Source organism: Palaemon carinicauda, chromosome 5 (assembly GCF_036898095.1).
Source record: "Palaemon carinicauda isolate YSFRI2023 chromosome 5, ASM3689809v2, whole genome shotgun sequence".
In the NCBI taxonomy this organism is placed as follows: domain Eukaryota; kingdom Metazoa; phylum Arthropoda; class Malacostraca; order Decapoda; family Palaemonidae; genus Palaemon; species Palaemon carinicauda.
The window spans coordinates 3,629,908-3,774,086 of NC_090729.1; the positions used below are offsets into that span (position 1 = coordinate 3,629,908).

Here is a 144,179-nt window from a genome sequence, read left to right on the forward strand (position 1 = left end):
AACATATTATTTATATGTTCACTCATTGTCAGTCTATCATCCATGTTTAATTTTGAATGGTATCTTGACATTAATTTTAGTCTTCATGTATATTTCTAGTTAGTATTCTTTGTTTAAATGGTCTACCAATTTTCCGTTTCAGAAGGGAGTGAAAAAATAGGTTGATATTGGAGTTAAGTATTTGAGCCATATATGGGCGGGTGGTGGGAATCCATTCAGTAGGCCCAATGATTAGGGGGGGGGGGTGTTGAAGACTACCGTAGTTGCATTGAGAGCCAAAAGTTAAAAGATCAGAGAGCAAGATGAAAGACAGTAAGGGAGTGGGGATAGAACCAACGTAGATGCGAAAAAAAAAAAAAAAATTGGGGATGTGGCAAAAATCCTGAAGTAATTCCTGCATGTGCACAAAGTGAGATGCACTGTCTTAATTAGTAAATTAATATTAAAACTGACCCATTTTGATTAATTGTGACTCTAATTCAATATGATTTTCAAAATAATTCTATGAAAATTCTATTTTCAAACACAAACCTACTGTTGGTGGAAATATGGGGCAATCTTTCATGGGGCTCGAAGCTTCAGAGTTGATTACTGTTTTAGTACTATACATTTATTAAATATGAAAAGAACTTTCTATAATTATTAGCAATCAATGTAGTATAACTATATCATGGGGTTAATTAGAGCTTGAAATAATTGTTTCACTTCGTCAACCATATGTCACCTTGGTTCCTGGTTCCTCGTTCCTTATTGCTCACTCCGCAAAATAAGTTTGCGGGCACTCTATCTCTTTATAGATAGGTGCAAAGCTTCTAAGCTTATTCTTATCATTGTTATTAATTTTATATGACCTGTGCCTTAAATAAATTAATATCATAATGAGATTCTTAATCTTTACTTTTATTCCCTTCTACCTTGAAATGAGTTGAATAAAACCCTGCTATCATCAGTTTTGGCAATCTATTGTGGTCAGTTTGGACTTTTTAAATTCTTCTTTTATATGCATTGCCCTACCTATAAATGCAGCCAGATCCTTGCTAGGATTTTTTCAGCGTACTTAAACTTATTTCTACATTCTTTAGCTGTCCTAATTTTGGGCATAAAAATAAATGTTCAGTAGTATCTTCTTCATCTTTGGACAAGTCACACAAATTATCTTCATATTTGTGGGTCGCCATTCCTCTCCTAGCCTTCTTCGATGTTGAGAACAATCACAACTCTATTCAAATTCATGCAGAACTCATTAAATGTATGCTCTCAACGCATCTGAGATGTCAAAAGTTTTGGTCTCTGGCCTGATATTGCTAACTGAAAATGAAGTTCTGAAATGTCACTGCTTTATATTACCTCAAACCTAAATCACCATTTTGAGTTAAACATCATCTCCTCCTACGCCTATTGATGCAAAGGGCCTCAAATACATTAAACTCAAAACATGTTAGTTTATAAAAAAAGAAATATCATTACAAAATTTATCTAAAAGAAATAACGTATCTGAAAGTAATGGAATGTATGGATGAGGTCCAGTAGCCTAATGGCCGTCTCCTTCACTAAAAGCAGAAACTAAACATCAACTTCCTTATATAGATTTTTACATGTAACAATAACCCAGAATATTAATAAAACACACTATTTGTATGAAAATATATCTCCATATTCATAGTAACCTACATTTTATATATAAAAACCCATTACACATATTTGTGTATATAACATTTGCTTATCATAGTACAGAAAAGTCCGATTTGGTTTAAACTTATTACATCCTTTTGAGTTTAATTTTCTAAACTTGAAACACTATAAAAACTATTTTTTTTCAACTTCGAAGTAAAATAAAAGCAATCCTTTTACATCAAGTCATTTCCCATAATAAGCCATGGATGCAGAATTCACCAATCACTGCAACATTCATCCTTTAACTCATTAGTTCCTTTTGTCGCTGCAACCTCACCATCCTTGTCAGCTAAGGATGGGGCATTTGAGGGAGCCTATAGGTGTACCTGCTGAGTGATCAGCAGCCATTGCCTGGCTCTTCCTGGTCCTAGCTCGGGTGGAGAGGGGGCTTGGGTGCTGATCATATGTATATATGGTCAGTCTCTAAGGTATTTTCCTGATTGCTAGGCCAATGTCACTGCCCTCTGCCTTTGCCATTCATGAGCAGCCTTTAAAACCTTTAAACATTTAAAGAGTTCATAATTTGAGTGTAAATCAAATTGTGCTTCTGCACATCAGCTACAGCTTCAATAAAGGAAGAAGTTAAAAGCTCCATCCCTCAATAAAAGAATAAAAAAATTAAAACACCCCTTACAGCTTCTGTAGTGATTAAAAAACTTTGGTCCTAGAAAGAGAGAAAATTGAAAACCATGTTAAGTTCAGGATAATTAGCTATGGATATCTTTGATTCAGAAATAGCTCCCCAAAAAGATTAGGCTAAGAAAGCATCTCCAAGATCCTACCCGAGGCATTTCCCATTGCCAACACCTCCTGCACAGGTATATCAAGAATCAACGAATCGTTTCTTACTCCAATCCATTAACGATTCCAACAGTAGTTGTTGAGAATAGCCCAATTGAATACTCATAGGCAGTAACTTAGAATTCAATAATATATGACTGTGAACTGGCTTGCCTAACTTTTTCCTTTATCAAATTCTCTACCTTCTGGACCAAACCATAAAAAATCCTTGGTTTCCATTCAGTAGAAACATTCTAGCAAATGCTGAAACAGCAGAATAATCTAAATGGCAGAACACTTGAATAACTTTTTGTGGGTACTGTATAGCCTATAAATTTCTTAAAGTAATAACACAGAAGTGGTACCTGACTCCCAATTGTATCATTTTCTGGTTCATGTTTCACTTGTGGAAGCACACTGTTCTCAAGAGCAAGTTTCTAGTCCAAGACTAACATAGTTTTTCTGAGACAGTTTGTACATTAATTCCTTTATAATTTCCAATAACTGTAAGTTATATATAACTTGCATCTGGTCAATATTCGGAGCCTACACCTACTGCATGCATTAGTGGAATCAAGTTATAATCTATCAATTAGGTCACCCAGTGGGCCATGAAGTTGAATAAAACTCAGTGCTATGAAAAACAGTGTTCTCACCTGGTAAACCCTGAAATGCAGTTAGCACTTAGGTTCAGAGTCCTTTTAAAGCCTCTGATGGCATGATTGATAGCAACCTTGCCTTTAAGGTTCAATCCCACTATAGGGTAGAAATTTATTTAATCTTAATACAGTATGATATTGTGTAGATATTCATCTATATATTGACTCATTGGGGTAATTAAAATTAAAAGCTATCAATTAGGTCACCTGGTGGGTTGGAAAGTGGAGCAAATGTCTCGGCTATGTATAATCATAAAAAGGAAACCTATGTGTTTGGGAAATGGTCCCCTAGTTTGCAATATTGTCATTAAAAGGATATTATACACCTCAATGACTCCCCAGCCCCCTTCCATTTTCAGCATTTCACATAAATGTGTTGGAATGATGGCAGTATTCCTGAAACTAAAGTAGTTTAGTCTAAGAAGAAAGTCGCACATCAAGAAATTTTTGATAACCAGGCAGCAGTCTGCTGTTTCTGTAGAGGGGGATCTTGTTCAAGAAAAACAATTATATTCCCTTGGTAGAGGAATTTGTTCCTGACACTAGTTCACCTGTCAGGCTCTTTCAATGTGATTGTGAATACTTTGCCCTGCCAGATAGCCCTTGATACAAAGCGGATTTTAGATCAGAGCTCTTTCAATGAGATCCTTAGAATTACACTGAATCTACAGGTGGAGCAGCTTACAATGAAAGGAAATCACAAACTTCAACTGTGTTGCTCCAAATGTGGATTCTGAAGCAGTTGCTAGACATACCTTGAACCTAGACTGGAACAGAGTGTCTTTGACCTATACGTTCCCTCCAAGTTTAATTTTGAAGGTTTTACAGATTCTATCACACTTCACAGGGAGAGCTGTGCTTGTGGTTCCGCTGTGGCTAAAGAATCCATTGTTTCCGCTATTTCAGAGTCTGAAATTGAAGTCATACCCTCATCAGTGAGCACAGATTTATCAGAGTAAGGAGTCAGAATATCTTTGATAAATCCTTTCTCACCCTGAATCTTCCTGCCCCTATTTTCTTTCCACCAGACAATACTTGTCGCTGTGGAAAACATAGATGGCCTTCTTTTGGGATAAGAGTGCAAGATAACACCAAACTACTTGGCTTCCTTTCTGGTCCATCTCTCTAAAGATTAGAAGCTTTAGCCATCAATAATTTTGCCATACAAATCAGCCTTGACAGAACCTATCAAGCAGGCTTTTATCATGGATCTAGATTCTAACATGTTCTACAAAATTACTGTCCTTTGCTTTGCAATAACAATTGTTGCTAACTAATTGTGTTCTGGTGTACTTTACTTTTTACTAAATCAGGTAATTCAATTATTATTTTGAATGAGCTACTCCAGAAGACTGAATTCTTAATAAACTTAGCCTAGGGAGCACGAGTCGGTAAACTTGCTGCATTCTGCAGAGAACCGGTTCCTCCTCATAATTTTTTTGTGGCCAAAAGAGAAAAGTCACTCCATAGGCAGGACTCTTTTTATCTCTTAGTGTTACAGCCCAATTGTGGTACCCTGTCAGAAATGTCCCGACTCACATCTTGCTGGGTAGAAGTTTGAGCCCTGTTCAAGCTAGTTAGTGTTTAGGGGTACAGTAACTGCAACTTCACAAACCTTGTCAGCTAGAGATGGGGTGTTTGGGGAGCCTATAGGTCTACCTACTGAGTTATCAACAGCCATTATCTGATCCTCCGCAGTCCTAAATTGGGTAGAGTTGGGGCTTGGGTACTGATCATCTGTATGTATGATTGGTCTCTAGGATATTGTTCTGTCTCTTGTCTCTACTAATCATGAGCAATTTTTAAACCTTTGAATATGTGTCCAGTGTCTACCCAGCAATAATATTGGCAGGCACCCATGTCATCAGAAGGTAGTTTACTTTTTCAAATTGCCTAATTCAACAAAACCCTCTCTTCAGGAGCTATTCATATTAGTGTTGTCTTGACCTTTCTCAATATTATTATTATTAGTTGGAAAAACAGGATGCTATAAGCCCAGGGGCTCCAACAGGGAAAATAGCCCAGTGAGGAAAGGAAAAACTTTAAGAACAGCAATATCAAAATAAACATTTCCTTTATAAACTATAAAAACTTTAATAAAACAAGAGGAAGAGAAATAAGAAAGAATAGCGCACACAAGTGTAACTTCAAGCAAGAGAACTCCAACCTAAGACAGTGGAAGGCCATGGTACAGAGGCTATGGCACTACCCAAGACTAGAGAACAATGGTTTGATTTTGGAGAGTCCTCCTAGAAGAGCTGCTTACCATAGCTAAAGAATCTCTTCTACCCTTACCAATAGGAAAGAGGCCACTGCAGTAGTTAACTCCCAGTATTGTCAGGTGTATGAGGACAGAGGAGAATATGTAAAGAATAGGCTAGACTATTCGGTGTACGTGTAGGCAAATGGAAAATGAACCGTGGGATCCAATGTAGTACTGTCTGGCCAGTCAAAGGACCCCATAACTCTCTAGTGGTAGTATCTCAACGGGTGGCTGGTGCCCTGGCCAACCTACTACTGATCCTCTCTCCATCCATAACACGCAAGAAAATTTGCTTCATTGATAGTTTTTGCCGAGTATGCAAATTCAGGACATCTAGAGCTTTACAGTTTTATCTGAGCATGAGATGTTTATAAAGAACTAGTCTATCTAAAACAAATCCAAGCAGTATAAAATATGTACAGGGTGCTCTGCTTGGTTTGATCGCGTCATGAACTGGGGAAAATCAGGAGAGGGACCTTAACTGAGGCACAATAATGGTCGTCTAACTCCTTCTCCGGGGACTTTTTTCTCAATAGGTGAGCACAGTACTGTAGTTGACTTATTAGTAGTTTCCTTTCACTTATATACAAATTACATAAGTTGTCTCCTTTTACAAGGTTTGATATATCAGTTCTAACATGGATCACCATGTAACTTTTCATTGTTATTAAACAAAGATTTAGGGATAGCCTCCACATATATGAGCCCTACTAACAAAATTTGTGATACATTCAATTGTTTCAATATGGTCTCTGAAATATCATATTGTGGAATTTGTCTAGTGATTTCCCCATTCTGTTTTTTTTTTCTAATTAAAACTTGGAGTTGAATTACAGTACTGTATTTGATTTGGGTTTGTAAGTGAGGTATCCTTATTAAAGAGTGATTGCTTGTATATATATAATTTCTAAAGATATGCCTGTTAAATAAGTTTACTAAATGATTAAAGAATAGAAAAAAGGGAATACACACAAAATCAACCACAAAAATACTAAACTAATCAGTTGTTTGAGTTCTTAAAAAGTGAAATACTTGGAAATAATATTCCTTAGGTAGCTGGTAATTCACTGCAATATACTAAAGTGTTCAAAAGAGGGAAAGACCGCGGAGGTAGCAGCAGTAGGGGATACAGCGTTATGAAGCTTCATCTGTGGTGGATAACGGGGGAGGGTGGACTGTGACAGCCCTAGCAGTACCAGCCGAACTTGGTTGAGTCCCCTTGTCAGGCTGGGAGGAACGTAGAGAGGAGAGGTCCCCTTTTCTGTTTCATTTGTTTGATGTCAGCTACCCCCCAAACTTGGGGGAAGTGCCTTGGTATATGTATGTATGTATGTATGTATATACAGTACTATAATTCAGCTGTATGTGCTACAGTGTTCCAAAGATGAGAGATACCTCTGACTAATAAAAACAGATGTCTTGTCTATTACTCTCTATGATATAATCCTAAGTACACTCAAAATAATTGATTAATAAAAACAAGCTGCCCTATCTTTCACTCTATATGGTAAAATCGAAAGATGTTATTTTTATTAGTAAAATAAATTTTTGAATATACTTACCCGATAATCATGTAGCTGTCAACTCTGTTGCCCGACAGAATTCTATGGAGGGATACGCCAGCTATCACAATACTAGAAGGGGGTGTACTTACCAGCGCCACCTGTGGCCAGGTACTCAAGTACTTCTTGTTGACACCTCCTCAATTATTCCTCGGTCCCACTGGTTCTCTATGGGGAGGAAGGGAGGGTCAATTAAATCATGATTATCGGGTAAGTATATTCAAAAATTTATTTTACTAATAAAAATAACATTTTTCAATATTAAACTTACCCGATAATCATGTAGCTGATTCACACCCAGGGGGGTGGGTGAAAACCAGTGTACAAGATTAAAGGATAGCTAAGTATCCCATATTTCATATAACAGTTATCTCAAATAACAATGAAATAATAAGTACCTGGTAAGGAAGTCGAATTGAACCGTTACTCTGTCTCTTTTTTAAGTTCGTCTTCCTTACTGAGCGCAGCGTTCCTCTTGGAGGCTGAATCAACCCAAAGGTGCTAAAGTATACAGGGCTGCAACCCATACTAAAGGACCTCATCACAACCTTTAACCTCGGCGCTTCTCAAGAAAGAATTGACCACCCGCCAAATCAACAAGGATGTGGAAGGCTTCTTAGCCGACCGAACAACCCATAAAAAGTATTCAAGAGAAAGGTTAAAAAGTTATGGAATTATGGGAATGTAGTGGCTGAGCCCTCGCCTACTACTGCATTCGTTGTTACGAATGGACCAAGGGTGTAGCAGTACTCGTAAAGAGACTGGACATCTTTGAGATGGAATGATGCGAACACTGACTTGTTTCTCCAATAGGTTGCATCCATAACACTCTGCGGAGAACGGTTCTGTTTGAAGGCCACTGAAGTAGCCACAGCTCTCACTTCATGTGTCCTTACCTTCAGCAAAGCAAGGTCTTCTTCCTTCAGATGAGAATTTGCTTCTCTAATCAGAAGCCTGATGTAGTAAGAAACTGAGTTCTTAGACATTGGTAGAGAAGGCTTCTTGATAGCACACCATAAGGCTTCTGATTGTCCTCGTAATGGTTTTGACCTTCTTAGATAGTACTTAAGAGCTCTAACAGGGCAAAGTACTCTCTCTAGTTCGTTCCCCACCATGTTGGACAGGCTTGGGATCTCGAACGACTTAGGGCAAGGACGGGAAGGAAGCTCGTTTTAGCCAAAAAAAAAAAAAAAACCGAGCCGCAAGGAACATGTAGCCGTTTCAGATGTGAAACCTATGTTCCTGCTGAAGGCGTGGATCTCACTTACTCTTTTACCTGTTGCTAAGCACACGAGGAAAAGAGTTTCTAATGTGAGGTCCTTAAAAGAGGCTGATTGGAACGGTTCAAATCCTGATGACATTAGGAACCTTAGGACCACGTCTAGATTCCAGCCTGGAGTGGACAACCGACGTTCCTTTGAGGTCTCAAAAGACCTAAGGAGGTCCTGTAGATCTTTGTTGGAGGAAAGATCCAAGCCTCTGTGGCGGAAAACCGCTGCCAACATACTTCTGTAACCCTTGATCGAAGGAGCTGATAGGGATTTTACGTTCCTTAGATGTAACAGGAAGTCAGCAATCTGGGTTACAGTGGTACTGGTTGAGGAAAACTGCTTGACGCAGAAGGTCCACTCTAGGAGGAAGAGTCCTGGGAACGTCGACCAGTCATTGCAGTACCTCGGTGAACCCTTCTCTCGCGGGTCAGAGGGGAGCAACCAACGTCAACCGTGTCCCTTTGTGAGAGGCGAACTTCTGAAGTACCCTGTTGACAATCTTGAACGGCGGGAATGCATACAGGTTGAGATGGGACCAATCCAGCAGAAAGGCATCCACGCGAACTGCTGCTGGGTCTGGAATCGGAGAACAATACAAGAGGAGCTTCTTGGTCATCGAGGTAGCGAATAGAACTATGGTTGGCTGACCCCACAGGGCCCAAAGTCTGCTGCAAACATTCTTGTGAAGGGTCCACTCTGTGGGGAAGACCTGACCCTTACGGCTGAGGCGATCTGCCATGACATTCATATCGCCCTGAATGAGCCTCGTTACCAGCGTGAGCTTTCGATCTTTGACCAAATGAGGAGGTCCCTTGCGATCTTGAACAACTTCCTCGAATGAGTCCCTCTCTGCTTGGAGATGTAAGCCAAGGCTGTGGTGTAGTCGGAGTTCACCTCCACCACCTTGTTAAGCTGGAGGGACTTGAAGTTTATCAAGGCCAGATGAACTGCCAACAACTCCTTGCAATAGATGTGAAGTGTCCTTTGCTCCTGATTCCATGTTCCCGAGCATTCCTGTCCGTCCAGTGTCGCACCCCAGCCCGTGTCCGATGCGTCCGAGAAGAGACGGTGGTCGGGGGTCTGAACAGCCAAAGGTAGACCTTCCTTGAGAAGAATGCTGTTCTTCCACCACGTTAGAGTAGACCTCATCTCTTCGGAAACAGGAACTGAGCCCGTCTCTAGCGTCATGTCCTTTATCCAGTGAGCAGCTAGATGATACTGAAGGGGGCGGAGGTGGAATCTCCCTAACTCGATGAACAGGGCCAGCGATGAAAGTGTCCCTGTTAGACTCATCCCCTGCCTGACTAAGCATCGGTTCCTTCTCAGCATGCTCTGGATGCATTCTAGGGCTTGGAAGATCCTTGGGGCCGACGGACAAGTCCGAAAAGCTCGACTCTGAAGATCCATACCCAAGGAAACAATGGTCTGGGATGGAACTAGCTGAGACTCCTCAAAATTGACCAGGAGGCCCAGTTCCTTGGTCAGAACCATAGTCCATTTGAAAATCTCCAGACAGCGACGACTTGTGGGAGCTCTTAAAAGCCAGTCGTCTGACGGAGCCGGACACAAGATCATGATACTGCTGCACAGTCTGTAAACTGTCAATCATGGGCAAGCGAGGAAGTACAGTGACAACCCGAATCTGTCTAGACTATCTGGGTCGTACAGACAACTCCTTAACGGGTTGCTGAGGTAGCCGCACTGCGTCACAACAAGTCCCTTCTGTTGGTTGTTGAACGTCTTCCCCGTGACACATTGACTCCGTAAACAAAAAATCCTCTAACAAGGACTAAGCTTGGACTGCATGTCATGCAACACAGCTCAAGGTCTATGGGAGCAGGTGTGGTAACAGACGGGATTAGCGGCTGAAGTGGAACCATTACCTTCCCTGTAAGCATGTTATGCTTAAATAAAAGTCCATAAGAGGTTATGCAGCTAAAGGCTCCCTCCAAATGACAGAGTCCTCAAGGGAATATCAGAAGGAGGGAGAAAAGAACTTTCTCATCTACAGGGACCTTATCCTAGAAAAGCTAAGTTCTCTGAGTGAGGGTTCACTGGTGCAAAAGCAGCAGACTAGAAGGCAACGTTATGAAACTGCTTGACAGTCTAGTGAGTTGGCAACAACCCAAGATATGTTGAGAAGCATGCGGTAAGGTATGCAGAGTATGATGAATGCAGAGTATGCTGTATGCAGAGCATGCTGTATGAAGAGCATGTTGTATGCAGAGCATGCTGAATGCAGAGCATGCTGTATGCAGAGCATGTTGTATGCAGAGCATGCTGAATGCAGAGCATGCTGAATGCTGAGCATGTAGTAAGCAGAGCCTGCTGTAAGCAGAGCCTGCTGTAAGGAAAGCAGAGCGTGTGCATGGCGTTTAACATTCTCAGAAATTCCATGACCAGTGCTAGAGTGCTTTATGCATGCTTGCATGGGGTTTAAAAATCAACATAATGTTTACCTTACATTCATAACTCATGATTCATATTTTTGCCATGGTTTGAAAATGGAGGTAAGGTATGCTGAACAGCAGAGTCAGAACGAGCTGGAACAACAACAGTGGAAGGTGCAGAAAGTTCCTGTTCCTGTGGTATGAGTGGAGCGTGAAGAGACCGAGGTTGCGCAGAACAAGGTAAAGTTCCCGCAAGCAGAGGTGTCTGAGGCGCAGGATCAGGGTGCACGGGTTGAGCTCGGTGCAGCAGCTGAGGAGACTGACTCACAGGTGGAAGAGGTTGTACCTCCACCGAGAGTTGCACCACCGGTGGAGCAGCCAGGGGAGGAGGAGGAAGAGTGGAGTAATCCTCCTGATCCCAAACCAAAGGTTGCCTTAAAGAAGGCTGAGGCTGAACAACACTGGGAACAGCGAACACAGAAAGAGGTTCAACATCGTACGCCTGGCAGATGGTGCTGCGACTGGGTGCAGCGAGTGCAGGCGGGTTGAGCACAGGCTGAACGGGTGCAGGTGGAGGTGCAACACTCTCAGCCCGACACTCACGCAACAGGTTCGAAAGCTGTGCTTGCATGGACTGTAGTAGAGTCCACAACATCATACGCCTGGCAGATGGTGCTGCGACTGGGTGCAGCGAGTGCAGGCGGGTTGAGCACAGGCTGAAAGGGTGCAGGTGGAGGTGCAACACTCTCAGCCCGACACTCACGCAACAGGTCCGAAAGCTGTGCTTGCATGGACTGTAGTAGAGTCCACAACATCGTACGCCTGGCAGATGGTGCTGCGACTGGGTGCAGCGAGTGCAGGCGGGTGCAGCACAGGCTGAACGGGTGCAGCCGGTTGGTGCACCACCGGTGCAGGCGGGTGCAGCACAGGCTGAACGGGTGCAGGCGGTTGGTGCACCACCGGTGCAAGAGGAGGAGGAGGTGCAACACTCTCAGCACGACACTCACGCATCAGGTCCGAAAGCTGTGTTTGCATGGACTGTAGTAGAGTCCACAACATCGTACGCCTGGCAGGTAGTACTGCTATCAGGTGGAGCGAGCATAGGCGGGGGGAGTGTAGGTGCACTCTCAGCCCGACAAACTGATGACTGAGGAGAGTCAGAGCTAACCCAATGACTGCATCCGGGTTGTTGAACTTTACTTCGTACGTCTGGCATACTGTAGGTCTGGACTTACGTTTAAGAGGTCTTGAGACCTGAGACCAGCGTTACTCTGCCTATATTTTCTCCTCTAAATCTCTTCTGCAGACGAGCAAAATAAGGGCTCAATCGTCTGCGGGTGGGAGTGACGGTCTCGGTAAGACACGCCCACAACCACCGAGGATACTTCTGTGCGCCGATCAAGGCCTGCCGAACCCTTTAATCCTTCGACATTGCTTCTCCCCTGGGCTTGGGAGCTTGCAAGAGGTCCCGGACTGGGAGGACGACTGGCGCGCACAAAAGTACCCTCACGCATAACACTGACATACTTTGCGCTAATCACTTATCACTTTGATTTCTGTTTGCACTTATTTCACTGAACTCGAAACTTTAAGTGGTTTGTACCTGAAACACGCAATTCTATCCTTCTCAAAAGTTAGTAATTGCGAAAACAGAATTACAATGTAACAGAAAAATCTAATGAAAGAAAATTCAGTGGCTGGAAAGAGACTAAACACTAGATCACTCTAGAAACGTTTAGTTTCTTCCCCTAAAGAGACTAGGGATAAGAGCAAAACGATAACGACGTTACTCGTACGCCTGGCAGGCTTGAATGAAACGTTTATCCTCTTTCTCCCTCCGTCTCTATCTCTCTCTCTCTCTCTCTCTCTCTCTTGACTTAGAACCTGAGAGAAGAGCCCAATCATATATATCGTTAAAACATATTATTGTTAAAGGAAAAAACTGAAATATTTCCCAAAAAGAAAAGTTCCTTATTAGGATCAAAACCATTAAGTTAAGAAAGAATGAACAAAACGCTAGACACGGTTACTCTTACTGCAATGTGAAACCGTGAACATTCTTTCTCTATCGTAACGATAGAGTGCAAGTTGAAACGTTCTGAACGTCAACAACTGCCGAGACAAACAAAACGTTAGTTCAACTTTGAAAAAGTACGAGACTATCAAAGAAATTCTTTCAAAGACCTTAAAATAGCATAATATGTTAACAGGTAAAACCGAAATGACGGGCTCACGATAATTAACTTCGGTACCAAGAAAAGACCGCCTACTATTAGGAAGGTCGAATATAAACAAATATAAAAATTAATTTTAATAAGTTTATAATAAAAGGAAGTTAATCGAAGAGGCCTATAAGAGGCGGAGAGATATAAAATAAATCTATAACTTTTGTTAAGCAAAATTAAGAAAAAGAGTCTATACTCTCTTAGACACCAACACTTCCGTCTAAGGGAAGGGTCGGCCATTGAAAGGTGAACGAGAGTTCATACTCTCTTCGTCACCAAAATTAATCAAATTATTCCAAAAGCTAACTAAGCTAAAATAGAAGTTTCCAGTAAAGCGACAGCCGAAATCAAAGAGAAATACTTCACCAAAGTCGTGAAAATACTCCAAGAACATAAGCGTATCCCAGAACGTCTTGTCAGAAGCACGACAGAGGAATAATTGAGGAGGTGTCAACAAGAAGTACTTGAGTACCTGGCCACAGGTGGCGCTGGTAAGTACACCCCCTTCTAGTATTGTGATAGCTGGCGTATCCCTCCATAGAATTCTGTCGGGCAACAGAGTTGACAGCTACATGATTATCGGGTAAGTTTAATATTGAAAATACACTTGTAATAGTTGACTATCAGCATATTTGGATGAAAATAATTATGTAAATTATATATATTTTTTTCTAATAAACACACTGCTGAGATGGATTAAATATTAAAATTAACCCCAAAGAAGTACACTATTGTCAAAGGGCTACAAAGATGGTCATGACACTGATATGATTTGAAATTTCCATCACTATTTCTTTTGTCTAATGATGACCATCCCTTCAAGCATGTATCATAGGAAATAATAGTTGATGTACTGTACGTTAATGGAGACTATTCAGGCTCTTTGGCAATATTAAAAAATGCGCAACACAAAGTTGTCTAACAACCTGATATTATAGAGATGTTAAACATAAAGAAACAGTCCCTGAGCCATGAAATAAGGTAGGTTAAATTTTGAGAAATACCTTTCCTACTTGAATTTCTTTGAATAATGACAGCAGGCAGACATCTTCCTCACCATATCATTATAATTTCAACAATATCCCTGAAACTCCTGGCAAAATGAACAAAGTTTTATAAACTTTATCGGTTACAAATGCACCATTAATTTGGAGTATTATTTTATTTTGAAAAAGATAGACTACACAAGCAGTGCAGAATAACTAAAACTATTACATTGTAATAAATAGTACTGTAATAAGATTACAATACTTTATATCAAAATAAGATTTTTTATAATATTTTAACAAAAGGAAAAAATATTTAGAAGTTTCCATACAAAATAAAACTGAAATTAACTACAGTAGATTGTAAAGAATATACAACAAATTTTTGTGATACAGTATATCAAATTTGAGTAAACATATAATCTATTTAGGAAAATAATATACATTAAATATTTTGTTCTTAATCATATACAAAACCTAACTAAAAATGGCACTTTCAATAATACTATCATTAATTATTTGAGTATGGGAATAATAAAAAATGGGTGCATATACAGCGAGAAAAGCATTAGAGTTCTACTAGTCTGAAAGTTAAAATGATGGAAGAAAATAAGGAGTACTGTACAAAAGGGCCATGGTGGGATTTTCACATAAAATGTCTTCGATTGACTGTTTCTATGGCTTTAACTGATATCATTTCAATATGAAGTATAAAATAGTATCCAACTTCACCTTTTCTAGAGAGGGAGTAACTGTGTATTTACACTCCTCAATAAAAAGGATATTAATTTGGGGGGAAAAAAAAAAAGCAATGAAAGTGAAAGCTTCATTTTCAAAACTTGTCTCTATCAAATGGTTTTCATACTATTAACGCATCCCAAAAATATAGCTATAAATAATTAAATTTCTTTCTTATATTAGGTATTCAATAAAAAAAAATAAAGAAACACCTGTTCTTTTAATTTTGAGTGAGCTTGAAAGACCATTTGTCATTCGTCTTAAACTTTGATAAGTGAAAACAGGATATTACATTCTGTCAATTATTATTACCCTTAGTTTTTTTTACCATTAGAAAATAAACACCCGAGTCACATGAAAAAATGAATCGACATGTCTATGAAATTTCAACACACGTACATCTCCCACGGCAGCAAAATTTAACCCCATTGATAGGATGTAACTGGGTTTTAGGTAGGAATGATAAAATTCTTTTTATTACATTATATACTATGCTACATATGCAGTATTTACAGATTTTAATCTCAACTATCGTCAGCGACCTTATCATCCGCAAGAAGTTACTTCAATATTTGTATCATGAAATAACTGTTTCATGGGTAGAAATGGGTTGCTTAATCATAATTTAATTGTTCATGGTATTACTCATAACATCAATGCTGACTTGCACCAAATAACTTTATTTTTGAGGAAGGAAAATTCTTGAAATGCAATACTGAACTGTACTGTACTTTGTACGTTATAAATTACAATAAGTTTTGAGAGGATATATCGAAGGTACAGTAGTGTTAGAACTTCATTAATAATATAGAATGTGACAATTTTTGTTTTAATATCTAAATATTAATTGATCTAATTTTAATATAAAGTCAAGGATACAAGAGCTGACAATCACTAAAAAAATTATAAGGCTATAAATTTTATCTCTTACAGTACTTGTGAAAGCTGAGTAAGGATCATCAGTATCAGAAGAAATAAAACATACTGTATTACAGTCTGAATGTTCCAAGATAAACATACTGCACCTATATTAAGCTATATCGTCAAAAATTAGGTAGTAATTACTTTTGTCATTATCATTACAAAAAAAGAAAAAAAAAACTGGAAAGACCAGAGAAAATGGTCACTGGAAAGGCTAAAGTGAAGATAGTCACACATAAAGAAAGTATGACTGTCAGGAGGTGAAATCAGTGAGTAACATCCATGGAATGTTATTAATATACAATAACAATATTAACAGGAATTTGAAAAATTATAACAGATTTAAAAAATCAAAACAAATATATAGAGGTTGTTCACTTATCCTTCATTAACATACATGAAATACCACTGGACATCTAAAGTAAACAGCCTTTTGCGATAATGCAGGAATTATGTTGGTTGATTTAAGTAAATAGTTTTCATTCATGAATAAGGATATGCTGTTTAAATAAAACATTGGACTAACAGTGTGGACATGCATTTTAAATCTATAAATATGAATGAAAATGACTCATCAGTAAGATGAGTTTGAAATATACATACTGTAAACCACAGATAGCAAAGGGCTATTTTAGATAGAAGCAAAGCTGTTGAGATATCTTGTAAGTACTTTCATGAGATATATAAATACCTGAATGGTTTGGAAAAATGCATATAAAGGAAGAGGTGATATAGGGCATGAAACAAATATATATTAGATTTTAAATGACAGCATAAAAAATAAAATGGAACCTGAGAAGCTTACCTCTAAACAAATGAGTATTTGAACAGAGTGTTGGAGAATATTTATTAAGTCATTCAAATAATTTATGGAAGTCGAATAACAATTACGACTTACTGAAACTTACACTGTTGTGATGCGCGTTACCAGCAACATAATGCTATTCAGATAAATGTAGCCACATTACTGTAGACTCATTTTAAGCATAACAGTCTCACAGTTAAGTGAACAGCCACAAACCTCATTCTTAATTTTCTGCTGTTCATTTGTATTGTTTTTATATATAATTCAAACAATAGTGACAAAGTGTTAGTGGCATTGACACCAAAAAAGGAAAGTTGTAAGAACTACAATGAAAAAAAAAGGAGAGATCATTTAAAATCCAGTGAATGGCATTTATGTTTTTGATTAAGCCAAGCTCAGCAGTATGGTATGATCAAACCTAAGATATACACCACACTGAAAAATAAATAATAAACCTTAAAAGACGTAATGTAGTCAAAGTCAATTGAAAATATGGAAAAATTTATGCTGATTAGGATAAAGAAGACGCATATAATAAGTAACAATATTTCTGGAGCCATAGTACGTGAGAAGTCAAAGAAGCTGTATAAAGAGCCAGTTAAAATACTGGAACAAGCAGTGATATAGGTTTTAAGGCTTTCACGGCTAGCCGAGGCTGGTTTAGTACGGCTTGGGGAGGAATTTAGTTCAAACAAAAAAGTTGCAGAGAATCTCCTTGGGGAACTCAAAGAGTTCATTGAGGCTGAGGGGTTTACTCCATAAGTTTTAAATTGTGACTAGAGGGTCCTCTTTCAGAAAAATAATTCTCAAGGGGACCTATATAACCCAGCAGAATGCCATACAAAGGCGTAACCATATGAAAAATATGCAAATTTTTTGTTATATGGGAAAGCAAGTGATGACCTTACAAAATGTAAATCCTTTCTAGTGCAGTTTTCTAAAAACATGTAATAAAGAACAAGTTAAACCTTATGTGAAAAACCAACAGTAAAGCCTGTGACTAGATAATTTCTATTGAGTGAGTTCATGAGATATTTGAATCCAGTGGAAAAAATTATCCTGAAATAAAAAAATTACCCTTTAAGGCCATCCTCCTCATAGACAATGCACCTGCTTACCTTTCAGGCTTAGATGATGAACTGCAAAGTTTTTGATCCCCCATACCACTTCTCTGATCTGGGCCATGGACCAGTAGGTAATTTCCTATTTCACTCTAACTTAAAGCACCTTTTCAGAGGTGCATCAAGGTTACTTCTGGTATGGAAAGTTCTTGAAGAACCATCTTAATATTCTCAACTCCATAAGCCTAACACATAATACCTGGGAGAAAGTGCATCCAAGACAATGAATTCTGCATGGAGGAAGTTGCAGCCAAACTCTATACAAGAGAGGGACTTTGAAGGCTTTGAGCATGAGCCTGTTGTTGAGACTACTGTAATGTGTCCTTAGGCTTGGACACCTGTGCTGATGATGTGGTGCTAGTGGAGGACCACAGCACATAGCTTACCACAGAGTAGCTCCAAGACCTGCATAAGGAGTCGCAACAGATGACAGTTGAAAATATCTATTCAAAGGAGGATGAGAGAAATATGTTTCTAGTTCTGTGATTAAGGGAAATCTGTGCAAAATGTGGTCAGATACAGATGTTTGTGGAAAAATTTTACCCAGGAAAAACTAACAAACTGTCATTAACATTTTTCATAAAAATGTAATGGATAAGTTTTGACTAATTCTAACTCAAAGACTGGTTTTTGGTTAGACAAAACTAGGGCTGTCAAGCAGCAGCAAAGAGACTAATACGAGACAAAACACCAGAAAGACCCCTAGAAGATATTCTTGAAAGGAACTGCTACAACCTACCAAACAATAATACCTCCTCCTCTTCACCACCAACCACTATCTACTCTCTTTACTAAAGGCAGAGTGAAGTTCAATTATCATTTATCTGCTCTATTTTTATATCTTATTCTTTTGTATAATTTTATGCATATTAAGTACTGTAAACATCATAAAAAATGCTTTTTGAAGAGTTATTTTGGGGGTCTGGAATAGATTAATAATTTGGGAAAATAAAGGGTGTTTGAATAGCCCATTGGAAAGAATCAAGTTTGACTTACAAGGTTCAACTGTAGAGAGAATGAGATACTATCTCACCAACAGACAAAACATTTTTCTGGTGTTCTGAATGCATGTGGTTTTACTGAAAGTTTTTTTTGGCTTTCTTTCTAATAATTCTCTGACTCTACTACTAATAAAACAGTGCATAATATCCCACGCCTTTGTGATTTGCCAGTTTTATTAGCCTTTTATATTCAGAAATATTATAAATTCTACATTTAATAAGAAAGTGTTCCAGTGTACAATGATGGCAATTGGTGGCGTATAAGATCCAAGGTCATGTAAGACAACCCCTTTTCAGCTGGTAATATTGGAAAAAAAAACTATAAATCACACACTCCTTGCACAACTCTAACAAATCCATTGGAATACACATTACAGTTGGTAAACTTAGAAAGGGAATTCTTATACAATAGTATACAATTTCACAACCGAGAACAAGACCATTGAAAGATAGCATTTTTTTGTTTGCAGATTAGCGTATTAACACATTTCTCGATACAGTTTCTACTAGAAGGCGTAAATCTTAAATTTACAAAATATTCCAATGGCACATTCTTTGCTATTATATTCAATGCAGGGTTGTAAAAATGAGTTGGCATAATACAAAAAAAAAGTGTAGGGTACTGCCTGGAGCAGAAAGAATTTTAAAATATTCAGAAATTCATTGGCCCAGCCATTATCTTGTGTCTTTAATAGATCTCTTAACATATTCCATTTAATTAGAAAAATTATGATAATTTTAGTTCAGGTACTGTAACAACTAATATCTTTGATTGGATATTACTCTCTTACAGTATTATGGAACTTACAGCATTAAGCTAGGAGGTCTAGCAGTCTGGGTATAAATGAGCTTACAAAATACCTCAACTTTGCATATAAGAACTGAGGATTCTTCTTTCCGTAATGTTTATAAAAAAATAACGGGTCTTATATGCCATAAACATGATATATTGCACACAGTTGTATGGAAGAAAGGTATAAAAAAAAAAATTACGACAAATTAAAAAAGGTTAAAGGCAAATAAACCTTTTAAAAGCTGAAAGCATCCTAGTGTAAACAAACTTTGGAAAGCCCTGGCTCAATTCAAGATAGAATTCAATATTTAGAGAGGAAAATTCTATTGAGCTTCAAATAACACGTTTCCCTAAACTTTCTTGATAAGCTGTCGTAATAGTCCACATATCAAAAACAGTTCTTCGTCCTCCACACATGGAGAGCATTCTCTGTTGCTAATACTCCAACCATGCATCACTCCTGCAACTATTGTAGCAAATAATATTATTTTACTGTACTTATATAACCCTTAAAAAGTATTTCATTACCAACACATCTACTGTACATAACATAATTGAAGTGGAAAATTAAAATTAAATCATGAAATCTCCAGTAGCAAAGGCCATCCCATAATCCCGATATACTTCCTGTGACTCGGATATTCATTGTTTATTGTCATAGACTAAAAATGTATACATCCTGTTTTAAAAGGTTTAAGTCTTACGAATATATGATTGGCTATACAAAAAATTTAATTTAGTTTTCAGGGAACATTTTTAAAGATATAAAGCATGATGTAGGCATCTGCATGATTGACAAGGTTGTTATACAATGTTTTCATGGCACACAACTAGTTTTTATTGTAAACTAACCAATCATGTCAGTATAAAATACTGGTGGGATGGTCATAACAAGTGTTCATTGTACCTTAATTCCTTGCTCAGCATTTAACAGCACTAAATACAAAACTTTAAGAGTGATATCATATTAGAACAGCATATACTGTAAAAATATAGGTCAAATAATTACTCACTTCACCATGAGCAAAACATTATAATCAATAAAGGAATTCATACAGTATGGGCATGAAAAGAGGAACAAATAGTTAAGAACAAATTGGAGAATAAATAGTGAATAATAACTTTAGTAAACATGCAAGAAAACTATGTGCATTAAAAATAAATTGTTTAGAATATCTAAAATTTTCAAATGAACCACATACAAATAAAGGCTAAAACAATGGAATACAGTTCAGTACTTCTTTCTAAATGCTAAATAGAACCTGCTCAAGGGAATTCATAAGTTAGAATCTCCGAAGCTATCATCTACAGTACAGTATTTAGAGCACACTATTGATATAGCAACAAAGTATTCAATGACAAGTTATACATTAATAAGCAAAATCTACAATGGAGAAAAAAATCTATTGATTCAGTAACACTTGAAGAAATTGGATATTTCTATTACTAAGAATTATTGCACATATGTAAACTATAGCTTTCAGTCACCCACTGTAAATGTAGAGACTTGATATCACATTTTTATCCTTAAATGGATTGTCTTTCATTATATAGTATTTTCAAAAATAATTGAGCTACTATCTCCAATGAAGACTTCTTTTATAATCGAAAATTTAATTCTCATTCTCTTTTAGCATTTGAGGACTCAATATGTAAAAAAGTTATACTAACGCACAAGTACAGAATTCACTTTTCACAATGAAAAACTGTATTTAGTTAATCTAATCTTCCTTTTTTTATTTTTTTTTTTTTGCAAAATTATATCCACAATAAAAAAAAAAATGAATTGCTGAAAAGTTACAGATTTTCAATCCTAATTTGATCTACATCTTTGTAAGTACAATATTCGTACTTAATATGGGTAGGCTATATTCTTCTTACCTTATCATACAAAGATATGCTGGTAGCTCTCACTTGTAACCTTCTACTTTTGGGGCACTTATTAAGTAAAGTATGAAGCTGGAGTAAAGTAATTTCTGAGAGTAAAATGAACAGTTCCCCGCTATCCTGCTGAGAGCTCATGTATACATAAACAATCTTTTTTAACAGATTCTTGATTTCCTACAAATATACATCTTCATATTCATCAAATTATACATTTCTTTTCGCACCCAATCTACTGTATCAGACATAAAACATATACATTACTACAGGTGTGCTTGCTACTCTGAAATATAATGCTGTAATTGACTTTATTTCTTTCCTAAATCACAAGAATAAGCCTGCTCCTATAGAAATGAAAACAAATATTAACAAACCAATCACTTATAATTCAGACTATTTTGTGGTTGATGTAGTCTTAGAAACTTTAGTCCCAATTGGAAATGAAATGGCAGCTGGCCAGTAATACTGCGCATTTGCGGGAAAATCCTGAGGTTTTAGGTAACAAGAAGTCAGTGCTGTATTAATGAATCTACGGTTCAGTAAACCATAATTATAAGTAAACCATAATTGTAAGTAAACCATTGTGATTAGTTTTATTTTATGAATTGCGTTAATTATGTTATTTTGATAATAAAATAAATTTTTGAATATACTTACCCGGTGATTATATAGCTGCAACTCTGTTGCCCGACAGACAACTCTACGGTAAAAACTCGCCAGCGATCGCTACACAGGTTGCGGGTGTGCCCAACAGCGCCATCTGTCGTCCAGATACCCAGTACTCAATGTAAACAAAGACTCAATTTTCTCCTCGTCCCACTGCGTCTCTATTGGGGAGGAAGGGAGGGTCCTTTAATTTATAATCACCGGGTAAGTATATTCAAAAATTTATTTTATTATCAAAATAACATTTTTCAATATTTAACTTAGCCGGTGATTATATAGCTGATTCACACCCAGGGGGGTGGGTAGAGACCAGCAATATATGTTTACACTTTTATGAGCTAAGAGTTTTTATTTCATTTTAGAAGTTATCAAAATAACAAAAACAAAATAAATAGGTACCTGGTAAGGAAGTCGACTTGAACAATTACTCTGCCTTTTAAGTACGTCTTCCTTACGGAGCCTCGCGATCCTCTTAGGATGCTGATCGACCCCTAGGATCTGAAGTATCAAGGGTTGCAACCCATACAACAGGACCTCATCAAAACCCCTAATCTAGGCGCTCTCAAGAAATGACTTTGACCACCCGCCAAATCAACCAGGATGCGAAAGGCTTCTTAGCCTTCCGGACAACCCAAAAAACAACAATAAAAACATTTCAAGAGAAAGATTAAAAGGGTATGGAATTAGGGAATTGTAGTGGTTGAGCCCTCACCCACTACTGCACTCGCTGCTACGAATGGTCCCAGTGTGTAGCAGTTCTTGTAAAGAGACTGGGCATCTTTCAAGTAAAATGACGCGAACACTGACTTGCTTCTCCAATAGGCTGCGTCCATTATACTTTGCAGAGATATATTTTGCTTAAAGGCCACGGAAGTTGTTACAGCTCTAACTTCGTGCGTCTTCACCTTAAGCAAAGTTCGGTCTTCCTCACTCAGATGTGAATGAGCTTCTCGTATTAACAATCTGATAAAGTCTGACCAAGCATTCTTTGACAAAGGCAAGGATGGTTTCTTAACTGAACACCATAAAGCTTCAGATTGGCCTTGTAAAGGTTTAGTACGCTTTAAATAGAACTTAAGAGCTCTAACAGGGCATAAGACTCTTTCTAGTTCATTGCCTACGATCTCCGATAAGCTGGGGATATCGAAAGATTTAGGCCAAGGCCGAGAAGGCAGCTCATTTTTGGCTAGAAAACCAAGTTGTAGCGAACAAGTGGCTTTTTCTGACGAAAATCCTATGTTCTTGCTGAAGGCATGAATCTCACTGACTCTTTTAGCCAAGGCTAAGCATACCAGGAAAAGAGTCTTAAGAGTGAGATCTTTCAGGGAGGCTGATTGTAACGGCTCCAACCTGTCTGACATGAAGAATCTTAGTACCACGTCTAAATTCCATCCAGGGGTAGCCAAACGACGCTCCTTGGTGGTCTCAAAAGACTTAAGGAGGTCTTGCAGATCTTTATGTTTGGAAAGATCTAAGCCTCTATGCCGGAAGACCGATGCCAACATGCTTCTGTAGCCCTTGATAGTGGGAGCTGAAAGGGATCGTCCTTTTCTCAGGTATAAGAGAAAAACAGCTATTTGAGCTACAGAGGTACTGGTCGAGGATACAGAAACTGACTTGCACCAGTCTCGGAAGACTTCCCACTTCGATTGGTAGACTCTAATGGAAGAAGCTCTCCTTGCTCTAGCAATCGCACTGGCTACTTCCTTCGAAAAGCCTCTAGCTCTCGAGAGTCTTTCGATAGTCTGAAGGCAGTCAGACGAAGAGCGTGGAGGCTTTGGAGTACCTTCTTTACGTGTGGCTGACGTAGAAGGTCTACCCTTAGAGGAAGACTACTGGGAACGTCTACTAACCATCGAAGTATCTCGGTGAACCATTCTGTCGCGGGCCAGAGGGAAGCAACTAACGTCAACCTTGTCCCTTCGTGAGAGGCGAACTTCTGCAGTACCTTGTTGACAATCTTGAACGGTGGGAATGCGTAGAGATCCAGATGTGACCAATCTAGGAGGAAAGCATCTATATGTATTGCTGCTGGGTCCGGGACGGGAGAGCAATAGATTGGAAGCCTCTTGGTCAGCGAGGTTGCAAAGAGATCTATGGATGGTTTTACCCCAAGTGGCCCAAAGTCTCTTGCACACATCCTTGTGGAGGGTCCATTCGGTTGGAATTACTTGCCCTTTCCGACTGAGACAATCTGCTATGACGTTCAAGTCGCCTTGGATGAACCTCGTTACTAGGGAGATGTCTTGACCTTTTGACCAGATGAGCAGGTCCCTTGCGATCTCGTACAACGTCAGTGAGTGGGTACCTCCTTGTTTGGAGATGTACGCCAAGGCCGTGGTGATGTCCGAGTTAACTTCCACCACTTTGCCTCGAAGGAGAGACTTGAAGCTTTTCAAGGCCAGATGTACTGCCAACAGCTCCTTGCAGTTGATATGCATGCTCCTCTGACTCGAGTTCCACAGTCCTGAGCATTCCCGACCGTCTAGTGTCGCGCCCCAGCCCACGTCCGATGCGTCCGAGAAGAGAACGTGGTTGGGAGTCTGAACAGCCAGGGGAAGACCCTCTCTTAGGTTGATATTGTCCTTCCACCAAGTCAGACAAGACTTTATCTTTTTGGAAACCGGGATCGAGACCGCTTCTAGCGTCTTGTCCTTTTTCCAGTGAAAAGCTAGATGGTATTGAAGAGGACGGAGGTGTAGTCTTCCTAGTGACACAAATTGTTCCACGGATGACAGCGTCCCTACCAGACTCATCCACAGCCTGACTGAGCAGCGTTCCTTCTTCAGCATCTTCTGGATGGATAGCAGGGCTTGATCTATTCTGGGGGCTGATCGTCTTGTTGTTCAGCAACGTCCTCATCAGAGGGTTCCTCATCTGAAAACTGATGAGGAAACGGCAACGGAGTGGGCAACGTCTGGCTCGCTGAGTCCGGTCGCACTGGTGCATGCGTGACGGAGCCGGACGCAACATCATGGAACTGCTGCACAGTCTGTGAACTGTCAACAACCATGGGTGCGCGAGGAAGCACAGCGTCAACCCGAGACTGTCTAGACCGTCTGGGTTGTGCAGTCAACACCCTACCGGGTTGCTGAGGTTGACGCACTGCGTCAAAACAAGTCACCTCTGCTGGTTGTTGAACGTCCTGAACGTCAACAACCACCTCCGAGCGTCGCTTAACGTCAACGTGCGGCTGGCAACCCACACTGGGTCGCATCGGTGGAGGAACCACCTCAACTGGCAGACGCGAGTAGGTTACCTCAGCGTCAACAGGGCGCACAACCGACCGGTTGGAAGGTTGTTGGCCAAAAGGTTCGGTAGCAACCTTCTCCGCATTAAAGTCCTCTATCAAGGACGCAAGCTTGGACTGCATGTCTTGCAGCAAAGCCCATTTAGGGTCTTCGGGAGCAGGTGTGGCAACAGACGGGGTTAGCGACTGAGGCGGGTACCGCTTACCATCCCTGAAAGCCTTGTTATGCATGACATAATTGTACAGCAAAACTTCAAAGGCTCGAAAACAGCTGTGAAGTTGACCTGTAAACAACTTGGAGCGTCTCCTGGCCAGGCGCCAGGGAGAGTCTACGAGAATTGAGAAGTCTATCTGGGCAGAGGCATGAACTCCCAAGCCGAGAACTTCTCTCGTGTCATATCAGACTCTCACTCTATAAACCCGTTTAAAAGAAGGGAAAGCAAAGGCTGTATCCCCCAAACTCCTCCTGGTGAAAAACCAGTCGCCTAGCCAACGTAAAGCTCTCTAGGAGAGCGAGAGAGCACTAGCTTAAAAACAACGGCTTCGAAGTAGCTAGGCCTAGTGTAAGCTCTGATGTTTAGGCGAACGAGGAGCAGCAGTTACAAAAAGATCCGGACAAAGATCCTTAAAAAAAATATCATGATTTAATTAAAGTCCATAGGAGGCTAAGCAGCTTTAGGCTCCTCTCCATCTGACAGAGTACTCAAGGGAATGTCAGTAGGAGGGGGAACAGCAACTTCCTCATCTACAGGAACCTTGTCCGATAAAAGCTGAGTCTCAAGCAAGGGAGAGACCTACCGTGGTGGCAATGCTTTACAAGCAGAGTCCACACTCACTGGTGCATTAGTAGCGGACCAGAACGCAACGTCATGTAACTGCTTGACAGTCTGTGAACTGTCAACAACTGAACTGTCAACCACAACAGGTGCGTGAGGACGCACAGCGTCCACTCGAGACTGCTTTGACTGCCTAGACTGAGCAGTCAAAACAACTCTAGAATGCGGAGGTTGACGCACAGCGTCAAAACAAGTCAACTCCGATTGTTAGTGAACGTCTTGAACGTCAACAGGAGCATCAGCAAGTGGCCTAACGTCCAAAAGCGGCTGAAAAACCACACGAGACCGCATCGAGTGTGGTTCTAAACAACCTGACTGACGTGACTAAGCTACGCCAACGTCAACAGTAAGCACAAAGGAACGTTAGGTTGGCTGAAAGCCAGGATATCGATGAGATAAACGGCTAGACTCAACGGACTAATCGGCAGAATAGTCTTCCATAAGGGAGGCAAGCATATACTGCATGTCTTGCCGTACAACCCATTAAGGATCAACGGAAATGGTTGTGGTAAGAGACGAGGGTAACGTCTGTGACCGCAACACTTTGCCAACAAAAAAAGACTCTCGGAGTCTGTGTTACGCTTTTGTTAGGCGGCGAGCAGTTATCCGATGACTGCATAGGGTCAGAGCTGTCCTAATGGTTGTAACCAGGACGCTGGACCTGTCCTGAAAGGACTGACTTTCGCTTAAGGGCTTCAAAACCTTGTGACACGTTTCTTATGCGAAAAGCCTTCGGATGACGAGGAGAAACGTCTCTCTCGTCTTATGGTAGGGGAGATCTTGGTAAGATACACCCGATACCATAGAGGGAAAACGTCTGTTCGTTGATCAAGGCCTCTCGAACCCATAAGTCGTTTGACATTACTTCTCCCCTGGGCTTGGGAGCATGCAAGAGGTCCCGGACTAGGTGAACGACAGGCACGAACAGACGAACCCTCGGACGCAACACTGTAACACTTTGCGCATATCACTTTATCACTTCGATTTTCTGTTTTGCACTTATTTCACTGAAATCGAAACTTTTACTGATTTCTACCTGAAACACGCAATTCTACCCTTCATTAAAAGGTAGTAATAGCGAAATCAGTCGTATAATGCAAGCTCATTAATACCAGCAAAAAACAGAAAACATATTTTAAGATAAAAAAATCAGTGGCTGGGAAAGAGACTAAACACTAGTTCATATAACTACGTTTTCAATCTCTCACCGCACATAGCCTGGGGACGAGAATAAAAAACTAAAAACGTTTTATCCTTCCTCCCCGTACAGCGACTAGGGATGAGAGTAACTCGAGAACAACGTTACCCGCTTGAACGGAACGTTTTCTCTCCTCTCTATCCCTCCGTCTCTATCTCTCTCTCTCTTTCTCTCTTGATTTCGCACCTAAGAGAAGAGCCCAATTATATTTCGTCAAAAAAACATGTTATTTGACTAAAGGAAAAAACTGAAAGGTTTTTCAAATAAAAAGTTCCTTTAAAATAGAATTTAAAACATTTAAGCTAAGAAAGAATGAACAAAACGTCAGAATCGATTTACTCTTACTGCAAAGTGAAACCGTGATACACTCTCTCTCTATCGTAACGATAGAGCGCATGTTGAACGTCCTGAACGTCAACAACTGCGTAGCATAAATAAACTAAACGTTAGTTAATCTTTGAAAACAGTACGAAGACTATCAAAGAAATTCTTTCATAAAATATTACATTTAAAAAGTTTTAAATCCTTAGCTCTTTTAAAAGCTAATTACGATATAAAGGGCTCAACGTTGATTAACTTCGGTTTCCAAGTTAGGACCGCCTACTCTCAGGAAAGGTCTATATAAACAAAACATTAAAATTATTTTTATATGTTTATAATAAATGGAAAGTTAATCGAAGAGGCCTAATAAAGGCGGAGAGATATAAAATATATACAGGTAGAGGAAAATCTATAACGTGATAAGATAATTACTAAAAGCCTAAACACACTTCCGTCTAAGGGAAGGGTCGGCCATTTAAAAGTGAAAGAAAGTCCATACTCTCTTTGTCACCATAATTAAATCTATCCAAAACGAGTTCAAGATTTAAGATGAAGATAAAACACCTGCATAGCGAAAGCTCAAAACTAGAATAAAGTACTTCACCAATTAGTTGTGAAAAAACTCCAGTTTAGCAACAGCGAGTAAGTACGTCTTGTCGATAGCTCGACAGAGAGAAAATTGAGTCTTTGTTTACATTGAGTACTGGGTATCTGGACGACAGATGGCGCTGTTGGGCACACCCGCAACCTGTGTAGCGATCGCTGGTGAGTTTTTACCATAGAGTTGTCTGTTTGCGGCCACTTTATCCCTTTATAGATAGGTGCAAATCTTCTTTAAGCTTCTTAATATTGTTAAGTTTATATTACCTGTGCCTCAAATAAATTAATACCATAATGAGATTCTCAATCTTTACCGGCTAAGTTAAATATTGAAAAATAAACTTTGCATTAGATGTGTTTTCTACATATTAGTGAAATTTTCTGCAGATTAAGAGATGCAATGATAACTAAATTTGAGGGAAAAAATACAAGTTATACTGTATTAAATCTACGTAATGAGACAATAAATTAGATATCACAATCTGTAATAAAGATAAATTTTAATCTTATCTATCAAATCGGTTTCTTGCCACAACTAGAGCTGATCAAGTGGAAAGACTTGCAAGGGATACACCCTAAATCAAACAGACCCTCTGTTTTATATAAAACCAGTTTCAGGACTAGGGAATTGCTGATGCAAGAACCCACGACCAGATCTGCAATAGCTGACAGATCTATAAGTCACACATAGGCCCATGACTGGACATAGGTCAAACTAACACCAGGATCAACTGGTCTTGTTAGAAGACAAACTCATGTCTGGACAACTGATTTACCAATGTTAGGAGCTCCAGCAAGAGGGTGGTTACTGAACAAACCTAAAACCAGAGCTAAGGCAGCCAGAAGCATACTAATGTCACAAGTCTTGACCTTAATAAAGTTTCTCCCATGAGTATCATTCTACGTCAGTACGATACTATACAGTTTGAAGTGGAAGGTGGACAATGTAACTAAGTTTATTTGGAACACAAGTATCAACTTTTGACGAGAATTAAAAATAAAGGGGTCGTATTGCTTATAACCCAAACTTCACTGCAGTTTAGAGTAAATTTTAGGTATTCAGTTGGTTTTGCAACGTGGAATTTCTTAGAAGGAAATTTATTTTTCCTATATAAACCCAATACTTAAATAGTCAATACATGCATTAACTCTCCTGGTGGTATGAGAAATTAGGATCTCCCTGCAAGTGCTGAGCACTGTCAGCTAATCCCCCTTTTTATTGATCTTAAGAGGATCTGAAGCGTCATGAACTTTGTTGACCACAAAATGGGCTGAATTACATGTAAGAGGTTTGTTTAAAAATTACGTTATAAAACTATCTTTAAGGCTTTTCAAAAACTACAATGAAAGGGACCAAACATTTTATGGTATAAATTGTCTACGTAGAGATCAAATGAAAGCTCTCTTATAAATCTCTCTTGTGATTCAATTTAGCTCAAATCGTACTTAGAAAATACCTTAATCCTAACTTGGAATGAACTTTTCATACATGACGTTAAGTGATTGCAATAAAAATGTATCAACAATGGTGAAAGGTAAAGTACAATCAAATTTAACATGATTTCCTAGGATAATAGGTTTTAACTTGATTGCTAATCTGTGAAATGGGATATGATCCTAAAGTTTATACTTAAAACACTATGTAAAAAAAATACTAATAATTTAATAAAGTGGTAAAATTTCCTAACACATTCCTAGCACAAAAACGTGCATGATTTGCAGAGTCAGGTCATCAATCCTCTAAAAATAACATTTTCTGTAAAAAGATGAAAAACTATCAATCGTCATTAAATACTGTATAAAGATATCAACCACTTTCACATACGTAATCAATTACTGTAATATAAATAACTATTTAATCATGACTATCAATCACTATCCCAATGGACTCAACAAGACAAAATGGGGAGATACATATCCAGTGAGAGGATGCATAAAGAAAATAGAGCGATGTTAAAATACTACTATAAAATACATACTGTGACATAAAAAGATTTTCTATGAAGCAAACAACTAGACCGATTGACCTCCTACAATGACACGATGAATTTCACATGAAACGCTAGTAGGAGGGGGGAAAGTATAATCATTTACTAAATCTAAAATTATCATAAATCCAATTTTTTCTGAATCACTAGTCTTGTAAAATATGCACTAGGTAATTTTTTTTTTCTGAACAGTTTGAAAATTCTACAAAGAGATTACTCAAGTCTTTCATGTCAAGTTATAAACATTTAAGAATATCCATCGTAATACTTTACTAATCCAATATAATCATCAATTCAAAAATCCTTCATTACCACTATGGATGGCCACTATTGATGTAGCAATAGACAGCTTTTATCATCACCTTCCAAAGGTCATAAAAAATTCATTCCCTTTCCTTCACTAACTGATTACTAACATAATAAACCTGTGAAGGAAGAGTAAACTAATGAAAATAAAAGCAGGAAATTTTTACAATACAGACATATGAAGAAAGGTAGTAACAAGCATCTAATGAACATTCTTTCTCATTACTGTGCAACTACAAAATTTCTTGAAATTTCATAATACTGTACAATATTTTAGAACTTATCTAGCCCTAATTTGTACCCTGTAAAACCAATTTATCATAAAAGTTACAATAGAGCATATTATGCATATGAATAAGCATATCATTGAAACAACAATTTATTAGTTACCAGCAAATATTAATATTAAGTAATCAAACAATAACAATTACCAGTAACCAACGAATATTCTTTGATTGACTCATACAAAAAAATTCCCAGTATGCCTATAGGAATTTCTTTCTTTTATCCACATCATACTCAATCTAGGGAAAAGTTCATAGCATGTAACGCCAAAAAAATATTGTAGAATATATGAAGTGACTGAATGACTATTCCCTTATGTAAACTAATCACCTCATACATTATGCACAATATTTACTTGCAGATGGTAGATGTAGATTTTGAACACTAAGATAGATGCTAATGTAGTATTCAAATAAAAGTTGTGAATGTCTGTTCATCACCAACTGACCTCATGAAGATACATAAACATTATACTCCACAAGAGCTACTATTGATTTCCACCAAGTTAAGAGGGAAAATATATTCTCAAAATGATGAAAATTTTTCTTCCACGATAAAATTTATCAGTGAATGTCTTTCCGTGTTTTGCTAAAATAGGATACAGTTCAATAACATGACAAGGGAAGAGAACATAACAAAGAAGATAATCCTAGATGCAAAATGAAGGGAATTTTTCAAAATTAATAAGCATAAAATACTGCTACAGAATTGTGTATACCATGCTGCAAGCTATTGCAAAACACAAGAAATCTACCACTGCAGTACTGTGCCAAAAGTTGAGTCCTCATTCAAACCTTGACTCCTTCTTTCCATATCTATCATAAAAGTAACAACTTTGCTCATAATTCTACAAAATGGTTACATCCTTGGAAAAGACTAGGTTCAGTGAACTAACAATGTCTCCCATTTATCAGTCATGGATACATCTAATAAAAAAGAGGATTTTTAAGATCCCCATCTTGTGAAATAAGTGCAGTTCAGCAGTAAAACATATTTACTATACAGAAATTCCACTAACGGTACAACATGAAGTAAACCTTGTATAATTTACAACCAATAATGACTTTCAAAACTAGGGTCCTATACCTTTCATCCTTTTAATAAAGCTATGTAAAATAAAAATAATTTGAAAGTACTGTAATTTGTACTTTTTCCAGCTATACAAACCTGAGTCCATTAACATAGAGAATTTCTTCAGTGGAGCTGTAACAGCTGTTGAAATCGTTAACGTGGTAGTAAGCAACAGGTGGAAAGCACGGGTGAGGAGTCCCTTAGTCCTTCCCACATGCCTGTCACAGACATTTCACTTTCGATTTTTGGTTCAGGACTGAGAGGGGTGGTTGAGGTGGGAAGTTTAACTTTCAAAAACTGATGTTTGTATAGCACAGAAAAATGAAAATTACCTTTAAAATTTGCTATTTGTTCCTCCGTGTATACAGAGCTTTCATCTGTTAAAATAGGGAAACTTACTTGTTGGTTGGTAGAAAGTTGCCCTAAAACCAAACCAGTTGTTTCTCTTTCTTTCCTGGAATATGAGTCTCTCTGGTCCCACAAGGGAATGAGGGAGAGGACTCCAGCAACCCTCCATCTGCCATCATATGGATGAGCAGACTAATAAGATCTGGCCTGCATTTGGTATGTACTGGTAAATGGTCAACGATGGAATCATTCCAGAATGAAATACCTGGCATGTAATGACCAATGGGTTGGTATATATTATACTATCCTTCCCCCTTTATAGTACAGTATTAGTCTAATAATAAGTATGGGGCTAAGAAGTGTACCTTACCAGCATCAGTCATATCCAGCAGGTATCAGTACAAATACTTCATACCAACGAAAGGGGAAAAAGGTAGAAAAATGAGCCAATCATTTTATCTTCCATTCTACTCATAATTACGCTATCATAGACAAAATACTTTTGCTCCCATGAAGGAGCTGGGCTGGGTACACAACTACTTGACCTGCCATCACAGGACCAAGAACAAAAGTGTCAAGGGACGTGTGGGTATACCACCGCAAGTAAAAGGCTATGAAGATTGTTTGGTATTTTCAAACTCCCAGCTTCAACACCTGGAAAGGTGGCATTGGAAACTCTGCCAGCAACGAGCTGGGCATATTGTCTTGAACAAAAACTAATGTGCCGCCTAGCTCAGCTTGCTTATACAATCATCTGATAAAAAGACTCATGCTACTGCAGTAACTATCAGCATGCCTACATACTTCAACCTCTGCTTGAGTATAAGATTTGACTTCTCCCAAATCATCACAATCACAGATCGTGAAAAATGCAAGTAGCCGATATCACTTCAGTAGCAACTACCTCACGGAGAAGGTCAGGATTTGCTAATCATTGAGATGTATGCTGTGCGAATGAGCTAAAGCTGACATCAGAGCAAACACCCCAGTGAACACTCAAAGAGCAGCACAGTCTTGAACTGGTACACCGTTCATTGTGGAAGGAGCAGAGATACTTTCGAGAGGAGTCATGAATGATTACTTAGAACACATCCTTCAGATCCATTGAAATCATGAAGTCTCTTCTCTGATGGAACTCAAGACAAACTGGTGCAGAGGAGAGAGCTTCATGACTGGTCTCCAGCCCCTGGTTGACTTCCCTACCAGGAAGAGACAGAAGCCTGGAGACTCGCCGCAAATGACTTTGAGAATATTCTTCTCCAAAATCCGTTTCACTTATGCCAGCAAAGCCAAGGTCTTCAGTGTAGTTGGAGGATCATTCACAAACACTATTGGTCTGTGAGAGGGGGGGAGGGTTGAAAAAAGGTAACAAGTACTGGTCTTGAAGAACACTTACAATCCAAGACTCAATCCCATGGTGTCTCTGCAGGTTACCCAATAACGTGACAGGCATCCCCCTACTTATGGCAGCAAGATAGGGGGAAACGTCAACATCAGCAGCCCTTTGTACCTCCCTTCCTGATCTAACCAGGTTGGGTGCCTCTAAAGGGCTGTGAACACAGAAATCTCTTCGAATAGAAGAGGTCACATGCAGTTCTGATCAGGATCTAGAGAAGGTTACAGTGGCTTTATTTACTCCAGATCCCACAAATATGGCTGCAACTAAAGGTTTGGACTTAATTCACCCTCGCAAAAGTCTCCATTTCTTCACCACAGCCTTTACGTCACTTATATGAAAGAGAGACATGGCTGTCCGCAGATCTATCGCTGGACAGACTTGCTTTGAAAATTAAGAAACCACAGCATCCCTCCTATTCAAAACCCAGTTAGCCCACTGGCTGGTGTGCCAAGGTCACAGCCTTCCCAACCGACAACACAAGATTTGCACTTCTCAAAAGACTGATTAGAGGGTGGCCATGGCCGTCATCTCAGAAGCCAATAAAGACAGGCCTTCTGACTTGGGATCTCTCAAAGGAGAGTTTTCCGACAGTGCACACATTCTTGGGTCAATCTGAAGAGGTGACTACACCAGACTCTAGAAAATAGAAGCTTTGCTACCTCGAGAGTGATGGGGGCAGGAGCTTGTTTGATTGATTGCAAGTAAGTTTTCAGATCCACAAATCTGATTGTTAATTCGACCCAGGACCAAAATAACAAGATCCAGCCAAGGTAGTTCTACAAAAGGCCTTGACCCTTGAGGGTCATCGAACTGCCAATCAACAACTGAAGTCTTACCTGAAGATAGACATAGGTAGGCACCAAGGTTAACTCACTAAGTTCACTGCACTCACATATGAGTACAAGAATGTCCGTTAAGTAACACTCCAACTTAGGGTTCTGTGCTTCCCTTGAGGTAGGACCTTAGAAGCGGAAGAATACTGAGCACCCTCTCACCCCATAAGGGTAAGGGGGTGAAGCAGGCTACTCCGGAGAACTGAAATTTTCCCACAAAGATAAGCGTTCTGACTGAAGGACTGAACTTGTACGGTAATCAAGGGCTGATGATGGACCAGGCAAACCTGCTGTCAAAAGGGGAATGAAGATTTCTAGCAACAATCAAAGCAAAGACAGCAGAAGTACCATATACTCTTCCCTTTGTCAATAGAGGTAGAGAGGAAGTGCTGAGCCCATACATGCGTGCACAGGACAATGGCCAGGAGCCTGTGACCATTGGCTGCATGCAATGATGACCCCAAGAGGTGCCATAATCTCAACATGGTTTACAACCGTACCCTGTTCAGAGAAGGGAGCAACAAGCCATCACCCAGGTAGGAAAGGTGGAACTTGCCAAGCTATTCCAACATGATGTCGATGGAAGGTGTACACTGGCTCCCACAAGAACATGCACCCTTGCCCACCTGGCTGCTGGGTTAGCTAGGGTGATCAGGGGGACAGGAACAGACCAGGTGTCCTCACCTCTCCGTAGGGGAGGTGGTGTCATCAATAGAACTTTTCTTGTAATTACAACTGGCCCTCCTGTACTTTATCTTATTAGATAAGTGTTGGAAAAGGAAGAGGAAGGAACTAGCTTCTTGCCAACTTTCTTCTCAGCCTTTACAAGCAAGAAGTCGAGGTTTAAGTAAATATTAATGACGAACCTCACCTATGGGAGGGAAACTACACAGGTTGCTAAGACAGAAACAACAACACTGGGGAACACTGACTCTAAGGGTAAATGGCACGACACTCACTGACATTCACAACACAGACACAGACTGGAGTTACAAGTAAAGCAAGGAAGGGAGCCATTGGGACAGGAACAAGGGTGGCAGACAAAGGGGGGGGGGGGGGGGGCTGGGGACAGGAACAAGGGCGGCAGACAAAGGGATAAGCAGCACATGAGTATTTAGCCTGAATAACAGGTATCAGGACTATATTTACTAGTTTTACCCATTCCAGGGCATTTTTACTCCCAACTTTAGATTTCGCCACTACCACTAACAATGTGGAGCCTTCTTTCAATCAATGGTTCAATCCCAACCACAACCACAGGAGCGGAAGTCTTCTTTACAGCCATTCTTGAGTTTTAGGCACATTACGATGATCATCATTAGGGTCACTGGTACTGGCATCAATCCTGCAGTCACTGGGTTCACCACTTTAGCTTCCCGATCCTTCATAAAGACATAGAGGGCTACCTGCAATTCCTAAATAAACTCATTGAAGACAGTCTGCACAGCAACAGGAGAGTTTCAACTTCACTGGGGGAACACCATACAACACCATAGTTTGAAAAACTTGCCAATGCATATTTGAGATCTGCTCCTGCTGTGTACTAACTGGGGACTGAACCAGGTTATTATGTACAGAAGCTTCAGCAGCAAGTGTACTCAACAAGCAAGACGGAATCAAAAAGCTTCTTTGCCATTGCCATTTCTGTTCCCACAGAAAACCTATTTTTCTTCCTCATCAAAGTGTAAGACAGCAAATGAATAGGAGTCCATGATCTGCACTAGGCATAAGGGAATGACTGGAAACAATCATATTCACTACTAAAAACAAGGAGAAAGTGTGGTTCTACAGTCAGTCTTGCAACAAATCGGTTGCACCATCCACACTTTCCCTCGCAAGTATAAGAAGTTACATCCTCATCAAATAATCCACTTTCTGCAAAGAAAAAGGAACAGAATAAAAAGCCTTGGATAGGTCACAACAGTACTTATGTATTTGTTGCAATCAAAGACAAAAGTGAATAGACTGATAGGCAGGTGGTTGGGGCTACTGATTCAAGTTCACCATCTGTCATTAACTACCTCGTTAGCAATTTTACCAGCCATTTAAATTCTGCTGAAGACCTTCCCTATTTTAAAGGCAGGTAGGTTTGTATATGCATAGGAACAATTAAAAATAGATGAATGTTGTTAGTGGTAAGAACTGGTAACACCCAAGGTATAATAAAGTCATAAAGACAACTTCATGACAAGATGAAAACAAAAGAAGAATTAACTTTAAAAATTAGTAAAGTACATGCATAATATACAGCAAAGACAAGAAAATTCATCCCAAGATCATTCTTATATTCCAGTTTCATTACTTTGGCAAAACAGAAAAAATGACAAGATTATTTCAGTTACAGTATCCTAAGTATCTTGGACTAGTGTTACAAAAAGGAACAACTGACTGCTGAGCATATAAATGGTGGGACAAGTCTGAAATTCTCCAAGAGTTTCATTCATTGAACATAATGACCTCTTGATAAGTATAAAAAATTCTTAGATATAGTACAGTATATGGCAACAAAAAAATATAACTGTGATAGTCTTCATCATCTTGCCAGCTTAGCCACAATTAGTTGCCTACTATAGTGGTACTGTTTTCAGCACAGAGAAAAGTTTACTCCTAAATCCACAGTAAGTACAGTTATTTTTCCGGTGTCAGGAATAAGCACTTCCTATCAATAACAAATGAGTATGATCCCATTCTAGAAGCCCAAATAAGCTAACCACTTCCTGCAGAAGCTATGTGATGGGCATCTACTTTTAGGCTTGAAATGTTTTCAAGAATAAGCCCAATGTACCAAGGGTACCTAGATTTCTTAGGATTTTTGTACATTAAGAAGTATTTATCCTCATCTAAAGCCATTTGACTTGATATCAGTTTTTATTTTACTGCATTTTTACACGTCGTTGTCTGCCATCTGTTAAATAAGCAAACAGTGCCATTTTTCAGTTGGACATCAATACAAAATAATAAAACAAATCAAGCAAGCAACATTTCTTATTATGAATAAGTTGCAACTTCATCTGGCAGTATGATGGAAATTAGTCTAAATTCACACCTCAGTCATAAATATTGGTTCTAAAGAACAGGCGATTTGCCTTACCACAAATGAAGACTTCAAATTCATAGTAGCCTAAGCATGTCTGAGAATGTCCCTCCCAAGTACAATACTTAATTTCATTTATCCATTATGTATTTTCTTAATGTTTTATACAATCTGCATAAGGATTTTTAAAATCTTTATTCATAATCACTACCATTCATTTAAAGGCTAGTCTAGCATACTTATATTGAATATGTATAAATGGAATAGAGCAGCCATGGGGCCAAAGTGGCCATTCAGTGCCAAAAATCTTTGTAAATGTATTGAATCTATATTCAACTAACTGGACTCCCTTTTGTATTAAAAAAACACTATATATAACCACATCAATTCTGACTTCACAAGCTATTTACTGGAAATGTCCATAAAGGAGATACAGTATTAGTATCTTATTGTTGCTCTGTAACAGGTGTAAGCAAAGATTACCGTGTACATCCAATGACATATGTATAGATATACTTAAAACTAGAAACAAAGACAGACAAAAATTTCAATATAACAATTATGTCTTTAATGTATGCTTCTCTCTCATAGTTACAAAAATATTTTTTGAGATGAAAAGTTGCATTTTAGAGAAAGGCTTTTGGGGCTCAAGAGATGGCCATGTCTAAACTACATGGATTATTTAATTTATTTAAAAACAAATTTTGGGCACTTATATGGATGGTTTTGATTAGGGAGTGGCTGTAATATGTTAATTCTCATACTACATGAAAAGCAGTTTTAGTGTTACAATTCCACATACTTGTCAAGAACACATGGCTTTCATAAAGTACAGTATGATACATACTTTGATTCACCATGGCTTCATAAGACAACTCCTCAGTTTCCAGAGACATTTCGGCGTCAGATGAAATCTATTAATATTAATTTTGGTGGCAGATAAAACCTATTCAAACTAATTTTTTTTTTTCAAATGGATTCTGTTTCCTCATCTCTATTTCCACAGACCTTTGAATATACAGTACATTTTATAGTTATGTGATCACTCTTTGACAGTAATAAAAAAAATTAACTACAGTGATGAATAGTGATCTTTTCTAGAATGATGTCATATAAATCCCAGCAAAGAAATACTAAGATGAAAAAATCTGGCTCTGATTACAACATAAGAAGCATATGAGGAATATGAAACCATCTAGAACAAATCAAATGCAATATTGCAAAGAAATAAAGATCAATGAATACCTATATTATAATGGTCTGATTTATTCACCAAATATATGCATAATTAAATGAGAGCCAGGAGTAAAATTTGATGGTTTTAGAGTTTACCTATTCACTTTCTTATATGATAAATTTTCATAAAACAGAAAAAAAATCATCTTCATAATCAAATATTTCAGTTTCAATTCTCGAAGTATTTCTGTCGGAGGGATGGAATTTTCTTTGGTATACAATTAACATTCCTTAACAAATGATTGGAGGGGGATTTTCCTCCTAACACAAGTTATGGGGAAAATAGGCAGGACATAAATGACCAATTGTAAACAAGCTTTTTCAATGGAAAAATATGACAAAAAAATTCCCATAAACAATAATGGGGAGAACATGCCATAAATCTCACTATAATGGTATATAGTACCTAAAATAGTTACAGTACAGCAAACTGTAATAACCAATAAAAAAAAATGGTGAAAAATGGATATATTTCACTTGCTACCCTACTTGAGAATTTTAATTTATGCCCCAACATCCCATACTGTATAGAATTTTTGCTAAAGGACAAAGTATTGTTGTTTTACAAATTCCGTTGAAATCTCCATTTTAAATTTACTACTATATAGCATTGAGCTTAAAAGAAAGAGGATGCTCCTATAATATTAGCAAGAAATTTCAAAGACTTGGTAAACTAGCCTAACGAGTCAGTAATGTTCCTGTAAAGTAGTTTTACAAGCCCCTCATGTCACATTTCATGACTTGAAGGATTTCCTAATCCTACTAAAAGGAAATGGATTACATTAATTACCATCAAAATGTATGAGTATTGACATCCTTAAATACTGGATTTAATCTGTATCCCATATTCAGTTCTACATATAAGAATTGTAATAGTTACCGTATCTGACACACGATCAAAATATTTGAGAAATCCTGAATTGCTACATTTACATATACTGTACATGTCAATATTAAAAAAAAATTCTGTATAGTATGTTTGATTAACAACCATGCAAATTAGTCTTAAATATTATGTAAATTGGAAATGTATGCAATAAAACTAATAGTATAGAGATAATGTGGCACCTGAGATTTTAGCCTGTGCATGGAATTTTAAAAATACATAATTTTACTAGGCAACTGAAATCCTCATGTCTACTAATGATGAGAATTATTGGCTCCCCCAAAAAAAATTTTTAATAAGGTCAGTAGAGACTATAACTACCTTCACAATTACTAAAAATTACACGCTTCACAGCAGTTCCCAGCAGACACTTCCTAAGGATTTTTTTTTTCATATATTTTTATATAGTTTATGCTTTCTTTTATTTATCCATAAATGTTCACTACAAAAAAAAATATCCAGGAAAAAGAAATTCCTTAATATCTTTCTATGCAAAGCTTTATCAATCATGAGAGAGTACTTCCATCACATTTTTAGTGATATCTCTATATAAATTTACAATTCTCAGATTAGGAAACTGATACAGTTGCAAGGTAAAGAGCCAAGAACAAAGTAAAATTGAATAAAATTATTTTGAGCTTTAGCTTTTCTTTTTATCTCAATGCAGTTTCTATCAAATGAGTATATTATCCATAAGTCAATTGAATTACAAGTTGATAGTTGCTATGAAGTTCAGTTCAAAATATTAACATCTCAAATTTAACAGCTACTCAACTGATGCATATGGCAAGAAAAATTGAGGGTTGAAAATGCATGCCTACTATTTCATGGGAAACACTATCCATCTGAAATCCGATTATTTACTAATATTTCAAACTTATTTGTAGTTGATATTTTAAGGCTGGAATTAAGGTCTCAACACCAATTAATCTCTACCGATGTTACTTAATAATGACTGGCCTTAACATCAATGGCTGTGATTGTGTACAGTCTAAACGATTTCATGAAAACAGGCATTCCATGCATTCCTTTTTTCTCTGGTATATTTAGCAATATTTATGACTTAGAAATGGTGCTTTAAGGAGCATTTCACGGAGCGACACAGGTCGAGCCCAGAAATACATAAAGGATATGATAAGTACGACTTAGAAGGTAACATATGCAAGATAAAATTGAGAGAATGTGAAATAAAATGTACAAGGATCATTGAATCTGATTAATAGACACATTAAGTTTGAATAAAAAAATTTTCAACAGTGAGCTTTGCAGGAAAAAAATGATTTTCCAAATGCCATTATCATATAAATGACTTTTAATCCAAATAATATTGCTAATTGGGACTGATTTTTAGAGGTAGTTTCGTAATGATATAAAAAAATCTGCCTGCATTTTATTGTCTATCTCGAGCAGTGTCAGAGGGCTCTTGATGAAGGAGGGAATCTTCCTTCAACCATGGATACTGCAGGTACAGCTGGCAATACTGTACTGTCATTTATTTTCATTGGTAGTTAAATCTTAAAAATAAAATATTGAACAAAACCTTAATCTTGTATTAAGGTAATTACAGTCGGTGGGCAATATAGTTCCTTAAAAAAAGAAAGCCTTGAAGTAGAGAGTCGTTGTTCAAATCTGTGCTAAAAGGATGATATGAGGTGGTTATGGGATCCAAGAGGACTTTACAGGAAGCCCACTTTGGGAGAATAATCATACAGTAATCAGAAAGTTTCCTTAGAATTCTTGCAAAGAGCTCAGAGGTATAACTAAGAAATGAGGAAGAACTAATTTGTATTAAATGGCACAGATAAAAGCAAATTTTTTCTAACTAATATAAACACGTGGTCAATGGCATGAAAAACTTAGGAGAATGCAGAGGTCTTACCCATCTTCAGCACCAAAAGCATAAAATAGATCAGACCTTTCATTTAACCACTATTAGATTTTGAGGATGATTTTCTTGATTAACAGTATACATTTAGCATACATTTATTTGTAAAAAAATATTTTTAAAAATCATGTATGATGTTTGATTTTAGACCTCATCTAACCCTTTCTGTTCCTCTACTTGTTCAGAATAATTCAACTTTCAACTATGGAAACTATGTTGATATTTTCAGGACCTAAAATACTTACACATAGTATCCATCAGTTTATCACCAATGCTTGAAGCTTTGTATGCTAAAAGACCCCAGGGGGGCATGAAGCAAGGTAGACTATTAGAGAACAAAATTCTTCTAAAGGTTTATGAGACTTCATAGAAATCTATAGGGATTAAAGTTACATACATATACCTGGAATCATCAAATAAATAAAAATTCTCTTATATAGAACTGATGAAATGTGGTTTCCTTGCAAATCCTATAATATAGAGTTGACAGAGACATCAATATTCACCTAAATTTTTATCTAAACTCCCTAGGTTGGCGGTTATGCCTTTGCCTTTGATGACATTAGATTGTTTTTAGGAATTAAGTATATCACATGTGAAAGATTAAAATATACAAGAAGAATTATACACATTACATCTAAGAAGCATTTATAATACAAAATACTGAAATAAAACATATTTCCTAAAAAGAAAAAAAAAAATGAAAAATGGAATCATAATAATAAAATTGATTATTTCTATACTCAACTGATGTTTACATGGCTCTATCTTGGAAACTTTGCTTGCATAACCTCTCATTCAACTTTAAATTTCCTATTTTTCCTCATTTCCAATTGCTATCCCCTCTAGTACATTATTTTCGTAGATATGGCGATGTATGTCAAGAAGCATGGTTTAACCTTCAGCATACAAAGTCGAAGCCAATTCAACAACTCCTTGACCTCATTGGTAAGCGAGGAGGTGGGGGTTAATTATGAACCTCTGATGAGTATAAAAATAAATAGCTTTTATCTATAAATTCCATTTATCTATATGAAACTCAAGGTTCATATGGCTGCATTTCACACTTAGGAGGAAATATGAGAGAGTAAGAGAATAATTAAATAAAAAAATCATGCTTAAAAACCATAACCTTTTCAACTAATCCAATAATACTCAACTATCCAGAATGCTATTTAATGTGACCTTCCATCACTAGAGCATTAAAAAGGGAGGATATAACATTCTAAAAAGAGAACAACACAAATTAGGAAACTTCTTTCTAATGTTATCCTATCCACCTTGCCTAAATAAGCCATAAATGCCCTAATAGTGCTGACAAACCTATTTTCTGAAGCACTACCCACTTTCCTCACTAATTAGAGAATGTAGAAAGAATGTGGACGACTCTTAACTGAACTCTTTCTGCACCCTAAAGCTTGGCTAAAGAAAAAATTATTTTATCCACGACACAGCCCATATCCTTGGAAAGAGCCTGCAATTCACATACATTTTAGTAGCAACCAAGCCAACAGAAACAGTATTTTGGTTATAAGATCCTTTAAAGTCAGGTCTTCCAAAGGTTCAAAATGGGGACTTATCAACTATCATAAAACCACATCTAAATTCCAAAAGAGGATAAATCCAATCCAAGATGCTTGAGAAGGGTATTAAGCACAGACCTGCTATAATTTATACAGTAATAGGTAAAACAGAGATTTTCTTCTTAGAATAGGAAATGCAAAAACATAATGATAATGTTCAAACCAGTCCTAATACAGTACCTGAAAAGAGGACCTAGAAAGCCCTTTTCTCTGATGATACTATGGACAGTTTTCCTGAGATTAGCTATAGTGCTTAAGGCCTTTGGTGCACCACCTGAAGCATCCTTTTTGGGAAAACTAACAACAGATACCATAGACTTATAAACCGTTCCCTCTAAGGCCAATATAGAGCCCCTGCTGCTGTTTGAATACACCTTGAACTTTTCTGTCATTGTCCGATTCATAGAGAATGGGGGAAAAGTGTAAAAGTCCAGGTATGACATTCACCTTCCAGGGTATCCGAAACCAGTGAGCTACAGAAATTCATCTTTTTGTTGAGAGAAGTCACAAACATATCTACATACAGCTTTCCCCACCAACTCCAAAATTATTGATGTACTACTGAGTATAGATAGCACTTCATTTGAAGCACTTGTCATTTCCAACTCAATTGATCTGCAAAGACATTCAACCCCACCTGGAATAAATTGAGGCAAGAGGTGGATGTTCGATGAGAATATTGAAAGACTGAACCATGATTCTTGCCATACAATGCCATAGCAACATTAATAGCATACTAGGGAGGAAGGTATTTGGAAGTGATGGCAAACAGGATCTTTTAAAGGTTACTGACTGATGTCAACACAAGCTAAAGCTAGAAGATGAAACCATATGAATCTCAGGCGAGTTTTGGAGAAATAATAACGGTAGCATTACTATTTGAGGTATGTGTAACATAAAATTAAAGAGATTAATTATAAAACTGTCAAACAGTTTTAATAAATAGGAACTGAGATAGTTTTACATCAGTAAATTAGTACTACATCAGTTCAACATCAACTATGAATATCTCTTGAAAACACTTTTTAGGGGAAGTGCAAAATTTTCATCATCTTTTCCCTAGTTTATGAGTGCAACTTGAAAGTTTTCAAGTTAGAAAATTGCCTAAAATCTAAGTAAGTCATAAATTGTACTGTACTTGACATACTGTATATTGTATGTCCCAGCAGATAATTGCTTACTCCAAGCACTTATGTCCAAAAACATGAAGCATGCAAATCAAATTTACCAAGAATGGCTTGTGTATTATGATAGAATATAAATACTACACCTACTTCATCAATGATCCATGTGCGTTGTGTTTACAGCCTTTACATGATTTACAGTAAAATAATCTCTGGCACCTTAAGTTTGATAGCAATAAGACTAGAAAAGAGAGAGTTTACTCTACAACTCAGCAGTCAGTCAAACAATTGTCATATGCTACAAGTGTATATATGAATGCATGGAAACATAATAAAAAAAATTACTTAAGCACTGGATACCAGCCCCAAATTTCCCACATGAATGGCACTATGGATTCTCAGTTTCTAAAGCTGAAAATAACTGTAAATTAGGCAAACTCCAAATAGAGCTATTGGTACAATTCTTTTTTTTAAATAAACAGGGTAAATGGATCCATTAATCTACCAGTACTTGAATATGACCCGAGTATTAAAAAAAATCACTGGGTAATCTTTTAGGCCACCACAGAATCTACAATCTTATTATTAAAAAGATCTTTTAGACCTTTGGACAAGTTACTTTTGCCTTAGTTCACCATTAAACAAAAGACAAATAACTCACTGCCATATTCAAGGTGCAATATATATTTGAAATTTCTATCAGATAACCTTTTATTATCATAAAAGCAAAACCTGTGTATGGATATAGGAGGGGAAGTTTATTGAAATAGCAAAACAACACTTTACGAAGGTGTTTTGAATTTACTATTCTAGTTATTCGGGAGGACCACATTACTGTGAATTTAATTACAGGGGAAGGTAAAATAAGCGTGCTAAACTAAACTGTATCAATGTAACGGTTGATATCAGACAAAGTATTTTTAAACCATTAATTAATATAACTTTCCTTCATTATGTATTCTCAATTTCAGACCATGAAAACTGACTACGGCCCATATTTTCAAAATGTTCCCTGAAGTGAGGGTCCTGCTCAGACATAACCTTAAAACGATGCTGAAGGAGCTGCTTTGCAAATTTGTACAGCTGCACATCTAAATAGTTGATCTCTTCTATACGTCTTAAGGTTTCTGGGTCTATTTTATGCAAAGCCTGGTCTGATATGGTTTGGTTGTGTTGTTCAAAACGTACTCGAAATCTGAAATAAATAGAAATAGGAAGCGTGCTGTAATGAAAAAAATAAACTATATCTCTTACCCTACAGCTAACTTGTTTACACAAAATCCATCAATCACATATGGCCCTCATCCATGATCTGTATGTACTTGAATGCCATACCTGATGACTTTACACCAAACATGCAATATAGTTAGAGCTATTTTACACACATGCACACCTTCGACCCATCAGTGGTCAGAAACTATCCACCTCATTTGTTTTGCATGTCTCCGGATGTAAACATCAGTATGAGCTAATCTTAAGTTTTACTTGAGCTGTTCAGATTACCTCAACTGATTTCCATTCATTGTGAATTTTCTGTCAATTCTAATTTTCCTAGCCTATCAAATTCTTCCCAATTTTAAAATTTAAAAGTGAGTAAATTATTAATTATTTACAGGTACACTAATACCTCAGTTTACGAGTGACTTAATATGACCAAATCAGTTTGCAATCATAAAAATTCAAATTCAGTAGGTTTACAAGCATTATAGTGCTCCATGAGCAAAAATGTCCCTCCGTATGCGCATTTTTTGTGGACAACTAGTAACAAAGTGGATAAGTACTACCAACATGCAAAGCATGGACTCAGTGTGTATAAGGGAGACCTGCAAGTTCAGGCTCATTTCAACTTGCCACAGCATCTCAGTAGCTGAAAGTCATGGTCTCAGTTATCGCCGGCATACCTATGTCACAACAAACCCTCTACCATCATCGACTCCCAGTCGTCATTGTGGAAACATTGATCCCATCTTGTGTATTCAAGATCACTTTCAAGAAATTATCAAGATAAATAACCAAATTCAGGTTTTTTCTTTTTTTCATGGCTTAAGTAAAAAATATAAAGCATTCTTTGGTTAATCACCAGCTTTCAAGTAATTATGTTTGTTTACATTTGTTTGATGGGTTTCTTCCCCTCCATACATTACTTGCTGTGATTCCTATAAATTCATAAGTTATACATTAACTGTCCTTGACATTTTGTCTCTAGTTCATGACTACATTAACACCAAGACGGGGATTATTGATTGCTGGCAGCATTTTAGTAATTATTCATTTCATTAATCAAAGAGTTCCAAATATTGCGTTCAATTGAGATACGAATGAAGGATAAATTTTGGACGTCCATATCTGTCTAGGCTAGCATAACCTCATTGGAGGTTGTCTAGCTGGGTTAAGGGTGACCATTATTACATTCAATTGTAACTGCATTTAGTTATCTGGCTTAATGGTAGTTGAATCCTGTCCGAGTGTTCATTATTTCATTCTATCAGTTTTAGTCTAGTGGTGGGATTGCCTGCATATTCAGCCATATCACAGCAGTTTTAAAAGCTATTTTATAGATGTTAATGTATTTGCACATACAGCATATCATTATACTGTATTGGAATACTTAACATTTTAGGGTGGAGATATTTCCATCCTCCTCCAATTGGGTGTGTGACCACGAGTTAGTCAGCCGTTCTTACATTTAGTTCGCCTTCCACATTCATCTGATATCGGTACTGGAGGGTGAGAAGAGAGTTATGATAGAATCATATAGTGTGGGCTCACTTTAGTAGTCGTTCTCACAACCTTTGGTTTGGTAAATCGTGAGTTTATACAATATTGGGTCTAGGATAGACTGTTGCCTGTCTTACTGAACAATTCTTCTTCACTCAAAGGGGTTAACTACTGCACTATTCAATGGCTACTTTCCTCTTGGTAAGGGTAGAAAAGAATCTTTAGCTATGGTAAGAAGCTCTCCTAGGAGAAGGGCACTCCAAAATCAAATCCTTGTTCTCTAGTCCTGGGTAATGCCATAGCCCCTGTACCATGGTCTCCCACTATCTTGGGTTAGAGTTCTCTTGCTTGAGGGTACACTCGGGAACACTGTTCTATCTAATTTCTCTTCCTCTTGTTTTGTTAAAGTTTTTATAGTTTATACAGGAAATATTTATTTTAATGTTGTTACTGTTCTTAAAATATTTAATTTTTCCTTATTTCCTTTCCTCACTGAGCTATTTTCCTTGTTGGGTTCCCCTGGGCTTATAGCATTCTGCTTTTTCCAACTAGGTTTGTAGCTTAGCAAGTAGTAATAATAATAATAATAATAATATCTTAGATCAGTGGGTAATTGTGTGAGTATCTCTCTCAGCTTGGCAGTCATTACAGGAAAAGGTTGGGAGATTTCCTACCCTTTTCCAAAGAGAGGGTTTTTCATTTAAAATATTTCTATTACAGATGAGTGACATTAAACCAAGATCCATCCAGGTTGGATGTGATAAACAACATTGGGTGCATTGTGATTGTTCTTCTGAATGGAGCAGCACTTGGGACCCTGGAAAATATTCAATTTGTTTGGAGTGGATCAATTCTGCTCGCAATTTCAATCTTGAGGCAGAGCATCAGAGCCAAAGCCATTCCTCCTTTCTATGTGGGTAAAAGGATTTTCCAAGATCACGGGGCTGCTGAGTATATACCCAGCAAGGATCTCTGAGATCGCATTAGTATTGACATCCAAACTTCAGAAGTTAGGGGTTTCGGAAATGGGGTTCTAGTGGTCCAGGTCTGTACACCTGTTGTTGACTTTAATTCTGAGGATGACCTAGACTCCGAAGAGAAGGAAGCCTCGCTGATGGATTCCTCAGAGGAGCTCTTGGGTTGCTAGAAGACATATACTTCCAGGGACCTCTCAAAGATTACTTTAATACCTAGGCCAAATTCAAGTCAAGGTGGCACTATGCAGGTTACCGGTCAACCTGAATTTTGTCAGCTTGGATCCCCAGTGGTCTGTTCACTGATAGCTAAAATACTAGTCAATGATGTGCTCCCTCTATGGTCAGCCCACTCAAGGTACTGCTGATCTGTTTCCTGCTTCCTTTCAGCTCTAGCTTGGGGATTTAGCAATGGCTGGACCTTTGGGTTACCAACTTCCAAGAAAGGCTCCTATGGGAACTCTTCTTTCCAGTCTTTTAAATTTAGCCGTTGCTGGGCCCTTGGTTTACAAGCTTTAAGGGAAACTTCAGGGTGGCCTCTTTCTTCCATTTCTGTAGATTTGGCTGTGGATGGGCCTTCAGGTTATCAGCTTCCAGGAAAGAGTCCAGTGGGACTTTTTCCTTCTTCTCCAAGCAATATAGGCTTGGTAGTAGGGGGGTGCCTTCTGCCATGGATGTTGAGAAGGATTTAGGTAACCCGTGGCGATCCTGTGATAGATACGCATTCTGGACTGAGTAGAATGTTTTTAGACATAAATATATGGATTTGCCCTTCAATGAAACTGAATTTGAAAATCTGGCGTCATTTCCAGAATCAAGGTGTAGATTCAAAAATCCATCTCTTGGGGCATGTTCGCAACTAACCCCGTAGAAGGTTGTTTTGATGTCATACAATGCAGCTCTGAATACCTTCAAAGAAGTAATATCAGATGCTGGAGGTTTTCTTCTTGACTACAGTTTGCTCAATGCTTCTTTGGTGGGAATGAGTGTCTGGCCACAAAACTCACTTTTTGACCAAAATGACAAAATTAGCCATAAAGTCAATGAAGGAGGTGCTGCTTAATACTGTACATCGTGTACCCTTAAGAGTTTGAAGGCTTCAAAGAACTCAAAAGGTTTTGTGAAGTCTTCCTTCCTAAGAAGTAGGACACTCAGGTTGGGACCAATCAATTGGGGGACTATTTTCCCTTGGTCACAGATCACCTTTGGACTGCAGAATTTAGTGCTCCACCCCTTGTTCAACTTACTATCTGACATGGCATCCTTTAGAAATGGGGGGTACAGGGGGATCCCAGATGGACACTTTGGCAGTAGTCAAGTTACTGTGTAAGCCCATCTCCGAAGTCTTGCACAACCATTAGAGCAAAGTTTAAGGTACAGCACCATTTTTTGCCCGCCTTTGATCTAGAGAAAGTGAAGGTAGAGTTATTCTTATACAGTAATCCACTGTGCAAACTGTTCTTCCCCAAAAGCCCTTATTCACAAAGCCAAAGGCAATACGATTGCAATGACCACATTACTTCCAGAGATATGGAGGAAAGGTTTTTGGCCTTTCCTTAAAAGAAAGAAAGCTATCTTTCATAAGTCCACTGCCAACAAGATCCAGCAGAAAGCTGCAAAACATCCCATAAAGAGGCCAGCTCCAGTTTCACATCTCAAACTTCGACCTACACAGAAGTTTCCTCGGGAAGAACAAGGACAGCAAAGTTACCCCTCCCAAGGTGAGGTCCTGTCTGATGGCCATCAAGCTGGGTTTTTTTGGGCAAGAGAAGGCCACTGAAGAGCTAGTTAACCAGATAGAGGCAGAGGATTTTGTCAATGAGGAGCTCTGGGTTGAGGGTTGTCTCGATCATCTTAGGGAATGTTGGCCTATTCTTGGTTGGTGGAGAGTATAGTCTCAATAGATCTCGGTTGGTCCTGGTTAACAAAAACCCTTCCATGCCATAAGTTTCCTCCGGCCAGGACCCTGGAACTCAACTCATTTGTAAGCAATATGTTGAAGAAAGGAGTCATAGAAAGGTGCAGTTTTTTAAAATTTCAGGACAGACTATTAGGTGCAAATAGGAATAATTTCCCGGAGAGAAGAATAATCCTCGACCTTTCTCTCCTCAACAAACACACCAGGTATGATCTATTCAAAATGAAGACCATCCAGCATGTCTACCAATTACTACACCAAGGGGCTTGGACCTATACTATACAATCCCTTGATATTTGTGGGTTCTACCTTTGCAAATTCGGTCATTCACGGTACGGAGAACGGTATAACCTACTAAATAGAAATCACGTTTTCGCAGTTTCGCGATAAATAATTTTGCGGCCTAATTATTTCAAACCAATCGTGCTCCTTTGCATACGGCATGCTTCTCACACTTTCCCTCTCCACACAGCATAACACTCCATCTCTTGCTCACTCGACTTCAGTCTCACATTGTCTCTCCTTGCTTGTACACTTCACACTTACATCCATTTTGTGCAGTATCCCGTGGTAATGTAAAAAAGTGATGTTAAAAACTTGTACATATTCAATGTATTTATTGTGACTTTAGTAAAAATTGTTATACGTACATTACGTTACTCCACATACCAAAACAGTCGACGGCTCAAAGAGTTGAAACATGCTTCGCATTTACTACGTAAAACTTCGTATGCAAATGAATAATGGTATTCTACTGATACTTTTTTCTTTTAATTTTTATTGTGTTAGTGTATTCATTGTGCATTATAGTAGTGCAAAGGTGGTTTGGCCATGTTGAGAGAATGGATTTGGCTGTTTGCTAAAGAAGGTGATAAATGCAGGAGGTTAATGGGAGAAGCACAAGAGGAAGGCCAAGGTTTGGATGAATGGATGGAGAGAAAAAAGCTATGGGTGATAGGAGGATAGATGTGAGAGAGGCAAAAGAGCATGTTAGAAATATGAATGAATGGCGAACGATTGTGACGCAGTTCTGGTAGGCCCTGCTGCTTCCTTCAGTCGCCTCGGATGACCGCGGAGGTAACAGCAGTAGGGGATTCAGCATTATGAAGCTTCATCTTTGGTGGATAACAGGGGAGAGGGGCTGTGGCACCCTAGCAGTACCCGCCGAACTCGGTTGAGTCCCTTGCCAGTCTGGGAGGAATGAAGAGAGGAAAGGTCCCCTTTTTTTCATTTGTTTGATGTCGGCTACCCGCAAAAATTGGGGGAAGTGCCTTAGTATATGTGTGTGATTAGTACATACATACATACATATACCAAGGCACTTCCCCCAATTTTGGAGGGTAGCCGACATCAACAAGAAACAAAAACAAAAAGGGGACCTCTACTCTCTACGTTCCTCCCAGCCTAACAAGGGACTCAACCGAGTTCAGCTGGTACTGCTAGGGTGTCATAGCCCACCCTCCCACATTATCCACCACATGGTGTGTGATTAGTGTTATTGTTATATTAACTACTGTAGAGTGCTATATACAAAATACCGTACTTTACAGTAGTAATGTAGAAATAGGGTATGTGTACAGTGAGTTTGAATGGTGAGTTGAACAACCAAAAACAGCGATCACTTATAAGTGTTACCTTAACTAATTAAGGTGTACTATAGTGATAATGCAGCACATATATTACAGCAATATATTCTACAGTATTAGCAAGTGTTGTTGGATAAGAACAAGTGTCTTGTTATTACCGTACGTATTGCATGTACCTATAAGTGTGGTGATGACTCGTGTTATGTGTACCATAACCTTATTGTGTACACGTACTGTACACATATTGAAATATGTTAATTCATTAACGCAATACTATTATGTGAGAGAAATGAAGTAAAAACAATATTAGGCAGTACAACGGGTTACTTAATGTGTTAGTCAACCACTCATACGCAATGGGGAGTGAGTTGGTAAGTTAGGAGTTAACCCAACCTACGGGAGCAAGTATTCGCAGATTCTTGCATTTTGCACCTTTCTCTCTTACATAACCCATGTGAATAAAGAGGGGCTGACTATAGTAGTGGACACCCTATCCAGACACAGTCCTGTATACAGAATGGACTTTGAACTAGAGTTCTACTCAGGAGATTTTGGAGTTAGTTCCAGATCTTCAAATAAACCTGTTCGCTTTAAAAGAGAACCAAAAACATTCACTACATGTAATCAAATTAAAATAATACCCACTGATAAATGATAAGTGGTACTGTACTTTCAATATTGTAAATGATAATCTGAGCATACAAAATATTGTGCATCTGCTGAAGTCAGTCAAAAAAAAAAAAAATGCTCAAGACTTTCGCTACTGTTGTAACCTAACAATAAAAAATGTAAACAAACTAACCACCAGTTATTCTAACACAGTTTTATTTGCTATAAATAATCAATATAATAACTATTTCTTTCACTTGTTCTCCCCTCTCATGCTCAGAAGGATTTGGCAAACTCAAAAAAAAAAAAAAAAAAAAAAAAAAAAAAAAAAAAAAAAACAATTGTTCACTAAGAATACTACTCAGTAAGGGTCATTGAAATAAAAACTAATTTATTTTCTAAAAATAATTGTTTTATAATAGCTGGTATTAACTCCAATGTATTTCTTAGGGAACAAAGAATTATATATCTACCATAACTGGCTGCACCACTGAGGTACACAGCAGATAGAAGGGGGTGGTATGAACCTCTAAAAATAAATAAAAATACTGGTTTGCATTCTTTACAATGAAGGCATTGTACAAACAATTGATTATTATCAACTGTCACAAGTAAATCTAAACCTATTGAAATTTAAAAGACCTAAAGATTGAATATCTAAGAGAAGAGAAGTTATAATATTGAAACCCGCAAGAGTGAACATGTTACAATACTAGCAGAGGCTTCTGCCCTTGTCATGAACAGATAAAGGTATTACCAATCATACATATAGTTTAGTAATGACTGATCTATTTTAATATTGTAACTGATCTTCAAAACCTTATTACTTCTCCCTGTATAGTCTATTTGTTATTTCTTTACCAATTGAGGTACACTCCCTTTAAACCCTCTGCCTTGTGGAATCCTGCTTTTCCAACTAGGCTTGTAGCTTAGCTAGTAGTGATGATGATGATGATGACCTATCAAAAACAAAACATGGTTTAGTCTATAGGTTGACTAGAGCTCTAATTATGTAGACCTACTGTAAATAATAACACTTGTAGTTGCCAGTGTCATTGCATCAGAGTTAAAACTAAGAACTTACTTGAGATTAAATGTTTCCTCAAATATATACTGACTTATTTCCTGATCTTCTGTTAGACCAAAGAAAGCCATCTTCTTCAAGTTAGTTTTAGCTGAAATCAGCAGCATTTTCTCTCTATCTTCTGGATCCAAAAATGATGTGTTGTAGCATCCCACTAAAGAAAGATCTGAAAGAATTTAATTCATTAAGAATTTTTTTAATATCAACTCATTACTGACAATTAATCTAAATTTATGGTTCTTGTGAATACTGGCCATTTTGTTTCCAATTTCAAATAAAATTAAATCAACCACTAACTGGCAGCAGTGTGCAAGCACCCAACAGATTCTGAGGTCACATGCAGTGTAATCTCAATAATTACTAGGGTCAAGAAGCAAGACCTTCAGCTGCAAGTACTGTACTGTACTGTACAGTAATAGATTCGGATGAAAACGTTGCAAATTATTAATATAATTGTATTTTTCCTAGCTACTGTATACAAACCCAAGTCTTTTAATTGGATTGGTTCTGGCGTAGCTTGTTACGATCAGTTGAAGAAATATCGAGAGTCTAGCAACCTGGTATGGTTGTGTCACCCACCCTCTATGAGAGCAGGTGAATTGGTGCTCGTGGCTGGGATTCCACTCTTCTCTGGTCTGGAGTTGCGGGGTGGAAGAGGTGGGTAATTTAACTTAAATGACTCAGGTTTGTATAGCTAGGCAAACTACAAATTATATAAAATAAAATTGTAGTTGGTTCCTATGCAGATACACACAATTACCATTTAATTGGGAGTCTTTCTTAGGAAGGAGGAAGTCCCCAAAATGAACTGGGCCTAACTCAGAATGACTATGACTAGTTCTGATATGGAGCAAAGGACATGGCATTCTAGCCTCTCCTGACGAATGGATAGATAAAGGTGTCCTAGCCCAACAAGAAAGGTTTAATCGTCTAGTACAGCCAAAAGTATATGACAGAAGGGTTCGTTAGAAAATATCATTACCCACAATGGTGAGCTTACCTGCATAAATATCTAATCAGTGGAGATACTCCCAGGGGAGGGAGAACATGAAGAGAGGAAATGATCAGGCATTCAACTCTCAAAGCAAATATGTAGATGTAACTGTTAACGAGATACAGTGATACCTCGGTACTCGACCATAATCCGTTCGAGATCCGTGTTCGACCTCCGATTTGTTCGAGTACCGAATTTTTTTTCCCCATAAGAAATAATGGTATATATTCTATTCCGTTCCCAAGCACTCGAACAGGCCCAAAATATTAATAAAACGTGTACCTAAACAACAATAATTATCTAAATGTGTATGAAATTGGTCAGAAAATCCTATAAAACAATTTTAAACCATTTACTGTACTAAAATAAAACAATTTTAAACCATTTTCTGTACTGTAGTGAACATACCTTTGAGCAGCGGTTCGATGGCATACAGGGATGGATGTGGAGAGGATGGAAGGGGGAGGTTACTGCTTGGAAGGAGAGTCCCCTTCCATGATGTGGCGGGGTAGTTCTCCTTCAGGAGTTGTTTCTCTCTCCAATGAAAGGGTGGGCAGATCTATTTCAGGGGTTTCTTCTCTTCTTTGTCTCTTCTTTGGAGGAGAAACAGGCTTTGATGTAGCAGCTTTCTTTTCTTTTGTGAAAAACTGGTCTATTGTTAATTGTTTCTTCCTCCTCTGCAGTATTCTTCGAAAATGATACATGACACTATCATTAAACATATGCACTGCCCGGTTTGCTACTGCAATTTCTGGGTGGTATTTTTCAGCAAAAGCCTGCACATCTGCCCACTTGGAACAAATTTAATTGATGAGAGAACTTGGAACATCCTCCCTTACCTCATCCTCTTCTGAAGATTCCTGCTCCACAATCAGATCCTGCTGCTGTTGTTGTTGCAGGTGCAACAATTCCTCCACAGTCAACTCGGTAGAATGGCTTTCTACAAGCTCATCAATATCATCCTTGTCGACCTCAAGCCCCAAACTCCTGCCCATGACAACAATTTCCTCAACGACATCAGTGTCATCAGAAATTACAGGGGTAGCAGTGCTTGGACCCGCCTCTGGTTGGAAACCTTCAAACTCCCTCTCTGTGACACATGATGGCCACAGCTTACGCCAGGCAGAGTTCAATGTCCTATAGGTCACACCTCGCCAAGCTTGGTCAATCATGTTAACAGAGTTGAGGATGCTGAAGTGTTCCTTCCAGAATTCCTTTAGGGTCAACTTCGTGTCACTGGTCACTTCAAAACACTTTCTGAAAAGGGCCTTGGTATAGAGTTTTTTGAAGTTTGAAATGACCTGTTGGTCCATGGGCTGGAGTATGGGAGTAGTATTGGGGGGCAAGAATTTGATTTTGATAAAGCTGTATTCTTCTTTCAAGTCATCCTCGAGACCTGGAGGATGTGCAGGAGCATTGTCCATAACCAGAAGACATTTCATTGGCAAGCTCTTTTCAATGAGGTAAGCCTTAACCTGGGGGGCAAACACTTCGTTTATCCACTCAGTAAAGAATTGTCTTGTGACCCAAGATTTAGTGTTCGAGCGCCACATAACTGGTAGTGCACTTTTACAAATATTATTTCGTTTGAACACCCGGGGGTTGTCCGAGTGGTACACTAACAAGGGTTTGATCTTGCAATCGCCACTTGCATTTGCACACAGCAACAATGTTAGCCTATCTTTCATTGGCTTGTGACCTGGCATCTTCGTCTCGTCCTTGGTAATGTACGTATTGGCTGGCATTTTCTTCCAAAATAACCCAGTCTCATCACAATTAAAGACTTGTTGTGCGATCAAATTTTGTTCATTTATGTACCGATCGAATTCCCCCACGTATTTATCGGCTGCAATTTGATCCGAACTAGCTGCCTCCCCATGCCTAGTAACACGATGAATACCTGTTCTATTACGAAACTTTTCAAACCAACCCCTGCTCGCTTTAAATGTAAATGAATCACTTTCACTGGTACTCGGACTTTTCTTCACTAATTCTTCATACAGTGATACCTCGGTAGTCGAACGACTCTATACTCGAACAATTCGGAGTTCGACCAAAATTTTCGAGAAATTTTTGCTGCGGTGCTCGACCAAAAATTCGGTACTCGACCAGCCGAACACGTGACGACCGCATGGGCTTTGTGATGATCGCGCCATCTCGGCCACTCTCGCTTGTTCGGGAAGCATCAGTTCTCTCGAGAGCGTCACTCAGACAACGCGCGATCAGCATTCGTTGTGATTTAGTGATTTTCAGTGCTTTTAATTGCTTTTTTAGCTTTCATAATGAGTCCCAAGAAAGTAATGAGTGTTAAGGGGAAGGAGAAGAGGAAAACAGTGCGAACAACGATCGAGTTGAAGAAGGAAATTATAGCGAAATATGAGAATGGTGTACGAGTGTCCGATTTAGCGGTAGAATACGGAATGGCGAAGTCGACCATTTCTACGTTTTTAAAGCATAAAGAAATGATTAAGAAGGCGAATGTTGCAACGGGAGTTACGGCGGTAACTAAGCAAAGGCCACAAGTGATTGAGGAGATGGAAAAGTTGCTTTTAATATTTATTAAAGAAAAACAGTTGGCCGGGGAAAGTGTTAGTGAAGCGTTCATTTGTGAAAAAGCGTTGCATATCTATGAAGAATTAGTGAAGAAAAGTCCGAGTACCAGTGAAAGTGATTCATTTACATTTAAAGCGAGCAGGGGTTGGTTTGAAAAGTTTCGTAATAGAACAGGTATTCGTAATAGAACAGGTATTCATCATTTTCGAAGAATACTGCAGAGGAGGAAGAAACAATTAACAATAGACCAGTTTTTCACAAAAGAAAAGAAAGCTGCTACATCAAAGCCTGTTTCTCCTCCAAAGAAGAGACAAAGAAGAGAAGAAACCCCTGAAATAGATCTGCCCACCCTTTCATTGGAGAGAGAAACAACTCCTGAAGGAGAACTACCCCGCCACATCATGGAAGGGGACTCTCCTTCCAAGCAGTAACCTCCCCCTTCCATCCTCTCCACATCCATCCCTGTATGCCATCGAACCGCTGCTCAAAGGTATGTTCACTACAGTACAGAAAATGGTTTAAAATTGTTTTATTTTAGTACAGTAAATGGTTTAAAATTGTTTTATAGGATTTTCTGACCAATTTCATACACATTTAGATAATTATTGTTGTTTAGGTACACGTTTTATTAATATTTTGGGCCTGTTCGAGTGCTTGGGAACGGAATAGAATATATACCATTATTTCTTATGGGGAAAAAAAATTCGGTACTCGAACAAATCGGAGGTCGAACACGGATCTCGAACGGATTATGGTCGAGTACCGAGGTATCACTGTAGATATGCAACGCTTTTTCACAAATGAACGCTTCACTAACACTTTCCCCGGCCAACTGTTTTTCTTTAATAAATATTAAAAGCAACTTTTCCATCTCCTCAATCACTTGTGGCCTTTGCTTAGTTACCGCCGTAACTCCCGTTGCAACATTCGCCTTCTTAATCATTTCTTTATGCTTTAAAAACGTAGAAATGGTCGACTTCGCCATTCCGTATTCTACCGCTAAATCGGACACTCGTACACCATTCTCATATTTCGCTATAATTTCCTTCTTCAACTCGATCGTTGTTCGCACTGTTTTCCTCTTCTCCTTCCCCTTAACACTCATTACTTTCTTGGGACTCATTATGAAAGCTAAAAAAGCAATTAAAAGCACTGAAAATCACTAAATCACAACGAATGCTGATCGCGCGTTGTCTGAGTGACGCTCTCGAGAGAACTGATGCTTCCCGAACAAGCGAGAGTGGCCGAGATGGCGCGATCATCACAAAGCCCATGCGGTCGTCACGTGTTCGGCTGGTCGAGTACCGAATTTTTGGTCGAGCACCGCAGCAAAAATTTCTCGAAAATTTTGGTCGAACTCCGAATTGTTCGAGTATAGAGTCGTTCGACTACCGAGGTATCACTGTACTAGGCTAGACGTCCATCAGGAGCTCAAATCTTTGCACCAATTGTTGGGTGGCTACAAGAGAACTTAGAGAAAAAGTGTTTATGGACCTGTGGGTGCAATTCTCAAGGTACTACGGCAGTAAAAGCTGTCTGTACGAGAATTTTCCAGACTACCATTTCAATTACATGTGCTACCGAGTGATTTTTGCGGAATGCTATGGTTGCAGCAACACCACAAATATAATGTGCTTTGGGAGGGGCTACAATAGATGCTTCTCCTGAAGATTTGTATGCTCTTAAGATTGTCTCATGCAACCAAAAGGAGAGTGTTTTTTGGTTACTGTACCAACTACATATACATTAGCTTTAAGCTTATCCATTAAAACTCTTTGGGAAAATGAATTTTACTAAGCGGGTCACAATATAGACACTCCTCTATTTCTATCTTCAGATTCCATGCAGCCAATCTCAAATTTGTTTTAATGAAGTTCTGTAAAGCCTCGTAACAATGCTTACACTAACTTTGCCATTGTTGAGGTGACTATCTTCCCACTTCCAAAGATGTCATTACAGATACCAGATTTAACAATTCTGTCAAGTACAGAATTCTACTAGCCCTAAAATGGTCTGAAACAGATGGAAAACCATCACCCAATTGACTGGTAAGTACTTGAGCAACTCATTCCTGGGGAGACACAATTCACACAAACCCTATACAGTAAGTTATTTTAATCCTTTAAAACTTAGGATACACCCCTAAAGGGAACTAAATTCTTTGGGAATGATGGAGTACCTAATCAATTCTCATGCCATCTTAACTATTTGTCCAAGAAGTGTGTTACTTAGCCAGCCCTTGTATTCCCAACCACAGAAGCATTAAGGAAAGTGAGATATAGAAAAAAACCACTAGCCTCTGAGATTAAGACTTAACGTCATCAGGATACCTTTTTAGGAGTAAGCTGGGTGCATAGTATTATGGGATAGATTCCTAATCCATCAATGTGATTGAAGGTATGTAGCAAAATTTTAAAATTCCACATCACCGAATAGAAAATCAAACGCTTGTATTGAAAATGTTTGATTCAGATAAAAAAAAAAACCACATCTCATGCCAGATGCCCAGGTTCCAAATTAGGAATCCCTCCTCAAAATCCACAGTGCCTTTGTCTCCTCTCCCCCCACCCCCCCATCACCAAACCCAGAAGATACCATCCCCACTAGTTTTTCCTCTTGACACCAAAAAACTGAAGGTCTAGCCACCGCCGAGTCCTCAGGTTGGAACGAAAAGGGAGTGGATGGAGTGCAGAGATTCCCGGGGTAGGATACATAACATATAGAAAGCAGAACAATGCCTATGCTATCTAACATTAACTGAAACAACTACTGAGGATGCAAGCTGATCAAATCCAGGACTAACGATAACATGCCTGGTAGAATCCTGGGTTGGAGTCGACTTAACAAGCTGACCAAAACCCCAGGGTAGCACACAAAGGGTGCTCCCAAGTCTCATCTAAGGACCCCTGGCGTAAGGTTACCTTCTCTTCATGGTCTAAGTCATCCATCAACCAAAAATGTATTATCTAAGAGAGAGACCTGGTCCACCCTGATCTCTCTCCCAAAACCCCTAATTGCCAAATCCAATGTTCTTGGACAGATGAGATACCCAAGCTCCTTACTAGGTAAAATCTCAGTGGAACCTACAATCTTAACAAATCCTTTTACCCACATGAAAGGAGATATGGAACTTTCACTCAAACCTGCTGCTTGAGGATCCTCATCCTGGGTAAAATTTATCCAATGCTAGCAGAAAAGGTAGTTTCCAAGGTCCCAAGCCCCACTCCAACATGCACAACAGTCGCTATGATAGCGATACTGTTGTGTGCCATTTAGGGTTAGCCAGATTATTACAGCATATCCACTTTGAACACAGTTAGCTTTGATTTCATTCACATGTACAGTAATAAAATTCACAATTGAAAATTAATTCATTAGTAGTTTCAATGAGATGAGTCTATCTTTCCCCTCATGATCTTGCTAGTATCACAAAATTGGGCTTAGATAAGACTAACCCATTCCCCTAACTATCAAGTAGATAGTAACCCCTTTGGAGAATCAAAGGGTAAGGGAACAAGGCAAAAACTAGGTTTTATCCTTTTTCCCCAACTACAAAATCGGTAAGTTAATTAAAACATATGCCTAATAAGTCGATAGGTAGAAAAAGTCAAGAGCATACAGTATTTACTGTTAGCCTCAATAGTCTTTAAATAGGATGAAAAGAGAAAAATTCATAAGGCTAACTTGATTGAAAAACTAAAAGACCCAGGAGACTAACCACTTCCTTGGGGGATTTCCTGAACTAGTCTTTTACAGGAAATTCCCTGGGGGATTCCCTGTTCTAGTCTTTTACAGAATATTAACCACTAAACAAGAATTCTGAAATAATTTACAGAAATATGGGATGAAAACTTTGAGGAATTTAGCTGACACTTAACAAGAGCTCAGCCTAATTGTTCTAAACTTACCTTATAACACTTATTAACATAAGATACAAAATGAATCAGAATGAATCATAATTTGTAAAAAGGCAAACAAAATACCTACAGGCAAACTAAACAAGATACAATACAGTAACACCAAACATCAGCTGTTCTAAGAAAAACAATGTCCTTACAGTGGCATGGAACTATGACAACAAAATACTTCCAGCATCTCCAGCCAGTGCAGAAACATATTCACCAAGAATTTTTCAAAAATTTTCTAAGATTTATGAAAAACCATACAGAATCAACTAGCACAGCATAAGAAAAAAATTATAATAATAGATATTTAAGATTAAACATGAGTACAGTAATAGAATTACCTTTGAAAGTCTAGCATACAAAACCAATTCCTTAACTTGAAAGATCCAAATACATTCTATAATTCATGTGTTTCAGGAGACTAATTGATTCATTTCGACTGTTTATAAATGCAATACTTTTCATACAAATTAAGAATATTTGTAAAAAAAAAAAAAATCTAGAATAAAAAAACCAGAGGTTCCCTATATAGAGTACTGTAGATAGGGTCTACTCAACAGATCCTCCTTTAACGACTGGGGATACAGTTAAGTATTTAATTACACTAAAAAGAGAGGTCCACCTGCCCCTCTAAGATTAATAAAGTATGTTTTGTTCTATTGTTTGCATATTGGTAGCTCAAATTGTGGCTATTTCATCCATCCAGGTGGAACATGATGTAAACTTTCATAACTGGAAAAACATTTAAACAAGTGCTGTGAATCTTTAAAGTTTTACATCATGAAAAAGCACAATACTCCAGTTCTACATCAGAGTTTTCATAACATTAAAAACAATAAGTATATACATCCTCTTTCTTTCTATTTTTGTAAAGCATTACAAACACTTCACTTTTTAAATGTTTGCAGTTGTTAAATGTTCCTGTTAGTCAATAAGAAATCCTACTTTCTCTACAAATAAGCCACAAAAAGAAATTAATATTTACTCTAAACTTGAAAAACCATAATAGAATATACCTCTATTACCATCATGGATGATATATTAAACCATATACAGAAGTCTATAAAGTGCTCACCTGCTAGCATCCTAGTTTGACGGTTATTTGCCAGATTACTGCTACATGCCATAAACTCTTCCAGGGTAACATTTTCCCACGTCTCTGCTTTATAGCATAAAGGAACTTCCTCCTGATAAACAAAATATGCATATTTTTTTATCATAAAAACTTGATAGGTAATAATTACAACTTTAAAATTTTAATAGCTTCTCAAATATTACACAATATTATTCTTTATCTTTTACATTCCATACTTCATTTAATTTCTTTAATATTTATGAAAAGAGTGTTTGTAACCAAGTAACCAAAATTCTAGCACTGCCTAACATAGCATAACTTCATTCTGGGTGGTTGAAAAACTTATCAAAACTCTGGATATATCCACACAGACCTTTTCACATAGCAGGTACTTTAGAAAATAAAATAAATTTGGAAGCAATTTGTATTTTTCCTTTTTTTTTACGGGGAGGTGATTCAGCACAAGCTGATTTAGCCTTAAAAAATTGTTAGAGAAAGGTTTCAATGAACCGCCACTAGTTACCTGGTAGCAGAGGTAGCCCAGCCTGCCCACTCACCGCGCAGCTGAGCTCATTTTTGATTGCATGCAGGACTTCGAGGGGGAGAGGTGATGGCAGCACAAGTATGTGTGAACTCTGGTTTGTGTAGTTAGGAAAAATACAAATTACTTCCAAATTTGTCATTTGTTCCTATTCAAATACAAAGCTTCACTCTTTACGTAGGAGACTCACATTAAGGTGGGTGGACGTCATTTTCAATTAGTTGAAGAACTTTGCCTCTGGATAACAAATCCCATGAGAATAGTACTGTATCCTGAAACCTCATGAACAACTAACCTCTCAATGTCAGAGGGTTGAGGGCCTCAGCAACCATGGTGAGTGAGTGGGAACTTCTAATGTGGTTTCATCCAGGAAAGCATACACAGTAGATTGACACTCACATACACCGAGACCCAGACAAAACCCAACTACCCAACGCTATGAGGTTGGGGACGTTTCAGCATACATAAATAACGTATTCAGGCAACTAAAAGAAAAATGGGGCTTACCTGCAGTCTGAAAGAGGCCAGCTTACCCAGTCTTCAGATGCTGTGCACCAAGAGAGGGGAAGATGAAGAATGAAAAGGCCAATCATTCCTTTACATTCATCTCAGACTAGCTCAAAACTCCATATAAGCATGGATAATTCCACCGAAATGGAAATATCAACCCCTTACAGTTTGGCGTACGGCTGAGTTAGACTTTCACTGCCGAGACTGAGTTTTTCCTCTAGGAGATACTGTATAACAAAAACTTAGCAATTAGGGGTATAGTGGCTCCGGGTGGAGAGACACCCCTTCCACCACACCAACCACAACAGATTGCTCTTTTTCCCTAGTATATGGTGATGGAGGACCTCCTGAAGTACCCAGACATGTGTTCTGCCACTGGGTGCAAAAATCCTCTCTGAGTGAGATGCTGGATAACTTTCAGACGTTTACTCATAAGGATGCCACTGCTTTGTGGAAGATCTTTGCATGTTGATGACTGAGATCCCTACGAGGGGTTAAGCTCCCTTGGGACCGCTGTCAGCAGAAGGTCCGGGTATCACTCTGCTTGCTGCCACAGTGAAGCTATCAGAGCATGGATAGGTTGTGTGATGATCTCACCTTGTTGAGGAGTCTCTTTATCAGGCAGAATGGGGGGAGCGCACACAAGGGTTGATTGTCCTATGGTGTTAAAAAACATCCTGGAAGGGTGCCTGTGTGTCTGATACTAATGAACAGTACACCAGAAGCTTCGGGTTGACGTCGCAAAAATGTCTACTTACAGCAATACCCACAAAGTCAGGAATTTCTTGGCTATCTGGTGATGTAAAGACCATTTGATGCCAACTATCCGATTCTTTCTGCTCAGATTGTATGATAGAATGTTCTCCTTGCCTAGAATGAACCAGGATGACAGGGAGATCAATTTATCTTCTGTCATTGCAGGATCTCAATAGCTAGATGGCACAGCAGCCCTGAAAAGTACCTCCTTACTTGTTTAGATCACCACTACCATTGTGTTGTTGCCCACCAACACTACGGAATGGCCTGAAAGAAGCGGTTGAAAGAAGTGTTGAAAGCTAGGAAGGCTGCCTTCAACTCTAGGAGGTTAATGTAGCATTACAAATCGGAGTAAGATCACAGCCCGGAGGCCATGTGCTGTAGCAGGTGAGCTCCCACTTTATTTTTCATATATCCATGAAGAGCATCAAGTCCAGGAGAGGGGAAAGATCTACCCCTTTAAGAAGGTTTGGATCGAGCATCCATCAACTTGTCTTTTCTCTACTCAAAATAAGCAAATGCAAATCTGGAGAGTCCCTGCTCTAATAACATAGGGTCTTCAGTTGGTACTGAAGTGACCAAATGCAAAGGCCACCAGGGACTAAACGCCCCAGGGACATCGTGTTGCCACTGGTGAGCTTGTAGCAAGCTTTGCATTAGAAAGGGATGAGCCATTTCCTTGAATCTTTCGATTCTGCTCTGCCGACTGTCTACCTGCATACCTAGATATACCAGACTTGTTTAGGCTGCAGGGAGGTCATCTCAAAATTTACCACAAGCCCCAGATTAAGGCAAAACTTGTGAAGTCTGTCAAGGTAAAGGAGAAGGGCCTCTACCGAGTGTCCTAGGATCCACTAGTCGTCTTGGTAATGGAAACAAATGCCGTTGGCATGGGCCCAGGTTGAAACCTGAGCAAACACTTGTAAACACGTGAGGTGCTGTCGACAGGCCGAAACACAGCACCTGAAATTGGTATATCTTTTCGAGCAGACTGAATTTTAGGTTATTACTTGATGATGGATGGATTGTGATCTGAAAATTCAGTATGCATCCTTCAAGTCCAGTGTGATCATGAAGTCCCTTGGTCTGATAGCCTGTCTGACTGTGGCTACGGTCTCCATCTTAAACGGAGTCTTTAGCATAAACTTGTTCAAGGAAGAGAGGTCTATGACTGGTCTCCAACCTCCAGATGCCCTTTCTATAAGAGAGTCGACATAAGAAGCCTGGGGACCTGTTGATGACCTCTTGGAGAGGAACCTTCTCTAACATGGTCTGGACTTCTGCCCAAAAGGTAATATCCTTAGCTGATCCCTTCTCAAAGGACAATGACCTCACTGTATCATAAATCAGGGGAGGGGGAGAGCTGCGGGAAGGGACAATGTAATCCGCTCGGAGGACGTTGATTGTACAGGGTTCAGCTCCATATCACTCCCATCTCTGTCACCTACACCTCAGGTATTCCCTCACCAGGAGGAATGTCCCCATAGTGGGGGCACTGTCCACATTTTGCAGCTTTCCCTTCCTTTCCTCATGTCTTCTTGCCCTAATAGGGCTGTTTAGAAGAGGGAACCTTGGCAGGGGTCTGCCGAGAAGGCTCCTTCGACATCTTGTGCGCTTGCCTTTGCACAGGGAACATTTTCGATGTAACCAGTGCCGAAGAGGAAAGACGAGAAGTAACAGTCCTATGGAGGAGAGAGTTATGGCTCGCCTTTATCCATTTCTCAGCAACAACCTTAGACTGAGGCAATTCTAGCCTTGGCTTAATGGGTTGTAGGCATGGCAGAGGAGAACTAATACCATTTCTCTCTCAAGAGGGGGGGGGGGGGGATGGCTGAGTCCATTAACTGTCCAGATAGGGGACAGGACCAGCAGCAAGAAGTCATACTCCCCTTGCACACTGACAGGTGCTTTAGGGCTAGCCAGAGCTGGCAGTACCCATTCCGAACCGTCAGAGTCCAAATCTAAAACTTTATCCAACTCATGGCTCACACCTAGTTAGGGCTGAGTTAAGTCAGAGTCGTTATTGTGTACCCTAGCAGGGGACTGAGGCCTAGGAGGAGGATCCATGGCCGAGGGAGTCGACAAGGCAGCCAATGCCTCCTGAATTATCCTCTGAAGAACTGAATCTTCCACAATCATGGATGTAAAGTTCTTAGGGAGAGAACTCAAGTCTTTCTGATGTCATGGCTTATTAGTGAAGGAAGCTAGGATACTATACTATCAGTCTCTTTCGAATGAGCTTCTGCAGCCATGAAGACTGAGAAGGTTCAACAGGAGCAGCAACTGGCTCCAGTGGCTAAGAGGTGGAGGCAGAGTCAACTGTCAAGATGGGCTCCAGTGGCAAAGAGGTGGAGGCAGAGTCAACTGTCAAGATGGGCTCCAGTGGCAAAGAGGTGGAGGCAGAGTCAACTGTCAAGATGGGTTCCAGTGGCAAAGAAGTGGAGGCAGAGTCAACTGTCAGGATGGGCTCCAGTGGCAAAGAAGTGGAGGCAGAGTCAACTGTCAAGATGGGCTCCAGTGGCAAAGAAGTGGAGGCAGAGTCAACTGTCAAGATGGGCTCCAGTGGCAAAGAGGTGGAGGCAGAGTCGAACTGTCAAGATGGGCTCCAGTGGCAAAGAAGTGGAGGCAGAGTCAACTGTCAAGATGGGCTCCAGTGGCAAAGAAGTGGAGGCAGAGTCAACTGTCAAGATGGGCTCCAGTGGCAAAGAAGTGGAGGCAGAGTGAACTGTCAAGATGGGCTCCAGTGGCAAAGAGGTGGAGGCAGAGTCAACTGTCAAGATGGGCTCCAGTGGCAAAGAGGTGGAGGCAGAGTCAACTGTCAAGATGGGCGACAGTCTGTAATTGTCTATGAACAAGACCTCTATCAAAGATCGTGATTTCCTGCTCATCCTCAGGTGGAGTGCGTCTCCTGGAGGAGACGTAACCTGCCCTGGCTTCCTATATCTCTTGCCAATCTTATCTAGGACGATTTCCAATTGTTCCCACATTGTTACAGACTTAGAGTGGTGAGCCTTAGCCACCTTCGTATCCAGTTACTTCTGATACCTGGATATGTCTGCAAGTGACAAGAAAGTGGGACGTGGCACTGGTGCCAATGAGGGAAGTGCATTGACTTGGGGAAGAACTGCAGCATGAATGGTGGCGCATGAGCCCATGTTGCATGCGTTGGCACACTAACACTTGCAATAGCTCTCTAGAGCCTCACAAAAAGCTGTACCTCGAGCTCATCCTCACAAAGATGAGCATTCTTGGATGGTAAAAGAAAAAAAGGAAATAAAGTTAATATCGCCAATTCAAAGGAAAATCCCAAGAGAGAGAGAGATGTGCAGGTCTTCACTCAACCGTAGCCAAATCAAAAGTGAACTCAGCTGCGGGGCGAGTGAGTGAGCGGGCAGGCCAAGCTAACCCCCACAATTATTATCATTATTATTATTATTATTTGCTAAGCTACAACCCTAGCTGGAAAAGCAGGATGCTATAAGCCCAGGGGCTCCAACAGGGGAAATAGCCCAGTGAGGAAAGGAAAAAAGGAAAAAAAATATTTTAAGAAGAGTAACAACATTAAAACAAATATCTCCTATATAAACTATTAAAACTTAAAACAAAACAAGAGGAAGAGAAATAAGATAGTGTGCTCAAGTGTACCCTCAAGCAAGAGAACTCCAACCTAAGACAGTGGAAGACCATGGTATAGAGACTATGGCACTACCCAAGACTAGAAAACAATGGTTTGATTTTGGAGTGTCCTTCTCCTAAAAGAGCTGCTTACCACAGCTATAAAAGTCTCTTCTACCCTTACCAAGAGGATAGTGGCCACTAAGCAATTACAGTGCAGGAACCCCTTGAGTGAAGAAGAATTGTTTGGTAATCTGTGTTGTCAAAGATGTATGAGGACTGAGGAGAATATGTAAAGAATAGGCCAGACTATTCAGTGTGTGTGTGTGTGTGTGTGTGTGTGTGTGTGTGTGTGTGTGTGTGTGTGTGTGTGTGTGTGTGTGTGTGTGTAGGCAAAGGGAAAATAAACCGTAACCAGAGAGAAGGATCTAATGTAGTAATGTCTGGCCAATCAAAAGACCCTATAACTCTCTAGCGGTAGTATTTCAACGGGTGGCTGGTGTCCTGGCCAATCTACTTCTGTACCTAACTAGCATAGGGTCATTGATACCTCACTTTAAAGTTTTTATGCCTAAACCAGCTTGCACTGAATCATCTCTCCAATGTAAAGAACTAAGGTTTGTATTCATGTAAGAATAAATAAAGATTTCTACATGTTCATACCTTTTACAAGGTTTAACACACAGATTCCAAGTATTGTATGACATGAAAAAAAATAAAATGTTCAGTTTTTAATAACATGATAAACTAGATAAAAGAGTACTATATAAAAAAATGGGTGGGAAGTATGTCACTATAAAGTCTGTGTCACAAATAAACGAAAAAAAAATACTTTCAGTACAATAATGTTTATTCTCTCACGCTCTGTACCTATTCAGTGACCCCTCACTTATTGCGGTAGATAGGTTCTAAGATTGGCCCCAAAACTTGAATTTCCGTAAAGTATGTACACCATATTTATTTGATTATTCAATGTGTATTTGGACGTTTTTAAACTGTCCCTTTACTGTTAACAACCCACCCTTTCCTCTGTTAATAACAGGGACAACTGTTGAGCAATATGAAATCAATAGGAAAGTTTACAGTACACTACTGTACCATATAACAAGGGTTAAAAACAGTAGTAAGCTACTGTATTGGTAAATTTACCATACAGTAGAGGTTACTGTACTGTATAGCGAAGTACACACAGCTATACAGTACAGTGTATGACGTGATTGGCAAGCGTTTAATTAAAAGAAATACAGTATACAGTACATACAGCAATAATATATAATACATTATCACGTTACTGTACTGTATTACATGTATCACGTACAATACAGTACAGTAATACCTACGATTTTTAAAATGAAGATTGTTACTGTACTAACCATGAAAAAAGTTGAAGTTAAACTTGAATGATGATGGTAATGAATTTGCTCCGTGGTAAAAATGATGACGATGAAGGTAATGACGACTTTTACTGTGTAACCAATGATTGTATTTCATGTCTCTTCAGACGGATTTGCCATTTCCTGGGATACTTCTTCCACTTCTTCTCAAGCTGCAGCCAAAGTAATAGCAGCGGAAACTGGCTCTTTTTCGCAAGGCTGCAAAAACATTGTGATTGGCAGTTGCTGCCATTGCTTATTTTTCTGTTCAAAGAGCATCTTGTAAGGAACATGACTTCGTCAACCATGTTGCAGAATTGTACAGAAAGAACCATATCTTAGCCCCATTCCTGTGACTCCTCTTGCAACTTGTTAGCCAGGTTGCAGAACTTGGCGAGCCGTTTTAAAGTCATGCCAGTTTGGTCAACAACTTCCGTTTCTTGCTGCGTTTCTACTTCTTCCTCGCTTGCTGGCTTCGTCAAGTCTTTGAGGTTTGCGCCGGTTAGCGGCTGGGAGTGGCAGTTTTGCGATTTATCAACGTCTCCCGTGGTCATCAAAGCCCGCACCTCCAATGATCGCAGCCAACTGCAGAGCTCTCTGTACTATGGAGTGTTGGATTTCAGCAGGTCTAAATCCTTTGTCATCATAAACAACTTCCGGCCACAACTTCTTCCACCTGATGTTAATGGTGGATTGCTTCATTTCTTGCAATGCCTTCTGAATATTTTGGAGGCACGTAGCAATTGTGTACTGATGCCAGTATGCTTTCAAATGAAATCTTCATCTCCTTAGGTGGCATCCACAGAAGAAACCAGGTTTGCCAGGGCATTCCTCATGTATAAGGACTTGAACGCTCTGATAACCCCTGATCCATAGGCTGAATAAATGACATTGTATTAGTCGGCATGAACTCAATCTGAACCTCTTATATTACAGATCAGTAGCGTGACCACCAGCGTTATCCATAAGGAGAAGGATTTTGAATGGAAAGCCCTTCTCTAATAGATACACCTAGACTTACAGGATAAAACACTGGTGAAACCAGTCGGAGGTCAGCATCTTCGTTATCCAGGCCTTTGGAATGTGCATCTAATGTTTCATATTTTTCTTTTTTAAAGACCTTGGGGTTGTTAAGCTTGTGAATAAGCCCTTACTTTAACATAAGTCCTGCAGCATTGCCACACACCACAAGGGTCACATGATCCTTGTATGCTTTAAAGCCAGAGGGTTTTGCTTCTACCTTAAACAGAAAAGTTTGCACCGGCATTCTTTTCCAAAACAAGCCTGTCACGTCAATATTAAAAACTTGTTCGGGCTTATATTCACCTTCGTAAATAATCTTATCGAAAGTTTCATTGACGCCTATTTCAGCAGCGATTGTGTAAGTAGTAGCAGCCTCACCATGCAAGGAAATAACAAATTCGTAGGTAATTTGTATTTTTCCTAACTATACAAACCTTAGCTATTTAATATGGGTAATTACTTTCGGCGTAGCTGAAATGACGAGTCATTAGAATTCTAACGAGGGTTTACTACCCCACCGCTGGTTAGCGGGGGGTAGGGAGGGTAGCTTGCTACCCCTCCCCCTCACACACACCTGTGCTTGAGCTCACTTTGCTTAGATGTAGAACTTCATGGGGGATAGGGCTGGCGGGCAAGTTTGATTAAATAGCTAAGGTTTGTACAGTTAGGAAAAATTTTATTTTTATTAATAAAATAAATTTTTGAATATACTTACCCGGTGATCATATAAGCTGTCAGCTCTGCTGCCCGACAGAAAAACCTAAGGACAAAATACGCCAGCGATCGCTATACAGGTGGGGGTGTACATCAACAGCGCCATCTGTCGAGCAGGTACTCAAGCACTCCATGTAAACACAGAACCAATTTTCTCCTCGGTCCACTGGGTCTCTATTGGGGAGGAAGGGAGGGTCCTTTAATATATGATCACCGGGTAAGTATATTCAAAAATTTATTTTATTAATAAAAATAACATTTTTCAATATTAAACTTAGCCGGTGATCATATAAGCTGATTCACACCCAGGGGGGTGGGTAGAGACCAGCATTACATGTTTACATTATTAAGAGCTAAGTATTTTGTATTTCATTTTAGCAGTTATTCAAAATAACAAACATAAAATAAATAAGTACCTGGTAAGGAAGTCGACTTGAACAATTGCTCTGCCTTTTTAAGTACGTCTTCCTTACTGAGCCTCGCGATCCTCATAGGATGCTGAGCGACTCCTAGGAGCTGAAGTATCAAGGGTTGCAACCCATACTAAAGGACCTCATCAAAACCTCTAATCTAGGCGCTTCTCAAGAAAAGAATTTGACCACCCGCCAAATCAACCAGGATGCGAAAGGCTTCTTAGCCTTCCGGACAACCCAAAAACAACAATAAAAAACATTTCAAGAGAAAGATTAAAAAAGGTTATGGAATTAGGGGAATGTAGTGGTTGAGCCCTCACCCACTACTGCACTCGCTGCTACGAATGGTCCCAGGGTGTAGCAGTTCTCGTAAAGAGACTGGACATCTTTAAGATAAAAAGACGCGAACACTGACTTGCTTCTCCAATAGGTTGCGTCCATTATACTCTGCAGAGATCTGTTTTGTTTGAAGGCCACTGAAGTTGCGACAGCTCTAACTTCATGTGTCCTTACCTTCAGCAAAGCATGGTCTTCCTCATTCAGATGGGAATGAGCTTCTCGTATCAACAGTCTAATATAATAGGAAACTGCATTCTTCGACATAGGTAAAGAAGGTTTCTTAATAGCACACCATAAAGCTTCTGACTGTCCTCGTAAAGGTTTAGTTCGTTTCAAATAGAACTTAAGAGCTCTAACAGGGCACAAGACTCTTTCTAGTTCATTTCCAACCAAATTAGAAAGGCTTGGAATATCGAACGATTTCGGCCAAGGACGAGAAGGTAGTTCGTTTTTGGCTAGAAAACCAAGCTGCAAAGAACATGTAGCCGTTTCAGATGAAAATCCGATGTTCCTGCTGAAGGCGTGTATCTCACTGACTCTTTTAGCTGTAGCTAAGCAGACGAGGAAAAGAGTCTTTAAAGTGAGATCTTTAAAGGAGGCTGATTGTAGTGGCTCGAACCTTTCTGACATAAGGAATCTTAGTACCACGTCTAAATTCCAACCTGGTGTGGCCAAACGACGCTCCTTCGAGATCTCAAAAGACTTAAGGAGGTCCTGTAGATCTTTGTTGTTGGAAAGATCTAAGCCTCTGTGACGGAAGACTGCTGCCAACATGCTTCTGTAACCCTTGATCGTGGGAGCTGAAAGAGATCTTTCCTTCCTCAGGTATAAAAGGAAGTCAGCTATTTCAGTTACAGAGGTACTGGTTGAGGATACTGATACCGACTTGCACCAGCTTCGGAAGACTTCCCACTTCGACTGGTAGACTCTAAGAGTGGATGTCCTCCTTGCTCTAGCAATCGCCCTGGCTGCCTCCTTCGAAAAACCTCTAGCTCTCGAGAGTCTTTCGATAGTCTGAAGGCAGTCAGACGAAGAGCGTGGAGGCTTGGGTGTACCTTCTTTACGTGTGGCTGACGTAGAAGGTCCACTCTTAGCGGAAGATTTCTGGGAACGTCCACCAGCCATTGCAGTACCTCGGTGAACCATTCTCTCGCGGGCCAGAGGGGAGCAACCAACGTCAACCTTGTCCCTTCGTGAGAGGCGAACTTCTGCAGTACCTTGTTGACAATCTTGAACGGGGGGAATGCATATTATTATTATTATTATTACTATCCAAGCTACAACCCTAGTTGGAAAAGCAAGATGCTATAAGCCCAGGGGCTCCAACAGGGAAAAATAGCCCAGTGAGGAAAGGAAATAAGGAAATAAATAAATGAAGAGAACAAATTAACAATAAATCATTCCAAAAACAGCAACAACGTCAAAACAGACATATCATATATAAACTATTAACAACATCAAAAACAAATACTGTATGTCATAAATAAACTATAAAAAACTCATGTCCGCCTGGTCAACAAAAAAGCATTTGCTCCAACTTTGAACTTTTGAAGTTCTACTGATTCAACCACCCGATTAGGAAGATCATTCCACAACTTGGTAACAGCTGGAATAAAACTTCTAGAGTACTGCGTAGTATTGAGCCTCGTGATGGAGAAGGCCTGGCTATTAGAATTAACTGCCTGCCTAGTATTACGAACAGGATAGAATTGTCCAGGGAGATCTGAATGTAAAGGATGGTCAGAGTTATGAAAAATCTTATGCAACATGCATAATGAACTAATTGAACGACGTTGCCAGAGATTAATATCTAGATCAGGAATAAGAAATTTAATAGACCGTAAGTTTCTGTCCAACAAATTAAGATGAGAATCAGCAGCTGAAGACCAGACAGGAGAACAATACTCAAAACAAGGTAGAATGAAAGAATTAAAACACTTCTTCAGAATAGATTGATCACCGAAAATCTTGAAAGACTTTCTCAATAAGCCTATTTTTTGTGCAATTGAAGAAGACACAGACCTTATATGTTTCTCAAAAGTAAATTTACTGTCGAGAATCACACCTAAAATTTTGAAAGAGTCATACATATTTAAAGAAACATTATCAATACTGAGATCCGGATGTTGAGGAGCCACCGTCCTTGACCTACTTACAATCATACTTTGAGTTTTGTTAGGATTCAACTTCATACCCCATAATTTGCACCATGCACTAATTCTAGCTAAATCTCTATTAAGGGATTCACCAACCCTAGATCTACATTCAGGGGATGGAATTGATGCAAAGAGAGTAGCATCATCTGCATATGCAACAAGCTTGTTTTCTAGGCCAAACCACATGTCATGTGTATATAGTATGAAAAGTAATGGGCCAAGAACACTACCCTGTGGAACACCGGATATCACATTCCTATAATCACTATGGTGCCCATCAACAACAACTCTTTGAGATCTATTACTTAAAAAATCAATAATAATGCTAAGAAACGACCCACCCACTCCCAACTGTTTCAGTTTGAAAACAAGGGCCTCATGATTAACACGGTCAAAGGCAGCACTAAAATCAAGGCCAATCATACGAACTTCCTGACCACAATCAAGGGATTTCTGTACAGCATTGGAGATTGTAAGAAGGGCATCACATGCTCCAAAGCCTTTACGAAAACCAAATTGCAAACTAGGGAGTAGATGATTACCTTCAGCAAACCTATTAAGACGTTTTGCCAGAAGACGTTCAAAAACTTTAGATAATATGGGAGTTATGGAAATTGGGCGGTAATCAGTGGGACTTGAGCTACCACAAACACATTTACATAGAGGAGTAACATTACCAATTCTCCAACTAGTGCTAAAAGCTCCTCTTCTTGCTAACTTGCGCAAAATAACAGATAAAGGTCTAGATGGGACCAATCCAGTAGAAAAGCATCTATATGAACTGCTGCTGGGTCTGGGATTGGCGAGCAATAATTTGGGAGCCTCTTGGTCATTGAGGTTGCAAAGAGATCTATGGTAGGTTGGCCCCATGTGGCCCAAAGTCTCTTGCATACATTCTTGTGAAGGGTCCATTCTGTTGGGATGATTTGACCCTTCCGACTGAGGCGGTCCGCCATGACATTCATGTTGCCTTGAATGAACCTCGTTACTAGAGACAGGTTTAGATCTCTTGACCAGGTGAGGAGGTCCCTTGCAATCTCGTACAACTTCATAGAATGGGTCCCTCCTTGCTTGGAGATGTACGCCAAGGCCGTGGTGTTGTCGGAGTTCACCTCCACCACCTTGCCTAGAAGGAGGGACTTGAAGCTTTTCAAGGCCAGATGAACTGCCAGTAGCTCCTTGCAGTTGATATGTAACGCTCTTTGCTCCGAGTTCCAGGTGCCCGAGCATTCCCGACCGTCTAATGTCGCACCCCAGCCCGTGTCCGATGCGTCCGAGAAGAGAACGTGGTTGGGGGTCTGAGCAGTCAGGGGCAGACCCTCTCTGAGGTTGATGTTGTCCTTCCACCAGGTCAGTGATGACTTCATCTTCTCGGAAATAGGGATCGAGACCGCTTCTAGCGTCTTGTCCTTACTCCAGTGAACAGCCAGGTGAAATTGAAGGGGACGGAGGTGCAGTCTCCCTAACGCAATGAACTGGTCCAGTGATGAAAGCGTCCCTATCAGACTCATCCACTGTCTGACTGAACATCGGTCTTTCATTAGCATGTTCTGGATGCATCCTTGGGCTTGACTTATTCTGGGGGCCGACGGAAAAGCCCGAAAAGCTTGACTGTGAATCTCCATCCCTAGGTACACTATAGTTTGGGATGGGACCAGTTGGGACTTTTCCATATTGACCAGGAGACCCAATTCCTTGGTCAGATCTAGAGTCCACTTTAGATTCTCCAGACAGCGACGACTGGACGAAGCTCTTAAAAGCCAGTCGTCCAAATAGAGGGAGGCTCTGATGTCTGCTAAATGCAGGAATTTGGCAATATTCCTCATCAGTTTCGTAAAGACAAGAGGCGCCCTGCTTAGGCCAAAGCACAGGGCTTGAAATTGGTAGACAACCTTCCCGTAAACGAACCTTAGAAAAGGTTGGGAATCTGGGTGGATGGGGACGTGAAAGTAAGCGTCCTTGAGGTCTAAAGAGACCATCCAGTCTTCCTTCCTGACCGCTGCTAGAACAGACTTTGTCGTCTCCATGGCGAACGTCTGCTTGGTGACAAAGACATTCAGAGCACTGACGTCTAGCACCGGTCTCCAACCTCCTGTCTTCTTTACCACTAAGAAGAGACGGTTGTAGAAGCCCGGGGATTGATGGTCCCGGACTTTGACTACCGCTCCCTTTTCTAGTAAGAGAGACACCTCTTGCTTCAAAGCTAGTCTCTTGTCCTCCTCTCTGTACCTGGGAGAGAGGTCGATGGGAGTCGTTGCTAGAGGGGGCTTGCGCAAGAATGGGATCTTGTACCCTTCTCTGAGCAACTTCACAGATTGTGCATCTGCGCCCCTGTTCTCCCAGGACTGCCAGTAGTTCTTGAGTCTGGCTCCCACTGCTGTCTGAAGAAGGTGGCAGTCAGACTCTGCCTCTAAAGGACTTGGTACCTTTCTTCTTGCTCCCACGTTTCCCTTCGGCACGAGCACCTCCTCTGCTGGAGGCTCTGCCACGAAAGGGCGGAATAAATCTTGACGCTGGAGTATCCATCCTGGGTCTAGACACGGAAGGCAAAGGGGTGGCTTTGCGTGCAGATGACGCAACTAGGTCATGCGTGTCTTTTTGAATCAAGGAGGCAGCAATCTCCTTGATCAACTCCTCTGGGAAAAGGCACTTCGAGAGAGGAGCAAACATAAGCTCCGACCTCTGACATTGTGTTACTCCAGCTGACAAGAAGGAGCAAAGGTTTTCTCGTTTCTTGAGGACCCCGGAAACGAACGAAGCCGCAAGCTCACTGGAACCGTCCCGTATGGCCTTGTCCATGCAGGACTTAATGAGCATGGAAGTTTCCTTGTCAGAAGGGGAGGTCTTCCTGCTCAACGCTCCCAAACACCAATCCAAAAAGTTAAACACTTCGAACGCTCTGAACACTCCTTTCATCAGATGATCTAAATCTGAAGGAGTCCAACAAATCTTGGAACGTCTCATGGCCAGCCTGCGGGGAGAGTCTACTAGACTTGAGAAGTCGCCCTGGGCAGAGGCAGGAACTCCCAAGCCGAGAACTTCTCCCGTGGCATACCAGACGCTCGATCTGGAAGCGAGTTTCGCAGGGGGAAACAAGAATGCTGTCTTCCTCAGGTGTTTTTTGGACTGCATCCAATCTCCCAACACCCTTAAAGCTCTCTTGGACGAGCGGGCGAGGACGAGCTTCGTAAAGGCAGGCGCGGATGACTGCGTGCCTAAAGCGAACTCAGATGGAGGTGAGCGTGGGGCCGCAGAAACAAACTGATCGGGATACATATCCTTGAACAGTGCAAGTACTTTCCTAAAGTCCAAGGAGGGAGGCGTGGTCTTGGGTTCGTCGATGTCCGTGTGCGGGTCGTCAAGGTGTGCAGCGTCGTCATCATCAGAGAGTCCATCGTCTGAATGCTGAGGAGGAAGCGGCAAAGGAGTAGGCATTGGCTGGTCAGCTGAGTCCGGCAGCACGGGTGCATACGTGACTGCACTGGACGCAACGTCATGGAACTGTTGGTCAGTCTGTGAGCTGGCAACAACCATAGCTGCGCGGGGGCGCAAAGCGTCTACTCCCGACTGTCTAGTCTGCTGTGGGCGAGTAGGGGTAACCACAGTGGGTTGCGGAGGTTGACGCACCGCGTCAAAACAAAACAACTTAGGTTGTTGTTGTTGTAACTCGCGAACGTCAACGGAGGGTTCCGTGCGTCGGCGAACGTCAACATGCGGCTGGCAGGGTACAGTGCGCATGGGTGGCGGGACTCTCACAGCTGGAGTGCGGGAGAAGGTAGCCTCAGCGTCAACTGGACGCACAACCGTGGTTGGTTGTAGGCTAACGGGTGCAGCGTCAACCTTCTCCGCACGAAAGTCCTGCATTAAAGATGACAACTGTGTCTGCATGGTCTGCAGCAAAGCCCACTTAGGGTCTACAGTAGCAGGTGCGGCAACAGACGGTGTTACTGCCTGTTGCGGTACCGCTTTGCCTCTCTTAGGAGGTGTGCAGTCATCGGAAGACTGCAGCGAGTCCGAACTGACCCAGTGGCTACAACTGGGCCGTTGGACTTGCGCGGAAGGGACCTTGCGTTTGAGAGGTCGTGAGACCTTGGTCCATTGTTTCTTCCGAGAAACATCTTCCGCAGACGAGGAATAAATGGGCTCTCTCGTCTTCTTGTGGGTGGGGCGATCTTGGTAAGATACGTCCGAAACCACGGAGGGAACGTCTGTCCGCTGATTAAAGCCTGTCGAACCCTTTGGTCGTACGACATTGCTTCTCCCCTGGGCTTGGGAGCTTGCAAGAGGTCCCGGACTGGGAGGACGACAGGAACGAACAGACGCACCCTCAAGCGCAACACTAACACTTTCCACAACACTTCCACTCACTTTGTCACTACCCACTGCACTCTTACCCTTCAACTCCTTGACGTCTGCCATGAGTTGATTACGGTCACTCGCCAATGACTCGACTCTCTCACCCAGAGCCTGGATGGCACGCATCATATCCGCCATCGAAGGTTGTTGTTAAGTGCTAGAAGGGGGATCAGGAGCAACCACTACAGGGGAAGGAATAGGTCGTGGGGCATGGGGAGAGGAAAAATCAACGGAGCGAGATGAACTTCTCCTGACTCTATCTCTCTCTAGCCTACGTGAATATTTCAGGAATTCGAGAAAATCGAATTCCGAAAGCCCAACGCATTCCTCACATCGATCTTCCAATTGACAGATTTTACCCCGACAATTGGAACAAATGGTGTGCGGATTGATAGAGGCCTTCGGAAGACGCCTTGAGCAGTCCCTAGCACTACACTTTCTGTATTTAGGGACTTGAGAAGGGTCAGCCATCTTGAATTAGTCAAAGGGGAATTCAAAATCTATCCAAGTCGTCAACAAATAATCCAAAATTCAATCAAAGAATGCAAGGAAGTATTGAAGATAACCTCTGCAAAGCGAAAGCTAATACAGTAACTAGAAATGAGTACTTCACCAAAATCTGTGAAAATCAATCCAGTAAGCAACAGCGTATTTAGTAGGTCTTGCCGGTGGCACGACAGAGAGAAAATTGGTTCTGTGTTTACATGGAGTGCTTGAGTACCTGCTCGACAGATGGCGCTGTTGATGTACACCCCCACCTGTATAGCGATCGCTGGCGTATTTTGTCCTTAGGTTTTTCTGTCGGGCAGCAGAGCTGACAGCTTATATGATCACCGGCTAAGTTTAATATTGAAAAATACAAATTACCTACGAATTTGTCATTTATCCGTAACTGAAATACAAACCACGCTATTTAATATGGGTGACTCACCCCTTAGGAAGGGTGGTAAGTCCCAGCCAGTACTGGCTTTTGGCTTTGCCCGAGGACTCAGTATCTGAGTGTGTCAGCAATCAACAATAAGGCGTCCCTGCACTTCGCTAGACCCTTGCTGTGCAAGGGCTGCGGCCTACGTAAGCTGTGTGTGAAGGTATAAAGTGTGACTCGTCCTAGGAAGTTGACCTGTAGTCCTTTAGATGGAAACTTTAGGCTAGGACTCTCCCAATACCACCTCGTCAGGGTATGGGGACATGACAGTATTAGCTTAATACTAGGAACACACGGAAACATGGTTTACCTACACTGGTTTGAGGTCAGCTGTGCAGAGAACCCAGGATGCTGCTTTCCCCAAGAGAGGGGAGGATGAAGAAAAGAATAAGGGGCAGACAAAACTTTTCATTCATGCAGACCAAGACCGGGTAACAATGCCCTCAACCTTCTGCTACTTGTCCATTAAGGAGCCTACGGTTTTAAACCAGCTGTTGTGCAGCCACCACAGGACCGATAGAGAATGTATCGAGCCTCCTGTGGGTCACGTCTTGCAACTAGTGGGCTGTGAAGGTCGTCTGACGCTTCCACACCCCCGCGTCACTGAAAAATTCTTCTTGAAGGCCAGGGACGTAGCTACGCCCCTGACATCATGTGCTCTAGGGCGACGTGACGGAGGAGGGTCAGGATTCAGGGACAGATGGATCACCGTGCGAATCCATGCCGAGATGGTATTCTTGGTAACCCTCCTCTTTGTTCTCCCAGTGCACACAAACAATGCCTGCTCTTGAGGACGAACTGCAGCCATTCTTTTGAGATATAGCCTCAGACTCCTTACTGGACACACTAGGAGATGGTCTAGGTCATCTGTTACAGAACGAAGACTCAAAATCTGGAAAGAGTCGAACCGAGGGTCCGGCACTCCTGGATTCTGAGTCTTAGCAACAAACTCAGGGACAAATCTGAACGTTACCTCCCCCCATCCCCTTGAATGGCCGATGTCATAAGAGAGACCATGAAGTTCACTGACTCGCTTGGCCAAGGCCAAAGCTAGTAGGAACACCGTCTTCCAAGTTAGGTGGTGATTTGAAGCCTGGCGTAATGGTTTGTAGGGAGATCTCTTAACCTGTTAACCATCTCCGACGTCACATGCCGTCCTCCATTTTCTTTGCGCAACCGCGCTTGACGGCATATGACGTCCACCACTTTAGAAGATATTTTCAAGGTGTCTTCGACGGCATATCACGCTCATACGTATAGAAAACGAAAGGAACATCGTCTGGCAACACCCTCGCCAAATCTGGTAATCATTGGCAACTGCGTTCACTTGATACAACGTTTAGTAGAACTGTTTCTTCAGTACGCATTTGGCTTTCGGCTGAGACGGGTCTCCTATATTTTTCTCATCTCCCCGCTACCCTTCACGATGAGCGCTCATAAAAAAAATTACGCTATCAGAGGAGGAAATACGATTTATGATTGAGGAAAGAATGTGATGTTGGTTTGTGTGCAGCACCATGTTTCAAAGAATGGCACACACAGGAATAAATAGAACTGGAATATGAGAGGAGCAAAGAGATGAATGTCCCCCTTTGTGTTTTTTTTTTCTTTTCTCTTCCTTGATGTCGGCTACCTCCCATAATTGGGGGAAAGTGACATGGTATATAGATAGAATAGGAATACAAAATAATAAATATGTTTTGTTAATGATTAAAATAAAAATGTTTATTTGCAATTTTCTTTATTTCCTCAGATATTTTCTACGTAATTTGTTCATTATTTCAACAATGACTGAATGTGTATATTTATGCCAAAAAAAATAAAGAAAATAAATACAAAAAATCATAAAAGAAAAGTAAACAAGTTCATAAGAAATGAATAATACAAAAATATAAGAAATCGTGCATTTTTTTTTTTACCTAATTTCTTCATTATTTCAACAATAACTAAATGAGTATATTTATAAAAAAAAAAAAAGAAATAAGAAAAGATACAAAAAAATAATAAAAAAAAAGTAAACAAGTTCATAAGAAATGAACAATAAAAAAAAAAATGCATCAAGAAGATGAGACCGCATGGTCTTAGCTTAAGCGCCAATCCGGTGGATAGGGGGTGACGCTCACAAAGCGAAAACGGTCAAGGAGAGGGACAGTTAACAGGTTAAGAGACCTGAGAACTCGAACCACGTTCCATGGAGGAAGTCTCACTTCCGACTGAGGGCAGGTAAGTTCATAACTTCGTATGAGTAGGGAAAGTTCCAGCGAGGAAGAAATGTCCACTCCTTTGAGCCTGAAGGCTAGACTTAAGGCTGAGCGATAGCCTTTCACTGCCGAGACTGAAAAGGGCATTACTGTATTCCCGCAAATACACGAACTCCGTTATTGCTGGAATAGTGGCATCAAGTGGAGAGATACCCCTCCCATGACACCAACCACAGAAAACTTGCGACTTTGCCGGGTAGACCCCTGCGGATGACCTTCGCAGGTGTCCAGACATCCTGTTCACAACCTGTTGCGAAAATCCTCTCTCAGTGAGGAGATGCTGGATAGTCTCCAGGCGTGAAGTCGTAGCGAAGCTATGGCTTTGTGAAAGATGTTGGCGTGTGGTTGTTTGAGTTGCTCATGTCGTGGAGGGAGTTCTCTCGGAAGTTCCGTTAGGAGTTGCAGAAGGTCTGGAAACCATTCCGCGTGATGCCATAGCGGAGCTACAAGGGTCATCGAGAGATTGACTAATATTCTGGTCTTGTTGAGCACCCTCCTCATCAGACAGAACGGGGGAAAGGCGTACACGTCGATGTTGTCCCATCGTTGTTGGAAGGCATCTTGCCAGAGTGCCTTTGGATCCAGGACTGGGGAGCAGTACAGCGGGAGCTTGAAGTTCAGCGCTGTAGCGAACAGATCCACAGTCGGGAAACCCCACAAAGTCAGGACTTTGTTGGCTACTAGATGATCCAAAGATCACTCGGAACTCACTATCTGAGACGCTCGGCTCAGACTGTCAGCGAGCACATTCCTCTTGCCTAGAATGAAGCGAGCCGATAGTGAAATCGAGTGGACTTCGGTCCATCTCAGTATCTCTACTGCGAGATGGGATAGCTGCTTTGAAAAGGTACTTCCTTGATGGTTGATGTAAGCCACTACTATCGTGTTGTCACTCATCACCACCACAGAGTGACCCGCCAGGTATTGTTGGAACTGTTGAAGGGTCAGGAATACGGCCTTCATTTCTAGCAGATTTATATGGAGGCACTTTTCTGATTCTGACCACAGGCCTGAGGTCCTGTGATGTAGAACGTGGGACCCCCACCCTTTCTTTGAGGCGTCCGAAAACAGCATCAAAACCGGGGGGAGGACGAGAAGATCCACTCCCCTTCATAGGTTCTCGTCTGTCACCCACCACTGAAGGTCCGTCTGTTCTGCAGGACCCATAGGGATCATGACGTCTGGGGAAACATGACCCTGATTCTACCGGGACTTGAGTCGCCATTGTAGAGATCTCATTCTGAGGCGACCGTTGGGAACTAGACGGGCCAAGGATGAGAGGTGACCGAGGAGACGTAACCACGATTGGGCTGGAAGTTCTTCTCGTCTGAGGAAAGGACTCGCGACCCTCCTCAGCCTTGCTATCCTGTCGTCTGATGGGATGGCTTTGTGGAGATTGGAGTCTATGATCATACCTAGATATACCGGTCTTTGAGTGGGAAGCAGAGAAGACTTTTCGAGATTTACCATGATCCCCAGATCTTGGCAAAGTCTCAGAAGTTTGTCTTGGTGTCGAAGAAGGGCTGACTCCGAGTCTGCTAGGATCAGCCAGTCGTCCAGATAACGGAGGAGACGGATGCCGATCCTGTGTGCCTACGACGATATTAGGGTGAACCCACTGGTGAAAACTGGTACACATTGTCTAGGCTGAATCTTAAGTACTTCCTTGAAGACGGATGGACTGGGATCTGGAAGTACGCGTCCTTCAGGTCCAGTGTACACATGAAGTTTTGCGGTCTCACTGCAAGTCTGACCGTGTCTGCAGTCTCCATGCTGAACGGGGTCTGCTTGACAAACCTGTTCAGAGCTGAGAGGTCGATGACTGGTCTCCAGCCTGCAAACGCCTTCTTGACAAGAAAAAGTTGACTGAAGAAGCCTGGGGACCCGTCGACGACCTCTTGGAGAGTGCCCTTCTTCAACATGGTCTCGACTTCTGCCCGAAGGGCTTGCCCCCTTGCCGATCCCGTGGCAAGGGAGCTCAACGACACTGGATTCGCTGTCAGGGGAGGTAGAGATGTTGTGAACGGGACGCGATATCCTTGACTGATTACAGAAATCGTCCAGGAATTGGCCCCGAGTTGCTGCCACCTGTTTGCGCAAATTTGTAGGCATCCTCCCACTGGTGGACATGCAGGGGGACTGCCAATCCTAGTGTTTGCAGCCTCGGCCGCTCCCTCTAGGATTCTTTCCTCCCCTGGAGGACATTTTGCCTTTCTTGTCCTTGACAGGAAAGGGCTCAGACACCGTTGTCTTCGCTGTAGCTGCCGGTTTCGTGGTCTTGGTAGGACGTGATTGCTGGGTTGCTGGAGGTTTATAGGGCTTTGATGTTAAAGCTCTATGTAGGAGAGAGTCCTGGTTGGACTTCCTCCATCTCTCAGCCGCCTGCTCCACGTCCTAAGGCTCGAACAAGTTCTTCCCCATGATGGAAGAATGTCTGAGCCTGCAGATCTCGGTACTGGGGACCTTTTGGTGGAATCTCTCAGACACCGCATCTCGACGTTTCAAGATGGTATCAGCCCACAAGTTCGAGACTTGGTGGGCTAGAAACTCGATTGTACGAGTACCTGAGAGTAAAAAGGTCTCCATGGCGTTCCTGGTACTCTCTTTGGACAAGTCTCAGATCGTAACAGGATGCCCAGAGACCCTAGCCAGATATCCAGCCACGAAGTTGCCTGCATGGCACACTTCGCCACCTTCTCCTGGCTAAGGATCTCCGTTGCCGAGAACAAGACTTGCCGGTTGGAGAGTCTCTCTAGAGGGACTCCCCTGGTAAGCTCTTCCAAAGAGTGGTGTGGAAGAGCTTAACAAGTCTCCTCCATGATGTCAAAGTACCTCCTCTGATGGACACGAGGAGGCAGGAGGAGTTTGTTGCCGGCGCTGGATCGGGTGGAGGAGGCAAGCTCGGAGAGCTGACCTTCGACCATGTCTCTGGCACTCTTAACCCATTGAGACCAGGGCAAAGCCACGCTGGCCTTTGAGGGTTTTTGAGTACCAATGACTCGGTCCAAGACCGTGTCCTTGCCCTCACGAGGGGGAATCTCTGGATCCGCAAACCCACTGAGATTCCTCATAAGGGTCAGAACCTGCCAGAACGCATGCTCTGATTCCTGCAGCTCCCCTCCTGAAGGGCTAGCAGTGAAGTCTCCTGTCCCCAAAGACTCTGCTTGGGGGGACTCGTGGACGTTCTCTGAGGGCTTGGCTGGCTCCGGTCTAATCCTTGAGGATGATTTAGGCAAAGTCTTAGAGTCCTTCAACTCCCTCCTGGGAGGGATGCAGGACTCCAACAGTGATGGTGGGAGGCTCTTCTCCACCCCTACCCGAGAAGACTTCCTGGCGCGAGGTGGGGTTTCCCTCATTGGTGCGATGGGGACTCACCTCGCGTGACTCCCCTGAGGACGGGAAATCTTCGTCCAAAGGGGAAGGAGTGAAAGTCTGAGGAGGTGAGGAGGCCTTCCTCAAAGACTTCCGAGAAGTCAGCTTCGCCCTTAGAGAAGTTACCACGTCAGATACTCCTCTCTTCCTCTTCAGGGGAGTAGAAGCTGCCTATGATTTGTGGCCCAGCTCAGAGAGAACAGGCTTAAAAGCCTGTATAACCGCTCTGCCCAGGGACCCAAACCAAGGCTGCTGACTGACAGCTGCGCTGTCAGAAACTCCCTCTGGAGGGAAGGGGATCATTCGATCCCTAGGAGGAGTTACCAAAGGAGGGTTTGCCTTAAAAGAAGGAGAAAGGTCCCTGGACCTATCCAGAATCCTCCCTCCCTCCGGCGAGCACGCTGTCCTGCGCTTGCGAGGGAGGGGGGGGGGGGGGGAACGCGACGATGATGACCTGCCCGCGTGTTGTCCTGCAGCCTCACGCGTGGGATCGCGCGATGGGATTTTCCCAGGGGCGCGTGAGGGGAATGGCTAGGGCAATGGCGAGGGCGCGTGGGCGAGCGATGGCGCGTGGGCGAGCGATGGCGCGCAGGCAAGGGCGTGCGATGGCGTGCGGGCGAGCGATGGCGCGCAGGGGCGCTGGCTGGAGATGGCAGAGGGCGCGCAGAAGGCTGGATGAGCGCTCGCACGTGCGAAGGCTATTGTTCGCGCGCGCGGGCGCGCAGGATCTAGCCGAAGAGCCCGTGAGAGCAATAACGTTAGGCGCGCGCGGGCGCGCTTGAGAGCACTGGCGCGTAGGAGAATGAGGGCTCGCATGGTGCACAGCAGGATGAGGGCGCGTAGTAGCGCGCTGGCGATCAGGAGAGCGCTGGCGCGCAGGTGAGCACTGACGCGCTATAACAGGAACATCTGAAGGCGAGCGCTTGCGCACAGGTGATCATTGGCGAGCAGGGGAGACCTGGCGCGTAAGGGACTTATACACAATTTTGTGCGAAAGCCCTTTATGCCACGAAGGGACCGTTGCTCGTTTTACAACAGGATGTGTTGGCGCCCACAGCGCGTCAGCAGCCAGGAACAGTGACGGCAGGTCAGCAGCTCTGGCGGGTGGAAGGTCGGCGTGCCGTTTGTAAGGACGACCTTCCACCAAAGGAGATCGCGAACGATCTGCGGAGAGGTCCAGGGATGTAGCTGGTAGAGTCGGAGAACGACGGCGAGGTTCCTCTGCGGCGGACTGCAGAGATGATGAACCGAAGAGGCGCCCCCTAACACCCTTGTGAGGTGAAGGAAGGCCTCTACGGCGAAGAGGAAGGTGTGCTTTACGCCTTATACTCCCTCTGGGGGCCGTGGGGTCAGCGGGCTGACCATCAGCAGTCCTCCGTAAAGGAGTCTCTGTGAGTGAACTCCCCCGAGAGGGAGAATCACCGGCAGGAGAGACCGTGGGACTTAGTTCCTCCCTCGAAGGATGTTCGGAGGGGGAACTAAGCCTTCAGCTACATCAGCAACATCAGGAGCAGAGGTTTGAAACAACTCATCGGAAGCCTCTGCCCCACAACGTCGACGTTAGACTGAGGATCAACCTCTACTAAAGTCGGCGATTGTTTGACAGCTGCTCCCAACCTGATCATGTCAAACAAGGCTTTCTTGGAGGGCGAACCCTCAAGCCCCAAAGAAGCCCAAAGCTGCAACAAATCATGATTGGATACAGGTACATTAAAATCCTCCCCCGGGGGAGGAGGAGGAGCTGCCTCGCTATGGGAGGCAACTCCCTCTCCCAAACCCTGAGATCGGTCAACAGAACTACAGCCTACGCTACTACTCGACAGTTTCTCGGAAGAAACCGATCGAGTGGGAGCTTCGGAGGAGGTTTGGGCCACAGAAGAAGAGACCTTGGGATTTTCTCCTTTCAAAGAAAGCTTCGAAGGAGAAATATCCCGTCTGGACTTCTTCCGGCGCCGAGAAAACCTCTCCCACTGGGAGGTAGACCAATCCCTACAATCACCACACACATTATTCTTATCACACCGCTGGCCCCTACAATAAGGACACAAGGAGTGGGGGTCCGTTTCGACCACCGACATATACAGAACGTGCCACAAGGGCGGTCAGGTAATCCAGGACACTTACGCATCGCAGAGGCCAACTTCACACACACTCTGTCAAAGGAAAAGTAAAAAGATTAGCAATGGCTGTCAAAGAAGGCGAGGGTGACAGCGGACACGTCCGACTGCCACCCGAGCCAAGAGCAAAATGAGCTCAAGCACAGGTGTGTGTGAGGGGGGGGAAGGGGGGTAGAAAGTTACCCTACCTACCTCCCGCTAACTAGCGGTGGGGTAGTAAACCCTCGTTAAAATTCTAATGGCTCGTCATTTTAGCTACGCCAAAAGGAATTATCCATATTAAATAGCGTGGTTTGTATTTCAGTTACGGAACAAATGCTTTTTAGGCCAAAGCATTTCTGAAACTGCAAACCGCCCATTGCTAGCAGAAAAATACTTTTTTCATGTGGTGAATCATTAGATGTCCCAGGTTGCAGATCTCCTACGTCGTCTTCATCTTCTTTCACTTCTTCGTGGTCGCCACTGTCATCCTTAGTTTACTTAGTTGTTCAAGTCTCGTACAGACTCCTAGCCTTTATTTGAATAATGTTCGTATCCAAGGCTATGTTCTTCTTTCGGCAGTCAGCTATCCATATGGCCAAACCAGCTTCAATACGGACGATCATTTTATTAAGAGCCGTGAAAACGTTAATCTCATCTTTCTTGATATAGCAAACGGTGAATTTGTTCACGCTAAACTGGTGAGCCACAGCCAAGAACGTTCTCCCTTCCTTCAACATATCCAGAAGTGTCACCTTCTCAGCTATCATCAATGATCTTCGTTTGCGTTTAGGCTTGGTACCAGCCTTGGAAGAAGCAGAATGCTTGGGAGCCATCGCAGGGGTGAAAACTGAAGCACAGATCAACACAAAGAAACCACAAAAATCACACACAGCACTGTGTAAACTGCTTGGCGACAAAGCTTGAAGCGAAATGCCTCCAAGATACAGACAAGGGGAGATAATGCGGGATCGGGATCTGAGCATTGGTAAAAGCATTAATCACAGGCCCGATTACAAAACAGGAAGCTGTGAGTCGTCGGCTCCTTCCCCTACACCAATCACAGCCCGTCTTAAAACGAACTTCGTCACATAGATGGTACGCTTTGTGTTTTATCCAATAATGAGACATGCAGTACTGTATGGACATTGCATCTCAGATGGTTCCCTTTTTTTATTTTTGTCATGTGAGTTCAAATATATGTTTTTTTGCTATATCAAGCTTGCTTTGTTGGTTTGTTCTTCCTAGACTAGAGAATACTATTTATTATTATTTTAATGGATATAATGAGAAATCTTGGGTGTTCATATATTGCAATTTTTCTAGCATTTTCCATAGATATATACTGTATGTTAAAATGTCCACAAAGTCATGAATTCGTGACAGTTGAACTATGAAGTAGCGAGAGGTCACTGTACTATACATAAATTACTGGCATGCAACTACCAACTCTAGCTAACTAATTAGTTTCACATTTTTAATCAATGACATCCTAATTCCCAACTGATGCTGTAAATAAAAGGAAAACTATTGTTAGCAATTCATAATATGGCTTTTAATAAAACTAAAACTTTGATTGAAAACTAAACATAAAAAGACAGAAGACAGGAAATCTATTGCTCACCCTTGTGGGAGGCCTTCCTTCACACAACAAACGAGCTGTCTTCCATGTCGCACCTCTTCGAACATGTTTAAATTCGCTGAGATACCGGTGAACTGGATCCCGAAGGAAGGTTATGTAAAAGTACCTATAAGAAAACAGTAATCAGGAACAAAGAGCAAAACAAAAATTATTGAAACAAATTTTCTTTTAAATACAAAGACACTGTAAGTTTAAGTTTACATATACCTAATCCTACATATTTTCATCTATAAGAAAAATAGGCCCAGCATACTGCACAGTATTCTTCCAAGTTTCTCATAATTAATGACAATACTGTAGTTTTATATGTATATTTCTATATCTGATAAACTACAGTACTAAATTTATTACATGTGACTCCAATGAAAAAATATATATATTGTACGGTAATTCTCAGGAAATTAGTATGATACAGATACTTTAACATTTGTCTGCCTATACATAGTGCAATAATTAAAAGTCTTTTTTTCACTATGTGTTCATAGTTTAATGTACCGGTAATACCATTTACCTATCCTCATCATAATTAATACACAATGTTTGACCAAAATGGTATGTAGCCTAAAATGACAAATTCAAAGTAATATGTTATTTTGATAATAAAATAAATTTTTTAATATACTTACCCGGTGATTATAATAGCTGCAGCTCTGCTGCTCGACAGAAAACTCTACGGAAAAAATTCGCCAGCGATCGCTACACAGGTAGGGGGTGTACTTCAACAGCGCCATCTGTCGTCCAGATACCCAGTACTCATTGTAAACAAAGAACTCAATTTTCTCCTCGGTCCACTGCGTCTCTATAGGGGAGGAAGGGAGGGTCCTTTAATTTATAATCACCGGGTAAGTATATTCAAAAATTTATTTTATTATCAAAATAACATTTTTCAATATTTAACTTAGCCGGTGATTATAATAGCTGATTCACACCCAGGGGGGTGGGTAGAGACCAGCAAATTATGTTTACATCATTATGAGCTAAGAATTTTTTATTTCATTTTAGAAGTTATAAAAATAACAAAAACAAAATAAATAGGTACCTGGTAAGGAAGTCGACTTGAACAATTACTCTGCCTTTTTTAAGTACGTCTTCCTTACGGAGCCTCGCGATCCTCTTAGGATGCTGAGCGACCCCTAGGATCTGAAGTATGAAGGGTTGCAACCCATACAACAGGACCTCATCAAAACCTCTAATCTAGGCGCTTCTCAAGAAAAGAATTTGACCACCCGCCAAATCAACCAGGATGCGAAAGGCTTCTTAGCCTTCCGGACAACCCAAAAACAACAATAAAAACATTTCAAGAGAAAGATTAAAAAGGTTATGGAATTAGGGAATTGTAGTGGTTGAGCCCTCACCCACTACTGCACTCGCTGCTACGAATGGTCCCAGAGTGTAGCAGTCCTCGTAAAGAGACTGGACATCCTTAAGATAAGAAGACGCGAACACTGACTTGCTTCTCCAATAGGTTGCGTCCATTATACTTCGCAGAGATCTATTTTGTTTAAAGGCCACGGAAGTTGCGACAGCTCTAACTTCATGTGTCCTTACCTTCAGCAAAGCTTGGTCTTCCTCACTCAGATGTGAATGAGCTTCTCGTATTAACAGTCTGATAAAATAGGATAAAGCATTCTTTGACATAGGCAAAGATGGTTTCTTAACTGAACACCATAAAGCTTCTGACTGTCCTCGTAAAGGTTTAGTTCGTCTTAAATAGAACTTAAGAGCTCTCACAGGGCATAAGACTCTTTCTAGTTCATTTCCAACCATATTCGATAGACTTGGAATATCGAACGATTTCGGCCAAGGACGAGAAGGTAGCTCGTTTTTGGGTAGAAAACCAAGTTGTAGAGAACATGTAGCCGTTTCAGATGAAAATCCGATGTTCCTGCTGAAGGCGTGAATCTCACTGACTCTTTTAGCTGTGGCTAAGCAAACCAGGAAAAGAGTCTTTAAGGTGAGATCTTTAAAGGAGGCTGATTGTAGCGGCTCGAACCTTTCTGACATGAGGAATCTTAGTACCACGTCTAAATTCCAACCAGGTGTAGCCAAACGACGCTCCTTCGTGGTCTCAAAAGACTTAAGGAGGTCCTGTAGATCTTTATTGTTGGAAAGATCTAAGCCTCTGTGACGGAAGACTGATGCCAACATGCTTCTGTAACCCTTGATAGTGGTAGCTGAAAGAGATCGTTCTTTCCTCAGGTATAAAAGGAAGTCAGCTATTTCAGTTACAGAGGTACTGGTCGAGGATACTGATACTGACTTGCACCAGTTTCGGAAGACTTCCCACTTCGATTGGTAGACTCTAAGGGTGGATGTCCTCCTTGCTCTAGCAATCGCCCTGGCTGCCTCCTTCGAAAAGCCTCTAGCTCTCGAGAGTCTTTCGATAGTCTGAAGGCAGTCAGACGAAGAGCGTGGAGGCCTTGGTGTACCTTCTTTACGTGTGGCTGACGTAGAAGGTCCACCCTTAGAGGAAGAGTTCTGGGAACGTCCACTAGCCATCGAAGTACCTCGGTGAACCATTCTCTCGCGGGCCAGAGGGGAGCAACTAACGTCAACCTTGTCCCTTCGTGAGAGGCGAACTTCTGCAGTACCTTGTTGACAATCTTGAACGGAGGGAATGCATATAGGTCTAGATGTGACCAATCTAGGAGAAAGGCAACTATATGAACTGCTGCTGGGTCCGGGATTGGTGAGCAATATATTGGGAGCCTCTTGGTCATCGAGGTTGCGAAGAGATCTATGGTTGGCTGGCCCCATGTGGCCCAAAGTCTCTTGCACACATCCTTGTGTAGGGTCCATTCTGTTGGAATGATTTGTACCTTCCGACTGAGGCAATCTGCCATGACATTCAAGTTGCTTTGGATGAACCTCGTTACTAGTGAAATGTCTAGACCTTTTGACCAGGTGAGGAGGTCCCTTGCGATCTCGTACAACGTCATCGAGTGGGTCCCTCCTTGCTTGGAGATGTACGCCAAAGCCGTGGTGTTGTCCGAGTTCACCTCCACCACTTTGCCTTGAAGGAGAGACTTGAAGCTTTTCAAGGCCAGATGAACTGCCAGTAGCTCCTTGCAGTTGATATGCATTGTCCTTTGACTCGAGTTCCAAGTTCCCGAGCATTCCCGACCGTCTAATGTCGCGCCCCAGCCTGTGTCCGATGCGTCCGAGAAGAGAACGTGGTTGGGAGTCTGAACAGCCAGGGGCAGACCCTCTCTGAGGCTGATACTGTCCTTCCACCAAGTCAGGCAAGACTTCATCTTCTCGGAAATGGGGATCGAGACCGCTTCTAGCGTCTTGTCCTTTTTCCAGTAAAAAGCTAGGTGATATTGAAGAGGACGGAGGTGTAGTCTTCCTAACGATACGAACTGTTCCAGGGATGATAGTGTCCCTATCAGACTCATCCACTGCCTGACTGAACATCATTCCTTCTTCAGCATGTTCTGGATGCATAACTGGGCTTGGCTTGTTCTGGGGGCCGACAGAAAAGCCCGAAAAGCTAGACTGTGAATCTCCATCCCTAAATACACAATAGTTTGGGATGGGACCACTTGAGACTTTTCCAAATTGACAAGGAGACCCAATTCCTTGGTCAGATCTTTCAGACAGCGACGACTGGAAGAAGCTCTTAGAAGCCAGTCGTCCAAATAGAGGGAGGCTCGGATGTCCGCTAAATGAAGGAATTTGGCTACATTCCTCATCAGCCTCGTAAACACAAGAGGAGCTGTGCTTAGGCCAAAGCACAGGGCTTGAAACTGGTAGACAACCTTTTCGTAAACAAATCTCAGAAAAGGTTGGGAGTCTGGGTGGATGGGGACGTGGAAGTATGCGTCCCTTAGGTCTAAAGAGACCATCCAGTCTTCCCTTCTGACCGCTGCTAGAACGGACTTTGTGGTCTCCATGGAGAACGTCTGCTTTGTGACAAAGACATTCAGCGCACTGACGTCTAGCACCGGCCTCCACCCTCCTGTCTTCTTTGCCACTAAGAAGAGACGGTTGTAGAAGCCCGGGGTTTGATGGTCCAGGACTTTGACTACCGCTCCCTTTTCTAGTAAGAGAGACACTTCCTGCTTCAATGCTCGTCTCTTGTCTTCCTCTCTGTACCTGGGAGAGAGATCGATGGGAGACGTTGCTAGAGGGGGTTTTCGTACAAACGGGATCTTGTACCCCTCTCTGAGCAACTTCACAGATTGTGCATCTGCGCCTCTCTTCTCCCAGGTCTGCCAGAAGTTCTTGAGTCTGGCTCCCACTGCTGTCTGAAGAAGCTGGCAGTCAGACTCTGCCTTTAAAGGACTTGGTTCCTTTCTTCTTTCCACGTCTCCCTTCGGCACGAGCACCTCCTCTGCTGGAGGCTCTGCCACGAAAGGGCGGAATAAATCGGGACGCTGGAGTGTCCATCCTTGGTCTAGCTGACAAGGTAGGCAAAGGGGTGGCTTTGCGAGCAGAGGACGCAACCAGATCATGAGTATCCTTCTGTATCAAAGAAGCAGCAATCTCCTTAATCAAGTCCTCTGGAAAGAGGCACTTAGAAAGAGGAGCAAACAGAAGTTCGGATCTTTGGCAAGGTGTAACTCCAGCTGACAGGAAAGAGCACAGGTTCTCACGCTTCTTGAGGACTCCGGACACGAACGATGCAGCAAGCTCATTAGACCCGTCACGTACGGCCTTGTCCATGCAGGACATGATGAGCAAGGAAGTCTCCTTCTCTGTCGGAGAGATCTTCCTGCTTAGAGCTCCCAGACACCAGTCTAAAAAGTTGAAGACCTCGAAGGCTCTAAATATCCCTTTCAAAAGGTGGTCTAGGTCCGAAGATGACCAACATATTTTTGAGCGTCTCATGGCTAGCCTGCGGGGAGAGTCTACAAGACTTGAGAAGTCGCCCTGGGCAGAGGCAGGAACTCCCAAGCCGAGAACTTCTCCCGTGGCATACCAGACGCTCGATCTAGAAGAGAGTCTAGCAGGGGGAAACGTAAAGGCTGTCTTCCCTAGACTCTTTTTGGACTGCATCCATTTTCCTATCACTCGTAAAGCTCTCTTGGACGAGCGTGCGAGGACGAGTTTAGTAAAGGCAGGCGAGGATGACGGCATACCTAAAACAAACTCTGACGGAGGAGAGCACGGAGCCACAGACACAAACTGGTCCGGAAACATCTCTTTGAGCAGAGCTAAAACCTTCCTAAAGTCCAAAGAGGGTTGCGTGGACTTAGGCTCGTCAAGATCCGAATGTGGTTCATCAACGTGTGCAGTACCATCATCATCAGAAAGTCCATCATCCGAGTATTGAGGAGGAAGTGGCAATGGAGTAGGTAACGGCTGGTTAGCTGAGTCCGGTCGCACGGGTGCATGCGTGACTGAGCCGGACGCAACGTCATGGAACTGTTGCCCAGTCTGTGAGCTGGCAACAACCATAGCAGCGCGGGGACGCACAGCGTCTACTCCAGACTGTCTAGCCTGATGTGGGTGAGCAGTGGCAACCACACTGGGTTGCGGAGGTTGACGCACCGCGTCAAATCAAAACAACTCTGACGGTTGTTGTACCTCGCGAACGTCAACTGAAGGCTCCGTGCGTCGCTGAATGTCAACATGCGGCTGGCAGGGCACACTGGAACGCATGGGTGGCGGAACTCTCACAACTGGAGTGCGCAAGAAGGTCGCCTCAGCGTCCACAGGACGCACAACCGAGTGTGTGGTTGGTTGTAGGCAAGAGGCTGTACTAGCTGGTGCAGCAGCAACCTTCTCCGCACGCAAGTCCTGCATCAGAGACGTTAATTGGGACTGCATGCTCTGCAGCAAAGACCACTTAGGGTCTGCAGGAGCAGGTGCGGCGACAGACGGTGTAACTGTCTGAGGCGGTACCGCTTTGCCTCTCTTAGGAGGTGTGCAGTCATCGGAAGACTGCAGCGAGTCCGAACTGACCCAGTGGCTACAGCTGGGCCGTTGGACTTACGCGGAAGGGACCGACTTGCGTTTTAATGGTCGTGAGACCTTGGTCCATTGTTTCTTGCGAGAAACACCTTCCGAAGACGAGGAATAAATGGGCTCTCTCGTCTTTGTGCGGCAGGGGCGATCTTGGGAAGATGCGCCCGGTACCACGGAGGGAACGTCTGTTCGCTGATTAAAGCCTCTCGAACCCATTGGTCGTACGACATTGCTTCTCCCCTGGACTTGGGAGCTTGCAAGAGGTCCCGGACTAGGAGGACGACAGGCACGAACAGACGAACCCTCAAGCGCAACACTATCCACAACACTATCACTCACTTTAACACTTCCCACTGCACTTTTACACTTCAGCTCCTTGACGTCCGCCATGAGCTGGTTACGGTCACTAACCAGGGACTCAACTCTCTCACCCAGAGCTTGGATGGCACGCATCATATCAGCCATCGAAGGTTCCTGAGTGCCAGAAGGGGGATTAGGAGCAACCACTACAGGGGAAGGAATAGGTTGTGGGGCATGAGGAGAGGAAATTTCAACAGAACGAGAGGAACTTCTCCTAACTCTATCTCTCTCTAGCCTACGTGTATATTTTTGGAATTCAATAAAATCGAATTCCGAAAGCCCAACGCATTCCTCACATCGATCTTCCAATTGACAGGTTTTATCCCGACAATTGGAACAAACAGTGTGAGGGTCGATAGAGGCCTTCGGAAGACGCCTTGAACAATCCCTAGCATTACACTTCCTAAATTTTGGGACTTGAGAAGGGTCAGCCATTTTGAATTGGTCAAAGGGGAATTCAAAAACTATCCAAAGTCATCGACAAATAATCCGTAATCAAAAAAAGAATGCAAGGATTTATTGAAGAGAAAGCCTGCACAGCGAAAGCTCAAAACTAGAATAGTGTACTTCACCAAATAGTTGTGAAAACAAATCCAGTTAGCAACAGCGAATTAGTAGGTCTTGCCGGTAGCACGACAGAGAGAAAATTGAGTTCTTTGTTTACAATGAGTACTGGGTATCTGGACGACAGATGGCGCTGTTGAAGTACACCCCCTACCTGTGTAGCGATTGCTGGCGAATTTTTTCCGTAGAGTTTTCTGTCGAGCAGCAGAGCTGCAGCTATTATAATCACCGGGTAAGTATATTGAAAATTGTTTTTTTCCTAACAATACAAACCTTGAAGTCTTTAATAGGGATATACTTTCGGTGAAGCTGGAAGACTAGCCATAAGAATTTTGGAGAGGTGCAACTAACCCACAGGTAGTTAGTCAAACAGACCTGTGTTCTCTCGTCACATTTGCCTTCAGGCAGGACTTACTAAAAGATAGATGATGGAGGGCAAAATTTGTATAAAGAGCTCAAGGTTTGTATCGTTAGGAAAAATACAAATTACTTTGTATGTCATTAGTTCCGACACTAAATACAAACCCTCTCACTCTTTCTTAGGGATGACTCACCCCTTAGGTGGGTGGAAGTCCTGGCTTTTGATGCGGGGTTCCCCCCTTTGTGCTTTGCATGTATAAGGGGGAAAACCTGACACCTCACTAAAATTACAAATTTGGAAGTAATTTGTATTTTTCCTAACAATACAAACCTTAGCTATTTATAAGGGTATTATTTTCAGCGAAGCTGAAAGGACGAGCCATTAGAATTTTGCGAAGGTAACTATCCATCCCGCTAGTTAGCAGGGGGTAGGGGGGTTAGCTAGATACACCTCTCACTCACACACCTGTGACTGAGCTTCACTTTAATTAGAGGTAGGACTTCGACGGGGAACAGGGTTGGCGGGCAAGTAAGTATAAATAGCTAATGTTTGTATCATTAGGAAAAACACAAATCACTTAAAAATTTGTTATTTGTTCCATAATTGGAATACAAACCAATGCTATTTATAGGGGTGACTCACCCATTAAGAGGGTAAATGTCCCTGCCCATCTTGCTTTTTGGCCTTACCCAGGGTACTCCCTATTGTGCAGGTTAGTGCACAAATAAGGAGACCCTAACACCTCACTAAACCTGCTATGCAGTCTGTGGTCTACGCAGGCTGTGTGGGTGATTAAAAACTAGCAATGTGACTGTCAAGGATTCAGTCTTGTAGGAAATAACCGAGGAGACCGAGATATTCCCAATACCACCACGCCAGGGTATGGGGACGCAACAGTATTGGGAAAATACTAGGTTACACAAGGGGGCAATGGTTTACCTGCACAGGTTCGAGGTCAGTTTGTGCAGAGGACCCAGAATGCTGCTTTCCCCAAGGGAGGGGAGAATGAAGAAAGATAAAGAGCCAGACATTCCGTTTCATTCATTCAGACTAAGACCCGGGTAACAAATGCCCTCAACCTTTGGCTACTTGTCCAATAAGGAGCTTGAGGTACTAAACCAGCTGTTGTGCAGCCAACATAGGACCGATAGAAAACGTATCAAGGTTCCTGTGTGTCACGACATGCAGGTAGTAGGCAGTGAAAGTAATTCATCATTTCCACACCCCCACTTACAATACCTGCATCACAAAGTAGTTCTTTTTGAAGGCCAGGGATATAGAGATGCCCCTGACATGGGCTCTGAGACAACATGATGGAGGAAGATCGGAATTCAGAGTAAGGTCAATGACTGAAAATCCATGTGGAGAATGTGCTTTTCATGGTCCTCCTTTTGTTTCTGCCCATGCTGACAAAAAGTGAGGGCACTCTGGGCCAAGCTGCTGCTGTTCTCTTGAGGTAGCGGCTCAAAAACCTTACTAGGCATAGTAACAGATGATCTAGGTTGTCGGTTACAAAGCGGAGACTCGTTATCCAGAAGGAGTCGAATCTAGGATCCAAACCCCCCAGGATTCAGAGTCTTTGCAACAAACTCAGGGATGAAGCTGAAGCTTACCTCTCCCCATCCCCTTGAATGGGCGACGTCAAACAAGAGACCCCGAAATTCACTAACTCGTTTGGCCGAGGCCAAGGCCAGTAGGAACACCATCTTCCAAGTTAGGTGGCGATCTGTTACCTGGCATCATGGTTCATACTGGGGTCCTGTTGGGGACCAAAAAACTTGAACCACATTCCATGTGGGAGGTCTCACTTCCAACTGAGGACAGGTAAGTTCATAACTTCATGAGAGGAGGGAAATTCTAACGATGAGGAAATGTTCATTCCTTTTAGTTTACTGTAGATGAGAAGAGGCTACGAGCAAGTTCCTTTTTGCTTGTCGATGTGAGTCTCTATGTGGTGTGTGGTGTGTCGTCCATCACATCACTGAGTGCTCTGTTAGGAACCGATGAGGCTGCTGAAGGACCGGAAAGTTGGCCTTCATCTCTCGAGAGATTTAAGTGAAGGTACTTTTGGGCTCTGTCCAGAGGGCTGAGGTCATGTGGTGCAGCACTATGGTCCCTCCTTTCTTCTTTTTTCCGACTCAAGACTCTTGGAATGGAAGTCGTTCTCGAATCGAGAAGGTTTTGTGGAGATTGGTGTCTAGAATCATTCCCAGATACACCAGTCTTCTGAGAGGGAAGTAGGGAAGTCTTCCACAGGTTTACCTTGATCACAGGATCTAGGTAAAATGACTTAAGAAGTTCTGGTGCAAATGCAAAATTGCCACCGAGTCTGCTAAGGTCAGTCAGTCGTCCAGAACCGGAGGAGACAGAAGCCAATCCTGTGAGACCAGGATGGGTGTAGTGGAAAGACCGAAGCACAGTGCCCTGAACTGGTGTTTCTTGTTTGTCTAGACTGAATCTTGAATCCTTCCTAGATGGATGGTTTGGGCATGGAAGTATGCGTCCTTTAGGTCCAGCGTGCAAATGAAGACCCGAGGTCTTAGCCCTTGTCCGAGCTCCAACATTGAGTGGACATCGACCCAAAGGAACAGCTCCTTGCAGATCCTTTCGCATGGGAGATTGTTGACGCTGGGGTCTTGACTCGTGGCGTAATCGGACGCGATACCCTGTGTACGGATTCTTCCCTGGAAGAGAACTCCTTCAACTGATAGAAGTAAGGCAATGCTTAACCCTACCATGTGCCCTAATGGGATTACATGCTATTCCTTTGAGCAGCATCAGTCTAGCGAATGTTAATCAATGGTTAACGGCTGGGTATCGTGGTTACTGTGCAGCTGGAGAGTGCTCGCAAGTAGTCACCTGTCGACAAGCTGCTGATGAGGTCTGCCGATCACTTTAGTGGATTGGTGTGATGGCGAACAGCCAGTAGCAAGAAGTGTGTTGTATGCCTTCTGATATAGGGAACCAAGGGCAGAGGTTGAATAGTAAGTTCGAGTCACAAACTGCTGGCGAATTGCCGATGATTGGTGAATCGGCGCTCTGTGAGGTGAAAATAGTAACTGACAGGCAGATGAAAGCTGTCTGGTCAGTCAGCCAAGGAAGGTTGGCAAAAAGTGAGTTGGTAATCTGCTTGGAGAACACTGAGAGACAGCAGAATGGTTTAATGATAGTCAGTTGGTGATGGTAAGCCATTGATGGTCAGCAATCGATCACAGACCGGTGATCGGTGAGCTACAGATCAGCAAGCTGAAGATTGACTGGTCAGAGATCAGCAAGCTGACAATCGGCTGGTCAGAGATCAGTGAGCTGAGGTCAATGATCGAAGAAAGATGAGCTGCCCATCGGCAATCTAGTGATCAGCAAACTGATGACTGGTTATCGACTAGCAATCAGTGATCGGCACACTAGCAATTGGAGAGACTAGAGGTTAACGGTCAGAGAGAGATGAGCTAGCAATTGGCAATCTGGAGATTGGCAAGCTAGCGATCAGCAAACAGTAATCTAGCGATCAGTCGGTTGATGATTTCTTGTTTGCAGATGGTGGTACTGTCAAGAAAAAACTCCTGAAGAAAAAGGGACCAATGGTTCCCTGTGAGGAGTCTCGACTGATGGTAGATGCATTTGATTCCCCTTGGAAGATGAAATCTTCGGGATCTTGAACCCTTCTGTGAAGCCTCTTCCCTCTTTTCCCGGCGGCCATGCTGTTATGCGTTTGCAGGGAGAGGAATGGGGTAATGGTGACCTGTCAAAAAGTGTTTATTCTTTTTGCCTACTGTGCGAGTGTGCAGGAGAGTACTGGAGCGATGGCACACAGGATGATGCTGGTGCTCAGTTTCTGCTAAAGCGTAGTTTTTGGTAAATGCGCAGAAGAGAGCTAGAGAGCAGGCAAGCGCTGGCGCGCAGGTGAGCGCTGGCTCTTCTGGCAAGAGCTGGCGCATTGGCGAGCATTGGATCTGCGAGCACTGATGCGCAGGTGAGCGTTGGCTCTTTGGCAAGAGCTGGTGCATTGGATATGACACTGTAACTGCGCAGGAGAGCGCTGGATCTGAGAGCGCAGAAGAGCGCTGGCAAACAGGCAAGAGCTGACTCTTTGTGAAGAGCTGACGCATTGGCGAGCGCTGGATCTGAGAGCGCAAGTGAGCAGGACATTGCTGGATCTGTGTAGGGTTTTGTGCAGTCTCCTTAGAATGCGCAGAAGTGTGCGACTGGTCGCGCAAGGGCGGGTGCCTGGGCCCGCGATTGCGGGCGAGAACTCACGCGTAGGAGAACGCTGGCGAGCGCACGGAAGGCTGCTGGCGCGCAGGCGAACGCTGGTACACAGTAGAGCGCTGGCGCGTAGACAATGATGGCGCACGCGGAAGTGATGGAGCGCAGGCGAACACTGGTGTACAGAGAACGTTGGCGCACAGGAGTGTGCTGGCGCGTAGGACAACAATGGCGCACGTGCACGGGAGTGTGATGGAGCGCAGGAGAGCAATGGCGTGCAGGTGCAGGAGAGCGCTGGCGCGCAGGCACAAGAGACCATTGGGCGAGCTGGAGACCGAAGTTGTGTTACGCCGGTGATCGTGGGTGGTTGATGCGCTGGCAAACGTTGCTCTCTGAGGCAAGGTTGCACTGGTAGGTAAGCAGGTCAGCTGGTAGGACGATCAGGAACTGGGATGTGCCGTTTGGAAAGGCGAACATCCACAGATGGAGATCGCGAACGATCCACAGAAGAGTCCAGGACCGAAGTCCAAGGACTGGCAGCAGTGTCGTCAGGAGAAGGTCCAGGAACAGATGATGCCCATGAGGGCCGGTGGACCAGCAAGCTGACCTTCAGCAGTAGCAATCCTCCAAAGAGGAGTCTCTATGAGTGGCCCCTCTCGCAAACGAGGGAGATGATCACTTTGCAGGAGAAACTTGCCTAAGACTATGCTCCGCCCCCGAGGGAAGAGACACTCAGCAAGGGGGGAGTTCTAGGCGAAGACAGCAACAGCAGTCGGAGTCGATGAAGTGATTCAGATGCATGAAGTTCTCCCTCGGAAGGGGGAAACAACCTCACACCTGGGGAAGAAAACTCTCCCTCGGAAGGGAAAGTTATCCAACCCCTGGAGGCGAATCTCCTAGTAGCACTCTAAGATGATCTGACGAGAGCGCTACCTGAGGAAGCGCAGCTGGAGCTAGTTCCTCGAAGATGAAGTGCTGATCAGGTGTTGCCACAGGCGTACTTCCAAGAGAAGGGATGACGCCCATGATGACGTCCTCTGAGGGACGGCAGTGATAGCAGGTTCCCCAGGCATGAACAGGACAGCTCTGCTTCGTCGGCACTCTTAATCGAACGAAGAAAACTGCATCGCTAACTGAGGAAAAATAAAATAAATTATGTAACAGAAAATTCCCTCGGGAGGAGCACCTAGTCCACAACGGGAAGAGGGACCACCGAGGGAACAAACATAAAATAAGTATTGCGCCCTCCCTTCCCCAGTCGACATCGACGGTAGAAGGGGACCGGAGAGTAACTGTAATAAAACAAGAATTACAATTATTTAAATCAGCTAAAAATATTCACTAATAATAAGAACCACTGATCCTCCGAAGGGAAGTGTTCCCCACAGAGAAGAAGCTGAAAAGTTAAAATTATAAACTATTATAATTTCACTTAAATAATTGAGAAAAACAATCTGAAGCGCAACCTAACCCGCAACCGGGAAAGGTGCTCCCCCCATTAGTACACTGTCGGAGGCCCATGAAAGTTGAACCACCTTGAGAAGAGAAAGACCATAGTCAATCTCTGAGAGGCGACACTCCCTTCGCTCAGTAATCCATGTTTCCCGTAGGAAGAAGGAAAGGCGAACACAACAGTTGAATGAGAAAGGGTCCAAACGATGACGATTCCCCTGCGGCGGCGGCAGAGTCAACAGTAGGTTATATGCCGACGGGAAGACTGATGGACAAGGGGGGGGGAGGTCAGAAGGGGAGGTTCCCCGGCCTTGCGCAAGTGTCTTGAGAACCTGTCGTATACGTATCACACGCACAGCACAAATACTGAAAAGGAAACTTACATTTCTATACATATATATATACATAAACATTAAGAATGTTTTGATATATATATATACATATAAGAAAAAGTAAGTTAAAAGACAAAAATTAATGGCAGTCCAGAATAGGCGAGGAGGAAGAGCGGATACAACCGGTCTCCATCCGAGCCAAAAGTAAAGTGAGCTAAATCACCGGTGCGTGAGTGGGAGTGGTAGAACGCTACCCCCTCTACCCCCGGATAACTAGCGGTGTGGGTAGTTAAACCTTGCTAAATTTTAATGGCTCGTCATTTCAGCTTCGCAGAAAGTAATACCCCTAAATAAATAGCGTAGGTTTGTATTCCAGTTAAGGAACAACTCTGTGTTGTAGCCTGGCAAAGAGAATGATGCATCTGTTAAATCGTGTCGTATTCCTAGTACTGTATATAACACTTCCACTCATAAGGAGCGTTAGGAAAAGACTCCTCCATACAGTACTTGAGTACGGAATAGCCACAAGGTGAAGGGTACACCTGCATCGAAATCAAGTCCAGATGGCACAATTTTGAAAAAGGAAAAGATAGGGCCAGTCAGACTATCCTTTTGTCCCAGACTCATAAATCACCCATACCTTAATCTGATGCTAATGGTCCTGTGAAAGGAGCTGGGGTAACTATTCCTATCGCTGTGCAGCTACAACAAGTCCTGAAGAAGAAATCTGTGCGTCACATCCCGCAGGAATAGGACAGTTAACGTCAACTGACATTCCTATGCCCATAAAACCTGCCTACTTAACTGAGCTTGAGTGCTCTTGGTCTAAGTTCTTTTCGGGGAAGGAGTCACAGGTCTGGATGCTATGCAGCGAATCAATCCAATGATTACTTCTTGCCAGTTCACGGACAGACTGCAGAGAACCAGGATCTATGTGTTGATAGATCGTGGTTTCTAACCCTCGATATCTGGTATGCAGAGGACGAGATTCATCCTTATCTCCCGTAATCTGGCAATTAAGCAAGGAAGCTGTCAGTAGGATTCTTCCGCTGCTACAAGCACCAAACAGGAAGCTGCTCCGAGGTCAAGGCTCTTGCCCATGGATAATCCAAGAATGTTTCCATTGTCTTCTAATAGGAAAGGCAGGTCTCAGAAGTACTATATCCTTGGACGATGGTTTCTCTTCTCCAAGATAAAAGCTTTGACTTCGGTACAATACTTTAGTGTTGAGGCCCTATTGCTGAAGTCACCATAAGTATTGAAGTCTTGGCTCCCTGAACTTTGCCTCTCCTTGCCAGAAAGGATGTAGACTGTATGTAAACTGAATGTCTTATCTACTGATGTCTGAGACTGCTGGAGCATCCCCAGCTTGGTCTATGCCTGTGGAAAAACTAAGAGGTGTCAGACCTCCAATTCGCATCACGTGCAAATCGTCTCATTTGCCATGAGAAGACTGAAGAATTTCCCTCTAAAGCCGGAGGATTTTACCAATATGGACAACCTGATCTTAAGTCGGGCCCACGTGATCGTGAAAAGGTGCCAGTCTTTCGGAGTGCATGTCCAAGCCAAAGAAGGCGTGTGCATCTTCGCCTAATGCTGTCTCGGAGCCTCTGCTGAGGCCTCAAGCGACTCCAGCTTTAACATGTGTTCATTTCAGAGATAGCATAGTCAAAAGAAAATGACATGGGCATTCCAAAGCTTTTGGACGGCAGACCGACTTAGGTATAGGTGTGATTGAAAAGTAGCTCGTGACTGGAGAGACTTTGAACAATCCTGGATTGAAGAATTCTCCAGAGCTGTACAAATCACCTGAAGTCCTACGGTATTATGCAAGGTCAATGCTTAAGACTTCCAGATGGTCTAGACAAGTAATAAGAAGGTTAGAGCAGCTCTTTGCTCAAACTATCAGGATCAAAAGTTCCTAAGGTTACGTCAGCGATGTTAAGTTTCCGGAAGGAAGGTCGTTGAGCCCAGTTCACCATCTCTTATGGAGCTTGCTCTAACTGGCCTGTCTGTCCATTGGGATTGCTGTTCCTATGCTAGAAAAGCTTAAGGTAGGATTGGAAGACATCAGAAGGATCTTATCCGAACAAGACGGCCTTTAAAGGAGAGAAGCAGAGAGCCCTTTCCCTAAAACATAGATGGTGATTCCAGAATAGGATACAATCCACCCCTTGGATTGAATTGCTCTTAAGCCTGAGAGAGCTATTGCAGGCAAAGAACTGACTTCATTGATTCATCCTGAAGTCAAAATCTGGTCTGAAAACTTTAGTTACAGCGACGAAGAGTGAGTTATCTCCAGCTTTGTTGGAATTACTGTAGTCAAACAGATGAAAGTCTCCTCTTGAAACTCTTCTGACAAGGCCTCTGTCGAACAGAGATTGGAATATGGCTCAGACTTGAGTGGCAGGCCTAACTTGGAACAGGCACGTAAGACAGCGTCCTGTCTGTCTTGACGAACCTTAGGTATCCCTGAAGGTGTGATGCTACAGAACTTGAAATTCCCCTATCGAGGTACCCCGTCCTCTCAAAAGCCTGAATGCCTTGATCGCTCATGGATGTGGCCTCCAGGTTGGAAACAAGCCCGAATAGGAAGCTTGATCCAGCAAGTTCAGTCCAACTGGTAGCCAGTCTTCTGAGAATCAAACTTGACCAATACGATAAGCTTGGGATGAGAAGCTTGAGGCAATGTATTCTTTACCAGTCTAGTTTCCCAAAAGGACTGCCAAAATCGATAACCACTGATGTGGGGCTCCACTGAGACCGATAAATGAGAAGGGGGGACAACAGTAAGAAGAAACCACAGCTACTCCATCCAGCTCTATCTCCTTCCTTCATTTGAGATACTGTATAGGCTACCCCCGACAGGGGGTGCCCGGGTAGACTGTCCACCCCTACTTTTTCCAGGATCGTTCGCCTCGAAAAAGCTACAAGTCTGAGAGAAGCAAGGAAGTGCCCAAAAGCTGCGACACTTTGTATAAAAAAGCCTGAGAGTGGTGATGGTCGTTCTTCCATGAGGCTCAGCAGCCTATCTTGAAAAGAGGAGCAATTTGCCAACAGTCTGGTGAAGGCCAGACAAAGAAAGAAGGCATCAACTTGGGTTATTGTGAATCTCCACTAGATTTCAATAGCCTAAAGATTGAAAGGACACAGAATCCGAATCTAGCTTCCAGTTTAGCAATGAGAATTTTCTGTAGATGAGTTACTGCTTAACTGGAACCAAGTGGGTGGCTGTCTGAAGATGTAATCTGATGGGATCCAAATGATCACCCATGTTGGACAAGAAGGCAAAGGTGTTTGAGCAAAAGTGAACCGTAGACTGATGATAAAAATTGATGCTAACTGCATCTGGTATTCCCTGCCAGTCATCCATCCGAGTATAGACTGACCAGACCCCACATAGTTTATCTTCATTGATTACGTGGGCAACAGATGTTGTAACTTGGCCTAGCTTTGCTATATCCCCCTATCCCCAAGACATCTGCTGCGAGTAATGGGATGAGAGCGTGACCTTGTTGTAGCCAAAAATGATTATCGTACCTGGAATCTCCTCCTGAGAATAGGGCAAACTGATCAGAATTGTTTAAATCACCTTCCTTCCTTTTAAGGGACCGTCCTTCTGGGCAAAGAGGGACGATTATGGAAGAGACAAAATTTTGCAGCTCATGTAGCCAGAGCAATTTCTCCCACGAACCAATCTTATTGCTGCCGAGGGAGAAGAAAGTCAAAAGACTTCTTACACTACTCTTCGAAGAGGAGAACATGAACGAGGACCCAACTACGATGAAAATCCCTGAAGGATAAAGTGTAGACGTCCTTTAAAAGAAGCTGACTCAAGGAGGTTCTGAAGAGTTCAGGGAACGTCCCTAGGCAGGAGAGGGACTACAGCATAGCTTTCTGCCCTGAAAAGTAGCACCTGTAGGCCTTCCTTTGCAGGGATGACTCCATGAGGCAAAGGACTTGGTCCTTGAACCTCACACCTCTATACTTCCCCTACGGGAAGGATTTGGTGTTATGCTACTTCTTCCACAAATCATGTAGAGAAATCTAAAGAGTTTCTAAAAGAACTCTATGGGTAGGTTGCCCTGTGCTTTGGGATCCTTCTTTTTTTATCCAGTTAACAGGCCAGACCTAGGCAGGGGACAAAGCAGCAAAGCACCCAACACCTGCTGGGAGCTAAATTCTTCCGTGGTGTGAGCTCTCAGAGTTAGACGAGACGGTTTGAAAACTTTTCCTCTAGAACTAGAGGAACCAGGTTTGGGACCTATGTGAACTGTTCTTCAATTGGCCAGAGGCTAAGGAGGTTCTGTTGTCTCTCCTTCTATTAAGAGGAGAGCTCTTCCAATGGTCCAGAGACCCTCGGAGGAAGAAGCCAAAATCCAAAAAGAGAAACTCCTAAGTTGCTAGATTAAACTCTCCATCCTTTATTATCCTGTATGCTGTGCTTCTTGCGAGGAGCATCTAGAAGAGGTTTGTCTGGAGATACATGTAGGCAGGTTAGCATTAGGATCAGCACAAATGGAGTCGCGTGGCTGCTAACGATGACCATATAGTGAGGCTTGATAGAGAACTGGGAGAAGCGTGACTGGAGACACACATCTGGAAGGATGAGACTGCTGTAGCTACCTCGAGGACAGAAGCATCTATGGAGTAATGCTTCTAGGTCTGAAAGACCATAAAAGTGCGACACTGGTGAAGAATATCCTATGAGTATGCTTCAAAAAGTTCCTTTAAAAGTGGCGAGGGTAGACTGGAGACATTGTAGGCTACTATAAAGACACCTAGGTAGGCTGTAGGCAGGAATAAAAGAGCCATAACGACCTGGAGAAGCAGAGACCAAAGGACGCTTTTCTCGGGAAGATGCCTGGAAGAAACCAAAGGAAGATTGAGCATCACGTCTCTCCCAAAGGTCTAGCGAAGATCTGTGAACTGACACCAGACGTACCAATGATCGTTCTCCGAAGAGGAAGGATCAGGACACGATTGACAAGCAATATTTTGAGTATACACCAAGGAGGAAGAGCACTCTGAAGGACGGTGCCTGAAAAGAAGATCCTCAAAGTTATAGCAGATCTATATGTTACCTTAAGTTCCATGAAGCTCAAGATGAAGGATGCCAGAGTCGTCAGTCATCCTCCCGCAAAGAGGAAGGATCAGAACAAGGTAGACAAACAACCTTGTGAGCAAGCTCCAAGAGGCAAGAGTGCTCTGGAGGAGGACCTCCTGAAGGCATGATGCTTGAAGAGATGATCCTTGAAGTCGTAACAGATCTAGAAATTCCCTGAAGCTTAATATAAAGGACACCAGAAGTATCAGCAATTCTCCTTTGAACGATAAGGATCAGGACAATGTTGACAAGTAACCTTGTAAGCATGCTCCTAGGGGCAACACTGGAGGAAGACCTCCTGAAGGGCACAGACTGATGAGGTCCTCAAAGTCTTTTAAGGTCTACTATGAAGTTCCCTCCAAGTCAGGATGGACAGCAAAGACGACCAAGCTTCTCCTCCCAAGTGGACAGATCTGGAGAAGTACACCCAAAAAAAGACGACGATTGGACTGCAACTGAAAAACATCCTCGAAACTGCCCGCCAGATATGGAAGGTCCCTGAAGATCAGGATGAAGGATGCCAGGGGTGTCAAGGATCTTACTCCGAAGAGAAAAGATCAAACAAGGAAAACAAACAACCTTGAGAGCATGCTCCAAGGAGCTGAACTCTGGAGAAGGGCCTCCTGAAAGGTGAAGCTTGAAGCTGTAGCTGAGAAGGTCCTTGTGGAAAGAAGGTTTTCAAAGTCATCGTCGTCCTAGTCCTCCAAGAAGGGCAGCATCAAAGACATCCCGAAGTGTCCGGGAAACGTCCCTGGGCAGGAGTGACCACCAGCGCCTGTAGACGCTACACTTCTCACAAAAACATGCAGAGGAACCTAAAGAGGCCTAAAGGAACTCTTAGGATCCTCTTCTTCAATTAGCCACATTGCAACATCTATCTGAAACAAGAAAAATCTTATCAGGGGAGGAAGTGTCTCTCATATCCCAAGAGAAATGAAAAACTTCCAACCTCAACATTTATAAAGAGGTTAATGGAATTCCTCTTTCCTGATGGAAAAGGGGAAAAGCTCACAGGATATCTCCAGGGCCCCAAAGCAAAAGGGATCCTGTCTCCCCCAGAATGGCTTCCCTTCAAAGGATGACCTCCCTCCCCTGGTGATTGCCAGGCAGGGATGTAATCAAAGGACCATCAACACACACAAGTGTTACCAAGAGGTCTTAAACTACAGACAAATACACATGAGGGGTCCTCACAAATACACATGAGGGGTCCTCACAAACACACAGGGGTACTCACAAACACACATACCCACAACTCTGCAATGTGAGAAAAATTTTAAAGATAATTTCCAAACCAAAACTATTAGATTCCAGCAGAGAAGAAAAAGTGTACTCTCTGAGAGCTGAAATCCAATGAGGTTACAGTGAGGTACATGGGGAGGTGGTCGACTCCCCACCGACCTCCCCGACTCCCCACCACCAGCAGGGTAACAACCTGCAGTTGTTTACATCTCGTTAAAAGTTTTAACTGAATTATTCCAACTTCACCGTTATCCTTCTCCTATAATAAAGAACAATGGTTTATATTTCTGTAGGATCAAACATGCATTCATTGACAATTAACGGCATCAAAACCATTTAAAATACCTGTAACACACCAGCAACACTTTTTATATCCTCCAAAAGTTAAATGGCTACTAGTTTTGGATCCCCTTAATATGAACATATTTCTTAAATGAAAATCCAAGAAGAACAGGTCTTGTTATGTTATAGCAACCAAAAAGACGTACATTAAAAAGGCTATTTTTAATGAAAGTAGGTACAGTACTTAAGTTACTCGGTATTATTATAATAAAACATGGGGCAAACTTTACTAATACAGAAATTGGGGTACATATAGAAAAACTCCTGTTTTCTTCGAAAATTAGTTAATAAGATATACTCTAATATATCCTATGGTAATGGGGGACACCCAGTGGAAACCAGGGAGTGCTAAGGGTTGTGACCTGGGAACTACTAGGTTAGGATAGGTGGGTTTGTTAGGATCTGTACCCTTTTACAAATCTTAAAAGTGTTAAATAATCAAGTATTGTGAACTGGGAGGGGGACCCAGTTAGGGGGTGTGACCTGAGAACTATTAGGTTAGGTTAGGTGAGTTTGTTAGGCCCTGTACTCTTACAAATCTCAAAAGTGTTAAATAATGAAGTTTTGTGACCTGGACAAGGGGGTCCGGGGGCTTGTCCCCCGAGCTAGGGGTTGTGACGTGGGAACTACTAGGTTAGGTTAGGTGAGTTTGATAGGTTCTGTGCCCTTTTAAAAATCTCAAAAGTATTAAATAATCACGTTTTGTTTTATTTTCGCACACCCAAAATCCCAGGTTACTACATGCGTCCTTCGGGAATGGTGGGGTCAATAACGGTAGAATGGCTTACTTGCAGTGGAAATGATTTCCAACTTTGTTGATAGCACATCATTTACTGTAGTTCAAGTTTATTCTTCTCTTAGAAATGTTGTCTCGTGTTTTCTATAAATATACCAGTTATTCTTAACCGTCATGCAGTACTAGGTAATGGGGTTCAAACTAGTATTTTAGTATGGTGATATCAAATCATGTTGGTGAAAACTGGTTTACAAATATTGCGCTACAGTAAACTAATCTTGGGATTCCCTTCTAATCGAGGAAATATTGTATGTCTTCCCATCTCAATCCGAACCAACACAACATATATAAACATAACCTAACTTAGTAAGTACATTTTTACTTAATAAGGGGATTGACCCCTCCCCCACCCACTTGTTAGTTCAGACACACTTGATACAAACCCCACTTATCAGCAGACAACCCTCTATTAACCCAACCTAATCAAGGGAGGGAATTTAGCTTACCGTCTCTCAACTGAATTGTCTTCAATCCTATCCATCATATCATCAACGCAACTCGTAAGCTCTGTCCAATCCGCATGAAGGCCACATTTCCAACCCGTCGAGTGTCTTGAGAAAAGCCAAGTCTCATCCGAGTGTGGGCCGGGTCTTAGACACGTGCATCGCTTTCTGATTTTTCGGTGGCACTCGCAATGTCTGTCCAGATCTAAATCGTCAACCAAGTGCCTACCAAATGTCGTTCCTCCAGTCTTCTGGATGTGTAGAAAAACAATGACGTCATGTCCTCTGATGTCAAACTGAAAGTCGTGTCCGGTGACTTCTTCAAAGGAAGGGCCCATCGCAGAGCGAGCGGAATTGCTGAGCGGTTTACCGGCCTCGTCGGTTCCTATGTGAAACTGATTGATTCCATCTTTTATATACTTCATTTTATATCTCCTCTGCAAGGGGGAAAAGCTCAATGCACAGACTGTTTCTGGGCAGAAATATCCAAAATAAACGACTCCGGCCACCCCAAGGAGAATCAAACAGAGAAGCATGCAGAGACATTTTTTCATGCGTTTCCTCATCCAAATCTCTTTAGAGCCAGATGCCCCTTCACTATTGTGACCCCCCACCTCAAGGCCCCAACTCTGCCGTCGTCTTGAGCTCTCGCTCTTTCCCCCTTCGCTCTCTCCTAGCAGTGCTTCCAGTGAATCTGTTTGGGCAGTACTGTCTACTAGTACCATAATAGCTACCTTAATCAAGTTGCGACGTCTTCAAGCTATAATAGGAGGCTAAGCTATACAAGAGCAAAGGCTTGTAGGCTACTGTTAGGGTAAGGGGATTTGGGGCCTTTGCCCTCCCCACAAATAACTAATAAATCAATATATCTTCTTGACGCTAGGGTAGCTCCATGGGCATCAGTTTGTAAAGTTTGAAAATGTCTTCAAGAAATAGATTGTTCGACATATCACCGTTAAAACACTCGAAGCGGACACTAATATCAACACAAACTGACAAGTGTTTGACGATACTGCAGAGCAGCCTCTTCAGTCAAGTTTCACGGCGACGTTCACTAGCCATAGCTTGAACATGAAACTACTTCTCCTATCATGGATATTGTAAATTATAAGAAAATAAAGTAACAATGATATTTTCAAGGTTTTGGGTGTCTTTTAGATTATCTATAGAATATACAATAGTTATATTCCTATATAATAATAACTGGCTATTGAAAAATCAAAATACATTTCTTGACATAATGGTGCGTTCAGACGCTTCTCTGACATCCCCTCACAACAGAAGATAAAGCAGAACGAATTCTTCTTCTGCTACAATTAGAGAGAATTAGAATCCACTTGTCGCAATCCACAAAATGAAAAGAAAAAAAAAGATACCAATGACTTCATCTCTCTTCAAATTGCTTTAATTGTTATCAAACCATCTTCACTATGACTGGTGGAGATATGATAGAAAGCTTTATGAAATGTCAAATTCAGCATTTAGTAGCCTACAATGGATGTTACTACAAAACTATGCAGCTAACAAAATAAATGTTTCTGAGAAATGTTCAAGTAGATATTGAAAGGGATATGACTGGGCAGATATCAACGTACGGAACATAATGCTGATGCGTGGTACACTTCCGAGAATATAAGATTCCCCATGGGAATATTTACTTTCATATTTGTCCCAATTTCTTACATAACTCGTTCTTTTTGTTTTGCGTCTTCTTTATTTTGCCTCTACAATATACTTGCGAATTATATTTCTTTCGTTGACAAATTGGAAATTGTTCTAGTGTTGATTATAATTTCATTTGGTTGATTATGCATGTTCTAAGCAAAAGAGGTAATATAAGAAAGGGGTGGGATAATAGCCGGTAAAAACTATAGTTATTCTAGCCATTATAGAATGGGGGTCAGTGGCTAAAGGGAACCCTTAGGATGATTGCCAGGATACTAGCTCGCCTGTGTTAGTTAAACTTACACAGAAATTATATGAATAAATTCATGGATACACATTTGTGCATTGTACGGCAGATTATTGCATATGGAATTGAGTTTACCTTACATCTTACCAATCTAGTATGCTTACCATTAAAGCATTTTTCTATATATATTGTTGTTCATTACTTAAATGAGTATGTATCATTTCTACATATATGCAGTTGAGACATACATCACTCAAGAATAGGCCTCCTGATATGCTGACTAAAGTCCACTGCGCGGATGACTAGATCTATATAAGTGTGATGTTTTCCCTGCGACACTTTTACGGGCTGCCCAGCGGCAAGAGCCCGTGTCTTACATAAGGTAAGGCAATCTATACACACACACCTGCAACAGTTTTCTTAATTCTAGCGGATGTTGGTACCTATTTATAAGTGGGTGAGCTTATGCAAATGTCTAAGACCGGACGTGATCCTAGAAAACGCCCAAGGCATCTATTGACCAACTGATAGCCTATCAGAGTTGGTCGCAAGTGAAAATAATGCCTCCCCTAATAAGATGCAACTGTAACATTAAGCTACCTTGGGCAGAGGGAGACCAAGAATTAAAGGGATTAAAAGTCCTGGTGTGGACCTCCAGAATCAACCCAACAATTCAGAGCAAATCATTTATAATCATCACTGCAACACTCATACTGTAACTGCTAAATCATGTATGAGCAAGGCATCAATTGCTTTATACACCTTCACAGAAGACTCATCGGTGGTGCATCAAACACTCCTACTCATATTGCACTATTCACCTTACGTGCACATACTCTCCCCGTTCATGCATGTTGATGCTTTTCGTTCCATCCATTTAAACCTATCTTGGAGCATCGTCACCAGCCACGACCTTCTCATCGTCTATTATTTCTCCTTAATGAAGCCATTAAAAAATAACCGCTGGTTCATCTTTTCACGTATCCTAAAATGTTCACACTACTTTTTTACTTGTCTTTACTACTTTTCTCGCAGATATGCTATTTTTTTTTTACACCATATGAACAATACAAACAATTAATCTATCACCTAGGCATTTTTCTTATGTTTGCTTATGATATAATACCCACACTTCACTCCCATAAAAGATAGTTAGTTCAACAGCTCCTCTATATGCATTCCCACATTGGCTTCTGTAGACTCTTCTAGCTTCCTCTCATTTCTTTCACACATCCTTCCACTTTCCTTTTTCACATGAGCTGTAAGTTAAGGCATACTATTCTGTGTATTTCCTTATTTCTATTTTCACCAATGGGCTTGTAGCATCCTAATTTTACAACTAGGGTTGTAGCTTACCTGATAATAATAATAATAATAATAATAATAATAATAATAATAATAATAATAATAATAATAATAATAATAATAATAATGAGACTCAACTGGTTTCATTCTTCCATCATTCATAAGTTTATTGCCACAGCTTCTAGTTTACATTTACTATTATAGCATTATTCTTCCTTATACTTACTCTCTCATGTTTCTTCAGCCTTTTGCAAACACTCTCACAATTAGTCCATTTCTTTTAGCGAGGCATATTTGTACCGAATCGCAGCGGTGCCCTTTTAGCTCGGAAAGGTTTCCTGATCCCTGATTAGTTGGACAAGATAATTCTAACCAATCAGCGATCAGAAAACTTTTCTGAGCTAAAAGGGCACCGTTGCGAGTCGGTGCAAATCTGCCTCGCTAAAAGAAATGGACTAGTTCTTGCAGCTTTTCTTCATTGTGCAGGTACACACACACACACACACACACACACACACACACACATATATATATATATATATATATATATATATATATATATATATATATATATATATATATATATATATATATATGTGTGTGTGTGTGTGTGTGTGTGTGTGTGTGTGTGTGTGTGTGTGTGTTTATTTTTATATATACAGTATATATGTATATATAGGCGTATGTTTGTACGTATGCACAATTAGTCTCACCTCACCTGAAAGGATCCACAAACTAATCATAGGAAAGAAACAAATGAGAACAACCTCCAGAAGCAAAAGAAAAAAAATATATGCTAATGCATAATCGAGTATACTCTTGTCTTATATCTCTTCCTCTTGTTTTGTTAAAGTTTTTTTTTATAGTTTATATAGGAAATATTAATTTCCATGTTGTTACTGTTCTTAGAATATTTCATTTTTCCTTGTTTCCTTTCCTCACTGAGTTATTTTCTCTGTTGGAACCCCTTGGTTTATAGTATCCTGCTTTTCCAACTAGGATTGTAGCTTAGCTAATAATAATAATAATAATAATAATAATAATAATAATAATAATAATAATAATAATAATAACAACAACAACAATAATAATAATAACAATGATAACAATAATAATAGTAACACAAATAATAATAATGATAATAATAATAATAATAATAATAATAATAACAACAACAACAACAACAACAATAATAATAATAACTGTGATGGGCAGCAGTCAATGTGGAGTCAAGTATGTTGCCATTAACCTCATCCCAAAAGCCTTGCTGAGAAATTTATAAAATGAGTGGGTATTTGTTTTTACATCTTGCTTTCGTCAAAATCGAGGATTTTGCGAAGAGTGTGTATTCAACCCTGTCGTCGTTTATTTATTTGTTTGTGAGCAACTTTACGCAAAAACTGCTCTACCGATTTTGACCAAAGTTAGTAATCATGTTCGGTATGACTCAAGGATGAATCTATGACATTTTGGATAAAGTACACCAAAGTTCAAGTACGCAGATATACCGTGAAAATAATCGCAATGTTAAGTAAATGGAAATATTTTGTTAGTTTATATTTTGTTTGTGAACGAAGTTACAAAAAGAAAAAAAAATCTACTGAACCAATTTAAAGAAAATTTGGTGGACACGTAGCGTCTAACAATAAGAACAAATCAATTTAGATTTTGAAGAGAATACATTGAAGTACAAGTACGTAATTTCGCTAAGAGTAAAATAATACTGCTTGGCGTGGCGAAAGTGTTCTCTACTGAGTGCCGTTCTAGTTGATTGTGTTTTAAACTGAATTATTTCTTGAAAATGGCATTATTTTGGTTGGTTACTTTTTCATAGCTCTTATTAGCATAAACCTACTCGTAAGAATCTCTCGGTCTATATCTGCTATTTTGTGTTATATTTATTTCATGGAGAGTTCTTGCATAACTTTTTTTTTCTTTCTTTTTGCGCGCTCGTGCGACGTTCCTTAATGCTCAACAAAGACCTTTTGTCTCTCACCTCCCCCAATCGCTTCTGCATCTTCTCCCGTTACAAGATGCTTATCTGGGGATCATCTCGGCTGTCGGTTTCAGCTCCGTGTCTTGCTTTATCTTGAGTGATCTAAAAAAAGGTATATTGATCTTTCTTTCCATAGCAGACAGATAAACACACAGACAAATTAAATAATCAACAAATTTACTTCGTAACTGAGAAGGTGACATGTCAAGGATCCTCATTGGCACTTAAATCATTACACATTTATCGTATATGCTTGAAAAATAATTAAAAAAGAAGTAAAGTTTTTTTTTTAGATATTCCCACAACAAAATACATACTTTATACACAAATTTAAGAGAGAGAGAGAGAGAGAGAGAGAGAGAGAGAGAGAGAGAGAGAGAGAGAGAGAGAGAGAGAGAGAGAGAGAGAGAGAGAGAGAAGTAGCTTGGTTAATGCTATAATAGCAGACAGCAGCACCCCATCATTAGTAGCATAAATCCCGGATGGTGTTATACGGTTATTGTCAATGTAACGTTTATTTTATTTTCTACGAGCCCTTACATAACTGACAATTTCTGAGATAACGTTTCAAGGATAGAAACGTAACGGTTCTGTGTTGGGTAAAAGATAGTCTTAGCATTACAAACGCAACAACATAATAAATCTTTCTCTCACCCTATTTTTCACGAGACCAAATAAAAGCCCTGATTCACCAAGCTCCATTGTATGGAGCGTTTTCGTATTCTAGTAGCGTGCAATTTAACCAAACTTGTAACTTTAGTTATCCAAAAGATACATAGCCTACGCGTGATTCTGCACATAGGTCTACCTAGGTTTGATTTTTTTCTATAGGGAAATATCCGTAAAACTTTAATGGAGATATTAGCATTACTTCCAGCAAAATATGGAGTTTTTCATAGTAATTATTATTATTCTTGTTGTTGTTGTTGTTGTTGTTGTTTTCTTTAATGTGTACAATTTTTTGAGGGAAAACAAGTGCCGTTATCAAAATAATTTCTTATAGGAAAAGCGAAACTATGAGCCAAGACTTAATGGTTATCCAATATTTCATAACCTTGACATTAAAACAGCGAATCTTTAGTCTATTTTCTTTTGTTCCTCAGCATTCATAACAATCTTTGATTCTCTTCGCCGAAAAAATCTCACTTCGTCGGCGCGAGACTTTGATATATACAACCATTATCGCTTCATTTTGTTACTATTCTAAAGAGGAAAACTTTAATATTATGCTGCATAAATGCTACTGTACTCATTATTGAGATAAGGTCTGACAGAGGTAGAAGTTATTCCTAATTCCTATAATATTCTTCCCTACATGAGGTGGATCAATAGCTTCCTTCGATTTGAGTTTGAGAAGGACACCAGTTTGTCGTCACTATTTTCTTATCTTTTTATTTTTTTTTTTTACAAATTAAAACAATTCAATTCCTCAAGAACTTTTCCTCCATTTTTTTTTTTCATAAACATCCTGCTACATTTTTTTGAAATGGCGAAACTTGTACGTTGAGTTACGGATTGAATTTTGTATATACAATATATGAGAGTAGTGAAAAACACAAAAATATCTAGTATTTCTGCAGGTTTAGCATCTTATAATTTATCAAAATACCTTATTGATGTTATTATCCCATTAGTCAGTACCATTTCAGTCAACCATAACGAGTAATGTAGAATATAGAAATGCATAAAATAATATATATCTGAATTAGTCTGGTCAATATGGTGCTGAATAAGGAAAATACATAAGGGAAAGATGAAATAAGATTTATCATCTTCATATTAGGGTACTTAATAACATAATTTTTCACTTCTCTACTGCCCCGGATTTGAAAATAACGACGGATAAAAAATTTGTTTTCTGAATATTTAGCTTGAAAGTTGAGACTCACTTTAGAGAGAAAAGTGTCGGTACATTAAATAATTTGAATAAAATTCTCTATAAAAACTCTTCTCTTCATTACTGGAATACGTTACACCGTTTTGGTGCTAGAGTTGTGAAAATGTTTGCAGCTTGTTTCATACTCCCCGTTTCCTCATATAGTTTTGAGATTCGTCTCCCACTGGTGGTATTTCTCCTTTATTCTGGCTTAGGTCAGACAGTGAATGTTCACTGGTGGGGCTACCTCCCTTGCACCCAACCATCCATCCACCCAAAACGTGAATTTATCAATCGCAGCCATTGCTATGTCAATTCTTGCAGCATAATAGTAAGTATTGATTTCCATGATAGTGTTTGTTTTCAAACTGTGTATAACATGGCGAGCTACCTTGTTCTTTATACGAAGACCATAAAATCCAGTTGGGTTATTTTGTAGAATTATTGTAGGATAGCTAGTAAACTATTATTATATTCTATTCTGATTATTCTTTTCCATGAGTTGTCTTACTCTTTGGTGTCAATAGGATCTTCAGTTATCTTCATTTCCCTGTTGCCTCAGACAGCTTCATTTCTTTACCCAAATCAAGAATCAGAGAGAGCTTGATTCTCTTGTTTTTACACATCACTTCGATTATATACCTGAAGCATTGGATCACCTACTGTTGAATTGGCTTTTAATCTTTTAATATCTGCATTATTATAATTTTCTACTCCCGTCTCTCCATCCATCGGGAAAAGCCTATTCCAAGTAACCTCAGCCAGTTTCTTTACGATTTTAGGATTTGGTAAGCAAAAGGTTTCCTCTTTATTTCTTTTCAGAACTTCAGGATTCTTAAAATAATGTATCAGTCCAATAATGTTTGTTCCTACGGAAAAATTCTCTCAGTGTTTTCTTTCAGGTAGTATGTTGGCCAGGGCACCAGCTACCCGTTAGGATACTACTGTTAGAGAGTTATGGGGTCTTTTGACTGGCCAGACAGTACTTCATTGGATCCTTCCCTCTGGTTACGATTCAATTTCCTTTTGCTTACACACACACACACACACACACACACACACACACACACACACACACTGAATAATGTGGCCTATTCTTTACATATTTTCCTCTGTCCTCACACCCCACACCACACAGATTACCAAACAATTTTTCTTCACTTAAGGGGTTACTGCACTGTCATTGTTCAGTGGCCACTTTCCTCTTGGTAAGGGTAGAAGAGATTCTTTAGCTATGGTAAGCAGCTCTTCTAGGAGAGGGACACTCCAAAATCAAACCACTGTTCTTTAGTCTTGGGTAGTGCCATAACCTCTGTACCATGGTCTTCCACTGTCTTAGGTTAGAGTTCACTTATTTGAGGGTACAATCAAGCACAATATTCTATCTTATTTCTCATCCTCTTGTTTTATTCAAGTTTTTATGGTCTATATAGGACAGGGGTTCTCAACCTTCTTGGCCCATGCACCCCTTCCACCATTTGTAATGATGTCATTCCCCCCCATCCCAATTTCCCGTCTTTTCCAAAATTGTCTGTCTCATAAAGTGCACTGTAAATAATATGCAAATATTACTAAAAATCCTTTTAATTTTTTTTTTCAAAATATATACTTTTACAGTTTTACATTTTTATAATGGAATATTATAAATTATATGCAAATTGAAACTATCGATGGATATATAAAACTTGAATAAAAGTAAAATAGTTTTTTTTTTTTTTTTATTTATAAGAACTACTTAACAGGCCAAACTGAAGCTAATGCAATAAATAAAAAGTTTGATAGGATAACAAGATATTATAAATCTCTAATTATTTTATTCAGAAGATTGCAGTTCATCGATTGACGAAACCTGTGATAGTTTTTTCTTAGCCAATTTTGGGATACGCGGATGAGTGCTCGAAAGGGCACAACGCAGGTCATTGTGTACCTCTAATCTACTGCAATGCTTCTTTTTAATTTGTAAAAGAGTTGAAAAGCCTGACTCACAAAGAGGTGTTGATACAAACGGAATCAATACACGGTTAGCTATTTCTGTCACTTTTGGGTAGGAATCGCACACCAGACGCCAAAATTCTTTATATTGATTTCTCATCAAACATATCTCTTACACCCGAATCACTTTTTAACTCCAGAACCTCATCTTGAAAATCATCAGAAACTTTTTCAACTGACAGTTTGAATGGATTTCTGACTAAATCCAACTCATCATCTCTAAGTTCAGGAAAATATCGTCTGAATTCATTTTCTAGTGTTGTCAAATGCTGCAAAATTTAATTTATTGCAAATTATGGAAGCACCTTGTCTTCACCACAAACATCTGCATTTACCCTTCTCTTCCAATTTTCAAGCTTGCTCATTAAAGCTTTCAAGGCATCTACGAATTTTATAATGTTTATATTCCTTCCTTGCATCTGAAGATTCAGTTTATTCAGTTGCTCAAATATATCAACCAAATAGGCAAGATGCATGATCCATTCCTCATCACTTAACCAGGCAGGAAATTCAGTTTTACCTTGCACTTCGAAAAACAATTTGAGCTAATCTCTAAGCTCAAATACTCGCTCCGTTACATTTCCTCTTGACAGCCAACGAACATTTGTGTGAAAAAGAAGCGAATGATGGGTTGCATCCTTATCAGTACATAACTGCTTGAAAAGTCGTGAGTTGAGTGCCCCTCCTTTGACGAAATTTACAATTATAATTGTTTGATCCTAAACCTTCTCTAGCGGAGCAGGAAGTACTTTTGAGGCTAGTGCCTGACGATGGATTATACAATGAATGCCTTTCACTTTTGGAGCTCTTTTTCACACATACTTGGAATCCTGATTTTGTCCCTAACATAGCTGGTGCTCCATCTGTACAACACCCACTGATATCATCTCACGAAAGATTTTCTGATTAAAAAAAAGATGAAACTTTTTCCAAAATATCAGAGGCCTTGGTAGTTAGGTCAAGAGGGGAACAAAAGAGAAACTCTTCCTTAAATGAATCTGAGTGAACATACCTTGCAAACACCATCAACTGGGAACATGATGCCACATCAATTGATTCATCAAGTTGAATTGAAAATAAACCAAATGCTGAAGACTTGATCTCCTGCACAACTTGATCCTTGATGTCAGTGGTCATATCACTTATCCTCCTTGTAACAGTAGTGATTATAGTGGAACCTGTGCAATTTTTTTCTTCATTTTATTTCCCAACACAATTTCCACCATTTTGAGAACGCAAGGCTTGATCAAATTCTCCCCAATTGTATGGGTTTTTTCTGCTGTGCCATTTCAAGTGCTACGACATAGGAAGCTTCAGTGACTTTTTGGTTTTTCTCTTCAAATTCTTCTGTTGAAACCAGCCTCATCTTTTTAAGAGCATTCCCATGGCGTTCAAAAAAGTTTTTGTTCTTGTCTATGTGATGAGGATGAACATTTTAAAAATGTTGTCTCATCTTTGCTGGTTTCATTTGTCAAAGCTTTACTACAAATAACACATTAGGGCCTTTCTTCTCCATTGATGATGATGGATGTGAATCCATATTCAATATAGGGGCTAGACGCACCGTCAAAAAGCCCCTGTCCGGAGAGAAGCTCCGGGCAATCTAAAGAAGAAGAAGAAGAATATATGAATGATCATACTTTTTTTTTTTTTTATAATCACAATGTGCTCCGAATTCTGTAAATAAAAACAGAAAACATGAACACATGCCTGCATAGTCATAGGAAGAAACAAAAGTACTCTTACTTAGACGCTTGAAGATACAATCCTGGAAATCAGGCTAACTCAGACACTTACTGATGACAATTCAAGACGGAAATTGGTATTAGCTTCTCGGTTATTTATAGTTCAGGAGTTCCCAACCTTGGGGTTGCCAAGTAATTTTCTTAGGGACTACTTAATTCCCTAGCCATCTGTCTATTCCTCAGTACCTTTTCCAATCCTAGGATTAACTTGGATGGTCACTTGTATATTACTGTCTAATCCATTTTTCCTGGGCTAGCGCAGGATATAATCCCAGCCCAATTGACAGGCCAGATACGCCAAAACTTATAATTGCTCTCCTCACCCATAAACTTACTTCGGTTACAATTCACCCCCTAAAAACCCAAAATTCCCCCCTGGGGATGAATTTCACCCCCATTGAGAACCTCTGATATAGAAGATATTTATTTTAATGTGGTTACTCTTCTTAAAATTTTTTTTTCTCTTTTCCTTTCTTCACTGGGCTATTTTCCCAGTTGGAGACCCTGGGCTTACAGCATCCTGCTTTTCCAACTAGAGTTGTAGCTTAGCAAGTAATAATAATAATAATAATAATAATAATAATAATAATAATAATAATAATAATAATAATAATAATAATAATAATGCCAAAATTTGAACATGAAAACCATTTGCAAGAAACACATACCACAAAATATTTTAAGCTAGCATTTCTACAGTGGCATGTAGTAGTCATGCAACCTTTGCTGCATTTGAATGATATAATGTTTAACAGATTTAGAGGAGCAGGGTCTTTATCTGTATTGATTGGCAATAGTCCTTTCGTAGTCACATTTCATCCCCATTGTGTAGATGGCAAGTTATTGGCCAGTCACGTCTACACATTATTATTATTATTATTATTATTATTATTATTATTATTATTATTATTATTATTATTATTATTATTATTATTATTATTATTATTGTTATTATTATTATCATTATTATTATTATTACTTTCTAAGCTGCAACCATAGTTGGAAAAGCAGGATGCCATAAGCCCAAGTAAGGAATGAAATCGAGCAGATGCATCTGTTGGAGGCAAAGAAGTCAACGTGAATTTGATTCTATTCAGTGATTGGACAAAGAACCAATATCTCGAATCACAAAGGGATTCACATTCATTAGTCCCATATAACTAAAGAATGAAAGGCTTTCCTATTTCAGCAATCTTTGTAGGTTCAGCAGACAGTTCTTTAAACATGATAACAAGATCTTGTAGTGCTCCATGCTTTTCCAATATGCTCATGAAATTCACTTTTCCTTGTATGATAAAGGCAGTAGTATCAGTCTCCATAATGCATTTAATAAAAGAATACTGTCCTTGGTGACTGATCCAAATTTCATGGAGGATGGTGTGTACAGTTTGCTTTTTGTATTTCCTTTGTCCGATTTTAAGTTGTATAGATTTGTCTTTAATCCACCCAAGGCTGTAAAAATTATTAAGAGATCTATATCTTCTATAATTTTTACTGATTTAGCTTTGGTAGACTTTTCAATAGCAGTAGCAATAAAAACTATCAGTGTGTCTGATCCTCAGTTGCCTGATTTACAGTAAAACTTACTTGATGATTAATCTTGTGACGAGCATTGTGATAAGCCGGCTCTTATTTCTCTCATTTGAGAAGAATTTAAACTGGCTTTTTGTTGCTGGCAGTTTTTCATCACTCATGGTGTCTCTGGTAGAATGAACCATTTAATGAGCATGCTCAGTACATTCTGTACTTTTTTTCTGCTAGCTTTTCTAGATACCCATCAAATATAAGACTGACATTTCTCGTGTAGTGCTTCTTTGCATTCTCAGTATGGCCGTTTAGAATTTCTTAGAATATCTCTCCCTTTTGCCTAACAACTCGATGAATTGGAAACTCTCCATCAATAATATGAATTGTACCTCCAACAATTCCTGTGTCATTAAGATGTGAAAATATATTGCATCATGGAGTTCTTGGTTTTACATATTCCTTCATCAAAAAGTGACATGGGGCATGGGGCTAATTCATACTTAAAGTTAGATTTGAATAGTTCATGCGAGTTCTTGGGGAATGAAATACTTTTAAATCACATCTCATGCTCAACTGGACAAGCAACATCTCGTATTTTTACTCCTCATGTGGCAGATCTTCATAGTCCGTGGGCTGAGGGGGCTCATCTTGCAACCCCCCTTAAAATTGACAAAAGTGCATTTAGGTTGTAGCATTTGATCCATATTTTCATTTTTTAATGTTCCTATTGAAAAAATAGGGACTCACTACCACTCCTCGGCCACTTTATTTGATGACATCATCGAATTTTGCTGCTGCCAATTTCGGGGTAGGGGAAACTTAATTAGACATAACTCTGGAGTAAATGGTTACAGAAAGATAAATGACATATCAAAATGTTTGCTTTGGACCTCTCTAACAGATAAACTAGATAATTTGCAATTATGTTTAATAATTAGGTCACCAGATGTCAAAAGGTCACCAAATTTGGGGTCAAGTGAAAATTTTAGGCACCTCCATAAATGTACCCCCAGGACCAGCCAGACCAATATTTGATGACTTTTCCTGCCTTATTTCATCTCTAGAGACCTCAATAAATAGAATGATATCCATTAAGTGTACTGATTGACCAAATCAAGGAAATGAGATGTTATGTAACAAGGTCAATTTTCAAATTTGTAGTTTTTTTTGCCTCAAAATTGTACAAAACTGATAAATCTCATAACTCTTCTTATAGAGGAGCTACATAAATTATTTTGGTGTGTTTTCCAAGGTTTTGGGGGTCAGAGAATCCAATAAAAGCATTCTCAACAATGTCAACTAATTACATCATGCTGAAATTCAAGATTGCCGCCACTCCGGACGCCGTAATATTGACTTGGCTATAACTCCTCCATGAATGTAGCAAGAGAGATAATATTCGCGTCCTCACCCAGGTTCTTGAGATCACAGCATCCAATAAAGGCAATCTCAATAAGTCTGTCAGTAAATTTGGGGAAAATCACATAAATAAACAACAGAAATGATTTATTTGAAGGTTACGACAATCATGAATGAAATGCAATAGAACTGTACATGTACAATATACTCATATGATGCAAGACCTCATTGGGAAAATTCACACTGTGTTGCTTTGGACTACAGAAAAAAGTCAACCTATGCAAGGTATAAAGTATGACAGTTTACACGGGTACCTTTGGGTCCACATTTGATTAATGGAAAGGCAATTATTGGAAATATCTTGTGATACAAGGGAGGTCCTTGGTCCTTCGAGCCTGAAATCTACCATCTTGTTACATGAAACTTTCTTAGCCCGAGTCGGACCCACTATCATCACTTTCATAGTCATCATCAAAAATTGCCATCACTTTCATTGTTTTCATCAAGGTTTTCATCATTAGACGTCTCATCATCGTCCATCGTCTCAACTATATCAGCCATACTTGTAGGAAGTGCAGTTCCCTTGAACCAACAGGGTTCTAGATTTCCCTCCTTCATTATCCAACCATGATCAGCAGCTGGATGAGGGACCTCAGGTTTGGAACAATGGGCACGTTTCCATATCGCAACTTGATAGTTCACCCTCCTGATATGCTCATTTAGACACACTCTCGGTGCGGAAGAGATGAAAGATCAACATTCTTCTTTGAATCCAGCAACTGCCCACTGCACTTTAATAACTCGAGCATTTGGTATCGAAGCTGGTCAACCTCCTTTGTCTTGGTTTTGGCAGAATACATGGTACAGGTGAAATCCTTATGAGCAAGGAAGATTTCATCGGTTACCTCCCATGACTCCCCTAGGCAACTGAAGACTTCTTGGTACTTTGGGCGTTTCTATAGAATTCGCAGTGGTTTTAACTTGCCAATTCCTTTAAAGGCACAGGTCGTATTGCATCTACTGAATGCTTGCAGAGCAAGGAGAGTGGCACAGTAAGTTGATGTGAACCCTTTCGATAGTTCTGTGACATCTATCAATCGCCTTTTATTCTCAGTGCCAGTATCAAAAAGTAGTTGCACACCTAAGTTTGGAGTATAGTACAGAAGTATGAAGAATATGTCACTGTCTGGACTTCGAACCCGAACAAATTTATATCCTTCATCCTTGGCATAGATTGAATAGAGAATGACACGTGAATCGGTCTCTTCCTGGGTTGAGTCAAGAGATTCAATTTGAAATGCAGTGATCTTCCCATTGTCTGCCTTGAGTTCGTACGCCTTACCCTTACAAACTAAAATAAGCTTCTTCTCCTCCACCTTTAGTATATTCTCCTTTGTGCACCAAACCCTCAAGAGTAATTCAATGAGCTGAGTTTTATTGTCGTCTTACTCAAGAACTCTTTCCAGTTATCTGGTCGCCTTGTGTTTTCTCCACTAACCAAACGTTTTTCTCTTGGGCCACGATTTGATCTCTCCAGGGACTTTATTGAATTAGGCATGTAAGTGTCAGCGCTGAAAATTACGCTGGATTTCCCAGATGTAGAGACGGACAAGATGTTTTGACATATCTGTTTGAATGTTTTTGGCATTTCCTTCATTGAGTGAAACAGCATTTCCATCTACATTCATGATATCTTTGTCAGGAGGAATGGTGGCATCATTTGTGTCTTTCACTAAGTGGTGGAATGCCTTGCTCTTGTCTGTCTTCAGAGGATATCCATCTGGTTTCCCAAGTGATGATGGCACAGGCATGAGTGGGTATCGTAGAAGTTCTTGGGCATCCAATTTGTGGTTTTGAGACTTTTCCAGCAACTTGAGAGCGATATTCCCCTGCTGTTTGTACTTTACTGTTTTGTTACTTGATGTTTTCACAAGTACTTTCTTGACAATGTCAGCGAAAGTCTTCAGCCTCTGTTTGGGCCATGGAGCAAAGAAGTCATCATTCTTCTCCAGTCTCACTGTTATGAATGCATTCTTTGCTTGTTTTCCTCTTTCCTCAGCCATCTCAATATCCTTTGAAATATCAGTAGGAATAGAAGCACCAGAAAGGAGACAGACCAGCCCTTCCGGGTCAATTTCAAAGGGGTTAAGGAAACTTTCCACAGCATCAATGATCTTCCTGGTGGCTTTCTCACTCTTCTGGATCTGTGATGAACGGGTATCACGATGCTTGCTGTCTCTGCTGCTTTCGCCCCCCATATCCACCATAGGTAGTATCACCTCTAGGTACCATGATCTCTCATGAGCAGTTTTCGCCCAACGTCTGTATGCTTCAACATTCCCTAGTAGCCCTGATACCCCGGCACCTTTTCCTCCAGCTCCAGCATGGGACTTTGCATGCTTCATGAAAGTCTCCTCTATTGTTTTGTCCACAGCACATTGGTTTCCTGGAATGTATGACCTGGCTACGCTGATTGCTCCAAGCTTCAATAGTTCGGATGCTCCATGGCGAGTCTCATCAATGTTTGCCAAATAGACAGAGAAAAATGTCAAATAACGTGCATAATCTTGTCCATCAAAACTGGAACAAATCTGCTCCGTACAAGTAGAAATCATTATTCTTTACGTCCATGAGGAGGGAGAGCACCAGTCAGATGTGATCGACATAAGACAGCCAAAATGCACCAGTCTTTCCAAGGCTTCCATTCCTAACCTGAAGTCGAAATTCAACATAGTCAGTCAAGTACTCTTGGAATGGACCGTCATCTATGACTTGAACCAAACCTTCCTTGTTTCTAATTGCAATTAGGCTGGTCACTTTTGTCATCGACTCTTCTGGAATTCACTGCTGTAATCCACCATTCAGTGACTCAAACTTTCTAAGTAACATCCTTTTAAGTCCTTCTGCCAAAGCCTTATGGCAGTGCATTGCCCTGCTGTAATTCTTTCCTGTTATCACTCCTTGGAGAGAGCCCCTTGACATCAGTCCTGCTTCCAACAATATTTCAGAAAACCCTGACCCATCCATCATCTTGCCAACCATTTTCAAGCAGGCACATACTGTATGGAAGGTCCCCATCATAACTATGTGGTCCTTGTAAGTGTCCAGGCTTTTCCAAAGTATTGGGTATGCCTTCATGCAAACACCTGAGTCAAACGATGTGATTGCATATCGATGGCCAACTTCATTTGAGCACTGCCTAGACATCCTTAGGCATTCCTGAACTGTACTGTTTCTCAGCTATCACGCCGTAGAGACGACCCAATCGGTTGAGACTGTCTTCTATCCCGGACTTTGCAAATACTGGCAAAACGTTCTTCTGGATTTTGCAGTTGAGAGAACCGGACGATATCAGTTGTTTTAACGTTGCCGTCGGGAATTACACAGATGTCGGTATTGACAGGTGCTGGTCTTTCAGTGCTACCCTTTCTCTTTGGCATTTCCATGAAGTAAGTCTACCTGAAATTATCAGAAATTTCAGCCATCAGCATGAGCTTTATCAGTTTTTACAATTTTGCATAAAAAAAACCACAAATTTGAAAATTGACCTAGTTACATAACATCTCATTTCCTTAATTTGGCCAATAAGTACACTTAATGGGTATCATTCTATTTCTTGAGGTCTCTAGAGATGAAATAAGGCAGGAAAAGTCATCAAATATTGGTCTGGCTGGTCTTGGTGGTACATTTATGGAGGTGCCTAAAATTTTCACTTGACCCCAAATTTGGTGACCTTTTGACATCTGGTGACCCAATTATTAAACATAATTGCAAATTATCTATTTTATCTGTTAGAGGTCCAAAGCAAACATTTTGATATGTCATTTATCTTTCTGTGACCATTCAGTCCGGAGTTATATCTAATTAAGTTTCCCCTACCCCGAAATTGGCAGCAGCAAAATTCGATGATGTCATCAAAGAAAGTGGCCCAGTAGTGGTAGTGAGTCCCTATTTTTTCAATAGGAACATTAAAAAAAAATTAAAATATGGATCAAATGCTACAACCTAAAAGCACTTTTGTCAATTTTAAGGGGGAGTGCAAGGTGAGCCCCCTCAGCCCACGGACTATAAGGACTTGACCCTTTTCTTTCAATTAATTTTGCCTTATGCAAAGTCAATGCCAACAATATTTGACATTGAGCAAACTACAACATCATACACATTATGAGAATTTGTTTCTACATCTCCTGTTACTCCTGTGCTGATGGACATAATGCTATCAAAATTTGGAAATCATGGGTAGGATGAGAACCACTCTACAAAGTGCTGAAGGTCTTGGTTGTGTCTTAAGATGCGATTCTTTCTGGCTCATCCACATGCTGCTCTCCTGTATTGTAAGCGACATCACAATATTCCTCAATTTTCTCTGTAACCCTCAGATTGATAGGCATTCCAAGACCCCATTTGGTTAACATTGAGTCCACGATTCCTCCTCGATGTGTCAGTCCACCAACACCCTTCATCGATCACATCAGTATGTGTTATGGTCATGTCATGTCAGATCCTGGACCAAATTTTTTCTGACTGCCCAACTGTTAAAAACCTTTTTTTTAACATAATCTTTAAATTCCTTGTGGGTAATGCTGTCCCTTAAGTCATAAGTGTCTTGTATATACAACTGAATTGATTCCCCCCCCCAAAAAAAAAAAAACATCACTTCCATGCAACGAAAGTAACAACTTTTGAATTGTTTATAATTGTAGTTTCCAGTGGCCTGGGTGCTCTGCTTCGATAAACTGTTTCATCAGTGTTATCATTTCAAAGTAGTACACCAAGAGTTTTCCAGTGGCACCTTTACTCTCCATCAAACTCAGGATCGCACTGAAGTTACAAAGTACAGCCAATCTCTCGTAAAGCTGCTTCTGTTGCTGACCGTTCATCAGAAGATATCAATTCCATTCAAGATAAGTGTAGACAGTGCAACATAAGCAAGTACATGCACTCTGAGTGCTCTTAAATGAGCATGTCTCGTGAATATTTAGTCAACAGACACAATTACATAAGCAATACTAAAAAGTTTCTTTCATTCCACTTCCATTCATGATGAAACTAATTGCATCCATAAAGGACACCAATAAGTAGAAACCAACAGGACATAGAATAACCTTACTTAGGTGGGAATCTTGACCATGTTTTACAATAATATCCCAATCCTTGCAATACAAAGGCTGATCAAAGGTAACAAAGTAACTTTGTTATTTCAATCCTTTGCATTTCTCTATAGCTTGGCCAAGAAGGTCTACTGTGTTGGTGGTGCATTTGTAAGGGGAAGGTATGAAATCTAGGACACATCATATGGTAAGTTTGCAGTACATTTTTCCATGTAACCATTCCAACCTAGACAGTTTGTCTTTACTGGTAATTTTCAAGTAGTCTTAGACGTTCTATTGTTGTCACTGGTACAATAGTAGAAACTGGATTGATACTTGCTAAAACCTAGACTTTTACATGCAGCCTATTTCATGCACTTCTATTATCAAAAGTTTTAATGGGAGAACGATCAAATTGTCTAACAGAAGATGCACTGGGGATCTTCTCTAATCTAGTAATTGACTGAACTGAAGTTAGAGATATTTGGAGGAGTAACACGCTGTATCCATCTCGTACTTTGGAAAGTGTTGAATTCATCAGTGATGCATGTAGATGTTCACATCAGCGTTGTTTAATACAAACTGTGTAAATGAGTCACTCTGAGGTTCCCTGGCTGGATGTCGCAAAGCTGATACTTGAAAGTGTTGCCCTAGCATAAGAAGCACATAATCCCAAGGTAGGGAGTACAATAAGTAGATGCTTAGGACCATACGTTTGGCAGAGATGAACAGCAAGAACTATATGTAGATGGTAGGCCTATATGAAAGATCTTGGCCTATCTGCTATTAGGATAGCAGGTGGAATGGCTGTACGCTTCCCATCCTTTAGTTCCATTCTTGTTTCTAAGCTAGTAGTTTAAACAAGGCAGTTGAGGGTATCTGGAATAAGCGAATCCAAGTCAGTTTATAAATTTTCTTGTGGTGGATACTGATAACTTTCATACACCTGCGACCTTATATAATTATTTTTGCAACTGTATTTATAGTCCGAAGCTGCTCTTCTTTCTCGCCATAACTTCTGGTTTTCATACCAAGCATCGGTAAGATTTTTGTTCCCTATGTCGCAGAAACACACAACTGGTTTTCTGTTTTCGTTCACAGAAACAACGAAGCCTTGTTCACTTCTTTCTGTCACTTAAAATTTTATCGTTCATACTCACATCCCTAAAAACTCTCACGTGAAGTAAATTGCCAATCCTCTTGATTTTTCTCCAGGCATTTAAAAGCATAAGTCATTCCATCTAAAACTGTAAAACCTTTGGGAGGGTCACGTTTTATACCACAAGATCTGCGGTAGAACTTTTTCATGCAGCCTGAATGGAGTCTTGCTTCAGAAGCAATTAAATCAACTACGTTACATATACGAACACATACTGCTTTTCCCCACTCATGATTTCTCAATTCGCCCATTTTGAAAATAATGTCATTTTCATGAAGAGTCTCTATACGAGGCACAGATTTAGGACCACTTGACCTTTTTCTTTTTTTTTCCTTATTATATTTTTTTTGCTTGAAAAACCTCATATGACGGTTCTTCATCACGCACAAAAAGACATTTATTATTATTATTATTATTATTATTATTATTATTATTATTATTATTATTATTATTATTACTATTATCATCATCATTATTACTTGCTAAGCTACAACAGTAGTTGGAAAAGCAGGATGCTATAAGCCCAGGGGCTCCAACATGAAAAATAGCCCAGTGAGGAAAGGAAACAGGGAAATAAGAGAAGTAACTAACAATCAAAATAAAATATTTTAAGAAAAGTAACAACATTAAAATAAATATTTCATATATAAACTATTAGAACTTTAACGAAACAAATAGAAGGGAAACAAGACAGAACAGCGTGCCCAAGTGTACCCTCAAGCAAGAGAACTCTAATCCAAGCCAGTGGAAGACCATGGTACAGAGGCTATGGCGCTACCCAAGACTAGAGAACAGTGGTTTGATTTTGGAGTGTCCTTCTCCTAGAATAGCTGCTTACCATAGCTAAAGAGTCTCTTCTACCCTTACCTAGAGGAAAGTAGCCACTGAAGGATTACAGTGCAGTAGTTAACCCCTTGAGAGAAGAATTGTTTGGTATTCTCAGTGTTGTTAGGTGTATGAGGACAGAGGAGGTTATGTAAAGAATAAGCCAGGCTATTCAGTATATGGGTAGGCAAAGGAAAAATGGACCGTAACCAGAAAGAAGACTCCGATGTAGTACTGTGAAGTAAGTGAAGCTACTCACAGGTCTGGTAATTGCTTGGACCTTGTATACACTGACTCCCCTGGCGTTATAACAAGTAAGTAAGGTTGGTTCTCCAGTCGGGACATCTGATCATGCCTTGATTTTGTTAGTAGTGAAGACAATGCCGCCTGTCCCGGATGTATCATACTCTTGTAAAATTTATATGAAATCTCAAGCAAACTGGAATGGGATTTTGCATGATCTTATGTGCTTGAATTGGTAACAGTTGTATAGTAGTGTTGATCCTGTTGTCCCTTTAAATGAGAATATAGTCAACATAATTCATAGGCGTATCCCTTCTCGTGTGCTAAGGTACCGAGTGAAGGACAAACCGTGGTTCAATGATGATTGTAGACGTGCTTATTTGGAGAAGCAGGAGGCCTATCATCTTTGAAAGGGTAACAGATCAGATTTGACCTGGAACAACTAAACTCAGCTTCGAGCTTTTGCTAAGAGACTTTATGCCTCAACTGAAAAGGAATACAATTTAACCATAAAAGAAACCCTTTCTAGTACAACTCAGGAACATAAATGGTGGTCTACCCTTAAATCTGCACTCTTTGGTGTAGATGCAACAGTTCCTCCTTTACTTAAACCAGATGGCTCAGTCACTCACTGTCCAAAGGAAAAGGCAACCATTTTGGCTGATGTTTTTGACAGTAAACAGAGTAATGAAAAACTTGAACTTCCTCATTCCTGTTTTCCTGAGGCTAAACTAACTAGTTTAGCTTTTCGATCTTGTGGAGTTAAAGCTCTGTTGATGGACCTTGATGCTTATGGAGGTGTAGACCCAAATGGTATTTTTCCTTTGTTTTTTATAAAGATTGCAGATTTCCTAGCTCCAAAGTTATCTGTTATTTTGCGCAAGTTAGCAAGAAGAGGAACTTTTAGCACTTGTTGGAGAATTGGTAATGTTACTCCTCTATGCAAATGTGTTTGTGGTAGCTCAAATCCCACTGATTACCGCCCAATTTCCATAACTCCCATATTATCGAAAGTTTTTGAACGTCTTCTGGTAAAACGTCTTGATAGTTTTGCTGAAGGTAATCATGTATTCCTTAGTTTGCAATTTAGTTTTCGTAAAGGCCTTGGAGCATGTGATGCCCTTCTTACAATCTCCTATGCTGTACAGAAATCCCTTGATTTTGGTCGGGAAGTTCGTATGATGGGCCTTGATTTTAGTGCTGCCTTTGACCGTGTTAATCATGATGCCCTTGTTTTCAAACTCAAACAGTTGGGAGTGGGTGGGTCGTTTCTTAGCATTATTATTGATTTTTTAAGCACTAGATCTCAAAGAGTTGTTGATGGGCACCATAGTGATTATAGGAATGTGATATCTGGTGTTCTACAAAGTAGTTCTTGGCCCATTAATTTTCATACTATATACACATGACATGTGGTTTGGCCTAGAAAACAAGCTTGTAGCATATGTAGATGATGCTTCTCTCTTTACATCAATTCCATCCACTGAATGTAGATCTGGGGTTGGTGAATCCCTTAATAGATATCTAGCTAAAATTGATGCATGGTGCAAATTATGGGGTATGAAGTTGAATCCTAACAAAACTCAAAGTATGATTGTAAGTAGGTCAAGGACAGTGGCTCCCCAACATCAGGATCTCAGTATTGATAATGTTTCTTTAGCTTTGTATGACTTAAAATTTTAGATGTGATTCCCGACAGCAAATTTACTTTTGAGAAACACATTAGGTCTGTGTCTTCTTCAATTGCACAAAAAAATGGCTTATTGAGAAAGTCTCAAGATTTTCGGTGATCAATCTATTCTGAAGAAGTGTTTTAATTCTTTCATTCTACCTTGTTTTGAGTATTGTTCTTATGTCTGGTCTTCAGCTGCTGATTCTCATATTAATTTGTTGGTCAGAAACTTACGGTATATTAAATTTCAAATTCCTAATCTAGATAATCTTTGGCACCGTCGTTAAATTAGTTCATTATGCATGTTTCATAAGATTTTTCATAATTCTGACCACCCTTTACATTCAGATCTTCATGGACAATTCCATCCCGTTCGTAATACTAGGTAGGCAGTTAATTCTAATAGCCAGACCTTCTCCATCATGAGGCTCAATACTACACAATATTCTAGAAGTTTTGTTCCAGCTGTGACCAGGTTGTGGAATGATCTTCCTGATCGGGTAGTTGAATCAGTAGAACTTTAAAAGTTCAAAGTTACAGCAAATGTTTTTATGTTGAACAGGCTGACGTAAGTCTTTTTATAGTTTATATATGACATATCTGTTTTGACGTTCTTACTGTTTGTAGAATGATTTATTGTTAATTTGTTCTCATCATTTATTTATTTCCATATTTCCTTTCCTCGCTTGGGTATTTTTCCCTGTTGGAGCCCTTGGGCTTATAGCATCTTGCTTTTCCAACTAGGGTTGTAGCTTGGCTAGTAGTAATAATAATAATGATAATAATAATAATAATAATAATAATAATAATAATAATAATACCGTCTGGCCAGTCAAAGGACCCAATAACTCTCTAATGACTCTAACGTCTCAGAGGCGCTATAGGCACTTGCAATGTTTTCTGTCTTGGCTGAAAAGTTTCCGCACTTCCTTCTTTCGTATAGACCTTCCTACATTTTCATACACTTTCACACATTTCAATCTTTCTAACTGATATATTTTTTTTTTCATCTTTCCACTTAATGATATTGCCTATCAATGTCTTTACACCTTCTTCTTTAACATCTCAAGTCACCCTGAGAAAGTTGTACATCACAAATTAATAATTCCTAATGATGGAATCCCTGATAGGGAACTGTCTCTTTTCGTATTATAATTACATGCCAAGCCACAACCCTAGTTGGAAAAGCAGGATGTTATAAGCCCAGGGGCCCCAACAAAGGAAAAACAACAAAGGAATAAGGTACTTCAAGCATTTATTTCAATAAGGCACACAAAAATTGCCACGTGATATTCGGCCACTAAGGGTACAAAATAAAAAAAGATGCGAAATTTTTTCGGACTTCTGGCACCAAAACGGTGCAATATATCACAAAAATGAACAGAAAAATTTCGTAGAAAAATTTATGCAAACTATTTTATGTATCAACACATTTTCCGTTAAAGCGGACCCTGAACGAAATATTTACAATAAAAAGTGTTTTTTTTTCCTTCTTTTTTTTTAAGATGATGGCCAAATCCGGGGTTGTAGAGGGATGCAAAATTTATATGTTTTTAAGTACCCTGTTATGAAGACAGGCTCATTGCAGCTTTAGCTTAATATTTCATTATTCAGCCTTTTATCCTCCTTTATTGACCGGCCTAATAAGGATCATGTTTAATCCTAGACTATCGTTCATAATTCCACACAGTTGTAAATGGATATGATATAGCGTGTGTTAGCAACGTCATCCCTATAGACCTACTAAAAACTCAGGAAGTTGAACTCCACTAGCGACATACTACCAAATGAAAAAGAGATGTATTGTGTGATATTATATATATATATATATATATATATATATATATATATATATATATATATATATATATATATATATATATATATATAATCAAATCACCAGACAAGTAGAAAATTTTAAGATAGTGGTCTGCTTGATCTACCTTTTTATTAGTACCCATTATACTCAATGTATACGATGTGTCAACATTTATAAGCTCATATCTTAGCACTGATTACTTGTCAGGTTCTTCTGTTCTCTAGATAATCATTGTTAATCATGTTATACAATTTATTCTCATTATTACTAGCCAAACTACAGCTCTAGTCAGAAAAGTAGAATGCTACATAAAGGCTCCAGCGAATAAAGGGGCCCAGTACGGAAAGGAAATATTGAAACAATGAATAAACTATATAATGAGACGTATAAGAACATATTCCAAGATCAATAACAAAGTTGAAATAGACATGTCATACTATAAACTATGAAATGAGACTAATGTCAACCTTTTTAACAGAAACATTTGAAATAGGTTTAACATCTGAATTTCCACAGATTCAACCTCCGAGATAGGAAAATTACTCCACAATCTGGTCACAGCTGGAATAAAACTTCTGGAGTACTGTGTAGTATTGAGCCTTGTGATGGAGGAGGCAAGACTTTTAGAATTAACTGCATAACTATTGTAGTATTTCATACTGGACGATACAGTCTGGGAAGATCTAACTGCGAAGGATGGTCAGAATCATTAGAAATCTTGTGCAACATGCACAAAGAACTAACTGAATGATGTTGTTAGAGATCAATATCTATATCAGGAATAAAGAATTTAATAGACCTTAAGTTTTCTCCAACTGATTAAGATGAGTATCAAGAACTGAAGACCAGAGAGCAGAATATTACTTTCACAAAGTAGACTGATAGTTACATTTCTTCAGGATAGCTTACTCACCAAACATCTTGAAAGACTCTCAATATGCCATTTTTTATGTAAGAAGTAACATAATGAATGTGTTCCTCAAAAGTAAATTTGTGATCAAGAATCACACATCTTACATTAGTCGTGTATAATTAGAAAGATTGTCAATGCAAATATCTGAATGTCGAGAAGCTATTTTCTTAACCTGCATACAATCATACTTTGAGTTTTGTTACCATTCAACTTCATCGCCATAACTTGCACTTTGTAGTAATTTTAGCTAGAGAGGATGCGTGACTTACTCTAATTAATTCTCTATTAAGAGATATTTGTAAACGAAGGAATGTCAACTCATCCTGTGGGCGGCGAAATTGAGCTTACCTAGTTATAGAGACTGCGCAAGTCTCTCTCTCTCTCTCTCTCTCTCTCTCTCTCTCTCTCTCTCTCTCTCTCTCTCTCTCTCTCTCTCTCATCTTGATAGATAAAATGGAATGTCTTGAGATCCAATTATAAACTGTGAGATTTATTTTGAAAAAAAAATACAGTAGGCCATAGACTAGTAGACTAATTTCTATGGAAGATTAAACCTACTTGGAAAGTACGGAGATTGTAGAGCAGGTAGATTACTAGAAAAATTCCCTTTTATATTTTCATATTTATTATTTTTATACATATTTTTATTATCATAAATGGTGCACTGACATTTTAGATTAACCAGAATCAATTCAATTTCTCGATCGGTAGGTAATAGATTAATTAGTGCATATTAGGACATGATGCCGAATGCAATTATTTAAAGGTTTAAAGGCCGCTCGCGAATGACAAAGGCCAGGGACAGAGACATGCCCTATCAAGCAGGACAATGCCATAGAGACTGACCATATATATATGATCAGCGCCCAAACCCCCTCTTCACCCAAGCCTAGGACCAAGGGTGGGTGGCAGGCAATTGCTGCTGATGACTCAGCAGATAGACCCATAGGCCCCCTCAAACTCCCCATCCTTACCTCACAAGGATGGTAAGGTTGCGGACACTAAAGGAACTAACAAGTTAGAGTGGCACTCGAACCCCTTTCTGGCAATCACCAGGCAGAGACGTTACCAACCAGACCACAACAAAAGACAAGCGGCCAAAGCTAAGAAGTCGAAGGTACATGAAACCGAACGGACGAAACGCCGATGTGAAGTCTAACAGACAGGATGAACTACCTGCGAGTACTCCATATTGGGGCATACTTGCAGAAACAGGAATATAGCCGGTGTCCTGCAGAATAGAATATAAGAAGTTAATGCTCTTCCATAACATCATAAACTCCGAGGAAAAAAGACTAGTAAGAGAGATAATTGAGGATCAGTTGAAGAACCCGTATGGGAAGTGCTGGAGCAAGAGCGTAGAAGAAATCTGCAGTAAATATGGGATGGAAGTGGAAGAAATAAGAAGTTGGGGGAAAAGGACCCTGAAAAAAGAAATCAAGAAAAGAATTATAGAAAAAATAGAAGAAACTATTGAAGAAAAAAAGAAAATAATGAAAAAATTAAGATTTATTAAAGGAAATGGCCCTATGCCTTATATCAGAGAAATGTATCTGGATAAGGCATCCCTTGTGATGAAAGCAAGATTAAATATGCTCAACTTAAAAGCAAATTTCAGGGGAAAATATGATGACAATTAGTGTGATCTATGCAAAGAGGAAGAAGACACCACCGAACATTTATTTTTATGCCCAAACTTAGAACAGCTAAAGAATGTAGAAATAAGTTTAGGTATGCTAAAAAATCCTAGCAGGGATCTGGCTGAATTTATAGATAGGGCAATGAATATAAAAGAAGAGTTTAGGAAGCCCAAACTGATTACCACAACAGGTTGCCAAAACTGATGATAGCAAGGTGTTATCGTATCCAATTTCAAAGTATAAGGGAATAAAAGTAAAGATTGTGAACCTCAGTATGATATTAATTTATTTAAGGCACAGATGATATAAACTTAATAATAAGAATAAGCTTAGAAGCTTTGCACCTATCTATAAAGAGATAGAGTGCCCGCAAACTTATTTTGCGGAGTGAGCAATAAGGAACCAGGAACCAGGAACCAGGGGTGAAGAATGGATAATCTTATTTCATAACACATTTAGGTTTAAAAGTCGTTTGCAAAAGAAAAAAACAATGAAAATAAAAATAACTCGGAATGAAGAGAACAGATAATTAAAACTATTTTTTTATGAAACTTTCTTTTATAATGATAATTGGAAGCAATGTCTTCCGTAAAACAATAATAAAGTCAAATAAAAGACAGAACAAGTAATATAAAATACCGTATATACCAAAAAAATTTTTTAGTAATTCAGAAAGTAGGATCAAGACAAACATTTATTTCAGAATTAAAAATTTTAAGTATTGTAACCATTATTTGTACCCGTCTTTTATGATAAAAACACTAAAAACAATTAAAATCACAAAAGGAAAATTTAAAGTAAGAAAAACGTGTATTTTGTGACTAAAAATTGTAAGCTAGAGTGCGAAGAAAACTAAGTCCGTCCTCTTTGTTATACGAATTGCAAATAAAATAGATCGTTTCGTTGATGACATCCTATCTTTTGGGTTGCTGTGGCCTGATTGGTAACGTCTCTGCCTGGTGTTTGCCAGTCAGGGGTTCGAGTCCCGCTCAGACTCGTTAGTGCCATTAGTGTCTGCAACCTTACCATCCTTGTGAGCTAAGGTTGGGGGGTTTGGGGGAGCCTATAGGTCTATCTGCTGAATCATCAGCAGCCACTGCCTGGCCCTCCCTGGTCCTAGCTTGGGTGGAGAGGAGGCTTGGGCGCTGATCATATAATATATGGTCAGTCTCTAGGGCATTGTCCTGATTGCTAGGGCAATGTCACTGTTCCTTGCCTTTACCATTCATGAGTGACCTTTAAACCATAATTGCCTTTTCGATTAAAACTTCAATTGTAGCTCGTTCTTTTATTATAATTCTAAGGAAATTTGGTAAAGTGGGATGCATTTTTTTTCTTAAGTCGCATAACAACTTTCAGGCGAATTGTTAGTTCTGGATAAATTATCCATAACTAGAGTGTGAAATGACCATAATTCTACATTAAAAATATCCCTGTTTCTCCTTACCCGTTGCACTACTCCTAGCTATGTTCTCTCAAAATAAGTTAGAGTTAGAAAGTCGCTTATTCCACTGTACTTCCCTTTAACACTATCCCCTCCGATCCTTACAATCCTAACTCTCCCCCCCCCCTGCCCCCCACCTATTCTATCCTCCTATACTGTAGCCATAGTTGTAAGTAATTTTCGACCAACCTAAGATTGTTTCGACTTGTCCATCTTTCTTCCCGTCCGTTTGACTTCATGTGCATTTAGCTTCATGTCTCTTCGGCTTCCTGTCCGTTCAGCTTCATATCTGTTCGGCTTCATGTCCGGTCGGCTTCATATCTGTTCGACTTCATGTCCGTTCAGCTTCATATCTGTTCGGCATCCTGTCCGTTCGGCTTTATATCTGTTCGGCATCCTGTCCGTTCGGCTTCCTATCTGTTCGGCTTGCTGTCCGTTCGGCTTCATATTTGTTCGGCATCCTGTCCGTTCGGACTCATATCTGTTCGGCTTCCTGTCCGTTCGGCTTCATATCTGTTCGGCATCCTGTCCGTTCGGCTTCATATCTGTTCGGCATCCTGTCCGTTCGGCTTCATATCTGTTCGGCATCCTGTCCGTTCGGCTTCTTATCTGTTCGGCTTGCTGTCCGTTCGGCTTCATATCTGTTCAGCATCCTGTCCGTTCGGATTCATATCTGTTCGTCTTCCTGTCCGTTCGGCTTCTTATCTGTTCGGCTTCTTATCTGTTCGGCTTGCTGTCCGTTCGGCTTCATATCTGTTCGGCATCCTGTCCGTTCGGCTTCCTATCTGTTCGGCATCCTGTCCGTTCGGCTTCATATATGTTCGGCATCCTGTCCGTTCGGCTTCTTATCTGTTCGGCTTGCTGTCCGTTCGGCTTCATATCTGTTCGGCATCCTGTCCGTTCGGCTTCTTATCTGTTCGGCTTGCTGTCCGTTCGGCTTCCTATCTGTTTGGCATCCTGTCCGTACGGCTTCCTATCTGTTCGGCATCCTGTCCGTTCGGCTTCATATCTGTTCGGCTTCTTGTCCGTTCGGCTTCCTATCTGTTCGGCTTGCTGTCCATTCGGCTTCCTATCTGTTCGGCATCCTGTCCGTTCGGCTTCCTATCTGTTCGGCATCCTGTCCGTTCGGACTCATATCTGTTCGGCTTCCTGTCCGTTCGGCTTCATATCTGTTCGGCATCCTGTCCGTTCGGCTTCATATCTGTTCGGCATCCTGTCCGTTCGGCTTCATATCTGTTCGGCATCCTGTCCGTTCGGCTTCTTATCTGTTCGGCTTGCTGTCCGTTCGGCTTCATATCTGTTCAGCATCCTGTCCGTTCGGATTCATATCTGTTCGTCTTCCTGTCCGTTCGGCTTCTTATCTGTTCGGCTTCTTATCTGTTCGGCTTGCTGTCCGTTCGGCTTCATATCTGTTCGGCATCCTGTCCGTTCGGCTTCCTATCTGTTCGGCATCCTGTCCGTTCGGCTTCATATATGTTCGGCATCCTGTCCGTTCGGCTTCTTATCTGTTCGGCTTGCTGTCCGTTCGGCTTCATATCTGTTCGGCATCCTGTCCGTTCGGCTTCTTATCTGTTCGGCTTGCTGTCCGTTCGGCTTCCTATCTGTTTGGCATCCTGTCCGTACGGCTTCCTATCTGTTCGGCATCCTGTCCGTTCGGCTTCATATCTGTTCGGCTTCTTGTCCGTTCGGCTTCCTATCTGTTCGGCTTGCTGTCCATTCGGCTTCCTATCTGTTCGGCATCCTGTCCGTTCGGCTTCCTATCTGTTCGGCATCCTGTCCGTTCGGCTTCATATCTGTTCGGCATCCTGTCCGTTCGGCTTCTTATCTGTTAGGCTTGCTGTCCGTTCGGCTTCATATCTGTTCGGCATCCTGTCCGTTCGGCTTCATATCTGTTCGGCTTCCTGTCCGTTCAGCTTCTTATCTGTTCGGCTTGCTGTCCGTTCGGCTTCATATCTGTTCGGCATCCTGTCCGTTCGGCTTCTTATCTGTTCGGCTTGCTGTCCTTCGGCTTCCTATCTGTTCGGCTTCCTGTCCGTTCGGCTTCATATCTGTTTGGCATCCTGTCCGTACGGCTTCCTATCTGTTCGGCATCCTGTCCGTTCGGCTTCATATCTGTTCGGCTTCTTGTCCGTTCGGCTTCCTATCTGTTCGGCTTGCTGTCCATTCGGCTTCCTATCTGTTCGGCATCCTGTCCGTTCGGCTTCCTATCTGTTCGGCATCCTGTCCGTTCGGCTTCATATCTGTTCGGCATCCTGTCCGTTCGGCTTCTTATCTGTTAGGCTTGCTGTCCGTTCGGCTTCATATCTGTTCGGCATCCTGTCCGTTCGGCTTCATATCTGTTCGGCTTCCTGTCCGTTCGGCTTCTTATCTGTTCGGCTTGCTGTCCGTTCGGCTTCATATCTGTTCAGCATCCTGTCCATTCGGCTTCATATCTGTTCGGCTTCCTGTCCGTTCGGCTTCATATCTGTTCGGTATCCTGTCCGTTCGGCTTCATATCTGTTCGGCATCCTGTTCGTTCGGCTTCTTATCTGTTCGGCTTCCTGTCCGTTCGGCTTCATACCTGTTCGGCATCCTGTCCGTTCGGCTTCCTGTCCGTTCGGCTTCCTATCTGTTCGGCATCCTGTCCGTTCGGCTTCCTATCTGTTCGGCATCCTGTCCATTCGGCTTCATATCTGTTCGGCTTCCTGTCCGTTCGGCTTCATATCTGTTCGGTATCCTGTCCGTTCGGCTTCCTATCTGTTCGGCTTCCTGTCCGTTCGGCTTCCTATCTGTTCGGCTTCCTGTCCGTTCGGCTTCCTATATGTTCGGCATCATGTCCGTTCGGCTTCATATCTGTTCGGCTTCCTGTCCGTTCGGCTTCCTATCTGTTCGGCTTCCTGTCCGTTCGGCTTCCTATCTGTTCGGCTTCCTGTCCGGTCCGTTCAGCTTCCTATCTGTTCGGCATTCTGTCCGTTCGGCTTCCTATCTGTTCGGCTTCCTGTCCGTTCGGCTTCATATCTGTTTGGCATCCTGTCCGTACGGCTTCCTATCTGTTCGGCATCCTGTCCGTTCGGCTTCATATCTGTTCGGCATCCTGTCCGTTCGGCTTCCTATCTGTTCGGCATTCTGTCCGTTCGGCTTCATATCTGTTCGGCATCCTGTCCGTTCGGCTTCCTATCTGTTCGGCTTGCTGTCCGTTCGGCTTCATATCTGTTCGGCATCCTGTCCGTTCGGCTTCATATCTGTTCGGCATCATGTCCGTTCGGCTTCGTATCTGTTCGGCTTCCTGTCCGTTCGGCTTCATATCTGTTCGGCATCCTGTCCATTCGGCTTCTTGGCTTCAGCCTCTTGTCTTTCGGCGTAAGTGCATTCGGCATTATGTCCGCACACGGCCAAGGCAAGTGTCTATAGTAGTTACGGTCTAGGCACTATCCATCCGCTGAGATACTACTTCCAGAAAGTTATTGGATTCTTTGACTGGCCAAATAGTACTACTTTGAATACCTCTCTGGTCACGGTTAATTTTTCCTTTACCTACATATGCACCGAATAGTCTGGTCTATTCTGTACAAGTTCCCCTCTCTCCTTATACACCTGGCAATGCTTAAGATAACCGAAAAATTCTCTGCACTGAAGGTATTAACTACTAAAATTGTTCAGTGGCTCCTTTTTTTTTTTAGTAAGGGTAGAAGAGACTCTTTAGCTATAATATGCAGCTCTCCAAAATCAAACCACTGTTCTGTATTCTTGAGTAGTGCCATAGCCTCTGTACCATGGTCTTTCATTGTCTTGGGTTAGAGTTCTCCTGCTTGAAGGAACGCTCAGGCATACTGTTCTATCCGTTTCATTATTTCCTTTCCTTACTGGTCTATTTTCCCTGTTGGATCCCATCGGCTTATAGCATCCTGTAAGCGCAGATGAAAAAAAAATGGATTGTTTCATGTAGATCTTGATTGGAACAGCCTGAGCTTATGTAGTTCAAGTAAACTGAAAATTATTAATAATTGGTAAATTTATTTAGCATTTACAAATAACGGGAAGTACTAATGACATTTCTTTGTATGATAATAGATTTGCTAATCTTTCAATAACGATTCCTTATTTCCCCAAAAATATTGTCTAATATTTCGTCGAACTATATAGAATGGAGTAAATTCAACACACACACAAACACGAACACACACGCATATGTATGTCCTAATCCTTGTATGCAAAATACGTAGAATTATGAGTTTTATACAGAGAAATTAATTATCTTTTTAGAGTACTATCAATTTCATAAATTGTTGTGCGCGATCACTGAACTCTGTTATAGGTCACGTGTCTTAAATCTGATAAGTGACGTGTTGTAAGCCTATTGGTGGGAGTGTATTTCATCACAGTGGATAAATCCACAAAATCTAACAATTCAGCATATTGACAGAGCAACATTGCATTCACTTGTTCCGAAGGGTAAGCAGTACCACTCGAGCGATCACAAGAACAAGTAGGTACTTGTCTGAAGAGAATCGGGCTGTGTAAAGTGTACACATGAAAATTTTTATAAAGTGAAAAAAACCATGTTCCGATGTCCCATTACCCATAGCCATAGGACATATATATATATATATATATATATATATATATATATATATATATATATATATATATATATATATATATATATATATGCGTATATAGACAGTATATATATATATATATATATATATATATATATATATATATATATATATATATATATATATATACAGTATATATATTCATATATACACAGTATATATATATATATATATATATATATATATATATATATATATATATATATATATATATATATATATATATATATATATATATATATTACTAGCTAAGCTATATTCCTAGTTGGAAAAATAGGATGTAATAAGACCAAGGGCTCCAACAAGAAAAGAATAGCCCAGTGAGGAAAGGAAGTAAATGAACTATATGAAAAGTAATTAATAGTTAATATGTATTTCAAGATCATTAACAACGTTCAAATAAATTTTTCATATATAAACTAAGAAGGGAGACTTATGTCAGCCTGTTCATCATAGAAACATTAACTGCAAGATTAAACTTCCGAAGTTCCAACAATTCAACTGCCTGATTAGGAAGATCATTCCACAATATGGTCATAGCGGGAATAAAACTTTTAAGTTATATAAACATCAGAAACTTGGAACCTTACTAAAGCTTTAGATTATTAGAACATGAGCTAGTTACAGTTCAAAAAGCTAATGAAAGAATAATGATAGGAATAACACTAAGAGACATGAAAACAGCAACATGGATACGAGAGCAAACTTAAGTAGAAGATATTCTAACAACATGTACGAAAAAGAAATGGACATGGGCAGGACATATAATAAGAATGACAAATAATCGATGGACATTAAGAATAACATAATGTGACCCTAGAGATTGCAAAAGAAGTACAGGAAGGAAGAGAAGACGATGTATTGACGAACTAAGAAATTTTGCTGGTATAAACTGGCATGGAAAGACCATACTCAGATACAAATGGAAGGACATGTCACAGGCCTTTGTTTTGCCGTGGACTAGTAACGGCTGATGTAGATGATGATATTTGCACGCTCGCATATATATATATATATATATATATATATATATATATATATATATATATATATATATATATATATATATATATGCATCATATATATATATATGCATCATATATATACACATATATGTATATCATCTAAAGTCCGTACATATATGGGTATAAACACAGAATATATATGTATACAATGTGAATATCATATACATACATGTACATATATATATATATATATATATATATATATATATATATATATATATATATATATATATATATATATATATATATATATATATATATATATATATATATATATGTGTGTGTGTGTGTGTGTGTGTGTATATATACATACATACATATATATATATATATATATATATATATATATATATATATATATATATATATATATAGAGAGAGAGAGAGAGAGAGAGAGAGAGAGAGAGAGAGAGAGAGAGAGAGAGAGAGAGAGAGAGAGAGAGAGAGAGAGAGAGAGAACTAGGACTGCCACGGTCGACGGTGTCCTTTGTCCATGTAGTAGTCACTGGCACAATTGAATGTATCAGGTCAAAAGGACCAGGTAATCTGTAGAAAAAATCTATCAATGACATTTCAACCTCATTTACGTAAAGCATACAGTATATCTTCCATCCTCTTTATGTTGAAATTAATTCCAAATTGTGCTTGGTATGATCTAAGCTCAGATCGGTGGAAATTGTCTGAATAGAAGTTTGAGATATGATGAGATGCTGAATTTTTTATCCTTTATTTTTTTTCTAGGAGTAATTGGTACTGTATATGTACTGCAGTCAGTAAAGCCAGAAACTACCAGGATAGAGCATAGACGCAGACTCACATTCATACATTAATACTTAATCTAACCTTGGATAAAAGAACGGGGACTGGGCATGGTCTTGACTCTCCAGCCACAGAATGAACCACCAAGAACTTGTACTAGAAGTCTAGAAGCAATGGACTGAATTGAGGCTTGAGACTAAGCGAAATACGTACAGTAAATGGGATCGGGTTGGTTCTATACAAGAATCAAAGGTATTCTTTGGATCGTGGGTGCATGTTGACAGCGTTTTATACTATATTAATGTAAAAATTTTAAAACAAGACTACTACTACTACTACTACTACTACTACTACTACTACTACTACTACTACTACTACTACTACTAATAATAATAATAATAATAATAATAATAATAATAATAGGGTGTTGCTTTCCTTGGAAGTCGATGAATTGCCGACCATAAACACGGCATAGGCTTTCTTTAGTCAGCGGACGCATAGTCCTTTGACTAAAGAAAGCCTATGCCGTGTTTATGGTCGGCAATTCATCGACTTTGCATAGTCCTTTGACTAAAGAAAGCCTATGCCGTGTTTATGGTCGGCAATTCATCGACTTTGCATAGTCCTTTGACTAAAGAAAGCCTATGCCGTGTTTATGGTCGGCAATTCATCGACTTCCAAGGAAAGCAACACCCTATTATTATTACCCTATTATTATTATTATTATTATTA

General features: G+C 40.8%; 1 protein-coding gene across 1 annotated transcript; it reads right to left on the reverse strand.

The window, feature by feature from the left end:
- Positions 1–44,664: 44,664 nt before the first annotated feature.
- Positions 44,665–109,613, reverse strand: Hs6st (heparan sulfate 6-O-sulfotransferase). The gene is made up of 5 exons (XM_068373738.1): positions 108,552–109,613; positions 87,413–87,536; positions 61,339–61,450; positions 52,812–52,977; positions 44,665–45,117 (listed from the first exon to the last, which is right to left on the reverse strand). The coding sequence occupies exons 1-5, from the start codon at positions 109,271–109,273 to the stop codon at positions 44,874–44,876; spliced, it is 1,368 nt and encodes a 455-aa protein (XP_068229839.1). The 5' UTR covers positions 109,274–109,613; the 3' UTR covers positions 44,665–44,873.
- Between the last annotated feature and the right edge of the window lie 34,566 nt (positions 109,614–144,179).

Coding starts and splice junctions, on each gene's coding strand:
- Hs6st (XM_068373738.1), bottom strand. CDS start 109,273: ATGGTACTAGTAGACAGTACTGCCCAAACAGATTCACTGGAAGCACTG. Junction 87,537..108,551: donor GACAATTCAGTTGAGAGACG/GTAAGCTAAATT, acceptor GTTTTCTTATAG/GTACTTTTACATAACCTTCC. Junction 45,118..52,811: donor GAGGAAACATTTAATCTCAA/GTAAGTTCTTAG, acceptor TATTTATTTCAG/ATTTCGAGTACGTTTTGAAC.